This window comes from Anomaloglossus baeobatrachus, chromosome 3 (assembly GCF_048569485.1).
Source record: "Anomaloglossus baeobatrachus isolate aAnoBae1 chromosome 3, aAnoBae1.hap1, whole genome shotgun sequence".
Classification (NCBI taxonomy): Eukaryota; Metazoa; Chordata; class Amphibia; order Anura; family Aromobatidae; genus Anomaloglossus; species Anomaloglossus baeobatrachus.
The window spans coordinates 270,843,709-270,987,887 of NC_134355.1; the positions used below are offsets into that span (position 1 = coordinate 270,843,709).

Below are 144,179 nucleotides of genomic sequence, written 5' to 3' on the forward strand. Positions count from 1 at the left end.
GTATGGAATATCACTAATAAGTAACCTTGGGTATTTAAAACTTGCTACTCCCCATGGCCAGTGCTTGTTCGACGCGTCCCTGTAGCTTGTCTCTTGTACTAGTTGATCAGGTCCCTCTATGCCTGTGCTTGGTATAACTCTGTCTCTGCTTGCAGATCCTAAGTACCGTTCTGAGCACACACTCCAGCCTGATCCCAGTAACCTGCACCAGCCTCCGGTTCTGGACTTCAGCCTGATCCCGTTAACCTGCACCAGCCTCCGCGTCTGGACTTCAGCCTGATCCCGTTAACCTGCACCAGCCTCCGCTCCTGGACTTCAGCCTAACTCCTGTGACCTGCACAAGTCTCAGTTCTGGACTTCTGCCTGATCCCGTTAACCTGTACCTGGTCCAGATCGAATCCTGCATCCAGTGACTATAGCTGATCCTGGCTTCCGTGCATCTAGGCCCTCTACAGTTACGCCCAACAGTCCCTGTATAGTGGTTGGTTTGAGGCGGCGTTGCAGGGGAGTCTGGTACACGGTCCAGTGGGTCCACTCCCAGGACTATCCTTACAAACCCTTTGATTAAATTTCAGGTTGAATTATTCAACATTTTGAAATCAGCAAAGGATGACAACATCATCACAAAGGATCTATTTTTGGCATTATAGGTGTTTGAACCTACAATACCAACATTTTATTTATTACCAAAGGTACACAAAAACACTAAGGTTCCCCCAGGTAGACCCATTATCTTGGGCAAAAACAATTATCTTGATCATGTCAATAAGTTTATAAACTTCAACCTTTGGTCGAATGTCTACTGTTGTGAATACGTTTTCCATTTTTGGGCTCCCTCTTGTGGTCAGTGCTAGCAGTGCAGTTGATGTGTGGAATGAAAGCCACACACCTGTGGAGGACTGGCAATCAGGGTCAGATTGGGCTATTTAACTGAGTAGTTTTCTCTGGTTACTTGCCGGTGGTCAATGTCTCCTGTGTGTTAAGAACATTCTGTAACCAGCTCTGCTCACTACCAGAACTCCTCTCAGATAGACTATAAAAATAGTTTGGGCCTCACTTTTGCTGAATTTTTTTTCTGGCTTTGTATTGTACTGCTCCGAGGCAGATTAGCTTTCTTATCTCTCTATCTGTGAGATTATTTAGTTCTCCGACTTTGTTGAGGCATGCAGGTCATCGTAGGCACGCCCCACCGCTACTTTTAGTTGTGTGTAAGGATTAGGTCTGCAGTCCGTTAAGTTTCCAGCCACTCTTTTACCTTTTTGGGATTCTGCATTTTTTGATCCTCCTCGGTCCCCGAATCATAACAGCCTACCCTCTCATACTTGGGACACCAGTGATTTCCTTAAGAAAATTGAGGGGCTTCACATCGATGACCATTCAATAATGATCACATGTGATGTGGAGTCTCTCGATACTAATATCAGACATATTGATGGACTTAAAGCTACATAATTCTTTTTTGGGTACTTCTTCGATCTCTCCGGTTATGCAGAAAATTATCTTACAGCTTTTGGAATTCACATTATCACACAATTTTTTCATTTTTGAGGGGACCTTTTTCCTACAGACTCAGGGCACAGCTATAGGGGCGTCTTTCGCGCCCTCGTATGCTAATTTGTTTCTAGGTCTGTGGGAAAGGGATCTCTTCCTGTCAGATCATGTGCTCTCCATAGACCGTGTCCTTTTTTGGACGCGGTACATCAATGATATTTTCATGATCTGGCAGGACACGGAGGACGAATTACATCAGTTTATGGGAATCCTGAATAAAAATGAATGCAATATCCATCTGACCAATCAAGTTCATAAAAATTCCGTTGAGTTCCTTGACGTTACGGTCAAGTGTGATAAGCTTAACTATTTACACAGACCTCTTTCGCAAGAGTACGTCTACAAATTTCTTCCTACATGCCTCTTCTTCACATCCCCCGGCATTGATTAAGGCTATTCTTGTAGGACTGTTTCTACATCTCCGCAGAATTTGTTCTAGTGATGTGGATTTAAAAAAACGGGCCGGTTGGATGAAGGATAGGATTCATGCGAGGGGTTATAGTCATAGATTCGTGACATATAAAAGAGAAAAACATGCCTCTAGACAGAATCTTTTGTATACATCGGGACCTGGTAAAACCAAAACAAATCAGATGAGGTTTCTTACAAAATGTTACTCCCAATACTCTTGCCTATATTCCTGCTTTGAGAGATTCTGGCCGATTCTTACCTCTGATCCAATCTTTTCCCATTACCTTGACTGCAAACCCAGCACTATCTTCAGGAGGTCGACAAATCTGCATGATAAATTGGTCCCAAGTCACTATACAAAAAGACCTGTCGCATTCCTTGACCAAGATCGCCAATCATGGGGCTGTTACCCATGTGACAATTGTGTAGCCTGTCCGAACATTAGTAAGGCTACAACATTTACTGATTCGGAGGCTAATAGAATATTTAACATTACACATCCAATTACATGTACTACGAAGGCAGTAGTATACTATGTCACCTGTCCATATGGACTGATTAATGTCGGACTTACTTCCCGTCAATTAAAGGTCAGGACACGGGAACATATTAATGGGATCATTGCAGCCAAGGACATTACTGATTTATCAGTCCTAAAAACTATTCCCAAGCATTTTAAACTTCATCACAATTGTGATGCATCAGCCTTTTGGTGAGAGGGATTGACCACATAAAGCCCCACATCAGACGTGGGAATATCAAAAATCAACTAGCTAAACTTGAGGCCAAGTGGATATGAACTCTGAACACGGTCTCTCCCTTGGCACTTAATGAAAATCTTAGCTTTGTTCCTATTCTGTGACCACCTTTTGGTCATCATGTTATTGGGTACACCATTACACTATTTCATTGGTTCTGGTGCACCTAATTCTTAATTTTCTGTATATACTAGCTGTAGTACCCGGGCGTTTCCTGGAATAGTAACTGTTTCTCTGTCTCTCTCCCAGTCTCTGTCTGTGTGTCACTGTCTTTCTGTCTCTCTATCTGTCTCTTTCCTTGTCTGTCTGTGTCTATGTCTCTGTCTGTATGTTTCTATCTCTCTGGCTGTCTTTGTATCAGTCTATCTGTCTCTATCTCTGTGTCTCTGTGTCTTTCTGTCTCTCTATCTCTGTATCTGTCTCTATGTCTGTGTCTGTCTATCTCTCTCTATCTCTGTGTCTGTCTCTATGTCTGTGTCTGTCTGTGTCTCTCTTCCCTGTCTGTCTCTTGCCCCATCTGTCTCTTTCCAGGTCTGTCTATTTCCAGGGCAATCTCTTTCCAGGTCTGTCTCTTTCCCCGTCTTTCTCTTTCCCCGTTTGTCTCTTTCCCCATCTGTCTCTTTCCCCATCTGTCTCTTTTTAGCTCTGTCTCTTTCCAGGTCTGTCTCTTTCCATGTCTGTCTTTGTCTGTCTCTCTGCCTGTCTTTTTCTCCGTTTGTCTCTTTCCAAGTCTGTCTCTTTCAAGGTCTGTCTTTTTCAAGGTCTGTCTCTTTCCCCATCTGTCTCTTTCCAGGTCTGTCTCTTTCCAGGTCTGTCTCTTTCCCCTTCTGTCTCTTTCCCCTTCTGTCTCTTTCCTCATCTGTATCTTTCCAGGTCTGTCTCTTTCCCAGGTCTGTCTCTTTCCAAGTCTGTCTTCCCGTCTCTTTTCCTTTCTCTTTCCCTGTCTTTCTTGTCCATCTCTTTGTGTCTATTCCAGTCTGTCTCTTTCCCTGTCTGCCTGTCTCTGTCTGACTCTTTCCTTGTCTGTCTCTATTTCTCTGTCTCTTTCCCCGTCTGTCTCAATCAAGGTCTGTATTTTTCCCCATCTGTCTTTATCTGTCTCTCTGGCTGTCTCTTTCCCTGTCTGCCTGTCTCTGTCCCTGTTTGCCTCTGTCTGTCCCTGTCTGCCTGTCTCTGTCGGTCTCTTCCAGGTCTGTCTCTTTCCAGGTTTGTCTCTTTCCCAGTCTGTCTCTTTCCCTGTCTGTCTCTGTCTGTCTCTGTCACCATCTGTCTTTTTCACCATCTGTATCTGTCTATCTCTATCTCTCTGTCTCTTTCTCTGTCTGTCTCTGTCTGTCTCTCTGTCTGTCTGTCTCTCTCTCTATCCCCACTGACATCATATTACATCACACATAAGCTTCTTATACTATGAATGTCCTTTGTTCCTATAGCAACCAATCACAGTGGATATTAATAAACTGTAGTTCCAGGCTCCATTCACTTTAATCTAAGCATGTTTTTGGAGAGTAACTGTAAAGCGTGAGGTTAAATTTTCAGTCAAAACATAGTCTACGGCGTTCCCTGGGTCACATGAGGCGTCTGTGCAAATTTCCGTGATTGTAAATGCAACGGTGCGGATTCCTTTAGCGGACATACATACACTCAGCTTTATATTTTAGATTATTTTATTTGTTTTTAATGATTTTAATAATTTTACTCTTCATATTATTAGTTTCGCATCACATCTGACGGCTGCTACATGATGAATATTATTTCTGATAAGATATTCAACCGAATGGCGTGGGCAATGGAGGGACTAACCATGGATACCTACACAATGAAGTCTGCTGTGATATATCTGGATTTCTTTCTTTATTATTAGTTTACTTTGTTTCTAGCTCTCATTATACATTATGTATTGCATGTATTATATTTCTGAATATGTATTTTGAACACATATATTTATATTATGTTAATTTTCATAGAATAACTTTTTATTATTTTTTCTTTGGTCATTGGTGGGGCTATTTATTTCATTATTTAATTTTATATCATGATAGATAATCAAGTATACAGAGTATATATATTTTACCCTGTTAGGCCCGTTTCACACGTCAGTGAAAAACAGTGACGTTTTTCACTGGTGTGTAAAACACGCACATGTCCCTGCGTGTGCCGTGAATCACGGCACACGTGGGTTGTCTAAGTGCAATCCGGGCTCCGTTATCCGTGGCCCGTGATTGCACTTAGAAATCAACTCACCTGCGCCCGCTCCCGCTGTCCATGGTGCTGATCGCTCCCGCGACGCAGCATCCGGCCGGCGGTGACCCCCGGAGCAGTTGCTTCCGGGTCGGCTGTGTCGCGCATAATGAATATGCGCGACAGTAATCAGCCGGCTCAGAAGCAGCAGGGAGAACGGGCTGCAGAGGACATCGCTGGACGCCGGGTGAGTTAAAATGTTTATTATTTTAAATGCACGTTTTTCTCTGGCACGTGTTTCACGGACCACACCACTGCGTGGTCCGTGGAACATCAGTGATGCCAGAAAAAAATGGACATGTCTCCGTGCAGCAATCACGCACACGCGGGTACGCTGCACGGAGACACGTGCAGTGACAAATCACTGACGTGTGAGCAGACCCATTCATTATAATGGGTCTGCGTATGTCAGTGATTCTGGTACGTTTAAAAAAAAGCACAAACGTACCAGAATCACTGACGTGTGAAAGGGGCCTTATATAGTACATTTTGTTGATCGTACACATTCACTTATTATGTTGTGGAGTGAGGATGTTCTGAATTGTACGTTCTCTTCTATATGAATTTTTTATGTACACTTTACTCACTTATCTTTACATTACATCTTGTTATATGTGATATTTATTTAATCCCCATCAACTCCTTTCCTTCCTTCTAACAAACACATACATATTCATTCCTGTTTGTATGTAACACATATTCATATAATATATACTCATATAGAGTCATTCACTATGTAACCTGTTATTCAGTGGGCATCTTGCATTCACTCTATTTTGGACCATAATTTCATTTGCATATGGTTTACACTCACTTCGTGGAGATGTGGTTAGCACTTCTCCACCAACTGAGTCATTTTACCTTGCCTCCGCCACTTCTGGCACTTTCCCTCCCTCACTGTCTCACTATCTATATTAGCATTTACCCACATGTGTAGTGATTTTATAGTCCGAAATGAGGTAATGTAAACTTGATTGGGAGTTGATATAATTATATTATTTTTTTACATTTTATATTTGTCCATTTTCACACATCCGCTCATTTGTTTCATTCACGCACATCTTATATTCTTATACCATCATTTTACACGTTTCTTTCACATTTACCATTTATACTACATCACATGCAATTTTTCCCTCATTTGTCTATTTATCTATATTTATTGCCCCTCTGCAGTTAATGTCATTTATTCACCTTTAGGTAGACTTTATGGGACTATATTACTTAGTGGTGGGAATTAGTAGCATTTTGCTGATACTGCAATAATTTTCCACGTTTTGTACTCCATAGCATACTTACTTTTGAGCAATAACGTATATTTTTTTCTGGCTCTGCTGGTGGAGATGGACGGCATTCACTCCCCCTACTCCTCAGATTGCACACCTTTGTGTGTCTAATTCTGATAGGTCGAGGGGCGTAGACGCACCCCTCCAGTTGCTTTGTCCGACTCTGTCAATAATGGTGCCGTTTATGAGTTATCCCTTTAAACCAGTTCTTGGCAATGTCGACAGTGTGGGTATCGCGCCTGTCTGATCATTATAACAGATTTGGGTTACCCCTATCCTGTATTCATTGGTAGGCAGTATGTGTTTATCTGAATCCCCGCCCTCTATTATTACATAGTATATTAAGTTTCGGCTCTGCTCGTGGTGATGGGCGGTATTCACTCCCTCAGCTCCTCAGATTACACATTCTTTGTATTTTATTCTGATTGGGCGGGGGGCGTGGCTGCACCTCCCCGGCCACACTGTCAGGGTTTGCATATACTGATGATGGTGGTTTCACTTCCAATATTGTTTTGGATTGTGAAGCCATTTCCTGGCAATGCTGATGGTGCGGGTACAGCGCCTGTCTGCTCATTACATTAGGATTGCGTTTACCCTCACCCTGGACTTAGCGGTAGGTGGTATGTTTACACTGAGAACCCATGCTCACTTTTTCGTCACAATACTGCAATATCTGGATAGCGTTGCGGCTGTGACGTGTATAATCTCTGCCCCCCATGTGACTATTTACAATTTGCAGCCAATAATGTGCATCCGCATAACTTATTCACCTGTTGGTGGATTGTGTGTATTTAAGCTTTCACAATATCAGATGACCCCACCCCCTGAAGAAGACAGCACCGAAACGCGCGCGTCGGGGTGGGCGTCACACACCTGGATCTGGGCTCCATCTATAGTCTGGTAAATTTCCTTATTTATTTGCATTTACCTTGTATCTATTACTGGCTCTATACGACTATTTGTCACTATATATACCAATTGTATAGTGGAGCAGCTTCTTATTACACTATATAATTGCAACCTTATATGGTTAGTATATATTTTATTATAGCCACATACTATTGGTATATTTGTTTGGTGCATGTTATAAACATACTAGGGTAATATATTTTCTGATGTCACCACTGCTGCATATTATGGCAGCAATTAGGTGTATATATTGTGCTTTAATGCAAGGTTAGCCCTTCTTAGGACGTGACACTTTATCTCCCCTTGTTGTGAAATTATTTATTAATTTTGTACTTTAACCCTTACTTTATTTTTGCACCCTCCTTTTTTGTATACCATGTGGTTTGCGGGTTACCTCATTTTGTGACGCCCTTCTTTTTCCAGTCAATGGTTATGTTTTTTAAAAACAATTTAAAATTCAATATACTGTATGCTCTTTTAATCGATTACTAATAAAGATATTGTTATTTTGCGACCTGTTGTTCTGTTTCTCTTCCTTTGGTTTTGTTATCATTTATTCCGAATGGTCCTATTGTCCTATATTGTTACGTCCGGATGGTGGAAGCACTGGACCGTACACCGATTTCCCCTGAGGAGGCAGCCAGGCCGGTCACCCCGCCAGAGGGTCCTGATGCACGGCAGCCGAAGCACTATTGGTAGCCAGACAATCCGTAGAGGAGCAGGAAAGGTGTATGTTGCTGAATCCACGGAGTTCTGGACGGTAGTCCGGGTGACGAGGCTCAGGGTCCGAGGCCGGGTTGTAGGGTCAGGCGGAATCCGGAACCTGCTGAGCGATGGGGCGGGTCACCGAACGGAGCCAGGGACTGGAGACTGGCGGAGCTGCAGAGGTGGTGGAACATCCGCCGAAGTCACAGTCAGGGTCCAGGGATGGACTTTGTTCGGAGCGGCTGGCGTGGCAGGACAGGCTCTGCGAGACAGACAGGGTTAATACAGGGCAAAGCACAGGGTAAAGCAATACGGGGACCTGAACACTAGCTTGCTAAACATGTAGAACAGGCCCCGCCCACCAGGAAAGAGAACCCTAATATACCCTGTACCTGTCTATGCAATATCCTGTTTCTGGGTGCTGGCCCTTTAAGAGAGGGTCAATGACCGCGCGCGCCCTAATGCGCATGCGCGAGGCCCGTGTGCCAGAAGCCAGTCCAGGAAGCGGTGAGGAGGAAGCAGGAGCGCCCGGCTGTGTGTCCCATGTCGCAGAGGAGCGCCGGGAGCGGGGAGCAGGACACAAGGAGGGTGCAGGCGAGGAGGACGGGACCGGGACCGGAGTGGTGAGCAGGGGACGCCGGCGGGAACCGGGAAGCGGACCACGGGGACCGGAGTGCAGGGCACGGGGACCGGAGAGCGGGGCCCGGGGACCGGGAAGCGTGACATATATACACCCATGATTATGATTGTATTGTAATTTACAGCTTTTACTAATCATCTGTAGGTGTTGGTATGGTTTTTCTTCTGTAACAAATTGGTGATTATCTGATGAGATTAAAGCAGAACACCGCATAGCAGATAGCGCCTTGTCAGGTCCTGACCAGAACCTGAGGCGCTATCAGACGCAAAACGGCTGTTGTTCACTTTTTGCCCACATCCTCTGTTGTACCTGCATTATATTTTTAATTCTGAAGAAATAAAGGAAATAATTTTTCCAATGGTGAGTGCCCCCCTCATTATTCTCCTTTTTTATGGATTAATACACATACTGTTAAGAGGGTTGAGCACCACTGGGATATAAAGGTACAATAACCACCCCATTAAAAAGCCGGAAAGTCAGAACAGAAGTACAATTGTAATATCCTATCCTGGTACCCATCTTGTATTAATGCTCTATCATGGTCCCCATCTTGTAGCAATGTCCCCATTCTGGTCCACTTCCTGTAGTAATGTCCTCTATTTTGCTGCCCACAGGCACCATAGATTCTTTGATGATTGTGGCCCAGTCCAGGATGCCGCTGTCGTCAGGGTATTATTTCAGTTGAATGTGCATACTTGGACGCACTTCAATTGAAATGTATTGATGGCACCATGCAGAGACAGGCTCTTTGTACAGCTATTTCATTGCCAGCTGCCGACTAATCACAGGCCAGCAGCTGACGTCGATGTATGAGATCAGCTGCTTGCCTCAGATTGGCCTGCGACTGGCATTGGTGTGTCAACTTCTGATTGGTTGGCGGCTGGCATTGGTATAGCTGTGCAGAAAGCTTTCATTTGAGCATCTTCGGAAATACATTTCAATTCAGCTATAATAAAGCGTTGTTAATGTTTTGCTCTTAAAAATCTAAATTTTAATTTGTATTATTTTGTAAATCCACCTTTTGCTTTCAACACTGCCTGAAACCTTCTAAACAAATTGTTTAAAAGAACTGAGAGTCCTCAGAGGTTGATATCTTTTAATGGCTAACTGAAAATATGGTAATAATAGCAAGCTTTCGAGACTACATTGGTCTCTTCTTCAGGCTCAGTATAACACAAAATCTGAAGAGTCACATATTTATACACAACAGGACATAGAATGGAGCAGTAAATAAATCAAGCTATGTGAAGCAGAACTATCACTATGGCAAGAGGACAAACTGTTGTGGCCATAAATATTGCTGCAGTTCATAGATAAGCAGTGTGAAAGTTTTATTGTCCTCTGATTGGGGTCTGGTCCAGAGCTGGGATGCCCCAGATGGTCTCTGGAGTACATTTCTTAATTGATGTAGAAAGACATGAATCCATGTGACAGATTAATTCCTGCTATTAATGTGTCAAAGGTTATCATAAGTTTGTAATCTCAGACTCTTCTGTCTCTCTTGGGCTTGAAATTTCCTTTCAATACCAGCAATTTCATGTCCATGATGTTGTGGTCTGGGTTACAAAAATCTTTGGCCACAGGTAGCTCTATTCTTTTTTCCTTAATTGTGTGGCGGTGAGAATTCATCCTTGTCCTGAGCTGTTGTCCTGTCTCCCCTACATACAGACCCCCAGTTGGACATTTGGTACATATACAGTAATTAAGTACACCACATTGGTTGTGGTGCAGCTGAAGGTACCTGGGATCTTGTAGTCCTGATGTGATCTGGGAATCTTTATCTTGTTCGTTGTCAATATAAATGGACAGGTCTTACATTTTTTCTGGTTGCAGGGAAGTGTTTCTGTTGTTGTCGGAGAGGATAGAGAGCTTCTGACAATGATGCTTCTTAGATTCGTGGGCTGTCTTAAACACAGAAGTGGGGGGTCTGGAAAAATAGATTTTAATCGGGCATCTTTTTGCAGTAATGGTTGTAGTTTCCGTGCAGCTCCTCTTAACACCTCCAGATTTGGATTGTAGGTGATTACAAGAGGTACCAGGTTGTTTTCTTCTTTAGTTTTATAATGTAGGAGATGGTTTCTTGGTATTCTGGTGGCTCTTGTAATTTGGTTTTCAATTGTTCTTGGGTGGTAGCCTTGATTTCAAAAGGTCTTTCTGAGTCCCTCAAGGTGATTGTCTCTATCTGTAGTGTTGTAACATATCCCATTGTACCTGAAGGCCTGACTGTACACTATATAGTTTTTTATGTGCTTTGGATGAAAACTGTCCCATTTCAGGTATGTTGGACGGTCAATTGGCTCTTTGTACGGGGATGTCTCTATTTCATTGTTCCATAGTTTAATGATGGTGTCCAAAAAGTTGATTTCAGTACAGGAGTAGTTGAGTGTTAGGTTGATGTTGGGATGAAACTGATTAAAGTGTTCATGGAACGTCTTCAGCTGCTGCTCAGACTCTGGCCAGATGATTAAAATATTGTCGATATAATGGTATATATAATGCTATAACGGTAGTAGGCCAGAGGCCTGATAGGACAAGAGGATAAAAAGTCACTCTCAAGCTTGGCCATGAAAAGATTTGCATATTGTGGTGCCATTTTACCTCCCATTGCAGTCCCAGTCTCCTGTAGCTATATGTTATTGTCAAATGCAAAGTAATTATGGGTGAGGATGAATTTTGTAAGCTTCACCACAGAATCGGCATCAATTCCTGTATTTTTCAGGAAGACTTTGCAGGCATTTAATCCATCCTGGTGTGGAATATTTGAGTATAGAGATTCCACATCCATGGTGGCAAGGATGGTTCCCTCTAGAAGAGGACCTATTTCTGATAGTTTTTTCAATAGGTCAGTAGTGTCCTTGATGTAGCTGGTTGTATCCCTTACCAAGGGTTTAAGGATACCATCTACCCATCCAGAGACTTGTTCAGTGAGGGTGCCCAGTGCCCACACATGGAATGATGGGTCTTCCTGGATTTCCAGATTTGTGAATTTTGGGAAGCATGTAGAATGTGCCTATTCTTGGACTTACCGATATCAGTTCATCGGCTCTTAAGGATATGTCAGGCAGAAAAGATGCCAACTTGTTAAGTTCCTTGTAATAGTCCTGTGTAGGGTCAGACTCCAATTTTTTTATAGTAGCGTGTGTCTATCAGTTGTCTGTGTGCTTTCTTCATGTAGTCTGATTTGTTCATCACGACTATTGCACCCCCCTTGTCTGCAGGTTTAATGATGATTTCTTGGTTGGTTTTCAAAGATTTTATGGCCCTTCTCTCCTGGGCACTGATGTTGGATGGTTGCTTCCTGTTTGTGTCTAGGATAGTGGACTTTACCAAGTGTCTGAAAGTGTCTATATAGTTATCCAAATGAGGGTTGCATCTAGGTAGAGGTATCCAATCTGACCTTTTCTTGGTTGTCAAGATCTGTCTTCCTTCAGTCTGGGTGGATTCTGAATCATCTGCATTGTTGATATATTCCCTCAGGCGTAGTCTCCTGAAGTAGTCTTTCATGTCTCTGCAGAGTTCAGTTTTGTCTAGACTCTGGACAGAGTCTGAGCAGCATCTGAAAACCTTCCATGAACACTTTAATCAGTTTCATCCCAACAGCAACCTAACACTCAACTACTCCTGCACTGAAATCAACTTTTTGGACACCAATTACGGAACAATGAAATAGAGACATCCCTGTACAAAAAGCCAATTGACCGTCCAACATACCTGAAATGGGACAGGTTTCATCCAAAATACATAAAAAACTCTATAGTGTACAGTCAGGCCATCAGGTACAATCGGATATGTTCCAACACTACAAATAGAGACAATCACCTTGAGGGCCTCAGAAAGACCTTTTTAAATCAAGACTACCACCCAAGAACAATTGAAAACCAAATTACAAGAGCCACTAGAATACCAAGAGACCATCTCCTACATTATAAAACTAAAGAAGAAAACAACCGGGTACCTCTTGTAATCACCTACAATCCAAATCTGGAGGTGTTACGAGGAGCTGCACGGAAACTACAACCATTACTGCAAAAAGATGCCCGATTAAAATCTATTTTTCCAGACCTCCCACTTCTGTGTTTAAGACACCCCCCGAATTTAAGAAGCATCATTGTCAGAAGCTCTCTATCCTCTCCAACAACAACAGGAACATTTCCCTACAACCAGAAAAAATGTAAGACCTGTCCATTTATATTGACAACGGACAAGATAAAGATTCCCAGATCACATCAGGACTACAAGATCCCAGGTACCTTCAGCTGTACCACAACCAATGTGGTGTACTTAATTATATGTACCAAATGTCCAACTTGGGGTCTGTATGTAGGGGAGACAGGACAACAGCTCAGGACAAGGATGAATTCTCACCGCCACACAGTTAAGGAAAAAATAAGTTTGTCCTCTTGCCATAGTGATAGTTCTGCTTCACATAACTTGTCTTATTTACTGCTCCATTCTTTGTCCTGTTGTGTATAAATATGTGACTCTTCAGATTTTGTATTATATTGAGCCTGAAGAAGAGACCTATTTAGTCTTGAAAGTTTGCTATTATTACCATCTTTTCAGTTAGCCATTAAAAGATATCAACCACTGAGGACTCTCAGTTCTTTTAAACAATTTTTTTTTATCTCTACCAGCTAACACGAAGATACAAAGATATATTTTACCTGAAACCTTTTAGGCATTCTCTCGATCAGATTCAAGCATGTCTTGATCGAAATCTGATCTCAGGTCTCTTTTCCACATTGTCAATGAGGGTGCATACTGATCGACTCACATGGGTATGTATAAAACTTTTTCTTCAATTCTATTCACAATTGTTTGAAAGGGTTGAGCTCTTGGGACTGTGGGGTGCAATCCAATACTTCTACTTCATTGTCATTAAACCATTTCTTTGCCAATCTTTCTTCAGGTCATTGTCCTGATGGAACATTATGTCGTGCTTTTCATACACATAGTAATTTAATGTACGAAGTAACTAATCTTGTACGATAGTCACATATAGCTCTGCATCATAGCGTAGACCACCACCGATCCTGTTCAAGTATCCTATGCCTTTGGCTGTGAAATAACACCATATCATTAGGCTTCCGCCACCGATTTGGCAGTGACTTTGACTTCTCAACTGTTAGCCCCTTTTTCTCTTGTTTCTTACAAACTCAATTGTACCCATAGGAGCTCAGTGTATTGACTTTCATCTCATTGCTCCAAATCACCCGTTTCCAATCTTTTACTGTCCACTTTTCATACATTTTTCAAACTCAAGCTGACGCGTCTTATGACAATATTAAAGTTAAGGCTTCTTCACCTTTTTTCGCAGCAGTAACAGGGCTGTAACTGGGACTGTGCCAGCTGAGCAGAGCAGGTTGACAGCAGGAAAGGAAGGACAGACACAACAGCGTAGGACAAGAGGCACAGTCTGGATGGGGAATGACAGGACGGGCAGAGGCAGGTAAGTAACTTCTGATATGGCTCATCAGGCTCAGGTCACCAGGCATGAGATATCTGCACAGGACATCAGACACAGAGTGCAGCAGGGACATGACCTCAGGAGGAACTCCGGTCATCACGGTCCAGGTCATCAGGCACGAAATCCTGATCATCAGGGTCCAGATCAACAGGCATGGATAACCAGGCATGGGACATCAGGCATAGGACATCAGACACAGGTGCAGCCTGGACGGCTGAGGCAGACAGGACAACAGGTGAAGGCAAGCACAGAGACAGGTGAAGGACAAAGGGTGGTACTAGGAAACAGACAGGACAGGTCCAGGGAAAAAGGCAGGACAGACACAGCAGAGCAGAACTGGTTGAATGCAGGTCTGGTGCTGGAGGCTAGCAGGTCAGAGCAGTCAGGACCAACACATATATAGAATCAAATCCTAATTAATTGTTCTGGCTCCTCCCAATAGGGGAGGGAGCCTTAAATACCTGGTGCCTCCCAGCGATAGGCTGTGGACATCTTAGCAAGGTGCTTATGCTTCCTCTTAAAGGGACATAAAGTGTCCATGTGCACCCCCTAGGCTGGTGACCAGGAAACCCCAGCATGCACAGGACCTGGGGCCTAGGCAGAAGCTGGAGACTGACACACATTTGGGAATCCACGGAGGGCTAGCTGGGGACTGCACCACATGTGATCAGCAATGAAATGACACAGAGGACCACGCAATATGTGGGTGGCCACTTGGGGCGTGCCATGGACCACACAACACAAGGATGGCCATACGGGAGCGAGAAGACCATGTGACACATGGGTAGCCATGCAGGTAAGCAGAGGACTGCACAGCATGAGGCTCGCCATGCAGGGAAGAGAAAAGTGCAGGGAAAATGGCGCTAAGACACCAGACGGCACCGACGCACTAGGGAGGCCAGCGCTACAGTATTAACAGGCTGGGAAGGTCCATGATTAATTTACCTTTCTCATCCTAAAAATAGCAGCCCATAGCTGCTACAGAATTGGGGCATCCATTAGTTGTGTCAATTCTGGCTCTTTGCCCGAACTCTTCCCGATTGCACTCGTTCGGTGACAATTGGTGTAATGTAACAAGGAAGTACTTACAAAAATCGCTGACTGTCATGGCGCTGACAAGATCTGTGGAGACTACAGATTCTGGCACTCTTTCTGCTAACTTTTCTGATGTCTGTGATCAGTGCAGGTAGACTCGGGTGTCAACCCACAGAATTGCCGTTTATAGGCAAGCTAGCAAGAGTTAATTTCTGCTGGGTTGCTTATTAGTGTCCTTTGATCATACGCTGTGGTGAGCCAGTCACATTCGTTCCTCTTCTATAAATGCTGGTTGGACACTTCCTTTAATGCCAGTTATAGTTTTTCTATACTGGTTTGGTGTGGTATTGTGATCCAGACTTACTGGTGGTTGTAGTACTTAATTGCTGTGAGCGGTTGTGGTGTTAACCCTTGTTGTCCTTTTGTTGCTATCTTACTTCTCTTGCTTTTCTTCTTAGTTTCTTACTTGTCTTTTATTTTTACTTAATGGGTTAGTAATGGGGGTGTCTGATAGAGCACTGGCGGACACTGACAGAAAAGGGCCCCTGTGCAAGAACAATATATGAGCCTTTTGCAGCCTAACAGCTCATCAAAATGCAAAATTGCACTTGTTTTAGAAGTATAAATGAGCCCCTGTGCAGCTGTACAGGTTGCACCAGTGATATGCCCGCCACTGTGATAGACATCTAACCATTACACTGGTAACATCAACCCCCAAAAATATAACCCAAATTGCTACTGCACCAGTGCAATCAGGAACCGTGAAGAGCCAGAATTTGTGAATCTAATGGGATGAGTCACTTCTGAGGTTGCTGCGGACTGATAGTTAAAGACTGGGAAGGTTCAAATAACCATGGACTTTCCTTCCTAGCCTGATAATTTCAGCCTCCAGCTGTCTGCTTTACCTTGGCTGGCTTTCAAAGACAGGAGGGACTCACATCATTTTTTAAAATTACTGTATTTATTTAATTGCGAAACAAGGCTAAAAACATCATTTAGTGCCTTTCATGACACACACAAGGAAGAACAGTTCATGATCCATGAATGCAGCTCCAGCAACTGTGAATAGCACAGAAGTACAGCTATTCACAGGTGTCGGGTAGTGAGATAACTATCATCAGAGCAAACAACTCAACACTGCACTCAGCGTCTCTAATGTGAGTTGTAGTCACTAACCGGCACCTGAGAATCACTGTACTTTACTGCTATTCATAGTCGCTGAAGCTGCATTGATGGATCTTGGACTACGGTGGAGCTTTGTGGGAAAATTTTTCATAATAAATTGGTGAAGGATGGATAGTGTGGGGAAGTCTTTATTCAAATAAACTTCTTTTGTTTGTATTTTTATTCTTTTCACTTACTGGGTTAGTAGTGGGGGTGTCTGATAAACGCCTCTCCATTACTAACCCCTGGGCTTGATGTCAGCTGACATTACACAGCTGACAACAACCCCCGAAAGTATCATCCCGATTGCCAACACACCAGGGCAATCGGAAGAGCTTGTCAAAGTGCTAGAATTGGTGCATTTAATGTGATGCACCAAATCTGGAGCGGCTGCGGGATGGTATTTTTAGGCTGGGAAGGGGCCTAAAGGTTTGAACAAAAATATCTGATAGAAATTGTAGGAATTGTACACATTTCTTTACAAACACTCCACATTTTAGGAGGTCAAAAGTAATTGGACAAATAAACCAAACCCAAACAAAATATTTTTATTTTCAATATTTTGTTGCGAATCCTTTGGAGGCAATCACTGCCTTAAGTCTGGAACCCATGGACATCACCAAACGCTGGGTTTCCTCCTTCTTAATGCTTTGCCAGGCCTTTACAGCCGCAGCCTTCAGGTCTTGCTTTTTTGTGGGTCTTTCCGTCTTAAGTCTGGATTTGAGCAAGTGAAATGCATGCTCAATTGGGTTAAGATCTGGTGATTGACTTGGCCATTGCAGAATGTTCCACTTTTTTGCACTCATGAACTCCTGGGTAGCTTTGGCTGTATGCTTGGGGTCATTGTCCATCTGTACTATGAAGTGCCGTCTGATCAACTTTGCGGCATTTGGCTGAATCTGGGCTGAAAGTATATCCCGGTACACTTCAGAATTCATCCGGCTACTCTTGTCTGCTGTTATGTCATCAATAAACACAAGTGACCCAGTGCCATTGAAAGCCATGCATGCCCATGCCATCACGTTGCCTCCACCATGTTTTACAGAGGATGTGGTGTGCCTTGGATCATGTGCTGTTCCCTTTCTTCTCCAAACTTTTTTCTTCCCATCATTCTGGTACAGGTTGATCTTTGTCTCATCTGTCCATAGAATACTTTTCCAGAACTGAGCTGGCTTCATGAGGTGTTTTTCAGCAAATTTAACTCTGGCCTGTCTATTTTTGGAATTGATGAATGGTTTGCATCTAGATGTGAACCCTTTGTATTTACTTTCATGGAGTCTTCTCTTTACTGTTGACTTAGAGACAGATACACCTACTTTACTGAGAGTGTTCTGGACTTCAGTTGATGTTGTGAACGGGTTCTTCTTCACCAAAGAAAGTATGCGGCGATCATCCACCACTGTTGTCATCCGTGGACGCCCAGGCCTTTTTGAGTTCCCAAGCTCACCAGTCAATTCCTTTTTTCTCAGAATGTACCCGACTGTTGATTTTGCTACTCCAAGCATGTCTGCTATCTCTCTGATGGATTTTTTCTTTTTTTTCAGCCTCAGGATGTTCTGCTTCACCTCAATTGAGAGTTCCTTAGACCGCATGTTGTCTGGTCACAGCAACAGCTTCCAAATGCAAAACCACACACCTGTAATCAACCCCAGACCTTTTAACTACTTCATTGATTACAGGTTAACGAGGGAGACGCCTTCAGAGTTAATTGCAGCCCTTAGAGTCCCTTGTCCAATTACTTTTGGTCCCTTGAAAAAGAGGAGGCTATGCATTTCCGAGCTATGATTCCTAAACCCTTTCTCCGATTTGGATGTGAAAACTCTCATATTGCAGCTGGGAGTGTGCACTTTCAGCCCATATTATATATAGAATTGTATTTCTGAACATGTTTTTGTAAACAGCTAAAATAACAAAACTTGTGTCACTGTCCAAATATTTTTGGACCTAACTGTACACAGTTGAAACTAGAAGTTTACATACACTATCCAAAATGACACACATGCATGTTTTTCTCAATATCTGACATGAATTAGAATAAACCTTTCCCATTTTAGGTCAATTAGGATTACCGAAATTATTTGCCAAATGCCAGAATAATAAGAGATAGAAAATGCAAAATCAAAAGTTTACATACACTAAGCAAGCAGCTGATGCATATGACATCAGCTGCTTGCCTCTGATTGGCCAGCGCCTGCCACTGGAATGGTTGTGCAGAGTGAACTTCCCTCTGTGCAGAGCCGGCAAAATGTTCATCTGAATTTCAGATGAAGTGCTAACAGTGGTGGCCCCTGCACCGGCTCCGATCTTTTCCGGGTCCACATGTCTATGGGCCGCAAGAAGCATGGAAGTGAACGCCGAGGGAATAGGCACAAGGATGGGCATATTACGTCAGGATGGGGAGAAGGTTGGGCACATTACTACAAGATGGGCACATTACTAGTAGAAGAGGACAAGGATGGGAGCATTACTACTTGATAGGGACAAGGCTGGGCACATTATTACAGGATAGAGACAAGGATGGGCACATTACTACAGAATGGGGACAAGGATGGGCACATTACTACAGGATGGAGACAATAATGGGCACATGGCTACAGGATAGGCATATTTCTACAAGAAGGGGAAAAGGTTAGGTATATTGCTACAGTATTGGGATAAGGATGGGCACATTACTACAAGGGGGTGAGGATGGATACAGTGCTACATTACTACAGGATGGAGACAAGGATGGGCACATGGCTAAAGGATGGCCATATTTCTACAAGAAGGGGAAAAGGTTGGGTACATTGCTACAGTATTGGGACAAGGATGGGCACATTACTACAAGGGGGTTAGGATGGACACAGTACTACAGAATGGGAACCCAGACAGGCACATTACTACAAGGGGACAAGGATGGGCACAATACCGCAAAATGGGGACCAGTATGGTGCACATTACTTCAAGGGGACCAGGATGGTGCACATTGCTACAAGAAAGGGGACATCACTTCACTAAAAGATGAGGTCCAGGATGGGAACATTACTATTAGATGTTGGCAAAAATTACTATATGGTGCTAATTGTAGAATCATAGAATGGTAGAGTTGGAAGGGACCTCAAGGGCCATCGGGTCCAACCCCCTGTGAATTCAGGCTTTACTAAATCATCCCAGCTAATTGTTTATCCAGTTTTGGCTTCAAGATTTCCATTGATGGAGAGCTCACTACCTCTCTTGGTAGCCTGTTCCACAACCTGACTGCCCTCACTGTTAGAAAGTTTTTCCTAATGTCTAATCTGAATCTCCTTCCTTTAAGTTTCATCCCATTGCTTCTTGTACTTCCTTGTACTAATGAGAATAGGGTAGTTCCTTCAGCATTGTGACTACCTTTCAGATATTTGTAGATGTGTCACCCACCACTCCCCAGGACATCTATCCACTTGCAGAGATGCCGCGGGGACCCACCTTGTTGGTACTTCTGGCCACAGGTCAGTCAGGTTTTCTTCATATCTAGTCATGATGCCACTTTCGGTTTTGCGGTCAGGATGAGGGGTGACCGCCACTGCACTTTAACGAGCGTCTGGGGCTGATGGTGTCTGCAGTCTGGTGTTATGGCCTCCTGAGAGTGAGGCTTGCCCCAGGGGCTCGGATGTATGTGCGTAGTACCACAGGTCACAGAAGAACTCACACACAGTCCAAAAATGTCTTTCAGAGTTTTTACTCACGTTCAGTGGTTTTTGTGAGGTAACCCGGGCGATACTGAGATAGACTGCAGGGGGAAACAGGAATCCTTCAGGCTGATCCAGGGGTGAGTGTCAACTCACCTTCCTATCCCTTCTTGTTTGAGATGACCCCTGACTTGAAGTTCTGCGGGAATCACCCAGGGAAGTCGCAACTGCCTTTTCTCCCCTTTCTGGCCCGTTTGCAGGCAGCGTGGACCAAGTAAGGAAGGCTTCTTGCCCTATCTCACTTATGGGTCCCCTCGTTGCTGCTGATGCTGTGGACTCTGTGTTGGTTGGCGAGGCACATCCATCACCCTCACCAGCAGGTTTAGCAGACCAAGTAAATGGGTTTCTGCTCTAGGGACCTGTTTCCCCGTGCAGGCCTGGTCTCCTGAAAAGTCCCCGTACTCAATCACCCCGCTTCTTCCTGAGGTGTCTTTCAGACTGACTACTTGATAGCCATTCTCCTCCGCCGACAGCCACTACACGTGCAGAGTCTGACTAGTGACACCACGCACATCCTCCTTCTGCAACTGCACATTGCGCTTAATCACCTCAGACTGGCTCACTACTGCCTCCCCTCTGTGCCTGCCTCTGCAACCTAGCAACCAGCTTCTCTACCGCACCCTATGGATGGAGGTGGAGGACACGCCCCCTCCAGGGTCTGCCCAGGGGTCCCTTCAATGGTATGTGCGAGACCTAGCCACTATGTGTCTGTGTGTTCACACCCTATTCCAGCCATCAGGATTACCTGTTTGCACTCACCCAGCATGGGTGCAGTACTCAGTGGCGCCTGACCAGGTCAGGGGCACCACATTCCCCCTTAGTGATCAACAGCATGTCCTCAGGCTGTAAAGACAAAAACATTTTTAAAGTGCAAACATTTAAAACAACTTTTCCACAGCAAAGCATTCACATTAAAACATTATAAAACATTATAAAACATTATACCAGGTACTATCTTTCACCAAACTCCACCCACAAGTCCTTAACCCTCCCAAAAACCTCTCAGAAGGCAGGTCACTGGTCCTTTTGGTAACCAGATCTGGGCCAGCTCTATCCCAGCCTTTCCTCCAATCTTCCTCTCCTGAAGATGGTGCTTAAAGGTAGGCCCCATAAACAGGCGTACCCGCTTCCGCGTGGTGGAGAGCCAGGCCCCATAAACAGGCGTGCTCCCTTGTCGTACAGTGCTGGCCAAAAGTATTGGCACCCCTGCAATTCTGTCAGATAATACTCAGTTTATTCTTGAAAATGATTGCAATCACAAATTCTTTGGTATTATTATCTTCATTTAATTTGTATTCAATGAAAAAAAATAAAAAAAATTGTCATAAAGCCAAATTGGATATAATTCCACACCAAACATAAAATAGAGGGTGGACAAAAATATTGGCACTGTTTGAAAAATCATGTGATGCTTCTCTAATTTGTGTAATTAACAGCACCTGTAACTTACCTGTGGCACCTAACAGGTGTTGGCAATAACTAAATCATACTTGCAGTCAGTTGACATGGATTATTATTAAATTTGACTCAAACTTTGTCCTGTGTCCTTGTGTGTATCACATTGAGCATGGAGAAAAGAAAGAAGACCAAAGAACTGTCTAAGGACTTGAGAATCCAAATTGTGAGGAAGCATGAGCAATCTCAAGGCTACAAGTCCATCTCCAAAGACCTGAAAGTTCCTGTGTCTACGGTGCACAGTGTCATCAAGAAGTGTAAAGCCCATGGCACTGTGACTAACCTCCCTAGATGTGGAAGGAAAAGAAAAATTGACAAAAGATTTCAACGCAAGATTGTGCGGATGGTGGATAAAGAACCTCGACTAACATCCAAACAAGTTCAAGCTGCCCTGCAGTCCGAGGGTACAACAGTGTTAACCCATACTATCCATCGGCGTCTGAATGAAGAGGGACTGTATGGTAGGATACCCAGGAAGACCCCACTTTTTACCCCAAGACATAAAAAAGCCAGGCTGGAGTTTGTCAAAACTTACCTGAGAAAGCCTAGAACGTTTTGGAAGAATGTTCTCTGGTCAGATGAGACAAAAGTAGAGCTTTTTGGGAAAATCCATCAACATAGAGTTTACAGGAAAAAAAAAGAGACATTCAAAGAAAAGAACACGGTCCCTACAGTCAAACATGGCGGAGTTTCCCTGATGTTTTGGGGTTGCTTTGCTGCCTCTGGCACTGGACTGCTTGACCGTGTGCATGGCATTATGAAGTCTGAAGACTACCAACAAATTTTGCAGCATAATGTAGGGCCCAGTGTAAGAAAGCTGGGTCTCCCTCAGAGGTCATGGGTTTTCCAGCAGGACAATGACCAAAAAAACACTTCAAAAAGTACTAGAAAATGGTTTGAGAGAAAGCACTGGAGACTACTAAAGGGGCCAGCAATGAGTCCAGACCTGAATCCCATAGAACACCTGTGGAGAGATCTCAAAATGGTAGTTTGGAGAAGGCACCCTTCAAATCTCAGGGACCTGGAGCAGTTTGCCAAAAAAGAATGGTCTAAAATTCCAGGAGAGCATTGTAAGAAACTCATTGATGGTTACCGGAAGCGGTTGTTCGCAGTTATTTTGGCTAAAGGTTGTGCAACCAAGTATTATGCTAATGTCGCGGGCGGGGAGGAGGGTGTCAGCACACTACGCTCACCCCTTCTGCTCGGGTCCGGCGACTGCTGCTCAGTGGTGGCTCGAGCTGTGGGCCGGATCCCGGGGGTTCTCGAGCAGCACTCCTCGCCCGTGAGTGAAAGGGGGGTTTGTTGGGTGTGGGGATAGTTTATTGTCCGTGACGCCACCCACGGTTGTGGTGATTTCACCACCGCTGCTCAAGATGGGAATCCCGGGGATGGTGATGCGGAGCAGCTAGGTGTTGCGTTGCCCCTCCGTGGGTAGGGGTTGGTGATCCCGGGGCCCGGTGATGAGGTGGGAGATGCAGGGCCTGGTGGGCGCAGGGACGCGGGGGCAGCGCTGTGCCTTGCGGCACTGTGGTACTCACTCAGCCTGAGACGTTGACACAGTTTTACGGTAAACCACACGGCTGGAAAGACGGTTCCCACGGACGGCTGCACTTGCTCTCCCAGTAGGTGACGGTGATGTCCCTCTGACCTGCACCTGATGTTTCTAAGTTGGTAGCGATGGGTCCCCACCGGTAACCCGCTCCCCGGCTTCAAGCTGGACCGGAGGAGCTCTACTTTGCCCGCAGACGCTGGCCCTAAGGAACTGGTGCCTTGGCGGTGGCGGTGTTCCTCTTTAATGGTTGGACTGTTGCCTTCAATCGGGACTTGGTTGTTGGGGGATCTACGTCCCCTTCACTGACGGATTCGGCAAATTATGGCGACTCCTAGCCTTGCCGGGGTCCGAGAGGCCCCTGCCCTGGTGCTGACTGTCCTTTGCACGCTGCTCCAGACCGCCGGGTCGCTACCCGTCCGCGGTCCTTCCAGGAACTCCCGAACAGTCACCCCTCTGGACAGTCACCGTTGTTGCTGACGTTGCTGACCCGGTCCTACACACAGCTGGACCTGCTTCAGGCTTTCCACTCTCTTTCTTTCCTGTCACCACTCTTGCTTGCCTCCTTTACCACTTTACTTCCTTCTACATTTACTTCCTTAACTCAACTCATGTTTACTCCTTCACCTTCCTAACTGATCTGCCTGGTTCTTCCCGCCTCCAGAGCTGTGAACTCCTCGGTGGGCGGAGCCAACCGCCTGGCCCACCCCCTGGTGTGAACATCAGCCTCTGGAGGAAGGCAACAAGGATTTCTGGTTAGCTTTGGTGTTCCTAACTGGGATGTAGGGTGTGGTGGTGTAATGACCTGTGACCCCTGGCTTGCCCAGGGCGTCACATTCCCCCTTAGCAAAATGCAGACTGTCTACGGGCTGCCCGTCCAACACCGGTTTTATTTTTCTGCAAAACATAACATGGTAAACGGCAACATATATACATTTTTACTGAATCTTCCCATAACGGGAGGCACTTTTACTTTAACGTTGCATAACGGTTTACGGTTACGGTTTCCGCTCTCTCCCACCCAAGCAACCTGGCCCTGATGCTGCCCCTAAAGCCCAGGCAGCACCCCTTGACCCACAGTCCAGCACACGGTACCCGAGCGGGATCTGTCCTTTCCCTCCAGAGGGTAGCCACCGGTTCCTTTGGTGGCTGGGCCCCAGCCTGCTCTGCTGAGGGCCCTCCCTCCAACCTGCCTCTCCGGAGGCGGCATTGCGGAAAACGGTAACGGTAAACAACTTATTTACAAGCCACTAACGTTTGTGGTTGCCCTGCAAGTTCACGGGCTTGTCCATGAGCAGTTCCTCATGCAAACTTTTTAAACAGACCCCACACGGGGACAACGGTGCCGGCTCCGGCCGGTTGCAAATCACAAAGATAATCTGGTTACTGTTCGGTAATCATTTTCATCATTTTTCAAAGCTTTCAAACAAAAACACAACAACTCAGTGGTGGTCCCAACGGGGACGGTGCAGCGGGCATCCGTTGCCCTACTCCAGACTTTCAGGCTCAGGCGCTCCTTCCAAGGGAGGGGGCGCGGCGCTCACTCGGGACTCTTGGCTGCCCCTTAACTTAGCGTCCAGCGCGAACCACCCCCGCTCCCCACAGTGCCGGGTGTACTGAACGATATCTCCCGGCATTAGGTTGCGGCCGGGATGCTCCTCAGGCAGGTGGGCATTCACATCCCGCCGGGCTACAAACACTTCGGCCTCCAGGCCCGGTTGGATAAACCCGTAGCCCCGGTGGACATCAAACCGCCTCACCTGCCCCTCGTACAGCGGGCCCCGGACACGGAACGTGGCCTGGCGGAGATTCTCCTTCTCCTTGATAGCTCGGGCCACCAGCTCGGCTTTCTTCCGTTCCCTCTCAGCGATCTCCAGGCCCAGCGGTACCGGCTCCCTATCCCAATACGGCGCTGCTGCGAGCGCCGACGCACGGGTCGGGCCCCGCGGGACATTCTGGACGTTGCCCACTGTCAGGAATCTGGGCGGCGTGTCCCGCGGTGTCTTGGCCTTGGGCGCTGCCTTACAGCAACAACCCGGCGCTACCTCAGCCGAGGTGTGGGGGATGGGCATAGGGGCTTTCCGCTGCTGGGCCTTCGGCTCGGAGCGGGTCATCGGCTCCGGCTCGGGGGATTTTTCAGGGGATGCCTCCGGTTCAGCCTTCGGGACCTTCCATGGTAACACCTCTGGTCTACTACGGGCTCCGGCTACAGGTCGGTCCGCCTGGGCGGGGACGCTGGGTATTGCTACCGGTTGCGGTGGTAGCAGGCCTAGTGGCGGGGTCACGGCCTCCGAGACGGGTGGCGAGGGAGGCAACGGGGGGAGAGGGCTTGGACCGGGCCCCGCAGTCGCGATGACCGGCCCTTCCAGGGCATCGGGACGTGGGTCACTCACCCTCCCCTTCTCCGCTTCCTCCTCGCGTCTCCGCACGGTGGCTATAACGTCCACCATGTCGGTCTCCCACTCCTCCATGAGGAGCTGCATCCTGACCTGCAGCCGTTGGTAGAGCTGCGCGGTCCGGATTTCCACCCACAATAAGGAATAACGTTTGGAACACCATTCTAAGTCTGAACTGGGTGCAAAAACCTAAAAAAACATCACTATGGGGAGATAAGGTATGCACACCAGTGACTATGTAAGGGGAATACATGAAATAGCAGAAACTGCTGTGTGAATACTGACTTGAAAAATCCAATAGCTATATGTAAGAGTGAAAATGTGGAAAATGGAATCTTTTTAAAACTATACACTGTGTGCAGAATTATTAGGCAAGTTGTATTTTAGAGGATTTTTTTATTATTGATCAACAAATATGTTCTCAATCAACCCAAAAGACTCATAAATATCAAAGCTTAACATTTTTGGAAGTTGGAGTGGGGTTTTTTTAGATTTGGCTATCTTAGGAGGATATCTGTTTGTGAAGGTAACTATTAGGGGTACTTTGCACGCTGCGACATCACTACTACGATATCGTCGGGGTCAAATTGAAAGTGACGCACATCTGGCGCCGGTAACGACGTCGCAACGTGTAAAGCCTAGATACGCCGATAAATGATCGCAAAAGCGTCAAAAATTGGTGATCTGTGTAGTATCGGTCATTTTCATAATGTCGCACCAATAGGAGGGTCGCCGGCCAGAGCGACGTCGCAGGGCAGGTAAGTGCGTGTGAAGCTGCTGTAACGATAATGTTCGCTATGGCAGCTATCACAAGATATCGCATGTGCGACGGGGGCTGGTACTATCGTGCTCGGCATGTCGCAACGTGCAAAGTACCCCTTACTGTGCAGAATTATTAGGCAACTTAATAAAAACCAAATATATTCCCATCTTACTTATTTATTTTCACCAGGTAAACCAATATAACTGCACAAAATTTAGAAATAAACATTTCTGACATGCAAAAACAAAACCCAAAAAAAATAAGTGACCTATATAGCCACCTTTCTTTATGATGACACTCAACAGCCTACCATCCATAGATTCTGTCAGTTGCCTGATCTGTTTACGATCAACATTGCGTGCAGCAGCCACCACAGCCTCCCAGACACTGTTCCGAGAGGTGTACTGTTTTCCCTCCCTGTAGATCTTACATTTTATGAGGGACCACAGGTTCTCTATGGGGTTCAGATCAGGTGAAGAAGGGGGCCATGTCATTATTTTTTCATCTTTTAGACCTTTACTGGCCAGCCACGCTGTGGAGTAGTTGGATGCATGTGATGGAGCATTGTCCTGCATTAAAATCATGTTTTTCTTGAATGATACTGACTTCTTCCTGTACCACTGGTTGAAGAAGTTGTCTTCCAGAAACTGGCAGTAGGTCTAGGAGTTGAGCTTTACTCCATCCTCAACCCGAAAAGGTCCCACAAGTTCATCTTTGATGATACCAGCCCATACCACCTCCACTTTGCTGGCAACTGAGTCGGAGTGGAGCTCTCTGCCCTTTACTGATTGCTGACCCATCCATCTGGCCCATCAAGAGTCACTCTCATTTCATCAATCCATAAAACCTTTGAAAAATCAGTCTTAAGATATTTCTTGGCCCAGTCTTGATGTTTTATCTTATGTTTCTGTGACGCTCTGGCGCTGCCAGGTGGTCACACAGTAAAGGCCCCACACAACACCTTCCCTCACAGGGTTACATACAGCCGACCTGAAACCTTAGTCACCCCCTTCACGGTAGGACAGGCACACCAGTGGGTGGCACCAGGCAGATGAAGAACGCCCACCTAGGGGTCTGGAGAACCCGGGGCGGGAAAAAAGAGATAGTAGTTTGGAGTTCAAGTGGAGTAGTAGTGGAGGAGGTGAAGCTCAAGTACAGAGAGCAGAGGCGCCAGTGTTGGAGCCTCGGTGCATTGGCTAGGTGGAAGACGGTGGTCCGTGTCTAGCAGGAGACGGGAAGACAAGCAGCCGGAGATCCGAGGTGAACCGGGGCAGGATTGGAGCCTGCCGGTACTGACACCGGAGAACTGACCCGGAAACCGTGCACAGAGGGGGTACTTGGACCCTGAAGCCAGGACCGTAACCAACGGCCTTGCTAATTAACCAATTGAGGACAGGATTATAGGTCCTTTCCCAACCAAAGTCCCAAAAGCAGACAACCACTCACAGAGAGGGATAGGGCATCCGCTAGGGCCCGGTAGATCCCAAGGGTCAGCGTCAGCGGGCACGGCTCCCAACAGAAGTACCAGAAGCGGACTCTCACGTTCCACACTGGGAAGTCCATCACATCACAACACAGTGCAGAGGAAAGTGACACAGACCACCAGCCCGGGTAGGGGACCAAAGTGCACGGCCACAGCGGCCGGCCACAAGCACCTTGGTTAACTACTGGACTTGTCTGATTTATTTAACCGTGAGTAAGCTGAGACTCCCTGGTCTGACCAGGCGCGCTGGCCCCTGCCATCACCGTCCCCTTCACCAAGTCACCGGGTCCCGGGGCAACCAACCCTACCCACGGAGGGGTTAACAACCAGCTGCCATCCCATCGCTCCCGGGTGCCCCACAACAGCAGTGGTGGTGCCACACTTCACCACACACCGTGGGTGGTGTCACAGACTGATTACGGCAAATCCCGTACAAATACATCCCCCTTTCATTTGGAGTGTCCGCGTGACCCCCGGGTCCGGAGAATCCCTCGAGACACACTGTGAATCTGGATCCGAGCAGCCCGGCTGCTACTGACTTGGGGGCGGCACATTTCTTGTTCAAAGGTGCTCGTTTTTCAGCCTTCCTTACCTTGGCCATGTCCCTGAGTATGGCAGACCTTGTGCTTTTTTATACTCCAGTAACATTGCAGCTCTGAAATAAGGCCAAACTGGTGGCAAATGGCATCTTGGCAGCTTCACGCTTGATTTTCCTCAATTCATGGGCAGTTGTTTTGCGCCTTTTTTGTCCAACATGCTTCTTGCGACCGTGTTGGCTATTTCCCATGAAACGCTTGATTGTTCAGTGATCATGCTTCAAAGGTTTGGCAATTGCAAGACTCCTGCATCCCTCTGCAAGACATCTCACAATTTTGGACTTTTCAGAGCCCGTCAAATCTCTCTTCTGACCCATTTTGCCAAAGGAAAGGAAGTTGCCTAATAATTAAGCACCCCTTATATAGGGTGTTGATGTCATTACACCACACCTCTACTCATTACAGAGATGCACATCACCTGATTTACTTAATTGGTAGTTGGCTCTCAAGCCTATACAGCTTGGAGTAGGACAACATGTATAAAAATTATCATGTGATCAAAATACTTATTTGCCTAACAATTCTGCACACAGTGTTCTACTTACACAATGGTATAAAATGTAAAAAAAATCTAAATAAAGCATGACATTTTTTTAACTATCAAAAATGATTTTTTTATCATCAAAAATGTTTTTTTTATATATTTAAACAAAAAACAGCATGTTTGTTATAATAAGTGAACAGCAAATGTTCAAAAACAGTGATCCAGAGGTGTATAGAAAAAAAATGGTACCAATAAAAATGTCACTTGTCGTGAAAAGAATGCAGCCCCCCAAATTATTTTTTCTACGTGCAGCCCATATACCCAACCGAGTTTGAGACCCCTGGGTTAAACACTATAAATAACATTATAATCCGTGTTAATGAATGAAAAACACAATTAACCATCTTACGCCACTGTCAAGTGTCCGTGTATCACAGCTTTCTTGAGGCAGGATTTTGCTGTATGCTTTCACACTTGGTTTCCCTGTGCCTTTGAAATGGCTGATGAATAGTTTTGTCTATAATGAATGCCCAAATATACTACTTTTCCCTTTGTGATAATAATATTTCATAGACAAGTCAGATTTTAAAAATTTTGCTATTTTCTGTTGCTAAGAAATATTAGTGAGTTTCCTCCTAAATGTAACTATTGTAGATGTATCCAATTTCACAATTCTTGCTCCTCCTCTAATATGCTTCCTTGTACTAACCATGCATACTTTCAGGTGTAACCAGGTTACAGAATGTGAAGAGGAAGAACGATTGTTGGGTGAGGCATATGAGATATGACACAGGAAACTTTACAACTTCGTTTTCACAGATGTCGATAAAATAAAGAAGACAGAATAAGAAGGACGTGACGTGAAATACACAAGCTTTAAAGACAAGTAGTTTACATTTCCAAGTCCGATTCCTGGGATAAGTTACCTCACATGTGGAAGAAGGAAGAGTCTCTCACCTGCCTAAATGTCACCTGAATTCTTCTACGCAAGAGCCATGTGTAAGACATAAGGCTAATTCACAGTGGCAGAATGCTGCTACGTCTTCTGCTCCTTATACTTCTACCTCTGAAGATAGATTCAGGTAAGCACTGAAATTAAGCGGTAGCTATAATAATTGGATCATTGCCGACTAGAAGACCAAAATTAGACTACATCTCTTATATAGATAACTAGCAAGGCATTATTTAGTATCACATCAACTGAGATTTAAAGAAGATGTCCACTACTTTTATATTGATGACCTTTCCTTAGGATAGGTCATCAATATCTGATCAGATGGGGACTGACACCCCGATCAGCTGCTCTTGGCGCTGGTAGCAGTAGGCCAGAAATGCTTTACGAAGCTGCCCCATCTTCTGAAAGCAGCCGCGGCCGGGTACTGCACATCCATCTCCTACTATTGATTTAAAAGGGAGGTAGATAGGCCATCAACATAAAAGTAGTGGACAACCTCTTTAAGATTTACATAAAGATTTACTTAATTTAGTAATGATGAATCTTAACAGAGATGCCATAAAGGAATTACTTTGGGGGTTACCATACTTTACATGTGATATATTGAATACTTAATATAGTTTTATATATATATATATATATATATATATATATATGTATATATATACATATATATATATACATGCGGTATATATATATATATATATATATATATATATATATATATACTGTATGTATATAGTATAAAAAAAGAGAAACAATTTACAGAACACCCCAGGAAACAATTCAATAAGAGTAGGTCGCAGAGTGGAAAAAAAGGCAAGGAATACACTTGCTTCATAACATGAAGACTTTGTACTTTAGACTTGGGCGGACATAGGTGTCAAGGAATACAGCGTGTTATACAAAGTTTTTGAAGTCAGGAGTTCGAGAGCAAAAAGTACCTATTTACAAAGTGGCTGTGAAGGACGGAAATTGATAAAAAAAATATATTAGTTATTGATTTTATGTCTTAGCTGCATTTACACATTACATTTTTAATGAATGGTGGTTTAAGAAATTTCCTCAAGCTTTTGAAGAATGTTTGCATGACTACAACTTTTCCACATAGGCCACTATTTTGAAATGCAAATTAATTGCAATTTAGCTTATATATTATATGGTTGCAAATATTGCACTGTCAAATATTCTATTTTCACTTAATCATACGCTCGACTTATGTCTTTTTTTGTTTTTCTTTAGCGAAGTGATCTCCACACATTAGTCATTTTGTTTGGCCACATGCTAAACAAGATACATGGTCATTAAAGGAGCTTTGCACTTAGATTTTTTTTGGTCTTTGTGTAAATAACATAATCAGCATTACTGAATCTCTACAGCTCCAGTGTTGTTTTCTTTCCACCACTGCTTCAGTCTTTGTATTTGTTGACATCACCCTACGACAACAGACGCTGCAGACAATCACTGGATTCTGAAGGCTTGTGAGGATTACATTGACATGTCCGCTGTCTACGGCAAAAACTTGCAGTAATCGTGATGTCATCATTCCAACTGAAAATGGTGCCCCACAGAGCATATGGTAACTCCATCTGTACCATTATAGTCAATAATCCCGTAAGCGCATATGTTCGTCTCACGTTTTTTGGGGCATTTAGACATAAGCTCCAATGGCACTAGCGAACGGGGTTCAAAACGCAGTGTGAAAGCACCCTTACACAATTGCGTCCATATCCACATTTTTCCCATATTCACATTTTGTAGTATATTTTGTCCACAAACTACACTCACAAATAATACTGTTTTGATCCTGATATGCTTTGTGAAGGAATTCATACTTAGTTTAAGACTTTTTATAGTACTCTAATCTGACCTTTGATCGCAGAAAGATTACTTATGAATGAAGTGTCTGTAGGTGTTCTCCAGTGAGTCAGTCTCAAATGGCCTATCGTTACATTCTCCTGCTGTTTATCTCCCGCTTGTGTGAAGTCCTGCACTCATAATCATTCTATCAGCATTTCCCTCTCATGAAAATCACATATCACATGCCATCTGCACTACTTCCCTGTAAGGCCACGTGCACACATTGAGTATTTGGTGAGTTCTTTACCTCAGTATCAGTATCAGTAAGACAAAACAGAAGTGGTGCTACACTCCTGGTTTTGTCTTACAAATACTGAGGTAAAAAACTCACCAAATACTCAACCTGTTCCTGTGGCCTTAAGCTGGGGTCACACTAAACGACAGCGACAACGACGTCGCTGTTACGTCACCATTTTCTGTGACGTAGCAGCGACCTTGTAAGTCGCTGTTATGATCACTGCTTAGCTGTCAAACACAGCAGCTGAAGCAGCGATCATAACGACACGCGTCGCTGTGCTGCAACATGTGCAGAGAGCAGGGAGCCGCGCACACTGAGCGCTGGCTCTCTGCACTCCTAGCTACAGTACACATCGGGTTAATTACACGATGGGTACTGCAGCTACATGTGCAGAGAGCAGGGAGACGCGCACACTAATTAGCGCTGGCTCCTTGCTCTCCTAGCTACAGTACACATCGGGTTAATTACACGATGTGTACTGCAGCTACATGTGCAGAGAGCAGGAGCCGGCGCTGGCAGCGTGAGAGCGGCGGAGGCTGGTAACGAAGGTAAATATTGGGTAACCACCTTGGTTACAGCTTACCGCAGCTGCCAGATGCCGGCTCCTGCTCCCTGCTCGCTTCATTTCGTCGCTCTCTCGCTGTCACACACAGCGATCTGTGCGTCACAGCGGGAAAGCGATGACCAAAAAATGAAGCTGGACATTCAGCAACGAGCGGCGACCTCACAGCAGGGGCCAGCTGCTGGATGTCACACACAGCGACAGCGACGGGACGTCGCTGCAACGTCACAGAAAATGGTGACGTAGCAGCGACGTCGTTGTCGTTGTTGCTGTGTGTGACACCACCTTTAGTGAGTCACAACGTTTATAGCCTCGTGTCCCCAGACCAGAGTTGACAACTTAACTTCTCTTGTTTTCTGGATGACTTATTGAAAAATCATGGACAGACAATATTGAAAAACCATAGTAAATCATTATGATTAAAAGTGATACATATCTATAGCCAATAATTCTGGTATGAAGACATCTGCTGCATTCACTGTAAATTATAAAATAATGATAATTACAGTCAAAATAATCTGTATAAGTTTCTTCAGCCTCAAAAAAATCACGTACGCCTCAAATGTTTATTTACAGATAGGGCAAAAAAGTGCCCTAATTTTACGGACCGTCCAGGAATTTCTAGACGGTTGGCAACCCTGCTCCACACACAACTTTCAGGTCATGGATGTTGCAGTGTCAGACACAGACCACGCTTGTACATGTTTTTTCCAGAAATTAAGAAAGCAAATGTGCTCATTGGTTATGTAATAGCTTACTGTTCCTGGCAGTTGCACTACAGTACCGTGGCATAAAGCTTGGGGGCATAAATCTCTTTTGAACACTTACAAACAGCAGTTTTCCTTGGCAAAACACAGTCTTACAGGTCACAGCACCACCAACAAGCTTTACAAGCCGCAGCTCCTCTCGCAGTCTCAGCCCACAGCACCTCTTTATGTTACAGCCTTTAGGCTGTGTGCACACGTTGCGTTTTTTACCGCGGAAACGCTGCGTTTTGAACCGCAGCGTTTCAGTGGCAAATTGCATGCGTTCAGCTTTCCCAGCAAAGTGTATGGGAAAGCTGAAAAATCAGTGCACACGCTGCGTTTCTTTCCGCAGCGTTTTGGATGCCAAAAATCGGTGCGGAAAGAAAAGCAGCATGTCACTTCTTTTGTGCGTTGTGGCTGCGTTCTCTCCCCCATTGAAATCAATGATGTGGGGTCAGAACGCAGCTACACCGCATGGACCTGCTTTTTTGTTGCGGTCCGCGGGCTTTGTCGGCACGCCAGAACGCAGGCATTTACCTGGAAGTGAGGTCAAGAGGTTTCCTGTTGACCTCACTTCCTGGCAAAGCCCCCGGTGTCGCCAAAGTGCCCGCCCCGACCCCCGACCCCCCTCCCGAAAATCCAACATGGCCGCGCGCACAGTAGCGCACCGGCCGCCCTGCTCCTATGATTTCTGTCGCATGTGCAATAACACATGCGACAGAAAACTGTTCCCCAGGCCCTGCCCGTTCACCCCAATTCCCCCCGGTGTCATACATACCTGTCCGGTCGCAGCGCTGATCCCCCGCGGCCCCCTCCTCCTTCACAGCAGACGCCGGCCGGTCACATGAGCAGAGCAGCTGACAGCCAGCACAGTGTTCAGTGTGAGCTGTGCTGGCTGCTCGGCAGTCTGCAACTGTGACCCGGGGAGAGTGGGTGCAGATTTTTGCACCCACTCTCCTCAAATGGAGGGTCTGCCCTCCTAGAAAATGGGGGATACGTTCCCTGAACGTGCCCCCATATTCTAGAAGGTCCAGAGGCGACGTGGGACATCCAAATGGATTTCTGCTGACCCATTTTTTTTATTAAATTGGAGAACAAGGGAATGATTTGGGGAGTGTTTTTTCTAATAAAATATTTTTTGTTGTCTTTTTTTGCTTTTGTTTACTGTCAATTAGTTATGTCGGGTGTCTGATAGACGCCGTGACATCACTAATTGCTGGGCTTGATGCCAGGTGACATTACACATCTGGTATCAACCCCATTTATTACCCCGTTAGCCAACGCACCAGGGCGCGGGATGAGTTGGGGCGAAGCGCCAGGATTGGCGCATCTAATGGATGCGCCACTTCTGGGGCGGCTGTGGCCTGCTATTTTTAGGCTGGGAAGAGTCCAATAACCATGGCTCTTCCCACCCTGAGAATACCAGACCTCAGCTGTCAGCTTCACCTTGGCTGGTGATCTAATTTGGGGGGACCCCATGTTGTTTTTTTTTTTTTATTATTTTTATTTATAAATAAAAAAAAAAAACCTGGGGAGCCCTCAAAATAGATCACCAGACAAGATGAAGCTGCCAGCTGTGGTTTGCAGGCTACAGCTGTCTGCTTTACCCTGACTGGCTATCAAAAATAGGGGGGACCCCACGCCATTTTTTTTTTTGTTTTTGTGATAAAAACTAGGCTAGGCACCCTTTAGTGCCACATGAAAGGTACTAAAGATGCCAGCTTAGAATATGCAGGGGGGGGTGGGACGTTGTATATATATTTGACCTCCATTGACGCTTTTTAGGCTGGATGCCCACAATCGGGGTTTGCAGCGTTTTGGGCGCAGATTATTTTCCCTGCGTCCATGACGCTGCGTTGTGCAGTAGAAGCACAGTGGAAGGATTTTTAGAAATCTCATGCCCACTGTGCTTCTCTTCTCCGCAGCATAAACCGACCGGTGGCGCAGCTTCCCGAGCCTCAGCATGTCAATTTATGCTGCGGAGATGAGTGTTCTCTGCAGGTAGCATAGAGCTCCACAGCAGCCTGAACCCAAATCGTGGGCATGGGCAGCTGCGTTCTCCCGTGGACAACACTCACATCTCTGCAGGAAGGCTGACACTGTGTACTAGACGCCGTGTCGCTGGATCATGGCCACATAGCCTTAGGCCTCTTTCACACGTCAGTGATTCTGGTACGTTTGTGCTTTTTTTTTTAAACGTACCAGAATCACTGACATACGCAAACCCATTATAATGAATGGGTCTGCTCACACGTCAGTGATTTTTCACTGCACGTGTCTCCGTGCAGCGTACCCGCGTGTGCGTGATTGCCGCACGGAGACATGTCCATTTTTTTCTGGCATCACTGATGTTCCACGGACCACGCAGTGGTGTGGTCCGTGAAACACGTGCCAGAAAAAAACGTGCTTTTAAAATAAAAATCATTTTAACTCACCCGGCGTCCAGCGATGTCCTCTGCAGCCCGTTCTCCCTGCTGCTTCTGAGCCGGCTCATTATTGTCGCGCATATTCATGATGTGCGACACAGCCGACCTGGAAGCAGCTGCTGCGGGGGTCAAGGCCGGCCGGATGCTGCACCGCGGGAGCGATCAGCACCATGGAGAGCGGGAGCGGGCACAGGTGAGTTAATCTCTAAGTGCAATCACGGGCCACGGAGAACGGAGCCCGTATTGCACTTAGACAACCCATGTGTGCCGTGATTCACGGCACACGGAGGGACATGTGCGTGTTTTACACGCCAGTGAAAAACGTCAGTGTTTTTCACTGACGTGTGAAACGGGCCTAAAAGTGAGAATATTGTTGCTACAGCAACATTTTGGGTGAAGTAGCTGTGGATTCAAAATGCTTAATATACTCCTGAATAAAATCCTTGAGGGGTGCAGATTCCAAAATGGGGTCACTTGTGGGGGTTTTCTGACATATAAGTACCCAAGGGGCTCTGCTAATGTGACATGGTGCGCAAAGTTTATTTCAACTTTTCCAAAATTCAAATGGTGCTCCTTCCATTCCAAGCCCTCCCATTTATCCAAACAGAATGTGGGGAAGGAAATGACATCACAGGTTTTTTTTTCCAAAGGTCTGTGTTCAACCAACTTTATTAACACTGACAAGTCTTAAAAAACGCACCTAAAAAAACGCATGAAAAACGCATGAAAACCGCATGAAAAACTCATGAAAAACGCATGAAAAACGCATGCGTTTTCGATGCGTTGTTTCTCAAAAAGCATTGTTTACTATTCTCCCCTCTGCTAGAGGGTGCGTTTTTTTCCGCGCGGAAAAAAAAGCAACGTGTGCACATACCCTTATGTTGTTTCAGACCATGTTATCTTAGGCTATGTTCACACTTCCGTTGTTTTGCATCTGTCACAATCAGTTGTGTGACTGATGCAACAGATGTGTTGCAGATAGTGGCACAACTGATGTGACTGACGCTGCAAAACAATGAACTGTTGTTTTTTTTTGTTTTTTTGTTTTTTTTTAAACTGTTTAACCGGCGGCCGGCTATTAACAATGATCAGCTGATCACCGGGCGGCCGGCCGCCGTGTGATCAGCTGATCGCTCACAGTAGCCAGCCGCCGGATGATCAGCTGATCGCGCACAGTAGCTGGCCGCCGGGTGATCAGCTGATCGCGTACAGTAGCCAGCCACTGGGTGATCAGCTGATCGCGCACATTAGCCGGCCTCCGGGTGATCAGCTGATCGCTCACAGTAGCCGGCCACCGGGTGATCAGCTGATCGTTCGGCCGCCGAGAAAGAGAGACATTGATTTGAATAATTAAACACAAGAGCTGAGCATGTGCAGTGAAATCAAAAGGATTCACATTAGAAAACGTTACATGCTGCGTTCCTGCCACCCGATGGTCAGTCGTTCCACGACTGATCAGTCGGGCGGAGGATGCAACGCAAGGGCATCAGTCACAATCCACCGCTCATACAAGTCTATGGGAAACAACAGAATCCGCCAAACGGATTGTGTTGCTTCTCAAAGCGGCGGATTGTGACGTACAGTTAGGTCCAGAAATATTTGGACAGTGACACAATTTTCGCGAGTTGGGCTCTGCATGCCACCACATTGGATTTGAAATGAAACCTCTACAACAGAATTCAAGTGCAGATTGTAACGTTTAATTTGAAGGTTTGAACAAAAATATCTGATAGAAATTGTAGGAATTGTACACATTTCTTTACAAACACTCCACATTTTAGGAGGTCAAAAGTAATTGGACAAATAAACCAAACCCAAACAAAATATTTTTATTTTCAATATTTTGTTGCGAATCCTTTGGAGGCAATCACTGCCTTAAGTCTGGAACCCTTGGACATCACCAAACGCTGGGTTTCCTCCTTCTTAATGCTTTGCCAGGCCTTTACAGCCGCAGCCTTCAGGTCTTGCTTGTTTGTGGGTCTTTCCATCTTAAGTCTGGATTTGAGCAAGTGAAATGCATGCTCAATTGGGTTAAGATCTGGTGATTGACTTGGCCATTGCAGAATGTTCCACTTTTTTGCACTCATGAACTCCTGGGTAGCTTTGGCTGTATGCTTTGGGTCATTGTCCATCTGTACTATGAAGCGCCGTCCGATCAACTTTGCGGTATTTGGCTGAATCTGGGCTGAAAGTATATCCCGGTACACTTCAGAATTCATCCGGCTACTCTTGTCTGCTGTTATGTCATCAATAAACATAAGTGACCCAGTGCCATTGAAAGCCATGCATGCCCATGCCATCACGTTGCCTCCACCATGTTTTACAGAGGATGTGGTGTGCCTTGGATCATGTGCCGTTCCCTTTCTTCTCCAAACTTTTTTCTTCCCATCATTCTGGTACAGGTTGATCTTTGTCTCATCTGTCCATAGAATACTTTTCCAGAACTGAGCTGGCTTCATGAGGTGTTTTTCAGCAAATTTAACTCTGGCCTGTCTATTTTTGGAATTGATGAATGGTTTGCATCTAGATGTGAACCCTTTGTATTTACTTTCATGGAGTCTTCTCTTTACTGTTGACTTAGAGACAGATACACCTACTTTACTGAGAGTGTTCTGGACTTCAGTTGATGTTGTGAACAGGTTCTTCTTCACCAAAGAAAGTATGCGGCAATCATCCACCACTGTTGTCATCCGTGGACGCCCAGGCCTTTTTGAGTTCCCAAGCTCACCAGTCAATTCCTTTTTTCTCACAATGTACCCGACTGTTGATTTTGCTACGCCAAGCATGTCTGCTATCTCTCTGATGGATTTTTTCTTTTTTTTCAGCCTCAGGATGTTCTGCTTCACCTCAATTGAGAGTTCCTTAGACCGCATGTTGTCTGGTCACAGCAACAGCTTCCAAATGCAAAACCACACACCTGTAATCAACCCCAGACCTTTTAAGTACTTCATTGATTACAGGTTAACGAGGGAGACGCCTTCAGAGTTAATTGCAGCCCTTAGAGTCCCTTGTCCAATTACTTTTGGTCCCTTTAAAAAGAGGAGGCATTACAGAGCTATGATTCCTAAACCCTTTCTCCGATTTGGATGTGAAAACTCTCATATTGCAGCTGGGAGTGTGCACTTTCAGCCCATATTATATATATAATTGTATTTCTGAACATGTTTTTGTAAACAGCTAAAATAATAAAACTTGTGTCACTGTCCAAATATTTCTGGACCTAACTGTATACTAAATAGCGGAAATCTGAACCTAGCCTTAGGCTGCCTTTACATTTCCGTCTTTTTCCTACAGTCACAATCCGTCGCTTTGAGAAAAAACTGAATCCTGCAAAATAATTTGCAGGATTCAGTTTTTTCCCACAAACTTGTATTAACAACTGATTGCGACTGATGGCCTTGCATTGCATCAGTCGCGTGACTGATCAGTAGTGGAATCACTGAACGGCGGGCGGAAGCAACGTACAATGTAATGTTTTTTGTGTGCGTCGAAAAAACAGACAGCGACGGATCTGTCGGCAGCCATTGTGTGTTAAAATGGAAGCCTAAGGGCGCCGGAATCCGTCTGAAACCGTCAAATGACGGATTCCGGTGACGGATCCATCTTTTACCAACCGAGCATGCTTGGATGTGTAAATTCCTTTCTGGTTACGAAAAATTCTCTCTCTCTCCTCCCCTCTCTCTCTTTTCCCCTCCCCTCTCTCTCTCTCACCCCCCTCTCTCTCTCTCCTCCACCTCTCTCTTTTCCCCTCCCCCCGGGATGGAAACATATCATTTTTACATAGAGAATAATTCTAAAACAGATCAGTTTTTTCACAGGATCCGTCACATCAGTTTTCACACTATCTGCGACGCATCAGTGACAAAATGAATTGTGACTCATGGATAAAGACGGAAGTGTGAAAGTAGCCTTACCAGAGGTGTTCTCAGGTTAAGCAGGCTGACACACTCTCACCACAGGTCAGTTTAGGACATCTCTCATTGTACTTGCTCAGAGACAATAATTAAAGAGTAACCATAATTGTATTATTTGTTTTTCCCATAAATCAATAGTATATGTGAAAATAAGAAACATTGTAATATATGTTATTAGAGAAATGTGCTTCTTTCTCTGCCAGAATTTATCATTCATTCTTAAAATTCTCAATTCACTGATAAAATCTGTCATCAGTGAAAACAGATTTTCCCATTGCTGATATAGGATTTGACAGTTGGAGTTCATAAAGATCTATGGAGAACTGTAACTGTTGTTTCAGGAGAACTACAGAATGTCTGTTTCAGTATATTGGTCCTTCTCCATAGTATTTAAAAAGCACCAACTGCCATTTCCTATCTTAGTAATGCGAAATTATGTTTTTATTAAATACAGGTTTAAGCCATGCATTAAGAATTAAAGATCACTCCAGGATGATAAAAAAAAGATAATTTCTGTACTATAATGTATTACAAAGTTGCTTATTTTCATCTGTACTATTGATTTATGTGAAAAAAATAAACAGAAGGATGTGCTTTATGGGCCACCACACACATTAGATAACTTCCAGCTTAACTATTGTGCACCCAACAGCAATCTTTCCCAGCTCCCTTATACACCGGAATGCTTGGTTCAACATAATCTGTTGGGGAAGAGTCAAGAGGCCCTACACAGAAGACTATTGGCCGACCCAACCAATATCCACTGGTTTTGGATAGCTTTAGTCCATTGTGTATGGGGTTTTAAATCTTTTAAATCAGGACAATGCAAACAGGTAGTCCTTAGGGTGTGAACGACAACCACTTACTATTGGTATTTCTATAGCCACTTCATGCTCCTCATATCACTTTATAAGTAGGTTCTGTATTATCAGCAACCTTGAGCTGAAATATAACATATACATATGAAATATATGTGACACCCTGGCTTATCAGGTCGTCACAGGGTATTGTGCAATCTGCCCTCCTGCACAGTATCCACCCTCCTTGGTTAACGGATCCTAGTCCTCCGGTGTTGTTAACAGCTAGCCCAATTAAAATCCTTGGGACACTTCCTACTTGAACCTACCAGACACACCATTGGGGGTCTGAAGGGAATAGGGCCGCCCACATGGGGGGTTGGTGAGGAGAAAGTGAGGACAGTGACAGTAGAGTTGAATCGAGTCGAGGAGAGTGAAGGAGAGAGGAGGTGAAGTGGCTCTCATGAGGAGAGGCCACGGAGGAGAGCTCCTGTAAACTAGGTGGCAGACGTTGGTCTGGGCCTGGTTGGTGCTGGAACCCGGTCGCAGGGGACAGTGTAAAGGGGCATGGACTGCCAAGGAGGGCAGCCGGTGGCCTTGAGCTATCACCGGGCAGGGGCCAGGGCACAACGGGGTACATGGACCCTAAGCTGGAAAGTAGCTTCATGCGTTCCAGAAATGTACCCGACGGGGGTGAAGACTTCAAGTGTCATCCCCAACCCGCTCCAAAATCGGGGTACTAGTGCAACGATGGGATAAGACTTTCCCACTACAGTCCAAAGAAATCCTACGCATGAACCCTGAGAGCAAGCTCATACCGTTAGCCACACGGGTGAGCGGGACCCGGAGAGTTTCATACCGACGGGTCCAATTGAGACAAGGTGCCAGGGATAGGGCCACAGACCAACCACAACACCAGGGGCACGGATCCAGGCGTGCTCCCCGCAAGCTACAGTGGTGATCAGAACTTTGGTTTACAAGCTGTCGGTGTGGTTATTCTGGGACTGAGTGAGTATATTGGAAACCCCCTGCACCTATCCCCCAAAGGCACCCGAACACCATCCAACACCAACGGGCCCGGGGCACAAACCCCCTACCCACGGAGGGGTTAAAACACCTTGCTACTATACTACCGCCACCGGACTCCCCACAAACAGCAGGGGTGGTACACCATCTTACCACACACCGTGGGTGGCGTCACGAACTTTCTAAAATACCCCCATGTACATAGCCCCCCTTTCATAGGAGTGTCCGCGCGGACCCCCCGGATCTGAGTGGCTCGGCCGCTGACTTGGGGGCGGTACATATACAACATATAAAATTTTATAAAATAGCAAAGAGTGGCCAGTTATCCCACTGATCCAATACAACAATATCTTCTGTAAGAGTTTAGGGCAATATTTCTTGGTTCAATCTTCTACACCATGGTACTCCTCTATGGCTCTGGGGTGTGTGTGTGTTATTTGCTGGGCAGTAGATAATACTATGTCTAGTGATAATGTAATAGAGGTACATGAAGACAGCTGAAAATAGAGGTCATTTTTCTAAAGGAAGGGAAATCATGAAAATTATGTTTTTTATATGGTGATGCTGCCTAAGGCACTGGCAGCATGAAAAGAAATGTGCAGCACAGAGGTGATCAAGATATTAAAAACTACTTATGACCACACCAGAGGAGCATTCAGACTGATACATACTTTCCAATATTTTTCTTACTTTGGAAAACCTTGTCTCTGGGATTGCCTTATCAAATGAATGTGCTAAAATAGTCACAACACATCCTTCTTTCTAGAGAACCACTATCCATATCTGTCAGAAGATATAAAACATATCCACTTGCTTTTCTCACATCTTTTATACACCATGTGAACATAGCACTTCGTTCCACATAACCTTTTCTTGAACTGATACTGTTAGTAATGAGGACAGAAAGCATTGAACTTTAGAAGCAGTATTTCCAAGAAATGATTACCCATGTGTTTACTGTAGCATCTCAATGTGGATCACTATTTTACAATGCAGTGTTCACTACTAATGAATAACAAGCACAAAAGTAGAGCAGGATGGACGCTCTGATGGGCTCAAGTCGAGTAACGAGTATAATGGAAGTCAAAGATTGGGCAGTTCAGCTCTCCGTCCACACACAGTGAGCAATAAAAACAGCATTTCTCTGGGAGGGCGGGCATATTTTCTTTGCATACAGCATCCAAATGTGACGCCCCTGGACTATTCAGGTCGTCACAGGGTACTGTACGATCTTTCTCCTTAGTGTGGTATTCAAATCCCTCATGTTTCTGGGTCCCCATCTTACAGTGCTGCCTCCAACATCAAATCAAATCCTAGATACACCCTGCACCACACCCACCAGACACACCAGTGGGCGGCTTAAGCGGAATAGGGTCGCCCACCTAGGGGTCAGGAAGGGGAGGTGAGGAGTGAAGAGTGGAGTGAGAAAGTGGAGTAGTACAGTGGAGGAGGTTGGGAGTAGTGGCTCTCAGGAGAGGCTGACTTGGTTGCAGACGGTGGTCTGGACCTAGAGGAGTTGGACCCCTGGTCGCAGGGGATTGAGGCTAGGTGCCTGGACCTGTCAAGTAGGACGGTCAGCAGCCTGGTCCTATCACCGGTCCGGGACCAAAGGCACGGCAGGGTACACGGACCCTAGGTTGGGGAGAATCTTCAGGCAACCCGGCAATTAACCTGCAGAGAGCGGAGCCTTTATGAACTGTTCTCACTCGCTTCAATACAAGCAGCCCACTGAAATCCCAAGCATGAGCCCTGAGAACAGGCTCCCATACTTAGCCACAGTGGGGAGCGGGTCCAGCAAGTTCCAGACAACTGGGCCACTGCGGTGAATTTAAACTTTGTGCTAGGAGTAAGGTCACGGATCACCAGGCAGCACTTTGAGAAGCAGCAGCACCCAGAGACTTGGTTTACCCGGTTATCAGCGTCTGCTTATTGGCTGAGTGAGTACCTGAGTGATTTCCCCCTCACGGCACCCAGTAGCACCATCCAGAGTCCCGGGGCCTACCCCTACCCGTGGAGGTCAACGACACCTTCCTGCCCCAATCCATCACTCCAGGTACTCCCCACGGCAGCGGCGATACTCCCAGTTACCTCACACCACGGGTGGCATCACGAACTATAACTCCCCTGTAAATATTCCCCCTTTTATTTTAGAGTGTGGCCCCTAAGTCCATGGGTCCGGAGACCCTCAAGCCACGAATGGACACTATCCCGGATCCGAGCGGTTCACTCCGCTGCTGGGGCGGCACACAAACATGTTGTTTTTACTCCCCGGGAGAGCCATTCAGAGACTGCATGTGACTCTCACTGGGGTGCTGGCTCTCATCATTCAGTGAAGGGAGCCATCTCTTTATGTCGGATTGTTCACGAATTAGACATCCGAACACCTGCAATACTCACCCAGGTACCCCAATACTCGATCGAGTACTGAGCATACCCAAGCACCGCGATGCTCAATCGAGTACTGAGCAGTGGTGAGCACATTCGCTCATCTTTATTTATTACCAATAAGTGGTAAAAGTAGGAGGTTTTCTTACAAGATCAGTGACTAAATAAGTCACATATGAAACATTCGCTATGACTAGCCAATTACAGGGCACATCAAATTAAACGTTTTCAGAAATGATGCAGCTAGCCATCCTAAAGTATTTGATTTATTTAAAATAATGCTTGAGAGAATTTTTTCACATAAGATCAAATAACCAGGAACAAAAAAAAATCTTTTGTTCTTAAACTGCTTCCATGGAATAACTATGTTCTATTCACATATGTATTACCGTAAATCATGGATTTTTCTGGAAACTATGAAATCCTGTTCACAAATAATAGTGAATTAGCTATGAGTTATATATAAATGTAATCTGCACATTGACTATTTATTGTAATTTTTTGTAATTTTTAATATCCCAAAACTACAAACGTTTAAGGGGTTTTCCAAACTTTAAAAATTCTGTGGATATGATTTACATGCAGAAACCACTAGTAATCTCACCAGAAATCACTATGATGCTTTAAATGTCATAAAACTTACTTTATTGATACATTTGATTAAAAAACAGAAAAAAATGACAATATTTAAGCTTGGCAAAAAATAGGGCAGTGGAAATCACAAATGCATCTCCCCTACACAAGGGGGAGAGGTGGGTACGGGCATATCAGGCCCATCTGAAAGTTAATTATACCATAGTTAGCAGGATATGCGAAATAATCCTATGAATGCACTTCAGCGATATTTAAACAGATCCAGGCTAAAGTGCTGAAAATATATTTACTCGTCCACCCAGACAAAGCATGTGCCCTGGTTGCGGGAGGATTCCCCAGAATCTAATGTAACCAAATTTCTATGAATAGTATATCTACTCAGCCGCAACCTCAGGGCCTCCTATGGGTGAGCAACTAAAATAGCCCTCTCTGTTATCAGCCACTGATCGATTTAGCAAGGGCAGGCAAAGAGAATAATACCCGCCCTTATAATGATGACCTTAGGTCTATGAGTCAGTAGACACGGGTGTATCTGCCTGCCTGTGTCCGGGAGCATATAGATTTAAAGAAAATCTTTCCCAGTTGGGGCCGGAGTTTTACACAATTACTCCGGTACCTTATTACAGCTCCTTAAACAGGGAGACCGACCTACCCGCCACTAGGTCATATTCACACAATTACATGCTGAAATAAAGATTAATCACAAACCTGACAGATGATAGCGTGATACGCCGGCAGCCACCACGCCTCAACGCGTTTCACATGCTGCTTCTTCGGGAGGCAGGTGTACTTACTGTGGGGCTGTGAGGTCTATATATGCATGGATGTAATGCAAAAGCTACTCACAGGTGTTACAACACCCTGCCGTTATTCAAACACATATTTTTCCGCCGCGGCCACCGCCATGACGGGTGGGTGTGTCTAAGTGATGCGATGCCTGTTCCGGCCACGTCAGTGAGCCGCCCACCGCGACGGCCATGGCAACGCAATGCCACAGCCGCCGAGCATGCGCAGCACCCTGACGCTTCGGCCGTACAGAGGCATCGCTCATCCACCGCACAGCATGTGTTGATTCTGCGGCTTCCTATTGTAAACTTTTGTTGGGAATTTGCTCTAATCATTCCCGTGATTATATGCAAACAATTGGTAAGTACATAAAAACCATGTCTTAATGAACACATAGGTAACTATATGGATCAAGTCCTCCGCAGGGAGCTCATTACAATTTCTTTCTTTTTTTCCTTTTTAAAGCTCGCTGCAGAGGAGATCCATACATAGACTTCCATCCAAACATAATTCATCATATCACCGATATTTTACCGCTCCAGGGGTACATGTCAGGTAATCATGCATATACATAAATGTTTATAAATTAGCCTTGAACAGTATACGTGCATAATGCAATCCATAATCCAAAGCAACAAGAAGATACACATGGTGCCCAGAATAACGTATTTCCTTACATCTAGTAATCTCGACAGGGCTCTGGTGGAGTTGCTGCTTATATTATTGGAATATGTCCTAACACATAATGTGTTTACTTTTGGGGGGTCGGTCTACATTCAGAGGCGGGGCACGGCCATGGGCGCGGCCTGGGCCCCGGCCAATGCAAATTTGTTTTTGGGAGCATGGGAGAGGCAAATCTTCCTCACAGAGCCAGACGTCGATATTTGTAGAGTACATAACTGGGTGAGATACATCGACGACCTCTGGTTTCCGTGGGAGGGTTCTCGATCAATGTCTTTATAACTTATAAAAGTGGCCGGGAAATGGATTTTTTAGATATTAAAATCACTGTAACAAAAAATGGTATCCTGGATACGGAGGTGTATAGAAAGCCTACAGCCACTAATGCATTCCTTCATGATAAATCTTGGAATGATTACAGCAAATTTCCGACAAATGTTTACAATAGGAAACCGCAGTATCAACACATGCTGTGCGCAGCAAAGCTGGGCGGTGGATGAGCGATGCCTCTGTACGACCGAAGCGTCGGGGTGCTGTGCATGCGCGGCGGCTGTGGCATCGCGTTGCCATGGCCGTCGCGGTGGGCGGCAAACTGACGTGGCCGGAACAGGCATCGCATCACTTAGACACATCCTCCAGTCATGGCGGCAGCCGCGCCGGAAAAACATGTGTTTGAATAGCGGCAGAGTGTTGTAACACCTGAGAGTAGTTTTTGCATTATATCCATGCATATATAGACCTCACAGCCCCACAGTAAGTACACCTGCCTCCCGAAGAAGCAGTACGAGAAACGCGTTGAGGCGTGGTGGCTGCGGGCGTATCACGCTATCATCTGTCAGGTTTGTGATTAATCTTTGTTTCAGCATGTAATTGTGTGAATATGACCTAGTGGCGGGTAGGTCGGTCTCCCTGTGTAAGAAGCTGTAATAAGGAGAGCTGAGCGGATAGTGAAAAATCCGGGTCCGGCGGCTACCCGGCGGGTAGGGAAAGAAGTCCGGATCCGATCCAGAGTTCGGCCCCATATATGTCAATGGGGAGTGGAATCCGGGGACGAGAGAGAGAGGAAAAAAAAAAAACCCGGATCCGGATCGTGCAGCCGGATTCCTGGTCCGGGTCAAACCTGGATCGAACGCTGAAACCGCGCGGATCCGGATTTTTACAGTTCAGACCCGCAAAACACATCCGTTTTTTTTGTACGTGTGCGGTACGTATTTGCACGTACCGGAGACACGGAGACACGGAGACCCATGTTATTCAATGGTAGATGGCACACAAATGTAAAATCACACGGAACGTGTGTCCGTGTGGTAAGTACGGGTGTGCGCTTTTCTACACGGACGACATGTCCGTTTTTGGCCGGCAGCATGCAGGCACGGATCCGTTTTAGTCTATGGGTTTGTGCCTGCACGGACCGCACACTGAGTATGTCCGTGTTCAGCACGTATCGTCCTTGTCCGTTTTTAATCACAAAATCTGAAACACTTGTTTCCAATCTATCAGGTCATTTGAAAGCAAACAACAACACCAGGATCTCATGATGAATGATTAACAATGTTAATTGGGTAAGAATGCGGACCTTTAAAAACGGACAGCACACAGACAGCACACGTACGTATTTTGTGTCAAAACGAACACTCCACACGCACACACGGCTCGCATACGCCATCACACGGATGCCATACGTACCGGAGAAACGCCCCAAAAATACGGAACACAGACCCGAAAAACGGACCGTGTCATATGGACTTTTTTTTGTGGAAGTGTGTTTTAGGCCTCATAGAAATTTGGTTACATTAGATTCTGGGGAATCCTCCCGCAACCAGGGCACATGCTTTGTCTGGGTGGACAAGTAAATATATTTTCAGCACTTTAGCCTGGATCTGTTTAAATATCGCTGAAGTACATTCATAGGATTATTTTGCATATCCTGCTAACTATGGTATAATTAACTTTCAGATGGGCCTGATATGCCCGTACCCACCTCTCCCCCTTGTGTAGGGGTGATGCATTTGTGATTTCCACTGCCCTATTTTTTGCCAAGCTTAAATATTGTCATTTTTTCTGTTTTTTTAATTAAATGTATCAATAAAGTAAGTTTTATGACATTTAAAGCATCATAGTGATTTCTGGTGAGATTACTAGTGGTTTCTATATATATAAGATGTTGTCTACAAGGTAGCAATATGTGGATATTGTGGATTGTAAAAATGATTTACATGCAGTAAGATTAGTCACCTACTGATGATCTGTCTGTAGGTGTGCATCTAAGAGACAATCCCTTATGCTGTCAGTAGACATGACTTTTTTCCTGATGTTTATCTTTTGCTTGGTGTTTAATAGTATTGGTCTTCTCATAAGGGTTAAAGGGACCTTTTAGGCTCTCTTACACCTCTAAATCCCAACCTTTTTCTCAGGAGCCACATATGGCTCGTGGGCCCATAATGTGTCATGGCTGTCTTCAAGCTTGGTGGAGAAGCATCAGGTTTAGGAAACAGCTATGCAGTGTAAGTCTCCATGTGGTGACTTTTATGAGAAGCCCCACATAGAAAAACAAATCGGTATGGGGGTATGGTAGTTCTTGGTGTACTGGATCTTGGTATACTTTCCCAATATGATTTCTGTGGAAAAGCTTTGGTTGTCATTATACCGGTAATAGGGGTTCTGGGTGTCATTACTTAAAGGCTGGGACCTCTGTTCCGAGGCTTGGGTGCAAGTGCAATTCCAATATCTCTTGTAGTTAAAGTGGGTAAGAACTTTTATGAGTATTTGATCCCAGAAACGACTTTCTACTTAAAAATGTCACAGTGACACAAAAAATGACAGGGTTAACGCACACAGGTTTCCCCAAATACAGGCAAGTATAGCGGTTTCAGTGTCTTATATGAGGGTACAAGGATAAGCAGTTCTTAAGGCTTTCCTATGGATAGATCATCAGTATCAGATTTGTGGCAGTCCAACACCTGGCACCACATGTCATTAGCTCCACCAGTGCCCTGTGATAAATTGCTGTAAGGACCCGAACAGAAAAGCTCCAACCATTGACTAATGACCTTTCCCTTATGCTGCCACTCAGTTTGATTTGTTCCATTTGTGCATGTGACCACTACAGCCAATCAGAGGTTGTTCCATACTGTCCAGTAGTAGAGGTACATATTCTGTAAAACTAGCCATGTGATTGTGGACATATAGAAGAATATTGGATTCAAACTACAGTAATAAATGCTTGGTGTCTTATACTTTACTACAGTATAGCTTAGCCATTATTTAATTTAGCCCTTTTTTGAGGGGGAGGCATGATTTTCTGGTAATTACTAATAAATAAGTATTACAGTTGCTCTATATGCACTTGTTAGTACTGCCTTCCTCACAGACTGCATAGTTTTCATGTCCTCAAAATGGCCACTAACAGACAATTAACCAGACCTGTCCATCAACCTCCTCCTATATTTAAATGCTACTTTTCTGTTGTAGGAGACTGATGGACTGGTCCGTTCACAGGCTCCTTCATCAGAAACCATTTTGAGAATTATGCAGTCTGTGAGGCTGGAGTAACCTTTGGTGACAAGAACCTATAATACTTATATAGTAGTAAATGACATAAATTGATAAACTGAAGTAGCTGTCAAGTTGGATGGACGAAGCCTAATGATATGTGGTGTTTCACAGCCAAAGGCATTGGATTCTTCACCATGATCTATAGTGGTCTCAATGCTGAGCTATGTGTGAGTAACCTACAAGATGAGTTACTTCATACACAAGTACTATGGGTATGAAAATGATGACGTAATGTTCCAGCAGGACAATAACACAAAGCATACGTCAAAATTGGAGAAGAAATAGTTCAATGACAATGAAGTAGAGGTGCTGGACTTCAACAGAATTGAACACTTGTGGGTAGAGTTGAAGAAAAAGCTGTATACATACCCAAGTGAGTCAACTAGTATGCATCAACGTAGGGACGTGTAGATGAGACCTGGGATCAGATTTTGATCAAGACGAATTTGATCCAGAGCGTACGCAGAAGGGCTCAGGCAGTGTTGAAAGCCAAAGGTGGATTTACAAAAAACTAGCAAAATAATAAAAATTAAAATTTAGATTTTGAGGAGCAAAACAGTAACTGCAGTGACATGACAAGAATCTGCATAACTAATCATATCTTAAATAGTTGCAAGTCAAATTTATATATGAGATAGCCAAGATGATAGTCTATGAAATAAACATAGTCCCACGCTCAAAGCTGTAGTGGAAGGTGAGATATGGTGCTTGAAGGTCAAAAGTTCAAAACATTGTTACTCTTTTGCTTGTCAGTGTATGTACTTGCGCATTTCAGGAAACAATGTGTAGACACTGAGGATATATTTATTTTAATAGACCCTACCCCATCCTGCCCAGCTTTATACATTTTGGGTAAGCTGGCCGAAACTATCAAGAAAACTCAAAAAAGTAAAAAGTTGTATGCAACCTCACATTGTGCAAACATTTTGTCACCTCAGTGTTTTAGGCCAGATTTCTGGAGTAAATGCTTTGATGAATTGGAGCCAATGTGTATGACAGCATTTAAAGCTGCCTTTAGTTTGTGAATGTAGGAATCGCTGGCTTTTGCAAATATAGAAAATAGCTGATCAAGTGTGGGAGCTGTGTGTGGTGCATAGTGCACCCCCAGCTTAATTCACAGAAATTTGTGTAGAAAAATTAATAGGGGGATCGATTTTTGTTTGGTATTTCTCACAGTTGCAATAAGGCGAACATCGCTAAGATCAACATAGACTTCATAAAAGACGTACACTTTTCTAGGTTGCAGGTTTACACACATCCTGTTTCAGTGGTTTTGCACATAAACCCGAAAACCAAGCTGACAGACCTCAGAACATTCACTTATTTTCACTTATCAGTTTTACATCTACTGTAAACAACCTTTGAAGGACCCCCACCCTCACCTACTGTACCCTCACCCATCCGTTGTGGACTGTGAGCCCTAGCGGGAAGGGTCCTCCCTCCTCCTGTAAAAGTCTATAACTTGTATTGTTCATGATTATTGTACTTGTCCCTACCCGTTTCACATGTAAATCACCATGGAATAAATGGCGCTATAATAAATAACAATAAGAATAAATTAAACTATGTTTGATGAATCCTCATATACTGTACTCGTGCCATAAACAGTGGTACATAACAAAATAAATTAAATAATAATGATAGAATACCCAAGATGTCCTTGGGTCAACGTGAACATCTAACATTAAAGTGGCTGTATCACTATAAGAACCCCTTTAAAAAAAAAAAATTGACACTTTTTTATGGATCCAATTACCATGAGGTGTTTTGTTCTTACATATCAAGATTCCCTCAATGATACCCATTAGCCTTTATAGGAAATATGGATGGGGGAGGGGGAATTAGACAGCAAGCGACAAGTTAATGACATCATTTCAAATTATTGATAGCTGTTAAGTACCTGCCATGTTTGATACTTGTTGGTGTACCTTATTTTTACCTTTTTTACCTTTTTTTTCATCTCCATGTTTTGAAGGATAATGCTTTTTTTTCAGTGAACACAACAATGTGAGATCTCGTTATACTGTAAAGGCTGCTTTACACCAGACAATCTATCGTGCGATAGATCGTCGGGGTCACGGTTTTTGTGACGCACATCCGGCATCGCTGGCGATGCCGGCCTGTGTGACACCTCCTAGCGACGCAGTATCGCTCACAAATCGTGAGTCGGGTACTGCTCGCTAGGTTCCATAATATCGTTGAATTTAGTTGACCATCGTTTCCGTGGTAGCACACGCCGCTCCGTGTGACACCACGGGAACGATGATCAGCTCACCTGCCTCCCGCGGCCGCCGCCGGCTCTATGTGGAAGGAAGGAGGTGGGCGGGATGTTTACGTCCCGCTCATCTCCGCCCCTCCGCTTCTATTGGCCGGCGGCCGTGTGACGTCGCTGTGACGCCGAACGTCCCTCCCACTCCAGGAAGTGGACGTTCGCCGCCCACAGCGAGGTCGCACGAGAGGTAAGTATGTGTGACGGGGGTTACTAACTTTGTGCGACACGGGCAGCGATTTGCCCGTGACGCAAAAAGGACGGGGGCGGGTACGATCGATTGTGAAATCGCACAATCGGTCGTACCGTGTAAAGCAGGCTTAAGGCTATGTGTCCACGTTGCTTTTTACCTGCTTTTTTGCTTCTTTTTCAACTGCAGCGTTTAATGCCAAAATGGATGTGTTCTGCTTTTCAAGCAAAGTCTATGTAAATTTGGATTTCTTGTCGCACTATGCTGTTCAAAAAGGTGCCTTTTTGTGGCAGAAATTTGGGCAAAGACTCTGCTTTGCAGTTCAAAACTAGAGATGAGCGAACCGGTCGTGGTGCGGCTCGAGTTCGGTTCGTCGAACGGAGGTCCCGTTCGAGTTCGGTTCGTCGAACGTTCGACGAACCGATCTCGAACCGCATAGGAAACAATGGCAGGCATTCACAAACACATAAAAACACCTAGAAAACACCCTCAAAGGTGTCCAAAAGGTGACAAACAACTCACAACACAACACAAACACATGGGAAAGTGACAAGGACATATACTCATGCGAAAACAAAAGAGCTGGACAAGGAAAAAGAGGAGGACACACAGATATATGAGTATATGCAAGGAAACGTCGATGCCATTATTGTGCAACTTGAGCCCTGCTCATTTTAGGCTTCCAATCTGGATAAATTGCCTGAGCTTGCCACGTACGCCTTGGGGATCTTGTCGTGTCCTGCAGCCAGCGTTCTCTCGGAACCTGTCTTCAGTGCTGCTGGGGGTCTGCTGGCAGATAAGCACACGTGTCTTTCCACTGACAATGTAGACATGGCTCTCAGAGGACTTTTCTTCCCCTGGGTCAGCCAGGGGAGGCGAAAGGCACGCGTATTTTTGAGAGTGCTTCATGCAAAGCATCTTTTTCTTTTTCAAAAGGGGGGTCAACTGATGCCAGTCAAGTGGGGTGTGTGTGGCCCAATTAGTGGAAACGAGGAAGACTGTGGTTGGAGTCCCCTCGCTTTTGAAAAAAGAACCAAGATGAACAAGTCATGGCTCTCAGAGGACTTTTCTTCCCCTGGGTCATCCAGGGGAGGCGAAAGGCACGCGTATTTTTGAGAGTCCTTCATGCAAAGCATCTGTTTCATTTTGAAAAGGGGGATCAAGTGATGCCAGTCAAGTGGGGTGTGTGTGGCCCAATTAGTGGAAACAAGGGAGACTGTGGTTGGAGTCTCCTCGCTGTGTTTCTAAAAGAACCAAAATGAACAAATCATGGCTCTCAGAGGACTTTTCTTCCCCTGGGTCATCCAGGGGAGGCGAAAGGCACGCGTATTTTTGAGAGTGCTTCATGCAAAGCATCTGTTTCATTTTGAAAAGGGGGATCAAGTGATGCCAGTCAAGTGGGGTGTGTGTGGCCCAATTAGTGGAAACGAGGGAGACTGTGGTTGGAGTCCCCTCGATTTTGAAAAAAGAACCAAGATGAACAAGTCATGGCTCTCAGAGGACTTTTCTTCCCCTGGGTCATCCAGGGGAGGCGAAAGGCACGCAAATGTTTGAGAGTGCTTCATGCAAAGCATCTGTTTCATTTTGAAAAGGGGGATCAAGTGATGCCAGTCAAGTGGGGTGTGTGTGGCCCAACTAGTGGCAACGAGAGAGACTGTGGTTGGAGTCCCCTCGCTTTTGAAAAAAGAACCAAGATGAATAAGTCATGGCTCTCAGAGGACTTTTATTCCCCTGGGTAATCCAGGGGAGGCGAAAGGCACGCGTATTTTTGAGAGTGCTTCATGCAAAGCATCTGTTTCATTTTGAAAAGGGGGATCAAGTGATGCCAGTCAAGTGGGGTGTGTGTGGCCCAATTAGTGGAAACGAGGGAGACTGTGGTTGGAGTCCCCTTGCTGTGTTTTACATGATTTTCGAAGGGCATGACATGCCTAAGAGGTTGAGTTTCATCATCTGCAACTTCTTGGCAACAGAAGGCTGCCTTTACACCCTTTTGAGACCGAGGATTTTCGAGACCTTATGCCCATTGCAGTGCCCCAAGAGCCGATGGCCAGTCGTCATTCCTTTTCCAAGAAAGGCGTGCCCGCGCTACCACAGCAGGTCGCACACAACCTCACCGATTCCTTGAGAAACTCTGTGTGTGACAGGGTGCATTTCACCACAGATACTTGACCAGCATGGACAGGGGAGTTACATGTTGCTGACTGGGCATTGGGTAACTATGGTGAGAGATGGAGAAGTGTTTGCTGTTCAAGTCTTGCCATCCCCACGACTTGTGTGTCAATCCTTCCTCTGTATGTACAAGTTCCTCCACTGCTTCTGCCTCCTCAACCTCATGTGGGTCCTCCACCTCGGCCCAAACCCTGTGTGGTCAGGCCACCCTTCCTTGTAACTGCGCCCAAGGAATCCCACACACCTCCTTACTATGCTGGCAGCAGAGCTCAAGGCCATCAGGCAGTCAAATGTTTACTTTGAAATGTAGGGGAAATGTGAGACACCGCTGAGGAATTGTGGACGGTTAGCTCTGGAGAGTGAGACCGAGTTTCATCAATGGTTGTCTACACTCAACCAGCAGTCAGGGAAGGTCGGGTGCGACAATGATGCAAACCAGTCTGCGACCCTTCTTCAGGACAATGTGACACACGTGCCTTGTATGGCTCACGTGTTGAACCTGGTTGTCCAGCAATTTTTAAATTACCATCCCGGCCTACATGGCCTTGTGCAGCGGGCACGCTGCTATGTGCTCACTTTCATCCTTCGCACCCAGCAGCTCAACAACTTTCATCGCTCCTGAAGTCTTAGGGTCTGGCGGTTAAACGCCGGAAATGCGATGTTCCGACACGCAGGAATTGGAATCTGCACATGTTGCAGCATGTGTGGCAGTACCGCAGAGCCCTGCAGAAATACGGTATGACGTATACCCTGGGCTAACTTGATCCAGAGGTGGTGCAGATCACGCTGCTGGAGTGGTGTCAGATCAAGGACCTATGCACCCTTCTACACAGTTTACAAATGTCGACGAAGATGTTTAGCACTGGCGATGCCAATCTCAGCGTGACAATTATGGTCATCTACAAGATGGAGCACACTGTAAGCATTATTCGGAGTCAGGTGTTAGTCCAAGAGGAAGGTGAGGAAGTACAGGAGGAGTCATATGCAGAAGGGATAATAAAATCTACAAGGTCCATACGGTGAGCGGCACCTAGGCGGCAGTCATGGTGGGGGATAGGGATTAACAAGGGCGCATAGTATCAGCAAAAATTGTTGAGGAAGGTGCAGGAGCCCATGAAGAAATGGAGGACGAACTTGCGATGGGCATGGAAGACTCAGTTGATGAGTGAGAGATTGCTCACATTTCGGTTGTGCGAGGTTGGGGGGAGAGGGCAGAGGAAGGAGGCACGATTCTCACCTCTCTGCCACCAACACACCAAGGACTTGGTCCTCCTGGATGCACAAGACACATGAGCGCCTTCTTGCTGCACTACCTACAACATGACCCTCGGATTGTACGAATTCGAAGTAATGCTAACTACTGGGTTGCCACACTGTTAGATCCCCGGTACAAGACAAAATTTGGCAAAATAATTCCTGCCATAGAAAGGGACGCACGTATACAGGAGTATCTGCAGAAGGTGGTACGGATTCTTAGATCTGCTTTTCCAGTAAACACCAGTGCTGCACAGAGTGAATCTCAACGCTTTGTCATGGATAGGAGGAAATGGGCTTTTACTTGTCCACATCTGAGGGACCGAGGGCTGGCTGCTGTGCTGAGATGGCATTGAGTACGGTGTCCCTGCAGAGTTGCACTTTTGGTCATATACCAAATGAGTTCAAAAAGTACAGATGCTGGTGGAAAGGGGAACAGTTGTGTTGGAAAGGGGAAAAACGTTTTTGTCCGTGGGTTTGGGGGTTAAGCAAAAGTAACATTTGATGAAGAAACACCATCTGTTACGGTGGGACTGGCAGATTTGGATAAGGTGGTATATACTATGTTACCGCTATACAACGAAAATTAATAAGAAAAGAAAGAGAAAGGTATATATCCCCATCAGCAGTCAATGTCCAGCGTGCTCCCAGATGGAAAAGGAGAGGTTGGCAACTGGAAGGTTAGGTGGAGGATACAGAGCTGTGTGGCTATGAAACTAATAGTAGCCTGAACCGAGTTAGACGCCACTCGGATCTGGAGACTGGGAGCCCTGTTAGTGTCACAGGGTCCACACGCCCACCCAGCCCAGGAACTCCCTGTTAACATCACAGGGGCCATTGAGTACGCTGACTGTGTGCATTGGGGCCACACCTGTGGACAGCAGGCGCATCAGCAGCAACAGGCCTGTTAATGCCACTGGGCTCCACAAGCAGGACTTGTAGGACAGGAGCTGGTCTTAACCGTTCTGCGTTACCAACTGTGGTGGCGGCCTGCATCGACGCCCTATCCCTGCCTACCTCTGGCCTAAAGCCGCAATGGGTTCAACACTTGGAGGTGTGCTCTTTCGGAGCATAATAGAAGATTGCGCACCTCCTTGTTGGCTCCAGCCCGTTTTATAACCTGGGTCCACCCCAAACCAAGGTGGACCACAATGCACCTCCTGGAGACAAAAGCAGAGTGACACGTCATGAGTGGCATAACTAGCGTCCTATTTGGAACCGCAACTTCAATAATGACCTCATGGCTGCCACGACACAAACACCTCACCAGTCATCGTCTGACCATCAATAATGAGGTGACAAGTCATAGGGGCAGGCCTCTGCAAGCCATTTGGGAGTGGCCTGGCCACATTGTCAGGACACCTGATGCCCTGTGGTCTATATGGGCCCCCCACATCAGGGGCAGGGCCAAAGAGTTCATTACCTTACCTAGTCTCTGATGCAGTAAGTGCCTGAGCATGCTCAGTAGCATGAAATACAGTCTCTGAAAAAAGACTATCAGCTTTAGCATGGTGTCTAGGCACAACACAGGACTTAGACCCGGCACGGAATGCAAGTACCTGTGCAAAGAGGCTTTTCACACTAAGTGTGGGAGCATGCGCTGTATCCCGAAATGAAGACTTAGCCTCAGGAATGGCACAGTCAGGCTGAGCATACTCACTAGGCGAAACACTGTAGTTAGGCTGCAGCTGGGGTCAATCGGCACACGCATGCGCACTAGCTGCCTCTCCACACTTACACGTGGAGGAGAAATTGCTCTTCGGGTGTGGACTTGGAGATGTTGTCTATGAACAGAAGGAAAAGCTAAAGGAAGCCTCACTTTCTATCCCTCCGAATTATCAAATGCAGCAATGAATTCCCTGAGTTTGCTATAACATTAGCGTAGCAAAATGTGCATGAGGGTGTCATGCAGAGGCGCTGCACATAGATTTGCACCAGTGGGGCACTAATGGAGTACAACAGCCACTTCTTGTATGCCACTAAAGCCTGCTTTACACGTTACAATTAGTTGTACAATCGCATTTGCGATGTGACACGCCCAGGTTGCATACGAGATCTTATGAGATTGCACGTAGGTCGTTCATTTGCTGTCACACGAGCGTTAGTAGTCTATGTTAAATTGATCAATTTTATGTGCGTTCCTTTAGATCATGTGTTCTGTGACGTATGCATTGGGCACCTTTTTTTTTTTTTTTTTTTTTTTTTTTTCTTTTTTATTTATTGACTTGACAAGCGTGTGTATGTAATGTGTAGGGATGCGTTTTTACTATGTCATCTGCCATTCAGCTCTGCTACATGGCCGCTGACAGCAGACACAGACAGCCATGTAGCAGAGCTGAATGGCCGATGACAGCAGACACAGAAAGAGCCGCACTGTCAGAATGAACTCGGGTGAACTTCACCCGACTTCATTGTCATGCTGCGGCTCTGTCTGTGTCGCATCCTGATTAGCGGTCACCTGTGAAGGATTCACCGGTGACCGCTAAACTCCTGAGTAACTGAATTGAGCAGCCCTCTCTCCTATACTCACCGATCCCCGATCCCGCTGCACGGCATTCACACTGCTCCAGCGGCTTTTACTATTTTGAAAAAGCCGGCCGCCCATTAAACAATCTCGTAATCCCTGCTTTCCCCGCCCACTGGCGCCTATGATTGGTTACAGTGAGACACGCCCCCACGCTGAGTGACAGGTGTCACACTGCACCCAATCACAGCAGCCGGTGGGCGTGTCTATACTGTGTAGTGAAATAAATAATTAAATAATTAAAAAAAACGGTGTGCGGTCCCCCCCAATTTTAAAACCAGCCAGATAAAGCCATACGGGTGAAGGCTGGTATTCTCAGGATGGGGAGCTCCACGTTATGGGGAGCCCCCCAGCCTAACAATATCAGCCAACAGCCGCCCAGAATTGCCGCATACATTAAATGCGACAGTTCTGGGACTGTACCCGGCTCTTCCCGATTTGCCCTGGTGCGTTGGCAAATCGGGGTAATAAGGAGTTATTGGCAGCCCATAGCTGCCAATAAGTCCTAGATTAATCATGTCAGGCGTCTATGAGACACCCTCCATGATTAATCTGTAAATTACAGTAAATAAACACACACACACGAAAAAATCCTTTATTAGAAATAAAAAACACAAACATATACCCTGGTTAACCACTTTAATCAGTCCAAAAAAGCCCTCCATGTCCGGCGGAATCCAGGATGCTCCAGCGTCGCTTCCAGCGCTGCTGCATGGAGGTGACCGGAGCTGCAGAATACACCGCCGCTCCTGTCACCTCCACACAGCAACTGAAGACAGCCGCGCGATCAGCTGGGCTGTCACTGAGGTTACCCGCGGCCACCGCTGGATCCAGTGACAGCGGGTAATCTCAGTGACAGCTCAGCTGATCGCGCGGCTGTCTTCAGTTGCTGCGTGGAGGTGACAGGAGCGGCGGTGTATTCTGCAGCTCCGGTCACCTCCATGCAGCAGCGCTGGAAGCGACGCTGGAGCATCCTGGATTCCGCCGGACATGGAGGGCTTTTTTGGACTGATTAAAGTGGTTAACCAGGGTATATGTTTGTGTTTTTTATTTCTAATAAAGGATTTTTTCGTGTGTGTGTGTTTATTTACTGTAATTTACAGATTAATCATGGAGGGTGTCTCATAGACGCCTGACATGATTAATCTAGGACTTATTGGCAGCTATGGGCTGCCAATAACTCCTTATTACCCCGATTTGCCAACGCACCAGGGCAAATCGGGAAGAGCCGGGTACAGTCCCAGAACTGTCGCATCTAATGTATGCGGCAATTCTGGGCGGCTGTTGGCTGATATTGTTAGGCTGGGGTGCTCCCCATAACGTGGAGCTCCCCATCCTGAGAATACCAGCCTTCAGCCGTATGGCTTTATCTGGCTGGTTTTAAAATTGGGGGGGACCGCACACCGTTTTTTTTAATTATTTAATTATTTATTTCACTACACAGTATAGACACGCCCACCGGCTGCTGTGATTGGGTGCAGTGTGACACCTGTCACTCAGCGTGGGGGCGTGTCTCACTGTAACCAATCATAGGCGCCGGTGGGCGGGAATAGCAGGGAATACGAGATTGTTTAATGGGCGGCCGGCTTTTTCAAAACAGTAAAAGCCGCCGGAGCAGTGTGAACGCCGTGCAGCGCCGGGGATCGTGGATCGGTGAGTATATGAGAGAGGGGGATAGATTGACATGGACAGAGAGTGAGGGACAGAGATAGTGACCGACTGACAGAGATTACTGAATGACAGACATTGTGAGGCGCTTCAGAACGCAGCTTTTCAGCTGCGCTCTGAAGCGGACCTTTTTTAAGCTGCGGTGCAGAGCGCACACCTGCGCACATAGCATCAGACACCAAAATCGTATGAGGGATGTCACACGTTACAATTGACTAGGTTTGTGCAACAAAACGCTCAATTCTAGACAAAGATACGATGTGTTTGCGATCAACGGTTTTGCGTTCAATCCTGATCGCACGTAGCTGTCACACGCAGATACCTCACTAACGATGCCGGATGTGCGTCACTTACAACTTGACCCGAACGACGGATTGTGAGATATATTGAAGCGTGTGTAGCGGGCTTAAGTTTACTCAATTTTTGCTATTATAATGTATTAGTAACAATGAGTTTGAGTGTGCAATGCAGGCAGACGTGCTGCAAATATCTTTGCACTTGTGGGACAATACAGAAGTCCAACAGCCACGTTTAGGATGCCACTAAGTTCACTCAGTTGTTTGCTAGTATAATGTATTAGTAACAATGAGTTTGAGTGTGCAATGCAGGCAGACGTGCTGCAAATATCTTTGCACTTATGGGACAATACAGAAGTCCAACAGCCACTTTTAGGATGTCACTAAGTTTCCTCAGTGTTTGCTAGTATAATGGCTTAGTAACAATGAGTTGGAGTGTGCAATGCAGGCAGACGTGCTGCAAATATCTTTGCACTTGTGGGACAATTCAGAAGTCCAACAGCCACGTTTAGGATGCCACTAAGTTCACTCAGTGTTTGCTAGTATAATGGCTTAGTAACAATGAGTTTGAGTGTGCAATGCAGGCAGACGTGCTGCAAATATCTTTGCACTTGTGGGACAATACAGAAGTCCAACAGCCACGTTTAGGATGCCACTAAGTTCACTCAGTGTTTGCTAGTATAATGGCTTAGTAACAATGAGTTTGAGTGTGCAATGCAGACAGACGTGCTGCAAATATCTTTGCACTTGTGGGACAATACAGAAGTCCAACAGCCACGTTTAGGATGCCACTAAGTTCACTCAGTGTTTGCTAGTATAATGGCTTAGTAACAATGAGTTTGAGTGTGCAATGCAGGCAGACATGCTGCAAATATCTTTGCACTTGTGGGACAATACAGAAGTCGAACAGCCACGTTTAGGATGCCACTAAGTTCACTCAGTGTTTGCTAGTATAATGGCTTAGTAACAATGAGTTTGATTGTGCAATGCAGGCAGACGTGCTGCAAATATCTTTGCACTTGAGGGACAATACAGAAGTCCAACAGCCACGTTTAGGATGCCACTAAGTTCACTCAGTGTTTGCTAGTATAATGGCTTAGTAACAATGAGTTTGAGTGTGCAATGCAGGCAGACGTGCTGCAAATATCTTTGCACTTGTGGGATAATACAGAAGTCCAACAGCCACGTTTAGGATGCCACTAAGTTCACTCAGTGTTTGCTAGTATAATGGCTTAGTAACAATGAGTTTGAGTGTGCAAAGGGCAGGAGGGTACAGTGGCAGGGTTGTGGGTCTCGGGGTAGAGGAAAGGAAGCCTCCCTTTCTATCCCTCCTAATGGGGAAATGCAGCTTGGAAATCCCTGACCTTAGCTACACAGACGCTGTCATCTTGTGTAGCTGTTAAACTCTGTTTTCACGGACCTGTCACCTATGGCTCTGACCCTGCCGGTATTAGCCCTTAAAAGGACTGATAGAAACTTCTATCCCTATTCTGTATAGCGCTGTGTATAGAGCGTACACAGCGGTATCGGAGCTAGGCGCTGCGCCAGCGGTGACTGACACCAAGGACGCAGAAGGCAGATAATGGCGTGCTGGAGGAAAATGTCCGTTTTTATAATGCAGGGACATGTGACATGGACATCCTATCACACATGCCGTTGCTTCTCTGGCTAAAAGTCCACTTAGCTGTGTGTGTGTCTGGGATTGGCTGACATGCTGGCCCGCCCCACTACACGCGCGTGCTTAGGGAAGGAAGACAAGGAAAAAATAAAAATGGCGATCGCCATTATCCATACAGCAGTGATCTGAATGCGCTGTTCCCGCACACTTTACACTGAAATTTCATAATAGTGTGAGTCACAGAGTGACTTACACTATTACAGCGGAAAGCCTGCTAGGAATTAGCTGGTCTTTTTGCTGCTAGAACAGTTCTCAAACGTATCTAGAACTATCGAGCTTTAGCAAAAAGCTCGAGTTCTAGTTCTATCTAGAACAGCCCCCAAAATCACTCGAGCCGCGAACTGGAGAACCTCGAACCACGAACCGCGCTCAACTCTATTCAAAACGCAAATGGCAAAAACAATTGACATGTTGCTTCTTTGAAAAGCAGAGTTTTTGCCCAAATTTCTGCCACAAAAAGGCACCTTTTTGAACTGCATAGTGCGGACAAGAAACCCAAATTCCCATAGACTATGCTTGAAAAGCAGAACACATCCATTTTGGCATTAAACGCTGCAGTTGAAAAAGCAGCAAAAAAGCAGGTACAAAGCAGGTAAAAAGCAACGTGGACACATAGCCTAAACGCTGCGGTTGAAAAAGCAGGTAAAAAGCAGGTAAAAAGCAACGTGGACACATAGCCTAAAACATATGGCATTTCTGAATGGCACAATTTAAAGGCCATTGTTGAAGTTTATTTTGCGGTTGGTAAACAACAGCAATTCTAACAGTGAAAACTATATATATATATATATATATATATATATATATATATATATAAAAAAATAAATGGCAAATGGCAGAATTGCATTATTTTCATTTACCATTTTCGCTGCAGTTGTAATTTTCTGGTTTTTCATTAAATTGTACGATACAAAGAAGGGTGCCTTTAAAATTTACAGCTAGGAAAAAACAATGACTCGTATGGCTACGTCAAAGGAAAAATAAATAGTTATAGCTCTTGAAATAAGGCAAGGAGAAACGAAAGAAATAAAAACAGAAAATATTACTGGTTATTAAAGGGTTAAGTTCCATGCTCCTTTTGAAGCTTTGTAATAAAATGTACTGCACACATAACATCACATTATAATTCTGCAAAATTATATTTGTGTAAAACTCATCTGTTTCTTTTTCCTTGCAGCAAATGATTCCTGTGATTTGGAAGTTAAATTTTCATCCAAGAACTTTGAAAATATCCTTACCTGGTCAACGCCAATTACAAAAGGAGTTCGTTACAATGTATTGTATAACACGTGAGTTAAAATTTCTCTTTGTGAAATAGTTATTTCACTTATAGCCAGACTTTGCTGACACTGTTGTCTGTGGTTTCGAATTCCAATACCAGATCGCAATACCAAGTAAACTACACAATGCGGCACGCCCCGTGGTAAAAGGTGGAGATAGCAAAAGTGCAAAATGCTGATGAATCCTCATTCCTACCATCCATGATTATTGTTCTTAGTGTCATAGTTGAACCTAGAAAAGCCTTGTCTTGTCTTAGGTGCCAGTCACAGACATGTGTAGTGCACCATGCCGGCAGGCAATCTGCTACTATTGCTGAAAAGCACTATATAATTTGCTTTGCACTAAACAACACTAAAAATTCTTGCTGCATCCTGCAAAGGTAAAAAATACATGAGGTATTAGTTTTTATTTTGACTAAAATATACACCTCACTAACCACATCAAGGGTCATGATCCCCTTTTAAGTCTATAAACTAAACTTAATATGAAAAGCAATTTAGTGAAAAAGACATTAGCTAAAAAAAATATATCACATAAAAAAATCCATACTTAAAAATATCTGCTCGCAATACTAAAATACTGCAAGATTCCAACAGGCCCCGGAGATACAGTATATGTGGAAGTAGCATAGGAGCAACCACCTGAAGAACAACCACCTACTCACCTACCATCCATGGAGGAAGGGGGAGGTGGCGGCTTACAGGACTAGTGTGTATATATTGGCTCCTGATGGTATGTATATTGTTTAGAATGTACAGTTGAAATCAGAAGTTTCCATACACTATCTCAAAAGACACATCTGCATATTTTCTCACTAACTGGCATAAAACCAGAATAAAACTTTCCCATTTTAGGTCAATTAGGATTACCAAAATTATTTATATTTGCCAAATGCCAGAGTAATGAGAGAGAGAATGTTTTAACCACGGGGAAGACTATTCTCCTTATGGAGAGCTGACAAACCAGTCTGGCTGTCAGTAAAGGGTGCTTTACACGCAGCGACATCGCTAACGATGGCTCTTGTGAAAGCACCCGCCCCCGTCCTTTGTGCGTCACGGGCAAATCGCTGCCCGTGGTGCACAAAATCGCTAGTACCCATCTCATGTACTTACCTTCCTAGCGACGTCGCTGTGGCCGGCGATCAGCCTTTTTCTAAGGGGGTGGTTTGTGCGGCGTCACAGCGACGTCACACGGCAGGCGTCCAATCGAAGCAGAGGGGCGGAGAGCAGCTACATGAAACTCACGCCCACCTCATTGCTGGAGGATGCAGGTACGGTGTTATTCGTCGTTCCTGGGGTGTCACACTTAGCGATGTGTGCTGCCTCAGGAACAACGAACAACCTGCGTCCAAAAGCAGCAATGATATTTGGGAAATGGACGACATGTCAACAGTCAACGATTTGGTGAGTATTTTGCATTGTTAGCGGTCGCTCGTACATGTCACACGCAACAACGTCGCTAACGAGGCCGGATGTGCGTCACGAATTCCGTGACCCCAATGACATCTCGTTAGCGATGTCGTTGCATGTAAAGCGGCCTTAAGGGGACTTATAGCTGCAATGCCCCTCTGGGAATTATTCAAATTGTCCCTCCAGTGAGGAAGGAGACAAACTCTAACACCACCTATTGGAAGTAGCAATCCTAAAAGTCAAAAGTGGCTTTTTTTTTTTTTTTTAATAACTGAATGTTTTAAAAGTGGCTTTTTAAACAAGCCTTTTCATAAGAATTAGGATTAATTGCCAGATCAGAATCCCAATTTGCAGACACGATGTTTCAGGGTGATTGCCCCTCGTCAGTGCAAAGTGTGGGTATCTGATCTAGCTTAATCCTAAGTCTTATGAAAAGTCTTGTTTAAAAAAACACTTTTGACTTTTAGAATTGCTACTTCCAATAGGTGGCTCTAGAGTTTGTCTCCTTCCTCACTGGAGGGACAATTTGAAGAATGTTTTAAGGCATTTTTATTACTTACTGCAAAGTCAAAAGTTTACATACATTTCATTAGTATTTGGTACCATTGACCTTAAACTCTATGACTTGGGTCAAATATGTTTTATATCCTGCCACAAGCTTCTCACAATAGTTGGTAGGAATTTTGGCCCATTTCTCCTGACAGAACTGGTGTAACTGAGCCATGTTTGTAGGTCGCCTTGCTCGCATCTGCCTTTTCAGCTTTGCCCATAAATTTTCAAAAGGATTGAGATCAGGGTTTTGTGATGGCCACTCCAAAATATTGACTTTGTTATCCTTAAACCACTTTGCAACCATTTTGGCAGTATCCTTCAGGTCATTGTCCATTTGGAAGACCCATTTCCGCCCAATATTTAAATTCCTGGCTGATGTCTTGAGATGTTGCTTCAGTATTGCCACATAATTTTCTTTCCTCTTGATGCCATCTATTTTGTGAAGTGCACCAGTCCCCTGCAGCAAAACAACCCCACAACATGATGCTGCCACCTCTGTGTTTCACAGTTGGGATGGTGTTCTAAGGCTTCAAAGCTTCTCCCTTTTTCCTCCAAACGTAACGATGGTCATTATGGCCAAACAGTTCAATTGATTCTCTTGCATGCGGAGATTAGAGCACTAGTGCAGAAAAGATGGAGAACTTAATCTCTTCATCTTCTCTGTTGTCTGTCTCGGCGTTTATTGGACTGCACTTGGATGTCAGCAGTGCAGTCCGATATTTGCCACACACCCATAGAGTTGGATAGGTGTGCATGAGTTGAGATATGCTGTCAATTACAGCGTGCAGCGATTTCTGTTATGACAAATCGGCATGAGAAAAAAAATAGCTAGCCAGCACTGCCCCATAGTACAACATTAGATCTAATGCTATCCGATAAAACATTGGCTGGCGCTCATCCGTGCTATACGGTGATGTGATTGAGGCCTAAGTATCAGGCTATTGCCATGTTTAACAAAATCTTAGATAACCTCTTTAGGGCTCTCTTAAGTAAAGTGCTGCACCTTGCATATACTGATATTTTCTTAATCTACAGATAGAGTAAGGGGCACTTTGCACACTGCGACATCGCAGGTGCGATGTCGGTGGGGGTCAAATTGAAAATGACGCACTTCCGGCATCGCATGCGACATCGCAGTGTGTAAAGGCTGGATGATACGATTAACGAGCGCAAAAGCGTCGTAATCGTATCATCGGTACAGCGTCGGCGTAATCCATAATTACGCTGACGCAATGGTCCGATGCTGTTCCTCGCTCCTGCGGCAGCACACATCGCTGTGTGTGAAGTCGCAGGAGCGAGGAACGTCTCCTACCGGCCTCACTGCGGCTTCCGTAGGCTATGCGGAAGGAAGGAGGTGGGCAGGATGTTTACATCCTGCTCATCTCCGCCCCTCCGCTCTGATTGGCCGCCTGCCGTGTGACGTCGCAGTGACGCCGCACGACCCGCCCCCTTAACAAGGAGGTGGGTCGCCGGCCACAGGGACGTCGCACGGCAGGTGAGTGTGTGTGTGAAGCTGGCGTAGCGATAACTTTCGCTATGCCAGCTATCACCACATATCGCTGCTGCGACGGGGGCGGGCACTATCGCACTCGGCATCGCAGCATCGGCCTGCGATGTCGTAGTGTGCAAAGCCCGCCTTAATACAGAAATGACAGCAATGTCAGTTGATTGTTTTTAGAACTCTACAACTGTCTTTTAAGCAAAATGTTGTAACTTTTGTCTATTATGTGTTCTCTTATTAGTTCCCTTGTCTCATAGGTATGGGACTGAGCCCTGGCATGAGAAAGCAGAATGCACAAATATCACTCAAAATTGGTGTGATCTAAGAAATGAAACAAGCGCTCCTTCAGAAGACTATTATGGCATGGTCACTATCAATGGCCAAGGCTGTAACACATCAAGAAAAACAGATAGATTTAAGCCATTATTAGAATGTGAGTATGCACATCTTATCTATATACAGTAATATGTTGAGGGCTAGACACAGACAGCAGAGTATACATGTTTAAGGACAATATATGGGCTTTAGCTCTTCAAAACCGTATGGTCATAAGTATGAGGTTCATGTTATGAACAACATCTTTCTTTGTTCATCAATAACGCCTTGCCAGTATATCATTTCATCAATTACTGTGAATATAGCCCATAACGCCCCAACTTTTGAAGACCAGAAAGCAAGATAAAGTATGCAGCACGCCACAGTAATTTTGACCATCCCCCAAGCCACATCCCAAGCTAAACCCATTTGGCAATGAGAAACGTTCAGCAGATGCCCCGGACTGTTCATTCATTCATAGTTGTATCAGCCAGAACTTTCTGATGTTTATATAACCTTAACTATATGACATGTTTCTTTTCTGTTTATGTATGGCCGTGTTCATATGTTGCAGAAATCCAGCGGGTTTTGTTCTCTACTGCTGTCCGCACCAAATTATATAATAACAATCTTCTCTAATATATTTTTGCTGCATTTCTTATGCCTTTTCCCCATTATTTCATGTGTTTTTTATGCAGATGTGAATCTGCATTTTTAAGCGGTTTTATAGTACAGAAAAGCTTTAATTCTGCACTTAAAAAAGTAACTGTAGTTACTTTTATGCATTTTTAAATGGAGAATCAAAGCTTTTCTGTAGTATTAAAATACATAAAAACCAAGCTTCACATTTGCAACAAACATATCAAATATTTGGGAAAATGCAGAAAAATGCAACAAACACAATAATCAGAGAAGATTGTTATTGGGTTGTGTGGTGCGGACACCTGCAGAAAAAAACGCAGTATTTATGCTATGTGTGAACATGGCCTCAGCGTTACATTTTTATTACATTTTTTATGTTTTTTAATAGAGAAAAATAATTGCATCATTTTTTTTTGCCATTTAGCAATCCCTATAAATAATCTGATGGCTGTGTTGTTCAGTTCATTATAATAACTGGGGCACAAAATATGTCCATGTTATTTGCTGATTTGTGCTTTTTTTTTTTTTTTTTTTTTTAAAGGGCAATCAAAATGACATTACTCTATTTTTTTTTATTTTTTTCTAGTAATTTTATTAGAAGAATATAAAAATCTTTTACTCTCCATCTACAGTACAGGATATAGAGATGCTCTGCTCTGTACAATGGATTTGTATGTTCAGTGTAACTTGCTGTTGTGTCAGAGGCTGCAATGCAGGTTAATCAATATAAAATCCTGGCTCTGATGGCAGCAGAGCCTGTAGCTCAACAGCTAGGTCTGTTGTAATGTGTTTGAAAGTTGCAGCTTTGATTCCAAGAAGAGTGAAAAACAAAATTATTGTCATTTATTTTCTCATTTCTCATTTCTTTAAAGTAGTTTTATAGGAACAAAACAATCTGACGTCTTCCTTCACCTACATAGTATATATATATATATATATATATATATATATATATATATATATATATATATATATATATATATATATATATATATATATATATATATATATGCAGTATATATCTATCTATATTTCAATGTAACTGAATAATTTGCTTTTGGCTTCTCAGCCTGCAATACGGGTCAAGATCACCAAATCCTCCTCTAACCCTCAGTACAGACAGTGGCTCAATGGTAAAGCCACTACCTATGGACAAAGCGCTCACAAACTCATGAGTTCTAGTCCTGTTGCTGGAAACCAGAGCAGACAAAAATGTAATAATGTATTTTCTCTCTGTTAACCAGATGTTATACAACCTGTCCCTAAAGAATGAAATGGAAGTTTTTGGCTAGATGACAGTATGACACTATTTAGATCAGGGATCTCAAAGTTGGCTGGGTGTATGGGCCGCAGAAAGAAAACCAAAATTCGGCGGGCCGCATTGATTTTAGGACAAAGTGATATTTTTATTGGTACCATATTTTTTTTTCTCTACACCTTTGGATCACTGTTTTCGAAAAATGTTTTGCTTATTTATTATAACAGACGTGCACTTTTTTGTTTAAAAACACTTTGGGGAAAAAAGTATTTAGGATCTGCATACAAACTGCGTTTTTTGCCGTGGTTTTGCCGTGGTTTTTGCTGCAGAAAAGGTGCAGTTTTTGTTCATTACCTTTCTGCAGTCTTTCTTCAACAAAATCTATAGGAGATCCAAAATGCTGTGCATACACTGCGTTTTTTTCCTATAGGTTTTGCTGCAGAATTTCTGCAGCAAAAAATAAATAGCATGTCACTTCTTTTCCGCAGGTACCTGCGTTTTTTGCCATAGATAATGTTAAAAAAAACCGCGGCGACCAACCTGCGGAAAAAACGCAGCAAAACCGTGGCAAACCGTGGGTGCGTTACTACTGTGTTTTTTTCCGTGGGTGCGATATTCTGCCAGAGGGTGCGGATTTTTCTTAAGAAAAAGTTATTTCCCAGTGCGCACAGGGCCTAGTCAGTCACCAATTGTGCAAGTTCTCCCACTCAAAAAGATGAGGCCGGCCTGTAATTGACATCATAGGTAGACCATAACTATGATAGACAAAATGAGAAAAAAAAATCCACAAAAATCACCTTGTCTGATTTGGCAAGATTTTATTTGCAAATTATGGTGGAAAATAAGTATTTAGTCAATAACAAAAGTTCATCTCAATATTTTGTTATATATCCATTGTTGGCAATGACAGTGGTCAAACGTTTTCTGTAAGTCTTCAAAAGGTTGCCACACACTGTTGTGGTATGTTGGCCCATTCCTCCATGCAGCTCTCCTCTAGAGCAGTGATGTTTTGGGCCTGTCGCTGGGCAACATGGACTTTCAACTTTCAACCCCTTCCAAAGGTTTTCTATGGGGTTGAGATTTGGACACTGGCTAGGCCACTCAAGGACCTTTATATGCTTCCTGTGAAGCCACTCCTTTGTTGCTCTGGCATTGTACTTGGGATCATGCTGAAAGACCCAGCCACGTTTCATCTTCAATGCCCTTGCTGATGGAAGGAGATTTGAACTCAAAACGATACAAAACATGGCCCCATTCATTCTTTCATGTACATGGATCAAGTCGTCCTTATTCCTTTGCAGAGAAACAGCCTTAAAGCATGATATTGCCACCCCCATGCTTCACAGTAGGTAAGGTTTTCTTTGGATGCAACTCAGCATTCTGTTTCCTCCTAACACAGTGAGTTGTGTTTCTACCAAACAGTTAAAAAAGTTTGTTTAAAAGAACTGAGAGTCCTCAGTGGTTGATACCTTTTAATGGCTAACTGAAAAGATGGTAATAATTGCAAGCTTTCGAGACTACTCAGGTCTCTTCATCAGGCTCAATATAACACAAAATCTGAAGAGTCACATATTTATACACAACAGGACATAGAATGGGGCAGTAAAAAAACAAAAAACCAAACAAGTTATCTGAAGCAGAACTATCACTATGGCAAGTGATAGTTCTGCTTCAGATAACTTGTTTTTTTTACTGCACTATTCTATGTCCTGTTGCGTATAAATATGTGACTTCAGATTTTGTATTATATTGAGCCTGATGAAGAGACCTGAGTAGTCTTGAAAGCTTGCTTTTATTACTATCTTTTCAGTTAGCCAATAAAAGGTATCAACCACTGAGGACTCTCAGTTCTTTTAAAGAAACTTTTTTTTATCTCTATTGGCTAACATGGTACAAAGATATATTTTACCTATACCAAACCGTTCTAATTTGGTATCATCAGACCATATGACATTCTCCCAATAATCTTGTGGATAATCCAAATGCTCTCTAGCAAACTTCAGATGGGCCCGGACATGTACTGGCTTAAGCAGGTGAACACGTCAGGCACTGCAGGATCTGAGTCCCTGGCGGCGTAGTGTTTTACTGATGGTAGCCTTTGTTACGGTGGTCCCAGCTCTATGCAGGTCATTTACTAGGTCCCCCTGTGTGGTTCTGGGATTTTTGCTCACCATTCTTGTGATCATTTTGACCCCTTGGGGTGAGATCTTGCGTGGAGCCCCAGATCGAGGGAGATTATCAGTGGTCTTCTATGTCTTCCATTTTCCTATTATTGCTCCCACAGTTGATTTAATCACACAAAGCTGCTTGCCTATTGCAGATTCAGTCTTCCAGGCCTGGTGCAAAGCTACAATTTTGTTTTTGGTGTCCTCCGGCAGCTCTTTGGTGTTCACCATAGTGGAGTTTGGAGTGTGACTGTTTGAGGTTGTAGACAGGTGTCTTTTATACTGATAAGTTCAAACAGGTGCCATTACTACAGGTAATGAGTGGAGGATAGAGGACCCTCTTAAAGAAGTTCCAGGTCTGTGAGAGCCCGAAATCTTGCATTTTTTTAGATGACTAAATAATTTGCAAAAAACAAATATTGCTAAATCAGAGAAGGTGATTTTCTGGATTTGTTTTCTCATTTTGTCTCTCATAGCTGTGGTCTACCTATTATGTCAATTACAATTACAATTGGTGGCTGACTAAATACATTTTTTTCCCCACTGTATTTAAAACATTTTTTATGGTAAAAAATAATACTGTATTTATTTTTTTTATATTTTATCCCTTTCTTGTAAGTAATATAGTTTTACAATTAGCATCATATAGTAATTTTGGTCAACATCTTTTACTAATGTCCCCCATCCGGTTCCCCTTCTTAATGTAATGTTCCCATCCTTGTCTCCGTTTTGTAGTAATGCACACATCCTTGTCACCATCCTGTAGTAATGTGCCCATCCTGTAGTAATGTGCCCATCCTTGTGCCGATGCTGTAGTAATGTGCCCATCCTTGTCCCCTTTTACAAATGTGCCCCATCCTTGTCCCTATCCTGTAGTAATGTGCCCATCCTGTAGTAATGTGTCCATCCTGTAGTAATGTGCCAATCCTTGTCTTCATCCTATAGTAATGTGCACATACTGTAGTAATATCCCCCATCCTTGTGCCCATCCTGAAATAATGTGCCCATCCTTGTCCCCTTTTACAATTGTGCCCTATCCTTGTCCCCATTCTGTAGTAATGTACCCAATCTTGTCCCCATCCTGTAGTAATGTGCACATTATTGTCCACTTTTACAAATGTCCTCTATCTTTTCCCCCATCCTGTAGTAATGTGCCCATCCTGTAGTAGTGTGCCCCAGCTTTGTCCCCTTTAACTATTGTACCTATCCTTGTCCCCATTCCTGTTGTAATGTGCTTATTCTGGTCCCCATTCTGTAGTAATGTACCCATCCTTGTCCCCATCCTGTAGTTATATGCCCATTGTGTCCAGTATTAATGTGCCCATGATTGTTCCCTTTTACAAATGTGTCCCATCCATGTCCCAATCCTGTAGTAATGTGCACATCCTGTAGTAGTGTGCCCCATCCATGTCCCCATTCTTCAGTAATGTGCCCATCCTTGTCTTCTTTTACAAATATGCCTCATCCTTGTCCCCATCCTGTAGTATTGTGCCCATCCTGTAGTAATGTGTCCATCCTTGTCCCCTTTAACTAATGTGCCCTATCCTTGTCCCCATCCTGTAGTAATGTGCCCCATCCTGTAGTAATGTGCCCCACCTTTGTCCCCATCCTGTAGTAATGTGCCCATTCTTGTCCCCTTTTACTATTGTGCCTATGCAGGTCCTCCTCTTGCAGTAATGTCCCCTTTACTGATCCTCTTCTTGTAGCAATATGTCCAAGCCTTCTCCCCTATTGTGCCATTCTACACACACACACACACACACACACACACACACACACACACACACACTAGCAATGTCCCATCTTGGTCCCCTATTGTACCACTCTACACACATGCTAGCAATGTCCCATCCTGAACCCCTATTGTGCCATGCCATTCTACACACACACACACACACACACACACACCAAAACATTCTTCTCACGGGACTGCGGGCCGCAAGAAGCAGCATGAGGGGCCGCATGTGTGTTTGGGACTTCTGACTTAGATGAAGATGAAATAGAAATTTTTGTCTGGATGATAAATTTTGCACTAATTAGATAATGAAATAGCAATTTTGGGCTGGACCGCACAATTACCACTATTAAGATGATGAAATGGCAATTTTTGGCTGGACCACAGATTTTTCAATCTCTAGATGATTAAATAACTTTTGGAAGGACCACACAATTAGCAATCATATTATAAACCATAAAGGGATCTAACATATAGAGCATTAAGCATACCCTTTTAAATGGGCTGAGAATGCATTCACATTCTTAACCTTATGGATATCAACCAGTTACCTGGTTGCCAGGTACTACAGGCTATCGGTCTGATTGCTGGGACCCCCTGTAGACAGTGATCTCTGGATTCTTCTGCTGCAGGATAAATAGCAGTAGAATAAGATGGCCTACACATTGGACATATTTCAAGTGTCTTTAGCATCCCAAGATGAACCCCGAAAATTTAGGGGGGAAACGCATCGGGATTGTCTAGTTATCCCTGCAGATAAGTAACTGGAATTTTTTACTGATATATAGGCCCTGTCATGTACAAGTGTAGAATCAAAAATTGAACATGTATATTTGTACCATAACAGTACATATGACTATATGACATGTATTCAGCACTTTGCACTTGGTGGTGGTATCAGGTTTATCTCTCGTTAATGGTAAGGGCACTGAGGGTCAGCCGCCGTGGAGCGGGGGCACCCAAAACAGTAAGGTGATTCAATCTCCGCTGATAGGTAGGGGCAATCTTAGAGAATTCAAAGAGGTCTTGTCTGCCATGCAAGACAAAATCTGCTCTCGTTCTTCTGGCTTCCACACACGTTTGCGTTCCAAACCAGGGCATTTGGCAAGGAACATAGTGGATGCATCAAGTTTCTTCTGATCTGACACAGACTCAGTACCTTGTCGCCCACCACTGATAACACCACGCCCATGTCCACTTCCCTGTCCCTTAAAAGCTGGCATTTTTTGTCATTTTGGATTTTGATGACATATTTGCAGCAAAATTTGACCCCAAAAATATTGTGGAAAAAGTATCAGTGAGTTCTTTTTACCAGGCAGCCCAAAATGCTAGTACTACTGCTTCGTATTTGGCAAGCCCACTAGCACCATATTAATGTAGCTGATTTGGATGTCACAAGACAAGGTGTGTGACCCCCAAAATATTGGGGAAAAAGGACTCGTGCGTTTGGTGAATCAGGCAGCACACAATGCTAGTAGTATTGCTTTGAATTTTGCAACCCCACCAGCAACGTATTAATGTGGACAGCACAAGCCAAACTGTGACCCTAAAAATATAGAGGAAAGAGGACTGGTGCGTTTAGTGTATCAGGCAGCTCAAAATGCTAGTAGTACTGCTTTGTATTTGGTAAGCCCACTAGCAATGTATTAATGTGGCTGATGTGGATGGCACAAGCCAACCTGTGACCCCAAAAATATTCGGGGAAAAAAAGACCAAATCTTTTAAACAAGAGGCAGCACAAAATGACACTACTCTGTGTGCTGGACAAAAAGAGCTCTGCCTCTGACAAAAGCTGTTCTTATATGGACACTGGAAGACCAGTTTAACCTCTCCCTACCTAATCCACAATCTCTCCCTCCTTGTACTGTGAGCTTGCTCAATGGTTTCCGCACTTAAATGAGCTATTATATTCTAGTACTATGGAGGTAGTGACAGGCTCCTTTAAACTCTGTCCCTGCTCCAAAATCTATCCCTTCCTACACTACACTGACCTAGTATACACTACAGGTAGCCCTGAAAAGGGCGTTTATGTTATTAGGAGGCCTAAAAATTCTCCCCAGCAGCTACTTGCTCTGTCCCTAAACTGATACAATGCTGGTTCTGGATGCAGTGTGCGCAAAATGGTGTCGGAAGGGCTTTTATAGTCCCTATGATGTTGCACAGCCAGCCAATCACAGTATTGCCACAACTAGAGTTGAGGAGTACCTAACTATTTGTACTCGCTATACTCATAATGAATACTGTTTAATACTAGCGTATTTGTTCCAAATAGCATGTACAATGCAAGTCAATGGGGAAAACTCGCAAAGTAACGAATAACCTGAATGCCGCACTATTTGCTACTCGTACGAATAGTACGGCACACGGGTTATTTGTTACTTTGCTAGATTTTCTCCATTGACTTGCATTGCACTCGCTATTTGGAACGAAAACGCAAGAATTAGACAGTACTCGTTGAGCATAGTGAGTACGAATAATTAGGTACTCGTTCAACTCTAGCCACAACCAACATGGCTGCAGCATTACTGTGATTGGTTTAGAAGCCCAACATGTTTAGTGGCTGCAAATCAGGCACCAAGCCTGCTGGGTGGGACATACGAATATCGCGAGGTGAGTACACAAAAACTCGCAATGTAACGAGTAACCGGAATACCGTATTATCCGTGCGAGTAGCAAATAGTAACAATTACACTTGCTCATCATTAGTGGTGATGTACAGTGCCAGATGGTTGTCCCCCCCCCCAACTAGGGCTGGTTCCTGGGGAAGCTGGTGTAAGTATAGTGCAGCAGAGAATAATCAGCCAGAGACAGGACAGGGAGCTCTTACCTTTTACTGAAGTTTTGCAGAAAAACAGTCCAGAACTTTCTGTGCTGCATATACTAGGATGGTGATCTGACCTACCCCAATGAGAGTTCAGTTTCTGTGCTGTATGGTAGTGTATTCTTCCTTCTGCTACTTCCCTAACTGGGAAAAGGTATCTTGAAATCCTGGGATTTTCAAGACAGAAAAACTCTGGATCATTGATCCCTTCCAGCAAGCAGGCAGCTTGAATCCTATGGAAACACTTACTGTTGCTAGTAGAAGTTTCCGGATTCAACAACATTGCTGAGGTCCTGGGCAAATTTACTGCTCCTTCTAAAAAGTCTGTAAGCAGTCTCTCAGTTTGACACTGACCCTGGAAGTCTAGGTGGCCTAGGGACTGATACCCTGCCAATTTGCAGCTGGCCCTCCAGAGGTTTCAACAGTCTCCTCAGGCCAGGACTGTCTCCATTTTACATTCCACTCACACGCTCACTCTGACACCAACTCCAACTGACTTTTACCCCACACTAAGCTCCTCCCCCTCTCCTTCTAGGGTGTGCACGCAAGTCTTGTTATCAGCTCAGGTGTACAGCCCCTGTAAGTGAGTGTGGGCAAATGTGTGAACGGCAGAGAAAACCAAATCTCATTAAAGCCAGCAATACATGTTATACAGTACATATTGAAATACAAATGCAGCTATTCTTTGTGGCGATCAAGGCACAAGGGCGCCACATTGGCCTGGAGAATCATACTGAAGGTCAGATCATATGATAAAATGAATGGTGTCACTCAAAAGTACAACTTGTCTTGCAAAAAACAAGCCCTCACTCTGCTATATCAACAGAAAAATAAAAAAGTTATTGCTCTTGGAATAAGGCGAGGAAAAATTGAAAGCATATGTACAGTACAGACCAAACGTTTGGCCACACCTCCTCATTCAAAGAGTGTTCTTTATTTTCATGACTTTAAAACTTGTAGATTCACATTAAAGGCATCAAAACTATGAATTAAAACATGTGGAATGATATACTTAAAAAAGTGTGAAACAACTAAAATATGTCTTATGTTCTAGGTTCTTCAAAGTAGCCACTTTTGCTTTCATTACTGCTTTGCACACTCTTGGCAGTCTCTTGATGAGCTTCAAGAAGTGGTCACCGGAAATGGTTTCCCAACAGTCTTGAAGAAGTTCCCAGAGATGCTTAGCACTTGTTGGCCCTTTTGCCTTCACTCTGCGTTCCAGCTCACCCCAAACCATCTCGACTGGGTTGAGGTCTGGTGACTGTGGAGACCAGGTCATCTGGCGTAGCACCCCATCACTCTCCTTCTTAGTCAAATAGCCCTTACACAGCCTGGAGGTGTGTTTGGGTTCATTGTCCTGTTGAAAAATAAATGATGGTCAAACTAATCGCAAACCGGACGGAATAGCACGCCACTGCCAAATGCTGAGGTAGGCATGCTGGTTCTGTATGCCTTCAATTTTTAATAAATCCCCAGCAGTGTCAGCAGCAAAGCACCCCCACACCATCACACCTCCTCCATGCTTCACGGTATGAACCAGGCATGTAGAGTCCATCTGTTCACCTTTTCTACAAAGACACGGTGGTTGGATCCAAAGATCTTAAATTTGGATTCATCAGACCAAAGCACAGGTTTCCACTGGTCTAATGTCCATTCCTTGTGTTCTTTCGCCCAAACAAGTCTCTTCTGCTTGTTGCCTGTCCTTAACAGTGGTTTTCTAGCAGCTATTTTACCATGAATGCCTGCTGCACAAAGTCTCCTCCTAATAGTTGTTCTAGAGATGAGAAGGTGTGTCCAAACCTTTGGTCTGCACTGTATGTAGAAATCAATTAAAAATAACCATAAAAGAAAAACTAAATTTAAGTGCTATTGATAACATTGTTGTTGATAATAATGTAATCATTTTGGTTATTGTGGCACAGAGTTAAAGAACCACTCCAGATGTCTTTCTTTACAGTGCTGCAGTGGTGCTTGAAATCTAATCCCCTGACCTCTGTCATACTAACCTGGCATCTTCATCTTTTTCTGCGCTGTTCTGGTCCCATGGTACTATCTTGTGCCTGTAACTGCTGATTGGCCAGAAGTCAGAAGTAACGTCACAAGTGCTCGGTACAAGTCCATGACAGCCAGAACGAGGCTCTCATAGAGATGCTTTGAGTTGTGACCTTTGGAGCTCCATGAAACACTGGAGCTGCGAGTCACAAATCTCCAAGAACGACTGGAGCGGAGGCAACAGAAGGTGAAGCTGCCAGAAGGTGAGTATCAGAAAGGGGTCAGGGAAATGCAATTTAAAGCACCTCTCAAGAGGCGCAATAAGAAAACTACTAGAGTGGTGCTTTAAGGGTCTAGGCTGTTTGTTTGCAGCTCTTTCTAACTACACAATGGTGACTCTAATAATAATAATAATAATAATAATAATAATAAAAGCCTGTGTAAAAAAAGTTAACATTTCATTTACTACCAGTTTTTTTGTTTTTTGTTTTAGCTGTACTTGATCCTCCAAAAGTCAACCTTTTTCTTACCAGTACCTCACTAACAATAAATTTGACACATGTTACTGGAGACCTTAGTAACATTTATGAAGCAATAATATTTTATAAAATAAACATTATTGGACTCGGTACCTATATATCTGAGGTAAGCCATTGTTCAAATCTGCTGTATTAAAAAAAGTACCAGAAATTGAGTGTAACGTTACAAAACAGGTGCAATACATGTAGTGTGGCCTTTATATATTTATTTAACAAGTTTCATATGTAGAAGGGAGTTTTTCCACCACAAAAGTGCATATTACTAGAGATGAGTGAACCCAAGGTTCGGTGTTCGGACTAAACATAGACTTTTCCCCCCAAAAAAACAGAGCTCGAATTCAGAGTTCAGCTGCCTTACATATGCAAAACTACTCGCGTGAGCATCTCTGTGCTCGGGTATGCTCGGTGCGCAGCTCAGTGTTTGAACGGTGCACACTGCAGGTAACAACAGTGTGATCAGATGTAGTGTGCACCAAGCAAAAAAAATGGAAAAACTCTACTCACCTGCCCTTGGAAGTGATCTGTTTATGGCTGGCTGCATGTGGGCAGAGACGCGAACTACCCAATTAGTGTCTTCCGTCGGGGCTCAGGTCAAGTCTGAGTCCCAAACTAAACCGTCCGGCTGAAGCAGCCGAACTGAAGTTCCATGGGTCCACTCAACTCTACATATTACACTACGAGATAAGAGTTTAACAATGTTAGTGCTAGCATGCACACAATGTGGGTGTGAGCACTCTCCCATCTCTGGCTCATATCCATAATGGCCGCTCATAACATTGATAATGAAGGGTTGAGAGCTGCAGCCACAAACAGGAGCATGTGACGATAGCTCCCTGACATCATTTTTAGTCCTTCCTTGGACCACTTTTGGTAGGTAATAACCAATGCATACATGGAACACTCCACTAGACGTATCATTTTAGAGATACTCTGACCCCTTTTGGACCTTGTCAGATTTACTTAGATTATTATACACTGTGTGCAGAACTATTAGGCAATTTATATTTGTGATGATTAATTTTATTATTGAACGACTACAGTTGCACGATCTGTTTTGGATATCTGTATGGCCCTCCATGTGTGTCATCTACAGTATGTCTCATCTGTGTGTCTTTGTGACAAGTCTGAGTGACATCCGTGTGTTGGAAAAAAATGGATGATACTGAGATCAATGTTTTTTTTATGTGTAAAAGATGTGCAAAGATATCAAAATACTGGATAGTTAGGTATATAGATAGATAGAGAGGGTAAAATAAGCACTTGATAGTGTTACGCCTACCACTAGGAGTCCCTGGAACACCAGAATGATGTCAGGCACCTATGTGTAGTGATGCACTAGCCCGCTAGGGGTCACCGGTACCCAAGCGGGGATAGTCTGCAAAGTAGTCGATCAAGCCAAGACTCAGAAACCAGAAGGTCACGTCAGTACAGAGTAAGAGAAGCCAAGGTCACGTGCGAGGTCAGTAAGCCAGGAAGTAGCATCAGGTACAGAAGGGGAGCAGAGCCATGGTCAGAGTACAAGCCAGGGTCGGGAGCCAAGAGGTCACATCAGTACAGATGGGAGAGCAGAGCTGAGGTCACACAACAAGCCGGAGGTCGGGGAGACAGGGAGCAGAGACAAGTCAGAGGACACTGAGGAATGGGGAATGGGAACACTAGGTAACAGGACAAGATCAGGACAAACTCGAGGGAACCAGAAACATACACTGCAGAGCAGTAACGTTACTGGCGGCATTCAGGGTGGAATGGGTCCTAGCTAAGGCAGAGGGATCCACAAGAATGAGGCCCGACCAAATAGGCACTTCCCACCATGCCTAGACAACAAAGAAAAAACACAAAACACAACCACCCATGGCAGTTCTCACACATGGTATTGCAAGATCAGACACCTGTAAGGTGCAGTGAACTCATGATGTCACCGCTCATCACAGTTGCCCACTCTTGCGCAGTTTGTTGCCACGGGTCTTACAAAAAGTATTGTGAGAACCATGGCAATGAACTGCGGTAAATTCATGACTGCTCTTGGTGGTTCATGCACGATTGTGTGAACCACATACTGTTATCTGCGGTGCCCTCATGAGGACATCACAGTTCACTGCCATGGTTCTCACATAGCACAGTGTGAGAGCCGGCAGTGGTGCTGTCCCAGACAATAGTAAACATTCTGTTCTGCTAACTAGCTGTACAAACTATGCATCCATCATCTATATATCCCTCTATCCATTTATCACTTTATCTATTTATCTATCCATCTGTCTATTGCACATCTTTTACACATAGAAAACCATTCATTTTAGTGTCATACATTTTTCTGCTACGTGTCACATGGATGCCATCTGTATGATATCCATATTTGACCCATGCTGCTGGAAAAAAAAAACTGACTCCGTGAGAATCACCCAGACACACAGCTGTTTCACATGGGGACATAGTCCATGTGAAAACACGGAGGTGTGAAGATCTCTATTAACCTTTATCAGTATGCAGGTGAATATGTCTCAGGTATGTGTGAAAATGGACACCACACTTCCTAGAGACATGGAGGTGTGAAGGAGGCCTAAGAAGGATACACAAACTCTCAATAGGGTTTAGGTCAGCTGAGACTATATCATTACTCATTCCTCTATAAATATTTTACTGGCTGGCCAAGCAGGGGAGTACTTTGATGCATGTAATGGAGCATTGTCCTGCATAAAAATCATGGTTTTATTTAAAGATGCAGAGTTTTTCCTGTATCACTGCATAAAAAAGGTGTCTTCTAAAAACTGGGAACTGTCATGTGCATAAACAATACTTATCTGCAGATGTAGGGTTAAGCTATAGGAAATTAGCGTTAAAATACTGGGTTTCCATCCTACTGAAAACAGGGCTGATGGGAGAAAATATATTTATTTTCTCCCTGGAGCCGCTCACTGTCAGTCATAGAGGCATGCATGAAGTTCATTTCCTCCTGATAAGCCATGCTTTAAGTATGGCCGCTAGGCAGCATTTTATCATTATTTACATGCAGATTAACCCTATATATGAACGTAAATAGTATTTTTTCGTCATGACAGAACCTTTTAACCTGTTATGTAAACATGTAAGTTTAACTGTTTGATTTCAACCACATTTATCAATTTAATAAATTAAGACCAGTGTGTTGATGTTATTCATTGAAAGCAAATAGTGTAAAGGCATGCTAGGCACATAGACCAGCCATTAGCATGGTGTTTCATTATTGTTAGAACTCATAAAGGGATAAGTATGAGAAGTTGATGAATATTACAGAATTAATCATATGCAATGATTTCAACTAAATGTTATCAATATTCTTCATATAGGAGCCCTACTATAAGAAAGACATTTTAGAATTACCAACAAATATTTGTATAGCTGCAAAATTAAGTCATCCCGCAAAAAGTAACTTTTCAAACTATACATGTATAAAGACTAAAACAGGTAAGATACAAACTAGAATATCTAAAATGTTTAATCTCATGTAGAACACAAATGTGCACATGCTCCGTTAGGGAATCTGCATGGAGTTTGACTAAGGACTTCTATCTATTATTCATTACAAATAACTATTCTGTACGTGCAGCGTTAAGTCAACCCTGGCAGATCTGATATATCTTAAATACAATGAGTAACAGCGAAATAATTGTGGTACTAAACCCAATTGTTAAAAGATATATTTTAATTATTCATAACAACAATATAAAATAAATTAAAATTAGCAAGAAGTCCATGTGGGTTAGCTATACCACAACAATCAGTGATTGTTTTGTCTTGTTGGTCTACTAGGCATTGCTCCCACCTGGACAGACTCCTACTCCACACTGATGAGGGGCAACACCCCGAAACAGCTGTCTGTGGATGGATACCTGGCCTTGGTACTTCCCTTGTCATATCTTTAAACTCGTCAAGAGTTGGATATTGACTAAAAGGGCCACTTAATATGGTGGTTATGGTGGTCTCCTAAAAAGAGCCACTCCTTGGCTAGGTCCTTCCCGGAGGGATATCTGGCTATTTTTCCGTGTCGAGACTCCTAACAGAGGCGCCATGGACTTTTTTGATTTACAACAATTGTAATGTAATGGTATATATACTCAAGCCGATACAATTTTACAAACCAATGATCACAGTAAGATAGGAGGATATCAGGAGATATTAACTAATCTTCCGTGAACTATTCAATAAGTCCAAAATTATATTGTTATCAATATCCCCCAATTCAATAATAAGTTGTAATCCGTAGTGGTACCACTACATCTTACGGGTTAGTATCGTTTACAACTTATTACATTTGCCCTACAGTAACCTGCTAATCCTTTAATAAATGTGTATTCAATAGTTACTAAAATTAATTAACCATCTCACTAGTAAAACAATGCAACAACCTTTTTTTACCTGTACATCACTCACTCCCATTGCTATACAGGCACTCCCCTTGCGTTACAGTTCTCTGTTTTGGGCCTATTTGGTAGAAATTCTGTGCATTGACAATGTTAAATAGTGAAGGGTCTATGGCCCTTTTGCTTTAGTCTTTGCACAATTTTAAATTATGCTACATTACTAGGTTATTTCTCATCTTACTGTTTAGTCAGGGTGAGTTGGAGGTGAAAATTGCACCCCCTTTATTCAATTTGTTATGCTACTGATATGAAAATAACTATGACACAAAAATCCACAAAAGGAATTTCAAGGCCTAGTTATGGCATAATATTAGTTTATCCTTAACTTAGGCAATTCATTCTTTAATACTGGTGTCCTGCTCTCAGAAGCTGTGGTGCACATGAATGGGGATGAACTGCATCGCATGCACAGCTGTATTGTTACACAGTGTTTGGACTGAGAGGCAGATGGTGGTCTCGTCTGCAGGAGCCGGTAAGACGGCTCGGTGGAACCGAGGTGGACCGGGACAGGGTAGTGGCCCGCTGGTACCGACCCGGGGAACCGACCCGGAAACCGGAGCACAAAGGGGGGTACTCAGACCCTGAAGCTAGGCCCAGAAACCACTGGGGACTAGCTAATTAACTGATTGAGGCCCGAACTTTAGGTCCTGGCCCACCCAAAGTCCCGACTGAAGACAACAGCCCAAGGAGGGCGATAAAAGGCCACCGCCACGGCTCAGAGATCCCACGGGCCAGCATCTGCGGGCAAGGGCTCCTTAGGCAGTCACAAGCCGGGAGCAAACTCCTGGAGTTGCAAGCACAGACAGTCCACCGTTCTCAAAGGTGCAGGAGAAAGACAGAGACCAACAGCCGGGTGGGGGAACCAAAGCGCAGCCGGCTGCGGGCACCGACCACCATCACCTTGGTTTACCAGAGACTCGTGTGTTTACTAATAGTGAGTACATCAGCACCCTCCGGTCGCCCATCTGCCTGCACCGCCAAGCCCCAACGGGTCCCGGGTAGTGTAGAGCGGACCCGGATCCGCAAAATCCGGATCCGCACGGTTTGAGCGCCCGATCCGAGTCCGACCAGTACCCGGGATGCACGATCCGGATCCGGTATTTTTTTTTTTCTTTCTCTCTCTCTCTCTCTCTCTCTCGTCCCGAATCCGGCTCTCCATTCATTTACATGGCCGCGGATTCCGGATCAGATACGGACTTTGGCGGCAACCCGATCCGGATCCGTCGGACCCGGATTATGATCGATCCGCTCAACTCTACTCCCGGGGCCACCATCCCTGCCCACGGAGGGGTTAACAAATTGCTGCACAACATCTCCCCCGGGAGCCCCGTAACTGCAGTGGTGCTGTCCAATATCACCACACACCGTGGGTGGCGTCACGAACTCCGTACGGCCCAGCCCGTACATCTACCTCCTACACCCACCATCCCATCACCTCCCCTTTACATTTGAAGTGACTGTGATGCCCCCGGGTCCGGAGACCCTCGAGCCACCTAACAGAAGGGCCGGATCCGAGTGGCTCAGCTGCCACCGAGAAAGGGGCGGTACACTTATGAATTACACAGACATGCTCGGGCATCGACCAGCTGTGTTCTCAATAGTGATCGGGGTTGCAGGAGTTAGTTTCTGCTAGCCTATTGGCTACCTCTTGGATTACATGTTATGGGAGACCTATTATAGTCATGCCCCACCTTTTTAAGATGAAGTAGCCTGTCTTCCTACTTTCCTCCTTATCACTGTTTGTCTAATACCTGTCACGGGAATGATGGGTATCTGAAGCATGGACACATAGTCTTGACCCTCAAACTGGGGACCCTGCGCTGTCCCTCATTCCAGAGGTGCGCTCGATGGTAGTGAAGTCTGGCCAGCGTGACAGTGACTCTTGTCCGAACCCTGGTTTAACATCCCCTCTCCCCCACACCTGGGGAGGGCTGGGACGAAAGTAACAAACCCACAAATATTGCAGACATGGGAGAACCAAAACACATGCACACTGCAATCAGACTTAGGGGAGACAAAACTTACACAGAACGAAATATAATACAGGGAGGAAATAAACTGACAACAGGAATATTTCCAAACCACACAAGATCATACAACAGATCACCAGAAACTGGATCTGCTTAAACCGGAATTGCTGAAGCACAGCTGGAGCTATTATCAGTGATGAGGAACCGAATCCAGCACCTTGCAAAGGATGGCTTGAGTGGTAATTAGCAACTTGAGCTGCTAGTAGCAGTTCACAAGACAGCAGGAATTAACTACTGCTGGACTGATGAGCAGTGAACATAAAACAACCAACGCCCGGGTCTGACTGAACAACAAAGATACTTCAGACTGTCAGACTCTAAAGTGTGAACAGAGTCTGACACCGCCATGACACCAGCGAGTGCAGAGTATAACACCGCATGACAATACCACTGTGTGAATTTGCAGTGTGATAGTTTTAGTTTCCCCTGTTTGTCCTTATCTGTGGGTTCAGCCACTCCTGTCTCGTCCCTCCCCTGAAGTGAGGGGGTATTAGATCAGGGCTGTTCAGCAGCAGGGCAAGGAAGGCATCCCAGACTTTGTCACCATTAGACATATATCTAGGATCAGGGACAGCTATGGAACCCCAAGCCTGAGGGCCAGGTTAGGAGCCCCGGTTCGCGGTTATCCCATCACATTGCATGATATGTATAGTAGAGCTTACTTGTTCTTTATTCTGAGAATGAGTGGGGAAAGATAAACCTACACTAATCATGAACAGAACAATAATGTAGATGAAGCACCATATGGATGGTGCACATCAACCTGGTGGTCTTCATCCTTCTAGCCCACACACTAATGAAAAACCCAAAGTGGGGTCAGCAATAGCACACAGCATGAAGATCTGATAGTTAACACATCTTCTTTTTAGCTCAAACCATGTGCCATGTGCTGTTGTCTACTTTCTTTTGGATTTTACTTTCATGAATGAAACATTGATGGTTTACCACTAAGCTAAACAACTAGAAGAGGGAAAATTACTCTGCACTTACTATCAGTGATTGAAGAATATGGATCTAACTATGAATGATATTGAACAAGCAAATTGCACAATATAAAATTCTTGGTGACAGTGTTTGGTTAAGAAGATAAACAAGCAGAATAAAATGACTAGATGTCCCTTTGTTAGCTTTTTTTGTGCTTCCAATGCTATATGGTTCAACAACTTATCTATTTCTATTGAAGCTGCACTCCATACAGGTCCTATCTAAATGAGAAAGCAGATCAGAGTACTGATGCAATAAAGCTGGCAACTGAAGGGACAAAAACGAAGCCGCTCAAAGAAAAATGCTGGTGGTTGCTTTTCTGAAGTGGCTTAGCTGGCGGCTTTACCATAGACGTTGTCGGCGTCTATTTCTATATACTTGTAGGTATGCGGGGTGGTTGGCTTCCTGGCAGAAGCTGCCCAAAGAATGATCCAATAACTTTGTTTAACCAATTCAGGATTTCCAAATCCTGAAGTGATTAAAAGATATAACTTTATCATTTAAGATGTCTGCAACAATGTCTCTTCGACATTTTTGTGCACCATATTCTTTTTTTGGGGAGCTTTTGAGGCGCATTTTCATGCGGATTTCTGGCAAAATCTGCCTTAAAAAGATACTGTGTATACATTCCCTAAAAGTGTCAATAAAAAGTATTTAGACTGCAATTTCTTGTACAATTTATATGTGACAATAGTGGAAAAAATATCTGTTCGCATTACATTCTGACTCTTCATTCATGTGCATGCTTGAAAAGTGCAAACTGTATGCAACTTTTGACCTATTCTTTTAATATTAGCATATACAGTGACTTCAAAAAGTATTCATACTCCTTTAACTTTTCAAATTTTTTAATGTTATACCCACAAACTTAAATATATTTTATTGATATTTAATGTGTAATAAACAACACAAAGTATCAAATATTTCAGAAGTATAAAGGAAATTATATATGGTTTGCAAAATATTTTAAAAATATAAATTTGAATTGTGACGTGCATTTGTATTCAGCCCCCTCTTGTCTGATACCCCTAAATAAAATACTGAGTGACCAATTTTCTCCAGAAGTCATCTAATTACTAAATTATGGCCACTTGGCTGTAATTTATTCTCAGTATAACTATAGCTATTCTGTGAAGGCCTCAGAGGTTTGTTTGAGAACATTAGGGATAAAACATCATGAACACCAAGGAACCCATCACACATGTCAGGAATAAAGTTGTGGAGAAGAGTAAATCAGGGTTAGGTTATAAAAAAAAAAATAGCCCAAGCTCATCACACAGTGACTACCAGGGTCCCGTAAGGTGTAGGTGGACTCCCGGTGAGCGTCGCAAGACACAGGGTACAGAGAAAAAATTATACTGATACAATGATGGGCACTTATGGGAGGGAAAGGGGAGTGGGAGCACAGCCTAACACTCACCTGAGGCTGATCCCTGCACTCCCTAATGGCCCTAGAAGGGTCCTCTCCCCCCGCCCACCAATCAAGTGCCTAGGTCCTTGCTGGCCCTAAACTCACCCTTACTAGTGAAGTCCAGTGAGATCACTGCAAATGAGACAAAACAAGATACGTAAGACAAACAGGTGGGGAAAGACACAACAAAGAGTACTCCAAGGTTTCTTCAACAGGAACTTCACAGCTGCAACAGTAACAACATCACAGCTCAGCAGAGACAAACTCCTTCAACATGGTCAGCTTAGGTATGCGCTTTAGCAGCCATAGGGAGGAGTAAGAAGTGGATATTTATAGCAGAAGGGAGTGGCTATAGATGAGGTTACAACTACCTGTTAGATCACTGCAGGATAGAAATGAGCATTAACCCCTTCAGTACTGTTTGGAATTAAATACGCTCCAACTCAAGGTAAATGATGAGTGAGCACTAAAGCGGATCTGTGATCCACAATATGCTGAGACCTTCTGATCCCAGATCCCTCTGAGATCACATCAGTCCATGACACACTCATGATATCTTTGAATCTAATAAAGTACTGTTGAAGCCATCATTAAATAATAGAAAGAGTATGGCACAAATGCAAAACTACCAAGATATGATCGTCCATCTAAACTGACATCCCAAGCAAGGAAATCACTAATTACAGAAGCAGCCAAGAGGCCCATGGTTACTGTGGAGGAGCTGCAGAGATCCACAGGTCAGAGGGGAGAATATGTGCACAGATTAGTCATATTTCCAAAAATCTTGCCTTTATGGAAGAGTGGCAAGAAGAAAGCCATTTTTTTAAAGCAAGCCATAAGTAGTCCTGATTACAGTTTGCAAAAAGACATGTAGGGCACACAGCTAGCATGTGGAAGAAGGTGCTTTGGCCACTTGAGACCAAAGTAGAATGTGTTGTTCTAAATGCAAACTAACAGTGTGCATCACCTGAAAACACCATTCACACCATCAAACATTGTGGTGGCAGCATCATGTTGTGGGGATGCTTTTATTCAGCAAGGAGAGGGAAGCTGTTCAGAGTTGATAGGAAACTGGATAGGGCTAAAAAATGGCAATCCTTGAGGAAAACCTGTTAAAGGCTGCAAAAGACTTGAAAATGGGGTATAGGTCCACATTCCAGTACAGCAACGACCCTAGACTTACTGCCAGAGCTACAATGGAACAGTTTAGAGCAAAGCATATTCATATGTGTGAATGGCCCAGTTACAGTTCAGGCCTAAAGCTCATTTAGAATCTGTGACAAGACACAAACGTTTCCATCCAATCTCACTGAGCCAGAACTATTTTGGAGATAAGAATGGGCAAAAATTGTACAAATACACGTCCCAATTTTCAGATTTATATGTTTCAAATATTTAGAAAACCATGTATCATTTCCTTTACACTTCACAAAAATGTGTTTGTTTGTGTTGGTATATCACATAAAAATTCCAATACAATACATTTAAGTTTGTTGCTGTAACATAAATAATTATGGAAATATTCACAGGGTATGAATACTTTTTGAAGGCAATGTAGGTATTGTATATGCCTATGCATGGCAGGGTTATAAAGACTATATTTGTTTTTTGTAAATTCACTTTATGTAACTTACAGTTATTTTCTTACAGATAACACTTCTGAAGAGAGAATACACATTATGCTATATATTTTGGCAGCTTCTATTGTTATCTTTGTAGTTTTTGGTGCAGGATACAGTGTCCATAAATATATATATGTTGGAAACCTTGAACAACCACAAATTCTTGTAAGTATTGTAAGGCTATACATAAACTATATTATACCTTATTCATATTGTAAGACTATATTACACTATTATTATACTATGTATAATATTATTGTAAAATCTATGTTTGATATAAAGTTATTTTTCAGATTGTACAGTATATGCATGTCCACATATGGGTTCTGTTGATTAAAATATGATGTGTTTCTATTACAAGAATAATACTGGAAGATGATAAAATAATAGATGATGAGGATGGAAGATGATGATAAAAATAGATGATGAATAATGATTACTATTATTACTGGTTTCTGATGATGGATTACTCCCATACAATATAGAATAGATGGAATATATGGATAGGGGATATATAGTGCAAGTGAAATATACTAGACAAAAACAAATGGAAGAAGATGATTAAATGAACTGTGTTAATATGTTGTTATTTCTGGTCTTTGTTTCAGAATATAACCTCCAACAATAATAACAATGTAGTCTTCGTTGATGGTTATAATAATGTAACAATAAATGTCATCAAAATCGAGACTAGCAAGAGTAATGAGAAAAGCAGCAAGATGACTGACAAAGAAGAAGAAACAAAGGTTGAGACAGATCTGTACTTCAAAGATGATGGATATGATACCAGTCATTCACTAGTTACAAAAGATGATGATCATGGCTACGTCAGCCTTGTGGTACAAGCGCCAGTCACTAAGCCAGCAGCACCAGTGTCCTCATATGACATGCCACATGATCTTGTACCTAAGACATCATTGGCATCAACAGCAACTTTAAACAAGGAAGACAATCTGTATGGGCGAGTCAAATGTCATTCCATCCAAAAAAAGAATAAGGAAGAAACTTATCAGAAGGCAAATATGTCACAACAACCATTTACATACCTCCCAAAAAATGATCAAAATCTCACTAAATCAGATGTATTAAGTAATAAACTGTATGAAATAGAAGAATCTGCTATAGGACAAGCTGCTGATAATATAGATGGGACGGATGCCACAGACTTTAGTGACTGTGATACTCTCTTTGTAGACTGGAGTCCTACCAGTCGTCAGCTTTATATGCCAAACTTCCATAGCAAGGCAGTAGATGAAGTTGGCCCAGAAGAGTGCCAGGAAGTGAAAGGACTTTTAGCTCATCTCTACAAGCCTATGCAAGTAGAAGAGAACTCTGAAGAACTGACCTGTCTAGAGCAAAAGTGGGGTCTCCATGTAAAAATGCAAGATTAAGCAAACCTATGTATTCAGAAAAAAACCCAATACGTCCTTAGTAGTGATGGGCGAGCATGCTCGGCACTGTTTAGCACTCGATCCAGCATTGGGGTGCTTGGGTACTCATGGAGGTTGGCCGAGTATCACGGATGCTTGAATGTTGAAACAATGACCACAAAGCACAGGCTCGCTTCACTACATGATGTGTGCAGGCACCCCAGTGAGAGCCATTCGCAGTCTCTAAGTGGCTCTCACTGGGGATAAAGAAACATTTTTGGATGTAGTGTGTCAAAAGAAAAAAGCCCACCCTAACTCCCCCTGGAAATGCCCACTTTATGGCTGGTTGTATATGGGCGGAGAGCCGAAGTTCCTAATCATTGATTTCCATTATACTCATTATTCGTGGTTAGTCCTTTCAGAGCGTCTCGACTTGAGGACCGATCACCCAAACATTTCAGTGCTCGCCCATCTCTAATCCTTATGTTATTTAACAATACCTGATATCTGTCTGCTTAATACTTAGCTACAGACTATTCACACTAGATAATCTTATATTTTTATATGTATAATCTACAAATCATGTTGTTCATGCTCCTTGTGGTCAGTAATGAAGGATAATGTTGACATTACATATGTGAGTAGGGCTATATTACCCTTGGATTTATGCTATTCATACAGCATATTCACAATCAAGTTTTCCACCCTGTAGGAAAAGTGTATGCATAGGCAGATATTCAACTGTTTGATGCCAAACGGGTATTTTTTTTTGCCAAGAGCCTACTGATGAGGTATCATTTGAGAACTTCCTTGGACATATAAGAAGATGCTAAGCTCTGCTGAATACCAAAACTCAGTTACGAATGTTCTGTTGTTTCCTTCTTTAAACTACTTTTTATTAACCCAACTGTGAAGTATGTAATAAAAAAATCTATACTTACCTGCAGACAGACCTCATTCCTCTGATCTCAGTACTGTATCTTCAGCTGGCTATGTGGTGCCCCTGACCTGGTCAGGCACTACAGAGTACTACACCCATGCTGAGACAGTGCTTCCAGGTAATTCCAAAAGGCCAGAATGAGGTGTATACACACAGACACATACCAACCAGGTCTCCCACACCTTGAGAAGGGGACCCTTGGGTAGCCCTGAAGAGGTTAACTTTCAATTCTCAGCAAGAGGTGTAGGTAGGGGCTGGGAGCTAAGATGCAGTGGCAGTAGGAAAAGGAAGAGGAGCAAGCCAGTCTGGGGCAGTGCACAGAAGTTGCTGAAGGAAGCAGACGTACAGCCACGCTAGCCAGACCCTGCTTGTGTGGTAGCTGTTAGCGGTGAGTACAATGACCAGAAAGTCAGCCTGAAAGACACCTGAAGAGAGGCAGTCGAGTACGGGGATTGCTGGTAACTATGCACGCACAGGGAACAGGTCCCTAGACCCAGATATCGATCTACTGATCTGCTAAACCTGCCAGTGAGGGGACTAGAGGTTCCTTACCAAAGATACAGAGCTCGAGCCTCAGCAGCAACAGAGGGACCCATAAGGACATAGGGCCAGAAGCCATGTCACCAGGTCCATGCTGCCGGCAAAGGGGCCAGAAAGAGAAGGAAAGGCAGTAGCAACTTTCCCTGGATGAATCCCACAATACTGCAAGTCAGGGGTTATCCGAAACAAAAGAAGTGCAAGGAAGGCGAGTTAATAGCTACCCTCAGAACGGCCTGCAGGAATTCCTAGTTCCACCTGGTATAATCTCAGCATCGCCCGGGTATCTCACCAACCAACTAAAAGTGAGTAAACAATAAAAAGACTTTCTGGACTGCGACTGAGTCATTCTGCGACCTGTGGTTCCACACACATATATCCGAGCCCCTGGGTCCAGCCTCACTCTCGGGAGGCCATAATACCAGACTGCAGACACCATCAGCCCCAGACGCTCGATAAATTGCAGTGGCGGTCACCCCTCATCCTGACCGCAAAACTGAGAGTGGTGTCACGACTAGATATGAAGAAAACCTGACATACCTGTAGCCAAAAGGGTCCCTACAGAGAAGTCCCCACAGTGTCCTACAGGCAACGGCTGCAGCGCTGTGGTGGGCGACTCAGCTACCTGACATAAACAATGCCTAGTGATTGCTGCTGTCAATCAACAGAGGCTGATTGGCTGCAGCCTTGTCCAAATGGAAAAGCATTGTTAATCGGGCTATTATCAAGGGGTTGGTTGTTCAGTAGTGGATAATAAGTGAATGACGACTCTCTATGTAAAGACACTCAATACATGAACAACCACTGACCGTTTCTTTATGACAGGTACTGTAGGTGCTTAGTCTTCTGGAGTCTCTGGAGAAGAGGCTAATTAATCCTCCTGCCGTAGGAACAAACTGTTACTAAAGGTTCCTGTCCTTAGAGCAGTTTTCTGTCTATAAGTAGGATTTGGAGCAATTTCTGATTTCAGCTGTTTAACCCATGGCCCGATCAATAATTGGAGAACATCTCATGGATAATGCCCTAGGGATAACTGTTCAGTGAAATGTTGCCCTATTATAGTATTGTATGTTAGTGTTGTTGCTGCACAGTTTTGCTGGGATTCTCAAAACAACTCTGCAAAAATGTGGTTGTAAAAACACCACACTAAGGCGGGCTTTGCACGTTGCGACATCGCAAGCCGATGCTGCGATGTCGCACGCGATAGTCCCCGCCCCCGTCGCAGGTACAATATCTTGTGAAAGCTGGCGTAGTTAAAATTATCGCTACGCCGGCTTCACATGCACTCACCTTCCCTGCGACCATCGCTCTGGCCGGCGACCCGCCTCCTTATTAAGGGGGCGGGTCGTGTGGTGTCACTGCGACGTCACATGGCAGGCGGCCAATCGGAGCGGAGGGGCGGAGATGAGCGGGATGTAAACATCCCGCCCACCTCCTTCCTTCCGCATAACCTACGGAAGCCATGGTGATGCCGGTAGGAGATGTTCTTCGCTCCTGCGGCTTCACACACAGCGATGTGTGCTGCCACAGGAGCGAGGAACAACATCGGACCGTCGCGTCAGCGTAATTATGGATTACGCCGACGCTGCACCGATGATACGATTACGAAGCTTTTGCGCTCGTTAATCGTATCATCGAGCCTTTACACACTACGATGTCGCATGCGATGCCGGAAGTACGTCATTTTCAATTTGACCCCACCGACATCGCACCTGCGATGTCGTAGTGTGCAAAGCCCGCCTAAGACAGCAATGTGTGAATGCAACCATAAGAGAATGAAATAAAATACATTTAATTGTATCCTCAAAAAGAATGACAAAAATTGTCATTATGTGTGTGGGGGGGATGAAGCATAAAACCAGGCCTCATACTGCCGTTTCGGAATAAAAGGGTTATGGTTACTGAAGTGCAGAAAATAAAATAGTCATGGATGGTCATATCACCTTTCTCCAGGAACACACCGCTCCTCTGTATCCTAGAGTACTGTTTGCTGGGGAACAGTGTGTAGTGATGGCCAAGGGACCAAACTTGTGCAGAGTTTGATTACGGCACAATACGAGGGTTGCAGAAACAAGGATGATTTTTTTTACAAGCAGAATTAAAGCATATAGGCGTACAAATAGGGGTATGCACAAATGGTAACAGTAAAGATTTTAACAACTGCAGTTGCTAGCTGTTGCCCCAACTATCACAAAAGCCCATAAATAACAACACATGCAGGTAAAATATACTTTTAACTACGTTACAATCTAGCTGGCCTCCACTACTGGGGCCGTGCGGACACTGCGCCCTGCCATTTGAGACTGGTAAAAACTCACAGCACTGTGGACAGGGAACAAGTCCACTCCCAGGAGTTGTGTTGCTTGTTGGTAGAAGGGCAGGGTGAGCTGTTCTTTTCCATGGACCTGGGGTCTCTTGATTCCTCCGTTCGACGTCTTCGCTCTTCTGATAGGCTTCACTGGCCTTAGGGCATCTCAGGCCTCAGTCTGGTACACGCTTTATAGCAGCCAGGGGTTTTCTCACATCACAGCTTGGACTATATCTCACAGCCGACACTGCAGCTCTTCCTACACTGTCATACTCGGGCAAGGCACACAGTCCCTTCTCTCACACTTGTAGGTAATCCAACTTTTCCTGTTTCTGCCTAAAATGTCTCCACCACTCTTTCTCTCTTTCCCCCACTTTTTGGTCTGGGTTAGTCCAAACAACTCTCGGTTCAGAGGGGAGGCACCGGCTGCACTGGCCAGTCCATAATACACAGGAAACAGGGGAGCACTGTCTCTTAAAAGCGAAGTGCTTTCAACTGTTCATAGGGGTGATACCCCTACAGTTTTACTCCTGAAGATTGACAGTAAGAACCAGCAACATGGCTGGTCCAAACTAAATGGTATTCCATGCAATAAATCAGGGGTGGGGAACTTTTTTTCTGCTTGAGGCCATTTGGAAATGTTTACCAAATTTCGGGGGCAGCAAAAATTTATTAGCTTGAAAATTACCCTAAAATATTTGGTCAAACAATTAACTCACACATACACCCCTACTGTGGTGGCTGGAGCTGCTTCCCTTTGGTGCGGCTGTGATGTTCGGTGATATTGATCATGTTGCTTCTCATAACTACTTTTCCAGGGCTGTCTCGGTCTGGAGCGCAGTCAACAGATTGCAAAATCACATACATCACATAGGAGACGCTGGAGACACATACAGTGCCTACAAGTAGTATTCAACCCCCTGCAGATTTAGCAGGTTTGATAAGATGCAAATAAGTTAGAGCCTTCAAACTTCAAACAAGAGCAGGATTTATTAACAGATGCATACATCTTACAAACCAACAAGTTATGTTGCTCAGTTAAATTTTAATAAATTTTCAACATAAAAGTGTGGGTCAATTATTATTCAACCCCTAGGTTTAATATTTTGTGGAATAACCCTTGTTTGCAATAACAGCTAATAATCGTCTTTTATAAGACCTGATCAGACCGGCACAGGTCTCTGGAGTTATCTTGGCCCACTCCTCCATGCAGATCTTCTCCAAGTTATTTAGGTTCTTTGGGTGTCTCATGTGGACTTTAATCTTGAGCTCCTTCCACAAGTTTTCAATTGGGTTAAGATCAGGAGACCGACTAGGCCACTGCAACACCTTGATTTTTTCCCTCTTGAACCAGGCCTTGGTTTTCTTGGCTGTGTGCTTTGGGTCGTTGTCTTGTTGGAAGATGAAATGACGACCCATCTTAAGATCCTTGATGGAGGAGCGGAGGTTCTTGGCCAAAATCTCCAGGTAGGCCGTGCTATCCATCTTCCCATGGATGCGGACCAGATGGCCAGGTCCCTTGGCTGAGAAACAGCCCCACCGCATGATGCTGCCACCACCATGCTTGACTGTAGGGATGGTATTCTTGGGGTCGTATGCAGTGCCATCCAGTCTCCAAACGTCACGTGTGTGGTTGGCACCAAAGATCTCGATCTTGGTCTCATCAGACCAGAGAACCTTGAACCAGTCTGTCTCAGAGTCCTCCAAGTGATCATGAGCAAACTGTAGACGAGCCTTGACATGACGCTTTGAAAGTAAAGGTACCTTACGGGCTCGTCTGGAACGGAGACCATTGCGGTGGAGTACGTTACTTATGATATTGACTGAAACCAATGTCCCCACTGCCATGAGATCTTCCCGGAGCTCCTTCCTTGTTGTCCTTGGGTTAGCCTTGACTCTTCGGACAAGCCTGGCCTCGGCACGGGAGGAAACTTTCAAAGGCTGTCCAGGCCGTGGAAGGATAACAGTAGTTCCATAAGCCTTCCACTTCCGGATGATGCTCCCAACAGTGGAGACAGGCAGGCCCAACTCCTTGGAAAGGGTTTTGTACCCCTTGCCAGCCTTTTGACCCTCCACGATCTTGTCTCTGATGGCCTTGGAATGCTCCTTTGTCTTTCCCATGTTGACCATGTATGAGTGCTGTTCACAAGTTTGGGGAGGGTCTTAATTAGTCAGAAAAGGCTGGAAAAAGAGATAATTAATCCAAACATGTGAAGCTCGTTGTTCTTTGTGCCTGAAATACTTCTTAATACTTTAGGGGAACCAAACAGAATTCTGGTGGTTTGAGGGGTTGAATAATAAATGACCCTCTGAATAAACTTTTCACAATTTTAAAAAAAAAACAAAAAACAAATAACATTCTTTTTTGCTGCAGTGCATTTCACACTTCCAGGCTGATCTACAGTCCAAATGTCACAATGCCAAGTTAATTCCGAATGTGTAAACCTGCTAAATCTGCAGGGGGTTGAATACTACTTGTAGGCACTGTACATCACAGGAGGGGCTAGGGGCATATATACATCACTGGAAGGGCTGGTGTATATATATATGGCCCGCGGGCTGGAGTTTCCCGACCACCGCTATAAATAGAGGCAGTTTTGCCTCGCCAGCATTGGAGAAGCACATGGTGATCCAGTGAGCTCCCGAGTCGCTCTTGCAGGCTTAAAAGCATAAAACTTGCAGTTGTACTCTTCTTGCCACCGGCCACCTCTGACACTGCAGGGGTGGCTAGTAACATAGGCAACGTGCAGCACACAATGGAAAATAGAGGATTTTTTCATAGAGGTACACTGTAAAGTTGATTGTGGCCAGGGAAGCAAGATTTTCCTGTGTAAACTGGACCAGCACTGCCGACAACAATGACAGTGATGGATCTATCAATGTGGGCCTTCCAAATGGTTCCATGTGGAAATGCATTTTCAATATGGTTTCAAGTCTATGAGGATCTATTCATGTCTACAGTACCTATTTTAGGGAAAACTAATAAAATCCTCATAGGGGTTTGTTATAAGCCACCAAATATAACAGAAACCACTGAAAATGTATTATTGAAACAAATAGACAAAGCAGCAAATCACAATGAGGTGATTATTATGGGGGACTTCAATTACCCCGATATAGACTGGGAAACTGAAACCTGCGTATCTCAGAAAGGAAACCGGTTTCTGTCAGTAACTAAGGATAATTATCTGTCCCAACTTGTGCCGGGCCCAACTAGAGGGGCAGCCCTTCTGGGCTTAATTTTAAGCAACAGGCCAGATAGAATAACAGACGTACGAGTGGATGGGCACCTAGGGAATAGTGACCACAATATAATACAATTCCACTTGTCCTTTAGTAAGGTGCCTTGGAGGGGGGTTACAAAAACGCTGAATTTCAGGAAAGCAAAGTTTGATCAGCTTAGAGAAGACATTCGCCAAATTGATTGGGACAATGTCCTCAAAAATGGGAGCACAGAAAATAAGTGGGAAATTTTTAAATCGGTATTAAACACCCACTGCGAGCTAGCCATACCATACAGAAATAAAAGGGCTAGGAACAGGAGAAAACCAATGTGGCTAAATAAGGATGTAAAAGGGGCAATGAATAATAAGAAAAAGGCATTTAAAAAGCTAAAACAAGAAGGCAGCGAGGAAGCATTAAAAATATATAGAGAAAAAAATAAAATGTGTAAAAAACAAATATATTTAGCAAAAGTAGAAACTGAGAGACTCATTGCTAAGGAAAGCAAAGCAAATCCCAAACTATTCTTTAATTATATAAACAGAAAAAAGATTAAAATTGATGGTGTTGGCCCTTTAAAGAATAATGAGGGTAAAATCATAGAAAGCGATGTGGGAAAAGCAAATGTTTTAAATACTTTTTTCTCAACTGTGTTCACACAGGAAAAGCATATGCCAGGGGAAATGCAGAGTGATCATGTAAATGCCCCATTAAGTATGACCTGCCTAACCCAGGAAGAAGTGCAGAACCGACTTAGTAACATTAAAATTGACAAATCACCAGGCCCTGATGGCATTCACCCTCGGGTATTAAGGGAGTTAAGTAATGTGATAGACAGGCCTCTATTCCTTTTATTTAAAGACTCTATAGAAACTGGGTCTGTTCCACTGGATTGGCGGCTAGCAAATGTGGTACCAATATTCAAAAAAGGGTGCAAAAGGGAACCTGGAAACTATAGGCCGGTAAGCTTAACATCTGTTGTGGGTAAAATGTTTGAAGGGTTTTTAAGGGATACTATTATGGAATGTCTCAATGTTAATAACTGTTTAACTCCATATCAACATGGATTTATGAAGGATCGCTCCTGTCAAACTAACCTGATCAGCTTCTATGAGGATGTAAGCTCTCACATGGACCGAGGAGAATCATTGGATGTCATTTATCTCGACTTCGGTAAAGCATTTGACACTGTCCCACATAAAAGACTGCTAAGTAAAATGAGAAAGCTTGGGCTCGGGGAAAATGTGTGTAGATGGGTAGGTAGCTGGCTTAGTGGTAGAAAACAAAGAGTGGTTATTAATGGTGCATACTCAGATTGGGCCAGGGTTACTAGTGGGGTGCCACAGGGGTCTGTATTGGACCCCCTACTATTTAATATATTTATTAATGATCTGGTGGATGGTTTACAGAGTAAAATATCAGTATTTGCAGATGATACAAAACTATGTAAGGTAGTTAACACAAAGGAGGACAGTTTGCAACTACAGATGGATTTGAGTAAATTGGAGAATTGGGCTGAAAAATGGCAAATGAGGTTTAACACAGATAAGTGTAAGGTTATGCACATGGGAAGGAGAAACAGATGCTACGATTACTTACTAAATGGGAAACCACTGGGGAAATCAGACATGGAAAAAGACTTAGGCATCTTAGTGAATAAGAATCTAAATTGGAGTGCCCAGTGTCAGGCAGCAGCCACCAAAGCAAATAGGGTGATGGGATGCATTAGAAGAGGTCTGGGGGCACGAGATGAAAACATCATTCTCCCTCTGTACAAATCACTAGTCAGACCACACTTGGAGTATTGTGTGCAATTTTGGGCGCCGGTGCTGAAGAAAGACATTACTGAACTTGAAAGGGTTCAGAGGCGGGCTACTAAAATAATAAATGGAATGGGTGGATTACAATACACGGAAAGGTTATCAAAATTAGGTCTATTTACTCTAGAAAAGAGAAGACTTAGGGGAGACCTAATAAATATGTACAAATATATCAGAGGGCCATATAGAGATCTCTCCCATGATCTGTTTGTACCAAGGACTATGACAAGAACAAGGGGGCATTCTTTTCGATTGGAGGAAAGAAAATTCCTACATCAGCATAGAAGAGGGTTCTTCACGGTAAGAGCAGTGAGGCTCTGGAACTCTCTTCCTGAGGAAGTGGTGATGGCCAACTCACTGAATGAATTTAAGAGAGGAATGGATGCATTTCTTGTTAGTAAAAGTATAGAAGGTTATAAATAGCATAATCTTACAGGTAGATAGAAGAGCGACCAAGATTATTAGAGGAATGGGTGGGCTGCAATACCAAGACAGGTTATTAAACTTGGGGTTAGTTAGTTAGGAAAAACAAAGGCTTAGGGGGATCTAATCACAATGTATAAATATATGAGGGGACAGTACAGAGACCTTTCCAAAGATCTCTTTATACCTAGGCCTGCGACTGGAACACGGGGGCATCCGCTACGTCTTGAGGGAAGAATGTTTATTCATAATCACAGACGAGGATTCTTTACTGTACGAGCAGTGAGACTATGGAGCTCTCTGCCGTATGATGTTGTAATGAGGGATTCACTAGTAAAATTTAAGCAGAGCCTGAACGCATTTCTTGAAAAATATAATATTACCAGTTATGTATATTAGATTTTATGACAGGGTGTTGATCCAGGGAACTAGTCTGATTGCCATATGTGGAGTCAGGAAGGAATTTTTTTCCCCATTGGAGCTTATTTGACACATTGGGGTTTTTTTGCCTTCCTCTGGATCAACATGTTAGGCTACGGGTTGAACTAGATAGACTTAGGCGGGCTTTGCACACTACGACATCGCAGGCCGATGCTGCGATGCCGAGTGCGATAGTGCCCGCCCCCGTCGCAGCAGCGATATGTGGTGATAGCTGGCGTAGCGAAAGTTATCGCTACGCCAGCTTCACACACACACTCACCTGCCGTGCAACGTCCCTGTGGCCGGCGACCCGCCTCCTTGTTAAGGGGGCGGGTCGTGCGGCGTCACTGCGACGTCACACGGCAGGCGGCCAATCAGAGCGGAGGGGCGGAGATGAGCAGGATGTAAACATCCTGCCCACCTCCTTCCTTCCGCATATCCTACGGAAGCCGCAGTGAGGCCGGTAGGAGACGTTACTCGCTCCTGCGACTTCACACACAGCGATGTGTGCTGCCGCAGGAGCGAGGAACAACATCGGACCGTCGCGTCAGCGTAATCATGGATTACGCCGACGCTGCACCGATGATACGATTACGACGCTTTTGCGCTCGTTAATCGTATCATCCAGCCTTTACACACTGCGATGTCGCATGCGATGCCGGAAGTGCGTCATTTTCAATTTGACCCCACCGAAATCGCACCTGCGATGTCGCAGTGTGCAAAGTGCCCCTTAGAGTCTCCCTTCAACCTTAAAGACTATGAAACTATGAAACTTTTAAATTTTTTGTTTAACAGAATTCAATATATGTAAAATGAAACTTTGTAATGTAAATTATTATGGGAAAGTATCATCTTCCTCCCCTTCCAGGAGTTACTTTAAAGGGAACCAAACATCAGCATTTTCCTATATAAGGTGCAGCCAGTGCAGTACTGGCACTGTCAGGCACAGTGTTTACATACCATCAGGGGCAGCTCGGGTGTTTAGTCAGTGAAATCCAACTTTATAAAGTTTGAAAATTCGTGCACTTTTTGATTGATGTGTGCACCACTCTCCTAATGTCCAGGTGGGTTATGCACGTTTATCCCCGCCACCCCACCCACCTGTTTCTCCCCCTCTCCTAATGTCCGGGCATGTTATGCACTTGTATCCCCGCCCCCCACCGCCTGTTCCTCTTTCTCACTGGCCGCATGTAAATTTCTCTGTTCAGAAACATAGTGCCGGAGTTGGCACCTGCGCATAGCGCTTATCTCCGGCGCCATGTTTCTGAAGCCCGCTTGTACTTAGTATTTTGCGCCCTCGCTTCTTCAGATCCCATTGTGACCGCAAGTGGTCACAACAGGACTGCAGAACAGCTGATGAGAGGACGCGATTAGCTGCAGGTAATCGCGTACTCTCATCAGCTGTTCTGCAGTCCTGTTGTGACCACGCGCGCTCCTGCGGTCACAACGGGATCTGAAGAAGCGAGGGCGCATGCAACGGCCTCTCCCGCAAAATACTAAGTACAGCGGGCTTCAGAAACATGGCGCCGGAGATAAGCACTATGCGCAGGTGCCAACTCCGGCGCTATGTTTCTGAAGAGAGAAATTTACATACGGCCAGTGAGAGGGAGGAACAGGGGGCGGGGGAGGGGCGGGGATAAACGTCCATAACCCACCCGGACATTAGGAGAGTGGTGCACACGTCAATCAACAAGTGAATGAATTTTCAAACTTTACAAAGTTGGATTTCACTGACTAAACATCCGAGCTGCCCCCTGATGGTATGTACACACTGTGCCTGATAGTGCCAGTACTGTACTGGCTGCACCTTATACACGAAAATCCTGATGTTTGGTTCCCTTTAAGGAAAGTGGTCCCCAGTAATCTCAGTGGCTCTGCCGATGTAGATCACAGGAGCTGTTGCGTTCAGTGATTGGCTATAGCGGTGATATCATGTTACCAGTAGAGATGAGCGAACCGGTCCCGGTTCGGCTCGAGGTCGGTTCGCCGAACGGAGGTCCCGTTCGAGTTCGGCTCGTCGAATGTTCGACGAACCGAACTCGAACTGCATAGGAAACAATGGCAGGCAATCACAAACACATAAAAACACCTAGAAAACACCCTCAAAGGTGTCCAAAAGGTGACAAACAACTCACAACACAACACGAACACATGGGAAAGTGACAAGGACATATACTCATGCGAAAACAAAACAGCTGGACAAGGAAAAAGAGGAGGACACACAGATATATGAGTATATGCAAGGAAACATCGATTCCATTATTGTGCAACTTGAGCCCTGCTCATTTTAGGCTTCCAATCTTGATAAATTGCCTGAGCTCGCCACGTACGCCTTGGGGATCTTGTCGTGTCCTGCAGCCAGCGTTCTCTCGGAACCTGTCTTCAGTGCTGCTGGGGGTCTGCTGGCAGATAAGCACACGTGTCTGTCCACTGACAATGTGGACATGGCTCTCAGAGGACTTTTCTTCCCCTGGGTCAGCCAGGGGACGGGAAAGGCACGCGTATTTTTGAGAGTGCTTCATGCAAAGCATCTTTTTCTTTTTCAAAAGGGGGCTCAACCGATGCCAGTCAAGTGGGGTGTGTGTGGCCCAGTTAGTGGAAACGAGGGAGACTGTGGTTGGAGTCCCCTCGCTGTGTTTCTAAAAGAACCAAGATGAACAAGTCATGGCTCTCAGAGGACTTTTCTTCCCCTGGGTCAGCCAGGGGACGGGAAAGGCACGCGTATTTTTGAGAGTGCTTCATGCAAAGCATCTTTTTCTTTTTCAAAAGGGGGCTCAACCGATGCCAGTCAAGTGGGGTGTGTGTGGCCTAGTTAGTGGAAACGAGGGAGACTGTGGTTGGAGTCCCCTCGCTGTGTTTCTAAAAGAACCAAGATGAACAAGTCATGGCTCTCAGAGGACTTTTCTTCCCCTGGGTCAGCCAGGGGACGGGAAAGGCACACGTATTTTTGAGAGTGCTTCATGCAAAGCATCTTTTTTTTTTTCAAAAGGGGGCTCAACCGATGCCAGTCAAGTGGGGTGTGTGTGGCCCAGTTAGTGGAAACGAGGGAGACTGTGGTTGGAGTCCCCTCGCTGTGTTTCTAAAAGAACCAAGATGAACAAGTCATGGCTCTCAGAGGACTTTTCTTCCCCTGGGTCAGCCAGGGGACGGGAAAGGCACACGTATTTTTGAGAGTGCTTCATGCAAAGCATCTTTTTCTTTTTCAAAAGGGGGCTCAACCGATGCCAGTCAAGTGGGGTGTGTGTGGCCCAGCTAGTGGAAACGAGGGAGACTGTGGTTGGAGTCCCCTCGCTGTGTTTCTAAAAGAACCAAGATGAACAAGTCATGGCTCTCAGAGGACTTTTCTTCCCCTGGGTCAGCCAGGGGACGGGAAAGGCACGCGTATTTTTGAGAGTGCTTCATGCAAAGCATCTTTTTCTTTTTCAAAAGGGGGCTCAACCGATGCCAGCCAAGTGGGGTGTGTGTGGCCCAGTTAGTGGAAACGAGGGAGACTGTGGTTGGAGTCCCCTTACTGTGTTTTACATGCTTTTAGAAGGGCATGACATGGCTTAGAGGTTGACTTTCAGCATCTGGAAACTGTTGGCTACCAAAATGCTGCCTTTCCAACCTTTTTAACCGAGGATTTTCGAGACCTTATGCCCATCGCAGTGCCCCAAGAGCCGATGCCCAGGCGCCACTCCTTCTCCAACAAAGGCGTGCACGCGCTACACCAGCATGTCGCACTAAACATCACTGATTCCTTGAGAAACTCTGTGTGACAGGGTGCATTTCACCACAGATAATTGGCCCAGTAAGCATGGACAGGGGCGTTACATGTCGCTGACTGGGCAATGGGTTACTGTGGGGAGAGATGGAGAAGGGTCTGCTGTACAAGTCTTGCCGTCCCCACGAGTTGTTTCAATCCTTCTTCTGTATGTAGAAGTTAATACACTGCTTCTGCCTCTTCAACCTCGTGTGGGTCCTCCACCTTGGCGCAAACCCTGTGTGGTCAGGCCACCCTTCCTTGTAACTGCGCACAAGGACTACCACACACCTCCTTACTATGCTGGCAGCAGAGCTCAATGCCATCAGGCGGTCAAAGGTTTACTTTGAAATGTATGGGAAATGTGAGTCACACCGCTGAGAAGTTGTGGACGCTTAGCTCTGGAGACCGAGTTTCATCAATGGTTGTCTCCACTCAACCAGCAGCCAGGGAAGGCCGGGTGCGACAATGATGCAAACATGGGTGCGGCCCTTCGCTGTGACAATGTGACACACGTGCCTTGTGTGGTTCACGTGTTGAACCTGGTTGTCCAGCAATTTTTAAAGCACTATCCTGGCCCACATGGCCTTCTGCAGAGAGCACGGTGTAACGCCTTCCTTGATCCACACACTCAGATGGGCTGTAAATGATAGGCTAGAGGGAAGCCACTCACCAAGCAGGACCCCTAGAACCCTGAAACCCTTTAACCCCTATACAGGGATTAGGAATTACACAGGGCCCAAGGTGATTAATACCTGTGGAAGGCTGCAGTTCCAGAGAATAGTAGTCAGGCAGGGTCAAAACATTAATTGAGGAACAGGAACAGAATGGGACGGCCAGGACTTAATCAGAAAACAAGCAGAGGTGAAATGCGGATCGGCCAACAAGGTACATAAACAGCAAGCAGGAAAAGTAGTCAGGTAACAAGCACACAAAATCATAAAACTGAACTGGGGGTAAAAGCAGAGCTATGTCTGGCAGTGGTCTGCAGACAGGATGGGCATAAAAAAGGGTGTGGTGTCTTCCCATTGGTTGTAGCTGAATGATGGTATTTCATCTGTGAGATACCCACCAGCTACATTCAGCCAGAGATTCTGCATCTGTCAAGGTAATGCAGCCCAGTGGGTGAGCATAACCTGCGTCCACCTGCGCCACTGGCATCGACTCCTCTCCCATCATCAGCACTATGCATGAAAGGAACACGTTGTCACCTGGCGACCGGAGTACAAATTGACGGAGCGGACTCCGTTGGTGACTTAACAGCCGTGTGCGGCAATGATGCAAACCTGGCTGCGGGCCATCGTCAGGGCAATGTGACACACGTGCCTTGTATGGCTCACGTGTTGAACCTAATTCTCCAGCAATTTTTAAAACACCATCACGGCCTACATGGCCTTGTGCAGCGGGCACGCTCGCTATGTGCTCACTTCCATCGTGCGCACACAGCAGCTCAACAACTTTCATCGCTACAGAAGTCTTTAGGTCTGGTGGTTAAACGCCTGAAATGCGATGTGCCCACACGCAGGAATTTGAATCTGCACATGTTGCAGCGTTTGTGGCAGCACCGCCGAACCCTGCTGCAATACGTTATGACATATAGCCTGGGATAACTTGATCCAGAGGTGGTGCAGATCACGCTGCTGGAGTGGTGTCAGATCAAGGACCTATGCACCCTGCTACACAGTTTACAAATTTCGACGAAGATGTTTAGCACTGGCAATGTCATTCTCAGCGTGACAATTCTGGTCATCTACATGATGGAGCACACTGTAAGCATTATTCGGAGTCAGGTGTTGGGACAAGAGGAAGGGGAGGAAGTACAGGAGGAGTCATATGCGGAAGGGATAACAAGATCTACGAGGTCCAGATGGTCAGCGGCACCTATGCGGCAGTCATGGTGAGGGAGAGGGATTAACAAGGGCGCATAGTATCAGCAAAAAGTGTTGAGGAAGGTGCAGGAGCCCATGAAGAAATGGAGGACGAACTGGCGATGGGCATGGAAGACTCAGCAGATGAGTGAGAGCTTGCTCACATTTCGGTTGTGCGAGGTTCTGGGGAGAGGGCAGAGGAAGGAGGCACGATTCTCACCTCTCTGCCACCAACACACCAAGGACTTGGTCCTCCTGGATGCACAAGACACATGAGCGCCTTCTTGCTGCACTACCTACAACATGACCCTCGGATTGTACGAATTCAAAGTAATCCAGAATACTGGGTTGCCACACTGTTAGATCCCCGGTACAAGACAAAATTTGGCGAAATAATTCCTGCCATAGAAATGGACGCACGTATACAGGAGTATCTGCAGAATGTGGTACGCAATCTTAGATCTGCTTTTCCACTAAACACCAGTGCTGCACAGAGTGAATCTCAACGCTTTGTCATGGATAGGAGGAAATGGTCTTTTACTTGTCCACATCTGAGGGACCGAGGGCTGGCTGCTGTGCTGAGATGGCGTTGAGTACGGTGTCCCTGCAGAGTTGCACTTTTGGTCATATACCAAAATCAGCTGAAAAAGGACAGATGCTGGTGGAAAGGGGAACAGGTGTGTTGGAAAGGGGAAAAAAGTTTTGGTCCGTGGATTTGGTGGTTAAGCAACAGTAACATTTGCTGAAGAAACACCATCTGTTACAGTGGGACTGGCAGATTTGGATAAAGTGGTATATACTATGTTACCGCTATATAACGAAAATTAATAAGAAAAGAAAGAGAAAGGTATATATCCCCATCAGCAGTCAGTGTCCACCGTGCTCCCAGCTGGAAAAGGAGAGGTTGGCAACTGGAAGGTTTGGTGGAGGATACAGAGCTCTGTGGCTATGAAACTAATAGTAGCCTGAACCGAGTTAGACGCCATTCGGATCTGGAGACTGGGAGCCCTGTTAGCGTCACTGGGTCCACATGCCCACCCAGCCCAGGAACTCCCTGTTAACAACACAGGGGCCATTGAGTACGCTGACCGTGTGCGTAGGGGCACACCTGTGGACAGCAGGCGCATCAGCAGCAGCAGGCCTGTTAATGCCACTGGGCTGCACAAGCAGGACTGGTAGGACAGGAGCTGGTCTTAACCGTTCTGCGTTACCAACTGTGGTGGTGGCCTGCATCGACACCCTATCCCTGCCTACCTCTGGCCTAAAGCCGCAATGGGTTCAACACATGTAGGTGTGCTCTTTCGGAGCATAATAGAAGACTGCGCACCTCCTTCTTGGCTCCAGCCCCTTTTATAACCTGGGTCCGCCCCAAACCAGGGTGAACCACAATGCACCTCCTGGAGACAAAAGTAGAGTGACACGTCATGAGTGGCATAACTAGCGTCCTATTTGGAACCGCAACTTCAATGATGACCTCATGGCTGCCATGACCCAAACACCTCACCAGTCATCGTCTGACCATCAATAATGCGGTGACAAGTCATAGGGGTGGGCCTCTGCAAGCCATTTGGGAGGACACCTGATGCCCTGTGGTCTATATGGGACCCCCACATCAGGGGCAGGGCCAAAGAGTTCATTACCGGACCTAGTCTCTGATGCAGTAAGTGCCTGAGCATGCTCAGTAGCATGAAATACAGTCTCTGAAAAAAGACTATCAGCTTTAGCATGGTGTCTAGGCACAAAACAGGACTTAGACCCGGCACGGAATGCAAGTACCTGTGCAAAGAGGCTTTTCACACTTAGTGTGGGAGCATGCGCTGTATCCCGAAATGAAGACTTAGCGTCAGGAATGGCACAGTCAGGCTGAGCATACTCACTAGGCGAAACACTGTAATTAGGCTGCAGCTGGGGTAAATCGGCACACGCATGCGCACTAGCTGCCTCTCCACACTTAGACGTGGAGGAGAAATTGCTCTTGGAGATGCTGTCTATGAACAGAAGTAAAAGCTAAAGGAAGCCTGACTTTCTATCCCTCCGAATTATCAAATGCAGCAATGAATTCCCTGAGTTTGCTATAACATTAGCGTAGCAAAATGTGCATGAGGGTGTCATGTAGAGGTGCTATAAATAGCTTGGCACCAGTGGGGCACTAATGGAATACAACAGCCAGTTCTATGATGCCACTAAATGGCAGTATTTTTTGCTATCATTATAGCTTATTAAAAACAGAGCAGGAGGGTGTCATGCAGAGGAGATAGAAATAGCTTGGCACCAGTGGGGCACTAATGGAATACAACAGCCAGTTCTATGATGCCACTAAATGGCAGTATTTTTTGCTATCATTATAGCTTATTAAAAACAGAGCAGGAGGGTGTCATGCACAGGTGCTGCACATAGATTTGCACTAGTGTGACTAGACAAAAGTCCAATAGCCACGTTTAGGATGCCACTAGGTTCACTGACTGTTTGCTAGTATAATGGCTTAGTAACAATGAGTTTGAGTGTGCAATGCAGGTAGAGGTGCTGCAAATATCTTTGCAATAGTGTGACTAGACAAAAGTACAATAGCCACGTTTAGGATGCCACTAGGTACACTGACTGTTTGCTAGTATAATGGCTTAGTTAAAAAGAGTTGGAGTGTGCAATGCAGGCAGACGTGCTGCAAATATCTTTCCACTAGTTTGACTACACAAAAGTCCAATAGCCACGTTTAGGATGCCACTAGGTACACTGACTGTTTGCTAGTATAATGGCTTAGTTAAAAAGAGTTTGAGTGTGCAATGCAGGCAGACGTGCTGCAAATATCTTTCCACTAGTGTGACTACACAAAAGTACAATAGCCACGTTTAGGATGCCACTAGGTACACTGACTGTTTGCTAGTATAATGGCTTAGTTAAAAAGAGTTGGAGTGTGCAATGCAGGCAGACATGCTGCAAATATCTTTCCACTAGTTTGACTACACAAAAGTACAATAGCCACGTTTAGGATGCCACTAGGTACACTGACTGTTTGCTAGTATAATGGCTTAGTTAAAAAAAGTTTGAGTGTGCAATGCAGGCAGACGTGCTGCAAATATCTTTGCACTAGTTTGACTACACAAAAGTACAATAGCCACGTTTAGGATGCCACTAGGTACACTGACTGTTTGCTAGTATAATGGCTTAGTTAAAAAGAGTTGGAGTGTGCAATGCAGGCAGACATGCTGCAAATATCTTTCCACTAGTTTGACTACACAAAAGTCCAATAGCCACGTTTAGGATGCCACTAGGTACACTGACTGTTTGCTAGTATAATAGCTTAGTTAAAAAGAGTTGGAGTGTGCAATGCAGGCAGACATGCTGCAAATATCTTTCCACTAGTTTGACTACACAAAAGTACAATAGCCACGTTTAGGATGCCACTAGGTACACTGACTGTTTGCTAGTATAATGGCTTAGTTAAAAAGAGTTGGAGTGTGCAATGCAGGCAGACGTGCTGCAAATATCTTTCCACTAGTTTGACTACACAAAAGTACAATAGCCACGTTTAGGATGCCACTAGGTACACTGACTGTTTGCTAGTATAATGGCTTAGTTAAAAAGAGTTGGAGTGTGCAATGCAGGCAGACGTGCTGCAAATATCTTTCCACTAGTTTGACTACACAAAAGTCCAATAGCCACGTTTAGGATGCCACTAGGTACACTGACTGTTTGCTAGTAAAATGGCTTAGTTAAAAAGAGTTGGAGTGTGCAATGCAGGCAGACGTGCTGCAAATATCTTTCCACTAGTTTGACTACACAAAAGTACAATAGCCACGTTTAGGATGCCACTAGGTACACTGACTGTTTGCTAGTATAATGGCTTAGTTAAAAAGAGTTGGAGTGTGCAATGCAGGCAGACGTGCTGCAAATATCTTTCCACTAGTTTGACTACACAAAAGTACAATAGCCACGTTTAGGATGCCACTAGGTACACTGACTGTATGCTAGTATAATGGCTTAGTTAAAAAAAGTTTGAGTGTGCAATGCAGGCAGACGTGCTGCAAATATCTTTGCACTAGTTTGACTACACAAAAGTACAATAGCCACGTTTAGGATGCCACTAGGTACACTGACTGTTTGCTAGTATAATGGCTTAATTAAAAAGAGTTGGAGTGTGCAATGCAGGCAGACATGCTGCAAATATCTTTCCACTAGTTTGACTACACAAAAGTCCAATAGCCACGTTTAGGATGCCACTAGGTACACTGACTGTTTGCTAGTATAATGGCTTAGTTAAAAAGAGTTGGAGTGTGCAATGCAGGCAGACGTGCTGCAAATATCTTTCCACTAGTTTGACTACACAAAAGTACAATAGCCACGTTTAGGATGCCACTAGGTACACTGACTGTTTGCTAGTATAATGGCTTAGTTAAAAAGAGTTGGAGTGTGCAATGCAGGCAGACGTGCTGCAAATATCTTTCCACTAGTTTGACTACACAAAAGTACAATAGCCACGTTTAGGATGCCACTAGGTACACTGACTGTTTGCTAGTATAATGGCTTAGTTAAAAAGAGTTGGAGTGTGCAATGCAGGCAGACGTGCTGCAAATATCTTTCCACTAGTTTGACTACACAAAAGTACAATAGCCACGTTTAGGATGCCACTAGGTACACTGACTGTTTGCTAGTATAATTGGCTTAGTTAAAAAGAGTTGGAGTGTGCAATGCAGGCAGACGTGCTGCAAATATCTTTCCACTAGTTTGACTACACAAAAGTACAATAGCCACGTTTAGGATGCCACTAGGTACACTGACTGCTTGCTGGTATAATTGGCTTAGTTAAAAAAAGTTTGAGTGTGCAATGCAGGCAGACGTGCTGCAAATATCTTTCCACTAGTTTGACTACACAAAAGTACAATAGCCACGTTTAGGATGCCACTAGGTACACTGACTGTTTGCTAGTATAATGGCTTAGTTAAAAAGAGTTGGAGTGTGCAATGCAGGCAGACATGCTGCAAATATCTTTCCATTAGTTTGACTACACAAAAGTCCAATAGCCACGTTTAGGATGCCACTAGGTACACTGACTGTTTGCTAGTATAATGGCTTAGTTAAAAAGAGTTGGAGTGTGCAATGCAGGCAGACGTGCTGCAAATATCTTTCCACTAGTTTGACTACACAAAAGTACAATAGCCACGTTTAGGATGCCACTAGGTACTCTGACTGTTTGCTAGTATAATGGCTTAGTTAAAAAGAGTTGGAGTGTGCAATGCAAGCAGACGTGCTGCAAATATCTTTCCACTAGTTTGACTACACAAAAGTACAATAGCCACGTTTAGGATGCCACTAGGTACACTGACTGTTTGCTAGTATAATGGCTTAGTTAAAAAGAGTTGGAGTGTGCAATGCAGGCAGACGTGCTGCAAATATCTTTCCACTAGTTTGACTACACAAAAGTACAATAGCCACGTTTAGGATGCCACTAGGTACACTGACTGTTTGCTAGTATAATGGCTTAGTTAAAAAGAGCTGGAGTGTGCAATGCAGGCAGACATGCTGCAAATATCTTTCCACTAGTTTGACTACACAAAAGTCCAATAGCCACGTTTAGGATGCCACTAGGTACACTGACTGTTTGCTAGTATAATGGCTTAGTTAAAAAGAGTTGGAGTGTGCAATGCAGGCAGACATGCTGCAAATATCTTTCCACTAGTTTGACTACACAAAAGTACAATAGCCACGTTTAGGATGCCACTAGGTACACTGACTGTTTGCTAGTATAATGGCTTAGTTAAAAAGAGTTGGAGTGTGCAATGCAGGCAGACGTGCTGCAAATATCTTTCCACTAGTTTGACTACACAAAAGTACAATAGCCACGTTTAGGATGCCACTAGGTACACTGACTGTTTGCTAGTATAATGGCTTAGTTAAAAAGAGTTGGAGTGTGCAATGCAGGCAGACGTGCTGCAAATATCTTTCCACTAGTTTGACTACACAAAAGTCCAATAGCCACGTTTAGGATGCCACTAGGTACACTGACTGTTTGCTAGTATAATGGCTTAGTTAAAAAGAGTTGGAGTGTGCAATGCAGGCAGACGTGCTGCAAATATCTTTCCACTAGTTTGACTACACAAAAGTACAATAGCCACGTTTAGGATGCCACTAGGTACACTGACTGTTTGCTAGTATAATGGCTTAGTTAAAAAGAGTTGGAGTGTGCAATGCAGGCAGACATGCTGCAAATATCTTTCCACTAGTTTGACTACACAAAAGTCCAATAGCCACGTTTAGGATGCCACTAGGTACACTGACTGTTTGCTAGTATAATGGCTTAGTTAAAAAGAGTTGGAGTGTGCAATGCAGGCAGACGTGCTGCAAATATCTTTCCACTAGTTTGACTACACAAAAGTACAATAGCCACGTTTAGGATGCCACTAGGTACACTGACTGTTTGCTAGTATAATGGCTTAGTTAAAAAGAGTTGGAGTGTGCAATGCAGGCAGACGTGCTGCAAATATCTTTCCACTAGTTTGACTACACAAAAGTACAATAGCCACGTTTAGGATGCCACTAGGTACACTGACTGTTTGCTAGTAAAATGGCTTAGTTAAAAAGAGTTGGAGTGTGCAATGTAGGCAGACGTGCTGCAAATATCTTTCCACTAGTTTGACTACACAAAAGTACAATAGCCACGTTTAGGATGCCACTAGGTACACTGACTGTTTGCTAGTATAATGGCTTAGTTAAAAAGAGTTGGAGTGTGCAATGCAGGCAGACGTGCTGCAAATATCTTTCCACTAGTTTGACTACACAAAAGTACAATAGCCACGTTTAGGATGCCACTAGGTACACTGACTGTTTGCTAGTATAATGGCTTAGTTAAAAAGAGTTGGAGTGTGCAATGCAGGCAGACGTGCTGCAAATATCTTTCCACTAGTTTGACTACACAAAAGTCCAATAGCCATGTTTAGGATGCCACTAGGTACACTGACTGTTTGCTAGTATAATGGCTTAGTTAAAAAGAGTTGGAGTGTGCAATGCAGGCAGACGTGCTGCAAATATCTTTCCACTAGTTTGACTACACAAAAGTACAATAGCCACGTTTAGGATGCCACTAGGTACACTGACTGTTTGCTAGTATAATGGCTTAGTTAAAAAGAGTTGGAGTGTGCAATGCAGGCAGACATGCTGCAAATATCTTTCCACTAGTTTGACTACACAAAAGTCCAATAGCCACGTTTAGGATGCCACTAGGTACACTGACTGTTTGCTAGTATAATGGCTTAGGTAAAAAGAGTTGGAGTGTGCAATGCAGGCAGACGTGCTGCAAATATCTTTCCACTAGTTTGACTACACAAAAGTACAATAGCCACGTTTAGGATGCCACTAGGTACACTGACTGTTTGCTAGTATAATGGCTGAGTTAAAAAGAGTTGGAGTGTGCAATGCAGGCAGACGTGCTGCAAATATCTTTCCACTAGTTTGACTACACAAAAGTCCAATAGCCACGTTTAGGATGCCACTAGGTACACTGACTGTTTGCTAGTAAAATGGCTTAGTTAAAAAGAGTTGGAGTGTGCAATGCAGGCAGACGTGCTGCAAATATCTTTCCACTAGTTTGACTACACAAAAGTACAATAGCCACGTTTAGGATGCCACTAGGTACACTGACTGTTTGCTAGTATAATGGCTTAGTTAAAAAGAGTTGGAGTGTGCAATGCAGGCAGACGTGCTGCAAATATCTTTCCACTAGTTTGACTACACAAAAGTACAATAGCCACGGTTAGGATGCCACTAGGTACACTGACTGTTTGCTAGTATAATGGCTTAGTTAAAAAAAGTTTGAGTGTGCAATGCAGGCAGACGTGCTGCAAATATCTTTGCACTAGTTTGACTACACAAAAGTACAATAGCCACGTTTAGGATGCCACTAGGTACACTGACTGTTTGCTAGTATAATGGCTTAATTAAAAAGAGTTGGAGTGTGCAATGCAGGCAGACATGCTGCAAATATCTTTCCACTAGTTTGACTACACAAAAGTCCAATAGCCACGTTTAGGATGCCACTAGGTACACTGACTGTTTGCTAGTATAATGGCTTAGTTAAAAAGAGTTGGAGTGTGCAATGCAGGCAGACGTGCTGCAAATATCTTTCCACTAGTTTGACTACACAAAAGCACAATAGCCACGTTTAGGATGCCACTAGGTACACTGACTGTTTGCTAGTATAATGGCTTAGTTAAAAAGAGTTGGAGTGTGCAATGCAGGCAGACGTGCTGCAAATATCTTTCCACTAGTTTGACTACACAAAAGTCCAATAGCCACGTTTAGGATGCCACTAGGTACACTGACTGTTTGCTAGTATAATGGCTTAGTTAAAAAGAGTTGGAGTGTGCAATGCAGGCAGACGTGCTGCAAATATCTTTCCACTAGTTTGACTACACAAAAGTACAATAGCCACGTTTAGGATGCCACTAGGTACACTGACTGTTTGCTAGTATAATGGCTTAGTTAAAAAGAGTTGGAGTGTGCAATGCAGGCAGACGTGCTGCAAATATCTTTCCACTAGTTTGACTACACAAAAGTACAATAGCCACGTTTAGGATGCCACTAGGTACACTGACTGCTTGCTAGTATAATTGGCTTAGTTAAAAAAAGTTTGAGTGTGCAATGCAGGCAGACGTGCTGCAAATATCTTTGCACTAGTTTGACTACACAAAAGTACAATAGCCACGTTTAGGATGCCACTAGGTACACTGACTGTTTGCTAGTATAATGGCTTAGTTAAAAAGAGTTGGAGTGTGCAATGCAGGCAGACATGCTGCAAATATCTTTCCATTAGTTTGACTACACAAAAGTCCAATAGCCACGTTTAGGATGCCACTAGGTACACTGACTGTTTGCTAGTATAATGGCTTAGTTAAAAAGAGTTGGAGTGTGCAATGCAGGCAGACGTGCTGCAAATATCTTTCCACTAGTTTGACTACACAAAAGTACAATAGCCACGTTTAGGATGCCACTAGGTACACTGACTGTTTGCTAGTATAATGGCTTAGTTAAAAAGAGTTGGAGTGTGCAATGCAGGCAGACATGCTGAAAATATCTTTCCACTAGTTTGACTACACAAAAGTACAATAGCCACGTTTAGGATGCCACTAGGTACACTGTCTGTTTGCTAGTATAATGGCTTAGTTAAAAAGAGTTGGAGTGTGCAATGCAGGCAGACGTGCTGCAAATATCTTTCCACTAGTTTGACTACACAAAAGTACAATAGCCACGTTTAGGATGCCACTAGGTACACTGACTGTTTGCTAGTATAATGGCTTAGTTAAAAAGAGTTGGAGTGTGCAATGCAGGCAGACATGCTGCAAATATCTTTCCACTAGTTTGACTACACAAAAGTCCAATAGCCACGTTTAGGATGCCACTAGGTACACTGACTGTTTGCTAGTATAATGGCTTAGTTAAAAAGAGTTGGAGTGTGCAATGCAGGCAGACATGCTGCAAATATCTTTCCACTAGTTTGACTACACAAAAGTACAATAGCCACGTTTAGGATGCCACTAGGTACACTGTCTGTTTGCTAGTATAATGGCTTAGTTAAAAAGAGTTGGAGTGTGCAATGCAGGCAGACGTGCTGCAAATATCTTTCCACTAGTTTGACTACACAAAAGTACAATAGCCACGTTTAGGATGCCACTAGGTACACTGACTGTTTGCTAGTATAATGGCTTAGTTAAAAAGAGTTGGAGTGTGCAATGCAGGCAGACATGCTGCAAATATCTTTCCACTAGTTTGACTACACAAAAGTCCAATAGCCACGTTTAGGATGCCACTAGGTACACTGACTGTTTGCTAGTATAATGGCTTAGTTAAAAAGAGTTGGAGTGTGCAATGCAGGCAGACGTGCTGCAAATATCTTTCCACTAGTTTGACTACACAAAAGTACAATAGCCACGTTTAGGATGCCACTAGGTACACTGACTGTTTGCTAGTATAATGGCTTAGTTAAAAAGAGTTGGAGTGTGCAATGCAGGCAGACGTGCTGCAAATATCTTTCCACTAGTTTGACTACACAAAAGTCCAATAGCCACGTTTAGGATGCCACTAGGTACACTGACTGTTTGCTAGTATAATGGCTTAGTTAAAAAGAGTTGGAGTGTGCAATGCAGGCAGACGTGCTGCAAATATCTTTCCACTAGTTTGACTACACAAAAGTACAATAGCCACGTTTAGGATGCCACTAGGTACACTGACTGTTTGCTAGTATAATGGCTTAGTTAAAAAGAGTTGGAGTGTGCAATGCAGGCAGACGTGCTGCAAATATCTTTCCACTAGTTTGACTACACAAAAGTACAATAGCCACGTTTAGGATGCCACTAGGTACACTGACTGTTTGCTAGTATAATGGCTTAGTTAAAAAGAGTTGGAGTGTGCAATGCAGGCAGACGTGCTGCAAATATCTTTCCACTAGTTTGACTACACAAAAGTACAATAGCCACGTTTAGGATGCCACTAGGTACACTGACTGTTTGCTAGTATAATGGCTTAGTTAAAAAGAGTTGGAGTGTGCAATGCAGGCAGACGTGCTGCAAATATCTTTCCACTAGTTTGACTACACAAAAGTCCAATAGCCACGTTTAGGATGCCACTAGGTACACTGACTGTTTGCTAGTATAATGGCTTAGTTAAAAAGAGTTGGAGTGTGCAATGCAGGCAGACGTGCTGCAAATATCTTTCCACTAGTTTGACTACACAAAAGTACAATAGCCACGTTTAGGATGCCACTAGGTACACTGACTGTTTGCTAGTATAATGGCTTAGTTAAAAAGAGTTGGAGTGTGCAATGCAGGCAGACGTGCTGCAAATATCTTTCCACTAGTTTGACTACACAAAAGTACAATAGCCACGTTTAGGATGCCACTAGGTACACTGACTGTTTGCTAGTATAATGGCTTAGTTAAAAAGAGTTGGAGTGTGCAATGCAGGCAGACGTGCTGCAAATATCTTTCCACTAGTTTGACTACACAAAAGTCCAATAGCCACGTTTAGGATGCCACTAGGTACACTGACTGTTTGCTAGTAAAATGGCTTAGTTAAAAAGAGTTGGAGTGTGCAATGTAGGCAGACGTGCTGCAAATATCTTTCCACTAGTTTGACTACACAAAAGTACAATAGCCACGTTTAGGATGCCACTAGGTACACTGACTGTTTGCTAGTATAATGGCTTAGTTAAAAAGAGTTGGAGTGTGCAATGCAGGCAGACGTGCTGCAAATATCTTTCCACTAGTTTGACTACACAAAAGTACAATAGCCACGTTTAGGATGCCACTAGGTACACTGACTGTTTGCTAGTATAATGGCTTAGTTAAAAAGAGTTGGAGTGTGCAATGCAGGCAGACGTGCTGCAAATATCTTTCCACTAGTTTGACTACACAAAAGTCCAATAGCCATGTTTAGGATGCCACTAGGTACACTGACTGTTTGCTAGTATAATGGCTTAGTTAAAAAGAGTTGGAGTGTGCAATGCAGGCAGACGTGCTGCAAATATCTTTCCACTAGTTTGACTACACAAAAGTACAATAGCCACGTTTAGGATGCCACTAGGTACACTGACTGTTTGCTAGTATAATGGCTTAGTTAAAAAGAGTTGGAGTGTGCAATGCAGGCAGACATGCTGCAAATATCTTTCCACTAGTTTGACTACACAAAAGTCCAATAGCCACGTTTAGGATGCCACTAGGTACACTGACTGTTTGCTAGTATAATGGCTTAGTTAAAAAGAGTTGGAGTGTGCAATGCAGGCAGACGTGCTGCAAATATCTTTCCACTAGTTTGACTACACAAAAGTACAATAGCCACGTTTAGGATGCCACTAGGTACACTGACTGTTTGCTAGTATAATGGCTTAGTTAAAAAGAGTTGGAGTGTGCAATGCAGGCAGACGTGCTGCAAATATCTTTCCACTAGTTTGACTACACAAAAGTCCAATAGCCACGTTTAGGATGCCACTAGGTACACTGACTGTTTGCTAGTAAAATGGCTTAGTTAAAAAGAGTTGGAGTGTGCAATGCAGGCAGACGTGCTGCAAATATCTTTCCACTAGTTTGACTACACAAAAGTACAATAGCCACGTTTAGGATGCCACTAGGTACACTGACTGTTTGCTAGTATAATGGCTTAGTTAAAAAGAGTTGGAGTGTGCAATGCAGGCAGACGTGCTGCAAATATCTTTCCACTAGTTTGACTACACAAAAGTACAATAGCCACGTTTAGGATGCCACTAGGTACACTGACTGTTTGCTAGTATAATGGCTTAGTTAAAAAAAGTTTGAGTGTGCAATGCAGGCAGACGTGCTGCAAATATCTTTGCACTAGTTTGACTACACAAAAGTACAATAGCCACGTTTAGGATGCCACTAGGTACACTGACTGTTTGCTAGTATAATGGCTTAATTAAAAAGAGTTGGAGTGTGCAATGCAGGCAGACATGCTGCAAATATCTTTCCACTAGTTTGACTACACAAAAGTCCAATAGCCACGTTTAGGATGCCACTAGGTACACTGACTGTTTGCTAGTATAATGGCTTAGTTAAAAAGAGTTGGAGTGTGCAATGCAGGCAGACGTGCTGCAAATATCTTTCCACTAGTTTGACTACACAAAAGTACAATAGCCACGTTTAGGATGCCACTAGGTACACTGACTGTTTGCTAGTATAATGGCTTAGTTAAAAAGAGTTGGAGTGTGCAATGCAGGCAGACGTGCTGCAAATATCTTTCCACTAGTTTGACTACACAAAAGTCCAATAGCCACGTTTAGGATGCCACTAGGTACACTGACTGTTTGCTAGTATAATGGCTTAGTTAAAAAGAGTTGGAGTGTGCAATGCAGGCAGACGTGCTGCAAATATCTTTCCACTAGTTTGACTACACAAAAGTACAATAGCCACGTTTAGGATGCCACTAGGTACACTGACTGTTTGCTAGTATAATGGCTTAGTTAAAAAGAGTTGGAGTGTGCAATGCAGGCAGACGTGCTGCAAATATCTTTCCACTAGTTTGACTACACAAAAGTACAATAGCCACGTTTAGGATGCCACTAGGTACACTGACTGCTTGCTAGTATAATTGGCTTAGTTAAAAAAAGTTTGAGTGTGCAATGCAGGCAGACGTGCTGCAAATATCTTTGCACTAGTTTGACTACACAAAAGTACAATAGCCACGTTTAGGATGCCACTAGGTACACTGACTGTTTGCTAGTATAATGGCTTAGTTAAAAAGAGTTGGAGTGTGCAATGCAGGCAGACATGCTGCAAATATCTTTCCATTAGTTTGACTACACAAAAGTCCAATAGCCACGTTTAGGATGCCACTAGGTACACTGACTGTTTGCTAGTATAATGGCTTAGTTAAAAAGAGTTGGAGTGTGCAATGCAGGCAGACGTGCTGCAAATATCTTTCCACTAGTTTGACTACACAAAAGTACAATAGCCACGTTTAGGATGCCACTAGGTACACTGACTGTTTGCTAGTATAATGGCTTAGTTAAAAAGAGTTGGAGTGTGCAATGCAGGCAGACATGCTGCAGATATCTTTCCACTAGTTTGACTACACAAAAGTACAATAGCCACGTTTAGGATGACACTAGGTACACTGTCTGTTTGCTAGTATAATGGCTTAGTTAAAAAGAGTTGGAGTGTGCAATGCAGGCAGACGTGCTGCAAATATCTTTCCACTAGTTTGACTACACAAAAGTACAATAGCCACGTTTAGGATGCCACTAGGTACACTGACTGTTTGCTAGTATAATGGCTTAGTTAAAAAGAGTTGGAGTGTGCAATGCAGGCAGACGTGCTGCAAATATCTTTCCACTAGTTTGACTACACAAAAGTACAATAGCCACGTTTAGGATGCCACTAGGTACACTGACTGTTTGCTAGTATAATGGCTTAGTTAAAAAAAGTTTGAGTGTGCAATGCAGGCAGACGTGCTGCAAATATCTTTCCACTAGTTTGACTACACAAAAGTCCAATAGCCACGTTTAGGATGCCACTAGGTACACTGACTGTTTGCTAGTATAATGGCTTAGTTAAAAAGAGCTGGAGTGTGCAATGCAGGCAGACATGCTGCAAATATCTTTCCACTAGTTTGACTACACAAAAGTCCAATAGCCACGTTTAGGATGCCACTAGGTACACTGACTGTTTGCTAGTATAATGGCTTAGTTAAAAAGAGTTGGAGTGTGCAATGCAGGCAGACATGCTGCAAATATCTTTCCACTAGTTTGACTACACAAAAGTACAATAGCCACGTTTAGGATGCCACTAGGTACACTGACTGTTTGCTAGTATAATGGCTTAGTTAAAAAGAGTTGGAGTGTGCAATGCAGGCAGACGTGCTGCAAATATCTTTCCACTAGTTTGACTACACAAAAGTACAATAGCCACGTTTAGGATGCCACTAGGTACACTGACTGTTTGCTAGTATAATGGCTTAGTTAAAAAGAGTTGGAGTGTGCAATGCAGGCAGACGTGCTGCAAATATCTTTCCACTAGTTTGACTACACAAAAGTCCAATAGCCACGTTTAGGATGCCACTAGGTACACTGACTGTTTGCTAGTATAATGGCTTAGTTAAAAAGAGTTGGAGTGTGCAATGCAGGCAGACGTGCTGCAAATATCTTTCCACTAGTTTGACTACACAAAAGTACAATAGCCACGTTTAGGATGCCACTAGGTACACTGACTGTTTGCTAGTATAATGGCTTAGTTAAAAAGAGTTGGAGTGTGCAATGCAGGCAGACATGCTGCAAATATCTTTCCACTAGTTTGACTACACAAAAGTCCAATAGCCACGTTTAGGATGCCACTAGGTACACTGACTGTTTGCTAGTATAATGGCTTAGTTAAAAAGAGTTGGAGTGTGCAATGCAGGCAGACGTGCTGCAAATATCTTTCCACTAGTTTGACTACACAAAAGTACAATAGCCACGTTTAGGATGCCACTAGGTACACTGACTGTTTGCTAGTATAATGGCTTAGTTAAAAAGAGTTGGAGTGTGCAATGCAGGCAGACGTGCTGCAAATATCTTTCCACTAGTTTGACTACACAAAAGTACAATAGCCACGTTTAGGATGCCACTAGGTACACTGACTGTTTGCTAGTATAATGGCTTAGTTAAAAAAAGTTTGAGTGTGCAATGCAGGCAGACGTGCTGCAAATATCTTTCCACTAGTTTGACTACACAAAAGTCCAATAGCCACGTTTAGGATGCCACTAGGTACACTGACTGTTTGCTAGTATAATGGCTTAGTTAAAAAGAGTTGGAGTGTGCAATGCAGGCAGACATGCTGCAAATATCTTTCCACTAGTTTGACTACACAAAAGTCCAATAGCCACGTTTAGGATGCCACTAGGTACACTGACTGTTTGCTAGTATAATGGCTTAGTTAAAAAAAGTTGGAGTGTGCAATGCATGCAGACGTGCTGCAAATATCTTTCCACTAGTTTGACTACACAAAAGTCCAATAGCCACGTTTAGGATGCCACTAGGTACACTGACTGTTTGCTAGTATAATAGCTTAGTTAAAAAGAGTTGGAGTGTGCAATGCAGGCAGACGTGCTGCAAATATCTTTCCACTAGTTTGACTACACAAAAGTACAATAGCCACGTTTAGGATGCCACTAGGTACACTGACTGTTTGCTAGTATAATGGCTTAGTTAAAAAGAGTTGGAGTGTGCAATGCAGGCAGACGTGCTGCAAATATCTTTCCACTAGTTTGACTACACAAAAGTACAATAGCCACGTTTAGGATGCCACTAGGTACACTGACTGTTTGCTAGTATAATGGCTTAGTTAAAAAGAGTTGGAGTGTGCAATGCAGGCAGACATGCTGCAAATATCTTTCCACTAGTTTGACTACACAAAAGTACAATAGCCACGTTTAGGATGCCACTAGGTACACTGACTGTTTGCTAGTATAATGGCTTAGTTAAAAAGAGTTGGAGTGTGCAATGCAGGCAGACGTGCTGCAAATATCTTTCCACTAGTTTGACTACACAAAAGTACAATAGCCACGTTTAGGATGCCACTAGGTACACTGACTGTTTGCTAGTATAATGGCTTAGTTAAAAAGAGTTGGAGTGTGCAATGTAGGCAGACGTGCTGCAAATATCTTTCCACTAGTTTGACTACACAAAAGTCCAATAGCCACGTTTAGGATGCCACTAGGTACACTGACTGTTTGCTAGTATAATGGCTTAGTTAAAAAGAGTTGGAGTGTGCAATGCAGGCAGACGTGCTGCAAATATCTTTCCACTAGTTTGACTACACAAAAGTACAATAGCCACGTTTAGGATGCCACTAGGTACACTGACTGTTTGCTAGTATAATGGCTTAGTTAAAAAGAGTTGGAGTGTGCAATGCAGGCAGACATGCTGCAAATATCTTTCCACTAGTTTGACTACACAAAAGTCCAATAGCCACGTTTAGGATGCCACTAGGTACACTGACTGTTTGCTAGTATAATGGCTTAGTTAAAAAGAGTTGGAGTGTGCAATGCAGGCAGACGTGCTGCAAATATCTTTCCACTAGTTTGACTACACAAAAGTACAATAGCCACGTTTAGGATGCCACTAGGTACACTGACTGTTTGCTAGTATAATGGCTTAGTTAAAAAGAGTTGGAGTGTGCAATGCAGGCAGACGTGCTGCAAATATCTTTCCACTAGTTTGACTACACAAAAGTACAATAGCCACGTTTAGGATGCCACTAGGTACACTGACTGTTTGCTAGTATAATGGCTTAGTTAAAAAAAGTTTGAGTGTGCAATGCAGGCAGACGTGCTGCAAATATCTTTCCACTAGTTTGACTACACAAAAGTCCAATAGCCACGTTTAGGATGCCACTAGGTACACTGACTGTTTGCTAGTATAATGGCTTAGTTAAAAAGAGTTGGAGTGTGCAATGCAGGCAGACATGCTGCAAATATCTTTCCACTAGTTTGACTACACAAAAGTCCAATAGCCACGTTTAGGATGCCACTAGGTACACTGACTGTTTGCTAGTATAATGGCTTAGTTAAAAAGAGTTGGAGTGTGCAATGCAGGCAGACGTGCTGCAAATATCTTTCCACTAGTTTGACTACACAAAAGTCCAATAGCCACGTTTAGGATGCCACTAGGTACACTGACTGTTTGCTAGTATAATAGCTTAGTTAAAAAGAGTTGGAGTGTGCAATGCAGGCAGACGTGCTGCAAATATCTTTCCACTAGTTTGACTACACAAAAGTACAATAGCCACGTTTAGGATGCCACTAGGTACACTGACTGTTTCCTAGTATAATGGCTTAGTTAAAAAGAGTTGGAGTGTGCAATGCAGGCAGACGTGCTGCAAATATCTTTCCACTAGTTTGACTACACAAAAGTACAATAGCCACGTTTAGGATGCCACTAGGTACACTGACTGTTTGCTAGTATAATGGCTTAGTTAAAAAAAGTTTGAGTGTGCAATGCAGGCAGACGTGCTGCAAATATCTTTGCACTAGTTTGACTACACAAAAGTACAATAGCCACGTTTAGGATGCCACTAAGTACACTGACTGTTTGCTAGTATAATGGCTTAGTTAAAAAGAGTTGGAGTGTGCAATGCAGGCAGACATGCTGCAAATATCTTTCCACTAGTTTGACTACACAAAAGTCCAATAGCCACGTTTAGGATGCCACTAGGTACACTGACTGTTTGCTAGTATAATGGCTTAGTTAAAAAGAGTTGGAGTGTGCAATGCAGGCAGACGTGCTGCAAATATCTTTCCACTAGTTTGACTACACAAAAGTACAATAGCCACGTTTAGGATGCCACTAGGTACTCTGACTGTTTGCTAGTATAATGGCTTAGTTAAAAAGAGTTGGAGTGTGCAAGGCAAGCAGACGTGCTGCAAATATCTTTCCACTAGTTTGACTACACAAAAGTACAATAGCCACGTTTAGGATGCCACTAGGTACACTGACTGTTTGCTAGTATAATGGCTTAGTTAAAAAGAGTTGGAGTGTGCAATGCAGGCAGACATGCTGCAAATATCTTTCCACTAGTTTGACTACACAAAAGTCCAATAGCCACGTTTAGGATGCCACTAGGTACACTGACTGTTTGCTAGTATAATGGCTTAGTTAAAAAGAGTTGGAGTGTGCAATGCAGGCAGACGTGCTGCAAATATCTTTCCACTAGTTTGACTACACAAAAGTACAATAGCCACGTTTAGGATGCCACTAGGTACACTGACTGTTTGCTAGTATAATGGCTTAGTTAAAAAGAGTTGGAGTGTGCAATGCAGGCAGACGTGCTGCAAATATCTTTCCACTAGTTTGACTACACAAAAGTACAATAGCCACGTTTAGGATGCCACTAGGTACACTGACTGTTTGCTAGTATAATGGCTTAGTTAAAAAAAGTTTGAGTGTGCAATGCAGGCAGACGTGCTGCAAATATCTTTCCACTAGTTTGACTACACAAAAGTCCAATAGCCACGTTTAGGATGCCACTAGGTACACTGACTGTTTGCTAGTATAATGGCTTAGTTATAAAGAGTTGGAGTGTGCAATGCAGGCAGACATGCTGCAAATATCTTTCCACTAGTTTGACTACACAAAAGTCCAATAGCCACGTTTAGGATGCCACTAGGTACACTGACTGTTTGCTAGTATAATGGCTTAGTTAAAAAGAGTTGGAGTGTGCAATGCAGGCAGACGTGCTGCAAATATCTTTCCACTAGTTTGACTACACAAAAGTCCAATAGCCACGTTTAGGATGCCACTAGGTACACTGACTGTTTGCTAGTATAATAGCTTAGTTAAAAAGAGTTGGAGTGTGCAATGCAGGCAGACGTGCTGCAAATATCTTTCCACTAGTTTGACTACACAAAAGTCCAATAGCCACGTTTAGGATGCCACTAGGTACACTGACTGTTTGCTAGTATAATAGCTTAGTTAAAAAGAGTTGGAGTGTGCAATGCAGGCAGACGTGCTGCAAATATCTTTCCACTAGTTTGACTACACAAAAGTACAATAGCCACGTTTAGGATGCCACTAGGTACACTGACTGTTTGCTAGTATAATGGCTTAGTTAAAAAGAGTTGGAGTGTGCAATGCAGGCAGACGTGCTGCAAATATCTTTCCACTAGTTTGACTACACAAAAGTACAATAGCCACGTTTAGGATGCCACTAGGTACACTGACTGTTTGCTAGTATAATGGCTTAGTTAAAAAAAGTTTGAGTGTGCAATGCAGGCAGACGTGCTGCAAATATCTTTGCACTAGTTTGACTACACAAAAGTACAATAGCCACGTTTAGGATGCCACTAAGTACACTGACTGTTTGCTAGTATAATGGCTTAGTTAAAAAGAGTTGGAGTGTGCAATGCAGGCAGACATGCTGCAAATATCTTTCCACTAGTTTGACTACACAAAAGTCCAATAGCCACGTTTAGGATGCCACTAGGTACACTGACTGTTTGCTAGTATAATGGCTTAGTTAAAAAGAGTTGGAGTGTGCAATGCAGGCAGACGTGCTGCAAATATCTTTCCACTAGTTTGACTACACAAAAGTACAATAGCCACGTTTAGGATGCCACTAGGTACTCTGACTGTTTGCTAGTATAATGGCTTAGTTAAAAAGAGTTGGAGTGTGCAAGGCAAGCAGACGTGCTGCAAATATCTTTCCACTAGTTTGACTACACAAAAGTACAATAGCCACGTTTAGGATGCCACTAGGTACACTGACTGTTTGCTAGTATAATGGCTTAGTTAAAAAGAGTTGGAGTGTGCAATGCAGGCAGACATGCTGCAAATATCTTTCCACTAGTTTGACTACACAAAAGTACAATAGCCACGTTTAGGATGCCACTAGGTACACTGACTGTTTGCTAGTATAATGGCTTAGTTAAAAAGAGTTGGAGTGTGCAATGCAGGCAGACGTGCTGCAAATATCTTTCCACTAGTTTGACTACACAAAAGTACAATAGCCACGTTTAGGATGCCACTAGGTACACTGACTGTTTGCTAGTATAATGGCTTAGTTAAAAAGAGTTGGAGTGTGCAATGCAGGCAGACGTGCTGCAAATATCTTTCCACTAGTTTGACTACACAAAAGTACAATAGCCACGTTTAGGATGCCACTAGGTACACTGACTGTTTGCTAGTATAATGGCTTAGTTAAAAAAAGTTGGAGTGTGCAATGCAGGCAGACGTGCTGCAAATATCTTTCCACTAGTTTGACTACACAAAAGTCCAATAGCCACGTTTAGGATGCCACTAGGTACACTGACTGTTTGCTAGTATAATAGCTTAGTTAAAAAGAGTTGGAGTGTGCAATGCAGGCAGACGTGCTGCAAATATCTTTCCACTAGTTTGACTACACAAAAGTACAATAGCCACGTTTAGGATGCCACTAGGTACACTGACTGTTTGCTAGTATAATGGCTTAGTTAAAAAGAGTTGGAGTGTGCAATGCAGGCAGACGTGCTGCAAATATCTTTCCACTAGTTTGACTACACAAAAGTACAATAGCCACGTTTAGGATGCCACTAGGTACACTGACTGTTTGCTAGTATAATGGCTTAGTTAAAAAGAGTTGGAGTGTGCAATGCAGGCAGACATGCTGCAAATATCTTTCCACTAGTTTGACTACACAAAAGTACAATAGCCACGTTTAGGATGCCACTAGGTACACTGACTGTTTGCTAGTATAATGGCTTAGTTAAAAAGAGTTGGAGTGTGCAATGCAGGCAGACGTGCTGCAAATATCTTTCCACTAGTTTGACTACACAAAAGTACAATAGCCACGTTTAGGATGCCACTAGGTACACTGACTGTTTGCTAGTATAATGGCTTAGTTAAAAAGAGTTGGAGTGTGCAATGTAGGCAGACGTGCTGCAAATATCTTTCCACTAGTTTGACTACACAAAAGTCCAATAGCCACGTTTAGGATGCCACTAGGTACACTGACTGTTTGCTAGTATAATGGCTTAGTTAAAAAGAGTTGGAGTGTGCAATGCAGGCAGACGTGCTGCAAATATCTTTCCACTAGTTTGACTACACAAAAGTACAATAGCCACGTTTAGGATGCCACTAGGTACACTGACTGTTTGCTAGTATAATGGCTTAGTTAAAAAGAGTTGGAGTGTGCAATGCAGGCAGACATGCTGCAAATATCTTTCCACTAGTTTGACTACACAAAAGTCCAATAGCCACGTTTAGGATGCCACTAGGTACACTGACTGTTTGCTAGTATAATGGCTTAGTTAAAAAGAGTTGGAGTGTGCAATGCAGGCAGACGTGCTGCAAATATCTTTCCACTAGTTTGACTACACAAAAGTACAATAGCCACGTTTAGGATGCCACTAGGTACACTGACTGTTTGCTAGTATAATGGCTTAGTTAAAAAGAGTTGGAGTGTGCAATGCAGGCAGACGTGCTGCAAATATCTTTCCACTAGTTTGACTACACAAAAGTACAATAGCCACGTTTAGGATGCCACTAGGTACACTGACTGTTTGCTAGTATAATGGCTTAGTTAAAAAAAGTTTGAGTGTGCAATGCAGGCAGACGTGCTGCAAATATCTTTCCACTAGTTTGACTACACAAAAGTCCAATAGCCACGTTTAGGATGCCACTAGGTACACTGACTGTTTGCTAGTATAATGGCTTAGTTAAAAAGAGTTGGAGTGTGCAATGCAGGCAGACATGCTGCAAATATCTTTCCACTAGTTTGACTACACAAAAGTCCAATAGCCACGTTTAGGATGCCACTAGGTACACTGACTGTTTGCTAGTATAATGGCTTAGTTAAAAAGAGTTGGAGTGTGCAATGCAGGCAGACGTGCTGCAAATATCTTTCCACTAGTTTGACTACACAAAAGTCCAATAGCCACGTTTAGGATGCCACTAGGTACACTGACTGTTTGCTAGTATAATAGCTTAGTTAAAAAGAGTTGGAGTGTGCAATGCAGGCAGACGTGCTGCAAATATCTTTCCACTAGTTTGACTACACAAAAGTACAATAGCCACGTTTAGGATGCCACTAGGTACACTGACTGTTTGCTAGTATAATGGCTTAGTTAAAAAGAGTTGGAGTGTGCAATGCAGGCAGACGTGCTGCAAATATCTTTCCACTAGTTTGACTACACAAAAGTACAATAGCCACGTTTAGGATGCCACTAGGTACACTGACTGTTTGCTAGTATAATGGCTTAGTTAAAAAAAGTTTGAGTGTGCAATGCAGGCAGACGTGCTGCAAATATCTTTGCACTAGTTTGACTACACAAAAGTACAATAGCCACGTTTAGGATGCCACTAAGTACACTGACTGTTTGCTAGTATAATGGCTTAGTTAAAAAGAGTTGGAGTGTGCAATGCAGGCAGACATGCTGCAAATATCTTTCCACTAGTTTGACTACACAAAAGTCCAATAGCCACGTTTAGGATGCCACTAGGTACACTGACTGTTTGCTAGTATAATGGCTTAGTTAAAAAGAGTTGGAGTGTGCAATGCAGGCAGACGTGCTGCAAATATCTTTCCACTAGTTTGACTACACAAAAGTACAATAGCCACGTTTAGGATGCCACTAGGTACTCTGACTGTTTGCTAGTATAATGGCTTAGTTAAAAAGAGTTGGAGTGTGCAAGGCAAGCAGACGTGCTGCAAATATCTTTCCACTAGTTTGACTACACAAAAGTACAATAGCCACGTTTAGGATGCCACTAGGTACACTGACTGTTTGCTAGTATAATGGCTTAGTTAAAAAGAGTTGGAGTGTGCAATGCAGGCAGACATGCTGCAAATATCTTTCCACTAGTTTGACTACACAAAAGTACAATAGCCACGTTTAGGATGCCACTAGGTACACTGACTGTTTGCTAGTATAATGGCTTAGTTAAAAAGAGTTGGAGTGTGCAATGCAGGCAGACGTGCTGCAAATATCTTTCCACTAGTTTGACTACACAAAAGTACAATAGCCACGTTTAGGATGCCACTAGGTACACTGACTGTTTGCTAGTATAATGGCTTAGTTAAAAAGAGTTGGAGTGTGCAATGCAGGCAGACGTGCTGCAAATATCTTTCCACTAGTTTGACTACACAAAAGTACAATAGCCACGTTTAGGATGCCACTAGGTACACTGACTGTTTGCTAGTATAATGGCTTAGTTAAAAAGAGTTGGAGTGTGCAATGCAGGCAGACGTGCTGCAAATATCTTTCCACTAGTTTGACTACACAAAAGTACAATAGCCACGTTTAGGATGCCACTAGGTACACTGACTGTTTGCTAGTATAATGGCTTAGTTAAAAAAAGTTTGAGTGTGCAATGCAGGCAGACGTGCTGCAAATATCTTTCCACTAGTTTGACTACACAAAAGTCCAATAGCCACGTTTAGGATGCCACTAGGTACACTGACTGTTTGCTAGTATAATGGCTTAGTTAAAAAGAGTTGGAGTGTGCAATGCAGGCAGTCATGCTGCAAATATCTTTCCACTAGTTTGACTACACAAAAGTACAATAGCCACGTTTAGGATGCCACTAGGTACACTGACTGTTTGCTAGTATAATGGCTTAGTTAAAAAGAGTTTGAGTGTGCAATGCAGGCAGAAGTGCTGCAAATATCTTTGCACTACTGTGACTACACAAAAGTCCAATAGCCACGTTTAGGGTGCCACTAGGTACACTGACTGTTTGCTAGCATAATGGCTTACTTAAAAAAATTGGAGTGTGCAGAGGACAGGAGGGTACAGTGCCAGGATTGTGGGGCTCTGGGTAGAGGAATGGAAGCCTGCCTTTCTATTCCCTCCTAATGGTAAAATGCAGCGACGAAATCCCTGACCTTGGCTACACAGACGCTGTCGCTGTTTTCAGGACCTGTCACCTATGGCTCTGACCCTGCCGGTTTGAGCCCGTAAAAGGACTGATAGAAAGTGCTCTCCCTAAGCTGTCCAGCGCTGTGTATGGAGCGCATACAGCTGTATCGGCGATAGGACAAAGGACGGAGCTGCGCCAGTGATGTCTGACACCAAGGACGCAGAAGAGATAATGGCGTCCTGGAGGAAAATGTCCGGTTTTATAATGCAGGGACATGTGACATGGACATCCTATCACACATGCCGTTGCTTCTCTGGCTAAAAGTCCACTTAGCTGTGTGTGTGTCTGGGATTGGCTGACATGCTGGCCCGCCCCACAAGACGCGCGCGCTTAGGGAAGGAAGACAAGGAAAAAAAAAAAAAATGGCGATCGCCATTATAGAAACAGCAGTGATCTGAAGGCGCTGTTCCCGCACACTATACACTGAAATGTCATAATAGTGTGAGTCACAGAGTGACTTACACTATTACAGCGGAAAGCCAGCTAGGAATTAGCTGTTTTTTTGCTGCTAGAACCGTTCTCGAACGTTTCTAGAACTATCGAGCTTTTGCAAAAAGCTCGAGTTCTAGTTCGATCTAGAACAGGCCCCAAAATCACTCAAGCCTAGAACTGGAGAACCTCGAACCGCGAACCGCGCTCAACTCTAGTTACCAGTGCACATCCTCGCAGCATCTATACAGTGTGGCGCGTGTAGAACCCAGTGGGGGAGGATGACTATCTTCCCTGATTGTTATTTTACAAGTATAAAAGCAATTGGAGACTACTTGTCTTACATGTGAAAACCCCTTTAAATGGGGTTTCTGGGCTTGATATACATTTTTTCAGACACTGTCACAATTCCCCTCAACTGCCAGATCAAGCGGGGTGGTGCCAACAAGGTTCTCATTTGCTTCTCTTCACATTACACTGAGAGAATCGGGGGTAAAGTAGTCTTCAAGTATGAAATATTCTGTTAAGAGAAGCAGGTGATAATTTAATCGTCATTTGACCCCACTATAGAAATCACATACTGGTGATCATCTGACTGCCCGCTCGATCTGATAAGGGAATCCTGACAATGCGTAATCCATGGGGAGTGACTGCCGAAAGTAACCTCAAGCCTGGAAAACCCCTTCTCAGTCAGTTATTACTCTGCTTGCAGCCTTTCGGGAAATGCTTAGAAACTGACTCATTTATGAAAAGAAATCCATCTAGTGTTACACCAGGAATACAAGAAGGAGGGGAATGTAGCTTCAGGGGGTGATACAGCACAGCTTTTATGTCATATCGGAAAGAACCCATCAGTTCAGTATTTAAGGGAAAAATGCAAGAAAGAGAAGAGCAAAAAAAGACATAAAATATGCAGCTGAAACGCCACATTTCTGCCTCCACTTGCCGGATATAGCATGCTTGCAGCCTTAGCAATCTTCATTGTGCTACATTTATACAGAACCACCTGCATAACCTATCTGATATATAATAATGCCCTGTGTGTGTTTTGCTATCAGAGCATCTGTCAAATATTTCACTTTCATCTTATTGAATAAATTACTATAGATGGATTCATTAGATTTGTTAAGATCAGAATTACTGGATATCATTATAGAAATGGTTGAGGAGGACTTTATATCTTGATATGTACAACCACATATTTGGGGAATGATGGCGGGGGGGTTCACATTGTGCACTCATATTTACTATATAATATTTTATATGTACTCACCTATTTCTTAAAACAACCAACAAACATCACTTTAAAGAAGAAAATCAATTTGGGCTCTTTACATTATACTAAATTAGGTATTTTTTTTTCTGACTTGGCGTAAATCAGGGGTGGGGAACCTTTTTACTGCCGGGGGCCATTTGGAAATTTCTACCAACCTTCGGGGACCGCACAAAATTATCAATGTGAAAATGACCCTGCTATATTTGGTCAAACAATTAATTAACTCACCCCTACTGTGGCGGTCGGAGCATCTTCTCTTTGGTGCGGCTGTGATGTTTGATGATACTAATCATGTTGCTTCTCACAACTGCTTTTCTAGGTTTGTCTCGGTCTGAAGCGCAGTCAACTCTTTGTCATAATAATATTTGGTAAATCATATACATCACATAGGAGACGCAGTATATACATCACAGGAGATGCTGGAGGCACATATAACACATAGGAGACTCTGGGACTGCTCTATATACATTACAGGAGTCACTGAAGGCCCATACATCACTGGAGGGGCTGGGGGCATATACATCACATTGAAAACGCTGGGACTGACGTATACACAACAGAAAGGAAACGCTGGGACTGCTGTATATACAAATCACAGGAGACACTGGAGGCACATACATCACATGAGGAGCTGGGGACATATATATGTTCCCAGCCCCTCCTCTGATGTAAATGCCCAAAGCCCCTCCTCTGTTGTGTATGTCCCCAGTGTCTCCTGTGATGTATATGCCTCCAGAATCTCCAATGTGATGTATAAGTCACAGGAGACACTGGCGGCAAACAACACAAGAGGGGCTGGGGGGCATACACATAACAGGAGACGCTGGGGGGCATACACAACGCAAGAGGTGCTGGGGGGCATATACAACACAAGAGGGGCTGGGGGCACACACATTACAAGATGGGCTGGGGGCACACACATCACGAGAGGAGCTGGGGGCAAAGACATAACTGGGGGAACACAATACTGGGAGTGATACACAGCATTGGGAGGGCGCACAGCACTGCCCCCCAGTAATGTCAGGGCTCTGCACACAGCACCTGCAGAGCCCTGACATTACTGATTACTGGGGAGCCACAAACCTGAGGTGATACACAGCATGGGGTGAGGGACACAGCACTGCCCCCCAGTAATGTCAGGGCTCTGCACACAGCACCTGCAGAGCCCTGACATTACTGATTACTGGAGAACCACAAACCTGAGGTGATACACAGCATGGGGTGAGGGACACAGCACTGCCCCCCAGTAATGTCAGGGCTCTGCACACAGCACCTGCAGAGCCCTAACATTACTGGGGAGCCATAAACCTGAGGTGATACACAGCATGGGGTGAGGGACACAGCACTGATCGTTGCACACAACTCTGGGGGGATGGTATACAAAGTACTGGACGGGGAGCAGAGTGCAGGCGTGCGCACACACAGCATCGGAGACAGTGCAGGCCGGAGGGCAGAGGGGCGGGCACACCGCACGAGAGGACAGAGGGGCGGGTAGATCGCTCCGGAGAGCAGAGTGGCAGGCACACTCCACGAGAGGAAAGAGGGGCAGGCACATCACTCCGGAGGGCAGAGGGGCGGGCACACTCCACGAGAGGAAAGAGGGGCGGGCACATCGCTCTGGAGGGCAGAGGGGCAGACACACTCCACGAGAGGAAAGAGGGGCGGGCACATCGCTCCGGAGAGCAGAGGGGCAGGCAGACACACAGCACAAGAGGACAGAGGGGCAGGCACATTGCTCCGGAGGGCAGAGGGGCGGGCACACTCCACGAGAGGAAAGAGGGGCGGGCTCATCACTCCGGAGGGCAGAGGGGCAAGCACACTCCACGAGACGAAAGAGGGGCGGGCACATCGCTCCGGAGAGCACAGGGACAGGCACACACACAGCGCAAGAGGACAGAGGGGCGGGCACATCGCTCCGGAGGGCAGAGGGGCGGGCACACACACCGCTGATCACGCTAACACTGGACAGCAGGAGAGCCCATTGGTTTGCTCAAACAGTGCATGTGGTCATTTAAAGGGCCGGGGGCCCCAGCACTGCAGCCCCCGGGAATCTGCCCGGGGGCCGCATAAAATGTCATGGCGGGCCGCATGCGGCCCGCGGGCCGGAGGTTCCCCACCCCTGACTTAAATGATATAGACTGGATGTAAAGTCTTAAAACATCTGTGTCCCAATGCAAAATCTGTAACAGGGGCCCCTACCTGCATCATACAATTTATAAAACTGGTGTTTTCTTATGTAATATTAATTACGTGACAATTCAAATTTAGCTACTTCAATTATGCAAATTAAGTATTAATAATTTAAGTTCATTTTATCACATTTTCTTGAAAATATTAAATATGAGACAAAAGAAGGAATTGATACAGTTTTTCCAATATGATAATCAAAAAATACCTCAAAAATGAATAGGTGTTTTTTTTAAACTTTAAAAATAATTTTTATTCAGAAATTTAAGTTAAAGTTACATCAAATACATATTTATAAACACTAATAAAAAGGACAGGATCAAATACCCATAATGGAGCAGCAGCGGTTAAACTAATAGTTACAACCTCTTGATTTTTAGACCAAATTATAAGTGATACCATAAATTTAAGGCTTTCAAAAAAATTATAGAGCATAGAGTGCAAAGTGCTTTTTCATCCCATAATCCCGTAATCGGAACTAGCAGCTGTTCCCCGTTACGGGCGGTCACTAGCGAATCAAACAGGGTATTTAAGAACCCTAGTCTCATTCCCTCTCAGCATCCCCTGAAGAAAGTACGCTGAAACGCGCGTCGGGATATATGCGGCACACTGAACAACCCTGACCATCTTTAAGGTATATTGTATCCAGCAATACTTATTGCGATTTACCGGCACTTGCATTATAATAGCCATTTCTATTTTATACCTTTCTTACCATAATTATTTAGCGTTATATATAATGAAAAAGCACTTTGCACTCTATGCTCTATAATTTTTTTGAAAGCCTTAAATTTATGGTATCACTTATAATTTGGTCTAAAAATCAAGAGGTTGTAACTATTAGTTTAACCGCTGCTGCTCCATTATGGGTATTTGATCCTGTCCTTTTTATTAGTGTTTATAAATATGTATTTGATGTAATTTTAACTTAAATTTCTGAATAAAAATTATTTTTAAAGTTTAAAAAAAACACCTATTCCTTTTTGAGGTATTTTTTGATTATCATTATAATTCAAGGTGGTTTTGTACGAAATTTTGATTATTTATTCCCATTTTCTGTTTGTATAACAGAATTATTTTTCGTTTCCAAAATGTGGAAAATGGACATGAAAACCAGAGAATTAAACTGGAAAATTAAAGCTACGGATCTTTTTGGACAGGGATCTGCCCATGATTTTAATGAATTGTCTTTATCCAATAAAGAGACCATCAAATCCTATAAAAATGCCTTGCATAGAAAAACCAGAATGTGGTGGACGATAACCACATTGGATAGTTATATCTCACGCAAAATTATACCAAGGGGTCTGAGAATCCAACTCTTCCCGACTTTTGAATTTAAAAATGAAAACCTTTTACAGAAATGGATAGAAACCGCTAATAATTGTTCCCTTGCTTTTTTGCTTTACAGGAAATTGAAGAAGATATGAGTAAAATTGAAGCTGCTTGCAGAATAACATGGATAAAGAAACTTTTGAAAATCATAGTAAAGAAATTGACAAGGACCTAGAAAAGTGGGAGCAGGACATCAGTACCAACAAGAAGAAAAAATTCTCTAGGGACATCCAGGACTATGAGAATAAGAGAATCTTTAGATGGCAATATAAAAAACTTCCTCAAATTAACCCTCAAACACGGCGAGGCTCTTTGACCTCGACTAGCTCAGTTGGAGAAGGATATACCTCGACTAGTGATCATGAGGCAAATGTGGCACATGGCCCTACCACTAGACAATCTGGTAAAAGAAAAAAATTTCCCCAATTCAGAAGTATGAACAAACATAAACAACCAAGGGAACATAATAAGGTGATAAATCTATCTGAACATATCTTGAGTGATGCACAATATAATTTATTAAGTATGGGCCTAACTTTTTCTCCTGCCCGTTCTTTAGATCCTTTCCTAACTATCAAGGATATTCACCTTTTTGCCAGGAAGGTCCTTCTCAAAAAACTACATTTTAAATCCAATGATATATTCCAAACTAGAGAGGAATTGGAAGCCTTGGCTACTTTGGAATCCCTTCTTGATGAAAATGAATCCACTACCGAGGTCAGTAAATTTCCCATACATTTGTTCCATAAATCTAAAACATTTCCTTCACTAAGCATCTGTCCTTCGATAGATATTTTTACTAAAATGGTCACCAGTGACATAGTGGATCTAGCTAAACAACCCTCTTGGTCACACAATTTAAAGAAGGAGGAACAACAAGCCCTCAAGGAGTTGAGGAATTGGGATGATGTTGTGTTTAAACAGGCGGATAAGGGGGGAAATGTGGTAATTTGGCCTAACCACTTATACAAGAAACAAGCCCACATCCTATTAGAGGATAGTGATTGTTACGCCAAATTACCACAAAATCCCCTTCCATCTTTCAAGGCAGAATTATTAGATATACTTCAAAAAGCTCATGAAGTAGGGTTAATTCCTGAGGAGATGGTCAGATATTTCCATCTATTAAGCCCCAAACTTCCCACTTTTTACATCATTCCCAAGGTGCACAAAAATTTACAGGATCCCCCGGGCAGGCCCATTGTATCGGGTAATGATGGTCTCAATGAGGTGATTTGCCAAACAATAGACCACTTTCTTAAACCGCTGGTCAATACCTTACCATCTTATTTGAGGGATACTACCATGGCCCTCCAACGATTAGATCAGTTGAATTTGACAGAGAATATGATCTTAGTCACTGCTGACATTGAGGCTCTTTATACCTCTATACGGCATCATGATGGCCTTAAAGCAATTGCTTGGTTTCTCAACAATAGCAATATGGACCCTGACTTATCGGAATTGGTTCTATTACTCCTAGAATTTATCTTGACACATAACTGTTTTTATTTTCATAAACAGGTATACTTACAAAAACGAGGCACCGCCATGGGTGCTTCTTGCGCATCTTCTTATGCAAATTTATTCTTGGGGGCCTGGGAAAGGGAAATATTTATCAGCGAACCATTATCAGGTAGTGAGCAGGTGCATCAATGGATGAGGTACATTGATGATGTCCTCTTTGTTTGGGAAGGTACAATTCCTGATCTTGAAAAATTCATGTTGAACCTCAACAGCAACACCATCAATATGAAATTTACTTACCATTTTGGAAGGAAGATTGAATTCCTAGACATAAGTATATCCACTTTGGATAATGGTGATATAGCTACTGAGATCTACCGTAAGCCCACGGCTATCAATTCTCTCCTTAAGGCTAATTCCTCACATCCTCCGGCTACCATAAAAGGAATCCCCACAGGGCAGTTTATAAGTGCCAGAAGAATCTGCTCCACTAACCAATTTTTTGAAAAGCATTCCGAAAGTTTACAGCAAAGATTTGAGGAAAGAGGGTATAGTGGGAAGAAGATTAGGTAAGCATATAATAAAGCAAAAAGAATGGACAGGAACAATCTTCTTTACAAACCATCTTGTAAAACTAGAACCCCTGAAAATGGAGTCAGATTAATAGCTGATTATAATAAACAATGGAGGGAGTTAAGCTCTATAATCAAAAAACATTGGCCCATTCTACTTAGTGATCCCATTCTAAATAAGTGTCTTCCCCCTCATCCACAAATCACGGCTCGCAGATCGAAGAATCTACGTGACATTTTAGTGCACAGCCATTTCGACCCTAATAAGAATAAAAAGCAGAGCAATTGGCTGACGACCACAGGATTTTTTCCTTGTGGACATTGCAAAGCTTGCCCCAATATGATCAAAAGCAAAGATTTCCATAATGCGGATTTTTCCCAAATTTTTCAAATCAGACAATTTTTGAATTGTGCCTCAAAAGGAGTTGTGTACGTAGCAGAGTGCCCCTGCAAAAAGATTTATGTTGGCCTCACATCCAGAGAGCTACGCATTCGCATACGTGAACACATAAGGGACATCGAAAAAGGGAAAGAAATAGAGGATCCCTCACAGCTCAAAACTATTGCTAAACATTTTTTTTACCATCACAATTCAGATTCGAGCCTTCTTAAGGCAAAGGCAATTGATCAGGTCAGTATGGGAGTTAGAGGGGGCTGCATGAAAAAAACATTAGCCCGCACAGAGAGCAAATGGATTTACAGACTAAATAGTGTTGCTCCGCGGGGTTTAAATGAGAACTTTGGTTTTGGGGCATTTTTGTAGGGATGAAATATACATTTTTTATAGCTGGTAAAGGTACCATATATGCGTATTTGTATATGTGCATTTGCATGGGCGCTTTCAATTGGGGACGCAACCCTGCTTATGCACATTTGTATTCATGTTTGGAAATACTGAATGATTCACATAACTATATAATGTAATCCAATAGTTTTGGATAAGACATTCTTTTAGGGGGGGTTATTTGTATTCATTATAGGGTTTTAGTGTTATCTTGCCATTTTTAATGAATAAAAATTAATTGATTTTATTTATTTATAGAATCTACTCACCACCCTTTTATTCGGGTGACTCGCCATTGAATGGAATTTCCGGCTGCTTATGGGTGAAGAAAATTCGCAACCAACAATGAAAAAGAAGGAAAAGAATAAAAAGAAGATATTAATAGTCATCTGAGGACAGCAGGGAGCTTTTGATCATTTTTATGGCTCCTTAAACAAATATGGACATTCTACTTTTTTATCTTTTTTCACTGCTATCATTTTCTGCAAAGCATCACAAAATTGTTTTTTGGCACTTTTTTGCTTTGATATGCACATTATTGTTATCACTCATTTTCCTTTGCAGGAAATATTTATACTATTTATTAAGGATTAGAATGTATCGCAAACGTGATACATTGGCACTTTTCACGTTTTGACATGTATATCATCATCATCACTAATTTTTTATCAGTAAATATTTAAATAATCTTCACTAAGACCAAAGTTATTTCACATTTATAAAATTTGTGTATCCCTCACTAATTTATATACTTCTCACACTCCACAATAATTACTTAGATAATAGCTCTCACATACTATAAATTACATATTGTATTCCTAGTAATTCTTATATGTCCTATTTAATGGCACGAACTTCCAACACGCTGTCTTCTGGATTACGGGAGAGTGTGCATTTCATACATGCTCCATTCACTGATCTCTGCTTTCCGCCGGCTCGTGGGAGCGCTGACATCTCGAGTCGTCTGTTGCCTTGACGACTCGGCCTGCCATGCGCTTCATGTCCGACGGGCAGTGATCTCACTCTGTGATGGATGTCATGATATGCAAGCACCGCTAAAATCCCGTAATCGGAACTAGCAGCTGTTCCCCATTACGGGCGGTCACTAGCGAATCAAACAGGGTATTTAAGAACCCTAGTCTCATTCCCTCTCAGCATCCCCTGAAGAAAGTACGCTGAAACGCGCGTCGGGATATATGCGGCACACTGAACAACCCTGACCATCTTTAAGGTATATTGTATCCAGCAATACTTATTGCGATTTACCGGCACTTGCATTATAATAGCCATTTCTATTTTATACCTTTCTTACCATAATTATTTAGCGTTATATATAATGAAAAAGCACTTTGCACTCTATGCTCTATAATTTTTTTGAAAGCCTTAAATTTATGGTATCACTTATAATTTGGTCTAAAAATCAAGAGGTTGTAACTATTAGTTTAACCGCTGCTGCTCCATTATGGGTATTTGATCCTGTCCTTTTTATTAGTGTTTATAAATATGTATTTGATGTAATTTTAACTTAAATTTCTGAATAAAAATTATTTTTAAAGTTTAAAAAAAACACCTATTCCTTTTTGAGGTATTTTTTGATTATCATTATAATTCAAGGTGGTTTTGTACGAAATTTTGATTAGTTTTTCCAATATACAGTATATTTATAAACAAAAACCATAGAGAAAGGCCAGAAAATGAATGCACTGCAGGATGCAGCCCCCATAGTAACGGTGGGGGCAAGACAGCTGCAAAATAATGATGATACAACCACTCACATAACTACTAATTTATGGAGGGTGCTTGCTTAGTATTAGAATTACATTAATTATGGCATAGTTTGTCTCATCTATGACAGAAATGCAATATATAACAATGCATAGCAATACAATTTTTATCTTGTTATGTCCAACTGCTGCTATATGAATTTTGCTCTAAGTATGCTTCTAAAGCCCGCTACACACGCTTCAATATATCTCACAATCCGTCGTTGGGGTCAAGTTGTAAGTGACGCACATCCGGCATCGTTTGTGAGGTATCTGCGTGTGACAGCTACATGCGATCAGGATTGAACGCAAAACCGTTGATCGCAAACACATCGCATCATTCTCTAGAATTGAGCGTTTTGTTGCACGAACCTAGTCAATTGTAACGTGTGACATCCCTCATACGATTTTGTTGTCTGATGCTATGTGCGCAGGTGTGCGCTCTGCACCGCAGCTTAAAAAAGGTCTGCTTCAGAGCGCAGCTGAAAAGCTGCGTTCTGAAGCGCCTCACAATGTCTGTCATGCACTAATCTCTGTCCCTCACTCTCAGTCCATGTCAGTCTATCCCCCTCTCTCATACACTCACCGATCCCCGATCCCTGGCGCTGCACGGCATTCACACTGCTCCGGCGGCTTTTACTGTTTTGAAAAAGCCGGCCGCCCATTAAACAATTTCGTATTCCCTGCTTTCCCCGCCCACCAGCGCCTATGATTGGTTACAGTGAGACACGCCCCCACTCTGAGTGACAGGTGTCACACTGCACCCAATCACAGCAGCCGGTGGGCGTGGCTATACTGTGTAGTGAAATAAATAATTAAATAATTTAAAAAAACGGCGTGCGGTTCCCCCCATTTTTAAAACCAGCCAGATAAAGCCATACGGCTGAAGGCTGGTATTCTCAGGATGGGGAGCTCCACGTTATGGGGAGCCCCCCACCCTAACAATATCAGCCAACAGCCGCCCAGAATTGCCGCATACATTATATGCGACAGTTCTGGGGCTGTACCAGGCTCTTCCCGATTTACCCTGGTGCGTTGGCAAATCGGGGTAATAAGGAGTTATTGGCAGCCCATAGCTGCCAATAAGTCCTAGATTAATCATGTCAGGCGTCTATGAGACACCCTCCATGATTAATCTGTAAGTTACAGTAAATAAACACACACCCGAAAAAATCCTTTATTAGTCCTAGATTAATCATGTCAGGCGTCTATGAGACACCCTCCATGATTAATCTGTAAATTACAGTAAATAAACACACTCCCGAAAAAATCCTTTATTAGAAATAAAAACACACACATATACCCTGGTTCACCACTTTAATCAGCCCCAAAAAGCCCTCCTTGTCCGGCGTAATCCAGGATGATCCAGCGTCGCTTCCACCGCAGCTGCATGGAGGTGACCGGAGCCGCAGCAGACACAGCCGCTCCGGTCACCTCCATGCAGCAAATGAAGACAGCCGTGCGATCAGCTGCTGTCACTGAGGTTACCCGCGGCCACCGGTGGATGCAGCGGTGGCCGCGGGTAACCTCAGTGACAGCAGCTGATCGCGCGGCTGTGTTCATTTGCTGTGTGGAGGTGACCGGAGCGGCTGTGTCTGCTGCGGCTCCGGTCACCTCCATGCAGCTGCGGTGGAAGCGACGCTGGATCATCCTGGATTACGCCGGACAAGGAGGGCTTTTTGGGGCTGATTAAAGTGGTGAACCAGGGTATATGTGTGTGTTTTTATTTCTAATAAAGGATTTTTTCGGGAGTGTGTTTATTTACTGTAATTTACAGATTAATCATGGAGGGTGTCTCATAGACGCCTGACATGATTAATCTAGGACTTATTGGCAGCTATGGGCTGCCAATAACTCCTTATTACCCCGATTTGCCAACGCACCAGGGTAAATCGGGAAGAGCCGGGTACAGCCCCAGAACTGTCGCATATAATGTATGCGGCAATTCTGGGCGGCTGTTGGCTGATATTGTTAGGGTGGGGGGCTCCCCATAACGTGGAGCTCCCCATCCTGAGAATACCAGCCTTCAGCCGTATGGCTTTATCTGGCTGGTTTTAAAAATGGGGGGAACCGCACGCCGTTTTTTTTTAATTATTTAATTATTTATTTCACTACACAGTATAGACACGCCCACCGGCTGCTGTGATTGGGTGCAGTGTGACACCTGTCACTCAGAGTGGGGGCGTGTCTCACTGTAACCAATCATAGGCGCTGGTGGGCGGGGAAAGCAGGGAATACGAAATTGTTTAATGGGCGGCCGGCTTTTTCAAAACAGTAAAAGCCGCCGGAGCAGTGAGAAAGCCGTGCAGCGCCGGGGATCGGGGATTGGTGAGTATATGAGAGAGGGCTGCTAACTTCAGTTACTCAGGAGATTAGCGGTCACCGGTGAGTCTTCACTGGTGACCGCTAATCAGGACGCAACACAGACAGAGCCGCAGCATCACAATGAAGTCGGGTGAAGTTCACCCGAGTTCATTCTGACAGTGCGGCTCTGTCTGTGTCTGCTGTCATCTGCCATTCAGCTCTGCTACATGGCTGTCTGTGTCTGCTGTTAGCGGCCATGTAGCAGAGCTGAATGGCAGATGACATAGTAAAAACGCATCCCTACACATTACACACGCTTGGCAAGTCAATAAATAAAAAAAAAAAAAAGGTGCTCAATGCATACGTCACAGAACACATGATCTAAAGGATCGCACACAAAATTGACCAATTTAACATAGACTACTAACGCTCGTGTGACAGCAAATGAACAACCAACGTGAAATCTCATAGATCCCGTATGCAACCTGGGCGTGTCACATCGCAAATGCGATTGTACAACTAATTGCAACGTGTAAAGTGGGCTTAAGACTATGAAGGTTACAAAGAGGGAATTCCAAATTCCGCTAAATTATGGTCTATGTGAACACAATTCTGTCATTTTAGCCAATATTACACATATTTAAGTAAAACTATGCCCCAATGGTTGCCATATCCTTTCTAGGAATAGTCATGAATAGTGATGAGCCAACCCCCTAGTGTTCGAGTTTGGTTCGGTTCATCGAACGGCAGATGTGTTCGTCGAACGTTCGACAAACGTTCGACGAACACCTTCAAAACCCATTGAAATCAATGGCAGGCAAACACAAACACATACACACACATAGAAAACACCTTCTAAGGTGTCCAAAAGGTGACAAACAACTCACAAGACACCACAATCACATGGAAAAGTGACAAGTACATACTGTATACTCATGCTGAAACAAAAGAGCTGGACCAGTAAAAGGAGGGGAAGACACAGATATAGGCATGTCATGCCCTTCTAAAATCATGTAAAACACAGCAAGGGGACTCCAACCAGAGTCTCCATTTTTTTCCAAAAATTGGGCCACAGACACCACTTAAGTGGCATCAATTGTCCCACAGTAGCAAACTTCAAATGTTGATTTGCATGAAGCACAATCAAAAATCCACAAGCCTTTACTCTCCCCAGGATGACACAGGGGTAGAAAAGTCCTTGCGGATCTATGACTTGTTCATCTTGATGAACGTTAGTCTGTCCACATTGTCAGTGGACAGATGTGTGCGCTTATCTGTCAGCACACACCCAGCAGCACTGAAGACACGTTCCGAGAGAATGCTGGCTGCAGGACACGACAAGATCTCCAAGGCGTAAGTGGCGAGCTCAGGCCATTTTTCCAGATTGGAAGCCCAAAATGAGCAAGGCTCCAGTTGCAGAGTCATGGCATCGATATTCACTTGGAGATACTCCTGTATCGTCCTCTCCAGGCGTTGACTATTTGTCAGACTTCTTGTGTTTTGTGGCCTTGGAAAGGATGGTCTAAAAAATTAATGAAATGATTCCATAAAATTGCTGTTACCACCAGATACGGTGTTGCTGGTACGGTTTGAGTGATGATGACTTGACAGTCCCATGGTTGGCAAGTTAGTACTGTGAGATTCACTCTGTACACCACTGGTGATTAGTGGAAAAGTCAAGCTAAGATTACGTAACAGCTTCAGCTGATACTCCTGCATACGTGCGTCCCTTTCTATGGCAGGAATTATTTTGACTTGTACCAGGGATCTAAGAGTGTGGCAACCCAGTAGTCAGCATTACTTCTAATTCTGATAATCCGAGGGTCATGTTGTAGGTAGTGCAGCAAGAAGTCGCTCATGTGTCTTGCGCATCCAGGAGGACAAAGTCCTTGCGTCCTTGTGTTGGTGGCGGCGAGGTGAGAATCATGCTTCCTTCCTCTGCCATCTCCCGACAACCTCACACAACAGAAATGTGATCAAGGTCTCTCTCATCTGCTGAGTCTTCCATGCCCATCGACAGTTCGTCCTCCATTTCTTCCTGGGCTCCTGCACCTTCCTCAACACTTTGCCTGCTACCATGCGCCCTTGTTAATCCCTGTCCCCCACCATCCCATGCCTGCTGCCTTGGTGCTGATAACCGTCTGGACCTTGTAGATCTTGGCATCCCTTCCGCATATGAATCCTCCGGTACTTCCTCCCCTTCCTCTTATCGAACCACCTGACTCCGAATAGTGTTTAGAGTGTGCTCCAGCATGTAAATGACTGGAATTGTCATGCTGATAATGGCATTGTCAGCGCTAAACATCTTCGTCGCCATGTCGAAACTGTGCAGACGGGTGCATCTGAGACTACTCCAGCAGCGTGATCTGACCCACCTCTGGATCTCGTTGGCCCAGGCTATACGTCATAACATAGTGCACCAGGGCTCGGCAGTGTTGCCACAGTCGCTGCAACATGTGGAGAGTCGAATTCCAGCGTATCGGCACATCGCATTTCAGGCGGTGAACCGGTAGGCCAAAAGACTTCTGGAGCGATGCAAGTCATTCAGCTGCGGCGTGTGAACGGTGGAAGTGAGCACATAGTAACCGTGCCCTGTGCAGAAGCCCATCTAGGCCGGGATAGTGGGTTAAAAATTGCTGGTCAACAAGGTTCAACACGTGAGCCATACAAGGCACGTGTGTCACATTGCCCTGGCGAAGGGCCGCACCCAGGTTTGCAGCATTGTCGCACACGGCCTACCCTGGCTGTAGGTGAGTGGAGACAACCATTGACGAAACTCGATCTTTAGAGCTGATCACAACTCGTCAGCTGTGTGACTCACATTTCTCAGACATTTCAACTTAAAGAACGCCTGATACCATTGAGCTCTGCTACCAGAATAGTAAGGAGGTGTGCGGGATTCCTTGTGTGCAATTACAACGCGGGTGGCCTGACCAGAAAGGCTTTGGGCGGAGGTGGAGGACCCAGATGAGGTGGAAGAGGCAGAAGCAGTTAAAGAACTTCTACATACAGAGGATTGACGCACAAATCGTGGGGACGGCAAGACTTGTACAGCAGACCCTTCTCCATCTCTCACCATAGTTATCCAGTGCCCAGTCAGCGACATGTAACGCCCCTGTCCAGGCTTACTGGTCCAAGTATCTGTCGTGAAATGCACCCTGTCACACACAGAGTTTCTCAAGGAAGCAGTGATGATGTGTGCGACATGCTGGTGTAGCGCAGGCACACCTTTCTTGGAGAAGTAGTGGCGACTGAGCATCTGGTACTGGGGCACTGCGACGGACATAAGGTCTCGAAAATCCTCTGTGTCCACCAGGCGGAAAGGCAGCATTTCTGTAGCCAACAGCTTGCAGATGGTGAAAGTTAACCTCTTAGCTTTGTCATGGCTCGGAGGAAATGGTCTTTTACTTGTCCACATCTGAGGGACCGATGGCTGGCTGTTGTGCTGAGATGGCGTTGAGTAGGGTGTCCCTGGAAAACTGCTGGTCTGTGAGGAAAGTGCAGGCGGAGACATAATGTTGCCTTCATCCAAAGGTGGTTCCCTCGATGTCTGAGAGAGCTCAACACCAGCAGCTGTTTCCACTTCCAAAACAACTGACGACTTGCCAATCACACTGCCTGTTGCGGGTAAAGAGGTGGAAGGTCTGCATCCAAAAGCATGTGTGACTGCTGTCCCCACAGTCTTAGATGATGAAGAGCACGCGTATGCACTTGAAGGG

At 44.1% G+C, this 144,179-nt stretch overlaps 1 protein-coding gene across 2 annotated transcripts; it reads left to right on the plus strand.

The window, feature by feature from the left end:
- The first annotated feature begins 29,341 nt into the window (after positions 1 to 29,341).
- LOC142295178 (uncharacterized) lies at positions 29,342 to 91,042 on the plus strand. 2 transcript variants are annotated; one of them, XM_075338252.1, is made up of 7 exons: positions 29,342 to 29,679; positions 62,348 to 62,459; positions 66,171 to 66,346; positions 77,335 to 77,486; positions 80,704 to 80,821; positions 87,853 to 87,989; positions 88,433 to 91,042. In XM_075338252.1, the coding sequence occupies exons 1-7, from the start codon at positions 29,628 to 29,630 to the stop codon at positions 89,213 to 89,215; spliced, it is 1,530 nt and encodes a 509-aa protein (XP_075194367.1). In that variant the 5' UTR covers positions 29,342 to 29,627; the 3' UTR covers positions 89,216 to 91,042. The 2 variants fall into 2 exon arrangements, with proteins under 2 accessions (XP_075194367.1, XP_075194368.1); XM_075338253.1 differs by lacking the exon at positions 29,342 to 29,679 and having other exon boundaries at positions 62,377 to 62,459; positions 66,155 to 66,346.
- The last annotated feature ends 53,137 nt before the right edge of the window (positions 91,043 to 144,179 follow it).

Bases quoted from the DNA above. Each gene is read 5' to 3' on its own strand.
- LOC142295178 (XM_075338252.1), top strand. From the start codon at position 29,628: ATGCTGCTACGTCTTCTGCTCCTTATACTTCTACCTCTGAAGATAGAT. The intron at 66,347-77,334 runs GTGAGTATGCAC...TTTTTGTTTTAG, and splicing joins ATTTAAGCCATTATTAGAAT to CTGTACTTGATCCTCCAAAA. The intron at 87,990-88,432 runs GTAAGTATTGTA...TCTTTGTTTCAG, and splicing joins TTGAACAACCACAAATTCTT to AATATAACCTCCAACAATAA.